The sequence below is a fragment of the Kogia breviceps genome, chromosome 18, assembly GCF_026419965.1.
Source record: "Kogia breviceps isolate mKogBre1 chromosome 18, mKogBre1 haplotype 1, whole genome shotgun sequence".
Classification (NCBI taxonomy): Eukaryota; Metazoa; Chordata; class Mammalia; order Artiodactyla; family Physeteridae; genus Kogia; species Kogia breviceps.
Window position 1 is genome coordinate 159,498 of NC_081327.1, and position 120,407 is coordinate 279,904.

Here is a 120,407-nt window from a genome sequence, read left to right on the forward strand (position 1 = left end):
TCCCCTCTGTTCCTTGTCCACCCTTTCCAATCCTGGACCACTGGAAACTACAGACAGGGCTCAAGGGGTGAAGCAATGTGTAGGAGGTGCCCGCCAGACCACCATCCCTTGCAGGCACCCGCCTGCAGACAGCCATCCTTACTACCGCTTCACTTCCCAAACTCCGCGTTTGCTCCCGATTCTCCCGCTGACCTCCAGGTGTCACCCCCAAAGCCATTTCCTGGGGAAGCCTTGTAGCTGCATCACTCTGATGATCTCTTTCTCCGTCTTCACAGGTTTCATTTGGGAACTAGGCAGTTGTGATAGTTGTACAACATCATGAATGTACTTAATGCCACTGAATTGTATACTTACAAAGCGTTGAAATGGCAATTAAAAAAAAATTTTTTTTGGCTGCGTTGGGTCTTCGTTGCTGTGTGCGGATTTTCTCTAGTTGCGGCGAGCGGGATTCTCATTGCGATGGCTTCTTTTATTGCGGAGCACGGGCTCTAGGCACGCGAGCTTCAGTAGTTGTGGCACGCGGACTTCAGTAGTTGTGGCTTGCAGGCTCAGTAGTTGTGGCCCGCTGGTTCTAGAGCGCAGGGTCAGGAGTTGTGGCGCACGGGCTTAGTTGCTCCGAGGCATGTGGGATCTTCCTGGACCAGGGCTCGAACCCATGTCCCCTACATTGGCAGGAGGATTCTTAACCACTGTGCCACCCGGGAAGTCCCTGAAATGGCAATTTTATGTTTATTTTAGCACACACATAAAAATCAGATTATGGTGAGTCTGTCCCTTCTGACCTCTGACCTCACCGCTTGGCTCCAGCCATACAGGCTGACCTGTTGTTCCCACCTCAGAGCCTTTGCACTTGCTGTTCCTTCTAGACAGAACGTTCTTCCCACCTCCCTTTCTGGCTGGCTCCTTCTCTTCCTTCACATTTCAACTAGAGAGAACCACAAGGAAGTGAGCTCCAAACTGTTTACGTCACTGCTGCGTCTGCCATGTCTTGTTCAGGGCCTGCTCCACGGTGGGCACTCAGTTAGTGAGTAAAAGGACAAACAAATGCATGAAGATGATGACTGTCTCTACCCGGCCAGTTTTGTAGCCGACAAGATAACGTTTGAATTCTATTACTTTTTAAGCTTTTTTAAAAATTGTGTTAAAACTCATGGAATATCAAATCCATCAATTTAGCTATTTTGAAGTGTAAGTTCAGTGGCATTTCATACATTCACAATGTTGTGCAACCACCAGTTCATCTAATTCCAGAACATTTTCATCACCCCAAAAGGAAACCCAGTATCCATCAGCACTTACCCCCCATTCCCGCTTCCACCGGCCCCCAGCAGTGACTACTTACTCTGTTTTCTGTTTCTATGGACTTTTGATGGAGGCTTGTGATATATAGAGAAAAGCCTACACAGTGTACGTACAGTGAGCACCCTTGGTAACCAGCTCTGATAGCAAAACACAGAATGTCTCTGGCTCTCAGAAGCCTTCCACGCCCCTCGCAGCTGCCGCCATCCTAACTCCTCCCACCGCGGGCACGCTTTCCTGGTACATATGGAACCACACACAGTTTGCATGTCCACACCATGTGCTCACACTCCTTCTAGCCCGTGTTCACATTCACGTGGCTGTGTGTGACCTCTATTCCCTCCATGCCCACAAATATCCTACAGTTTGTTTACCTGTTCTCCTCTTGGCGGCGCTTGGGTCTCTGTCCTGCTTGTGCTGCAAGCACAGTAGGGCTGCAGCAGCACCGTAAGTGGCTTTTTTTTTTTTTTTTTTTTCCGTCACCAGGCGGCTTGCAGTCTCAACCAGAGACTGAACCTGGGCCCCAGCAGTGAAAGTGCCGAGTCCTAACCACTGGACCGCCAGGGAACTCCCCATTTGTGGCTTTTGGCGGGGCTTTTCTTTCACTGTAAGGAGCTAACAGAAGGGTTAGAATATGGCAGGATCGGACGCCCATTTTAAGTGTTCTAGGTAGGGAATGGATGGTAGGGGCTGGAAAGCAGAAGATGAGCATCCATGCCGGCCAGGCTGAGAAGGCACTAGATCCCCTAAAATCCCGCTTTAAAGTAACTATGGTTCGGGACTTCCCTGGTGGTCCAGTGGTCAGGACTCTGCGCTTCCACTGCAGGGGGCACGGGTTTGATCCCTGGTTGATCCCGCAAGATGCCTGGCGCTGTCAAAAATAAATAAATAAAATTAATTAATTAATTGGTTGAATTAAACAACTGTGGTTCCTCCATTAGTTTCCTGTGGCTACTGTAACACATTACCACAAACATGGTACCCTAAAACAAAACTTTAGGGACTTCCCTGGTGGCGCAGTGGTTGAGAATCCGTGTGCCAACACAGGGGACACGGGTTCGAGCCCTGGTCCGGGAAGATCCCACACGCCGTGGAGCAACTAAGTGCATGAGCCACAACTACTGAGCCCGCGTGCCGCAGCTACTGAAGCCCGCGCACCTAGAGCCCGTGCTCTGCAACAAAGAGAAGCCACCGCAATGAGATGCCCTCACACCTCGACGAAGAGTAGCCCCTGCTCACTGCAACTAGAGGAAGCCTGTGCGCAGCAACAAAGACCCAATGCAGCCAAACATAAATAAGTAAATAAATTTATACTTAAAAAAATTTACTTCACAGTTCTGGAGGCCATAATTCTGAAATCTAAGTGTTACGGCCACACTTCCTCTGAAGCCTCTAGGGAGGAATCCTTCCTCACCTCTTCCAGTTTCTGGTGGCTCCAGGGGTACCTAGGCTTGTGGCTGCATCACATCAGTCTTCAAGGTCCACATCTTCAAATCTCTCTCTGTCCCAACTTCACACTGCCTTTTCCTCTGTGTGTCCTTCTACGGACAGAAGTGTGTCCACCCCCAAATACAATGTGATAGTATTTGGTCATGGGGCCTTTGGGAAGTAATTAGGGTTAGATGATGTCATGAGAGAGGAGCTCTGATAATGGGATTAGTGTCCTATTAAGAAGAGGCAACAGGGAGTTCCCTCCCTGGTGACCTAGTGGTTAGGATTCGGGGCTTCCACCGCCGTGGCCAGGGTTCAACTCCTGGTCGGGGGACTGAGATCCTGCAAGCCACATGGTGCAGCCAAAAATAAATAAATTTTTTAAAAAGAGGGGGAGACACCAGAGAGTTTGCTGTGGTCATAAAGAAGAGGTCATGTGAGCGTACAGCAATACAGCAGGCTTCTCCAAGCCAAGAGAAGGGGCTTCAGAATGAAACATACCTTGCCGGCACCTTGATCTTGGACTTCCCAGCCTCTAGAATTGTGAGAAGTAAATTTCTGTCCTTTGAGTCACCTAGTCTCTAGTATTTTGTTATGGCAGCCAAGCCCAACTAAGACAGTTGACAAATTTCCCTCTGCCGTTTCCAGATCCTTAATCACAATTGCCAAGATTCTCTTTCCTGATAAGGTAACACTTCCGGGTTCTGAGGATTAGGATGTGTATATCTTTGGGACCAACTTTCTGCCTATTGCAGCCCACATTTCACGGATGGGAAAACTGGTCCCCAGAGAGTAGAAGATGTCATCCAGGGCCGCACAGCCTGCATGAGTTCAACCCAGTTCTGGGGAATCTCTGGCCCTCAAGGAGGGCAGGGAGGGAAAGGACAGGAGACAAGCAACCAGAGGCCAGAGTTTCAGCCCTTTCCCTGCAGTTAGGAACCAGGGCTCCTAGGAGAAAGCATTCCAGGGAAAGCCCCAGGTGAGCCCCAGGAACACAAAAGAAACCTGTTAAAAGGACACAGAAGCCATACATGATGATACGACACAAGCATCAGAAAAAACAATGACTATCATTGACTGACACACAATGAATCCACCCTATCCATGAGTTGAGGGTTCCCAAAAGGAAGAGTCGAAAAATAAGCCCATCTTTCACCCCATGGTGCTGCTTTTTTTTTTTTCTTTTTTAATATATTTATTTATTTTTGGATGTGTTGGGTCTTTGCTGCTGCACGCGGGCTTTCTCTAGTTGCCGCGAGTGGGGGGCTGCTCTTCGTTGCAGTGTGCAGCCTTCTCATTGTGGTGGCTTCTCTTGTTGCAGAGCACGGGCTCTAGGCGTGCGGGCTTCAGTAGTTGTGGCACACGGGCTCAGTAGTTGTGGCGCACGGGCTTAGTTGCTCCGCAGCATGTGGGATCCTCCCGGACCAGGGCTTGAACCCCTGTCCCCTGCATTGGCAGGCGGATTCTCAACCACTGCGCCCCCAGGGAGGCCCCCGTGGTGCTGCTTTTAAGGCAGCTCCTCACTCTGAGAATTCAGCACCGATTCCGCCTCCCCAAAGGAACCTGTATTTCAGGGGAACACATGGCCCCAGTCCTTGATGAGATAATTAAATGCTAGAGTTTGGGAAACATCACTTCCCAAGCAGTAATGAGATTCCTGAGCAGGCTAGGATTATCTGGTGCACATGCTATGAGGTGAATGGAGGGTGGGGTGTCAATGTGGACATCTGGGGGTGGGGACACACGAGTGAGCAGAGTCAGGCCGTCACAGCCCTCTTGTTAGGGTCAGCAGCAGCACCGAGGTCCTGCATGGGATGCAATGGTGCCCATCCAACACCCCCTGTGAGGGGTTCTAGCCAACAATATTTGGCCCAAAGCCCAGCGAGTCTTTAGATCTAATTTTCCATCCGTGGGAGCTAAAGGGGATGTTGTGGGGAGGGAGAGAGGCCATCTGGATGGGGCATGTCCTGCTAGAAGCCAGGGTCCACTGACCCCGCGCAGTCCTCACTGAGGGGCTGTGTCTCTAGCCAGACGTTGGAGCAGTTAGTTGCTGCTGGGGCTGGAGCAGAAATGGACACAGACCACACAAAGGAAGTTTTAAGGTAGAGGGAAATGCTCTAAAACTGAATAGTGGCGATGGCTGCACGATATGAATATTAATTTACCACAAATCTTTGAAGGGTACCTGCTATGGGTATACGTTATGGCATATAATTTCTACTTCTATACAACTGTTGAAAAAGGAGGGGAGGTCCAAAGAAGATATACAAATGGCCTGGACAATACGCACATGAAAAGCCGTTCCGCATCATTAGTCATTAGGGAAATGCGAACCAAACCACAGTGAAGTACTGATTCACACCCACTTAGCATGGCTTCAAAAAAAAAACACAAGTGTTGGCAGGGATGTGGAGAAATTGGAACCCTCCTACATTGCTGGTGGGAACGTAAAATAGTGCAGCCATCCTGGAAAAAAATTTGGCGGTTCCTCAAATGGCTAAACATAGATTTAACTTTTTGATCTAGCAATTAATTCCTAGGTATGTAGCCAAAGGAATTGAAAAGGGTGTTCAAACAAATCCTGGTACAGGACTGTTCACAGCAGCACTGTTCACAATAGCCTAAGGTGGAAACAACCCAAATGTCCACCAACTGATAAAGGGCAAAATAAATGCGGCATTTCCATACAATGGAGTCTTAGCCATAAAAAAGAACAAAGCACTGGTATGTGCTGCAACATACATGAACCTTGAAAACATTATGCTAAGTGAAAAACTCAGACACAAAGGACCACATATCGTATGATTCTATTTTTATGAAATATCCAGAATATGCAAATTCACAGAGACAATACAGTAGAGATTATTCACTGCCAGGGGCTGGAGGGAGGGGAAAATGAGGAGCTACTGGAGTGAGGAAAATGTTTTGGAACGAAATGGAGGTGGTGGGTACACCACATTGCAACTATACTAAAATCCACGGAGGACTTCCCCGGCGGGCCAGCGGTTAGGACTCCATGCTTCCAACGCAGGGGGCACGGGACTGATCCCTGGTTGGGGAAGTTCGCAGACCACGTGGCACAGCCCAAAACAAAACAAACAGAAAATAAAATCCACTGAATTGTTCACTTTAAAATGGTTAATTTTTGTGTTATGTGAATCACCTTAATTTTAAAAGGAGAGGTGAGGCTTCCAGATCAATAGGGAGCAAAGGACTTGAGCCATCCTGAATGGGTCCCGGGCAGGGACAAACCAGCCATCAGGGCCTGCTTGTGGACGGCTGGGGACATGGGGATGTGGACTAGAAATGCTAAGGAGTTAAGGAAGCTTCCAAAGACAGGCAACTAGGAAACCTCCTTGTTTTTAAAAGACGAATCCTGAGGTTAAAAGAATTAACCAAAGAAGACATAAGGATGGCCAACAGGCCCATGAAAAGATGCTCAACATCGCTAATGATTAGAGAATGCATGAAAACTACAGTGAGGTGCTACCTCACCCTCGTCAGAGTGGCCATCATTAGAAAGTCTACAAATGATAAATGCTGGAGAGGGTGTGGAGAAAAATGAACGCTCCTACACTGTTGGCGGGAATGTAAATTGATACAGTCACCATGGAAAACAGTATGGGGGTTCCTTAAAAAACTAAAAATAGAGTTGCCATATGATCCAGCAATCTCACTCCTGGGCATTTATCTGGATAAAACTATAATTCAGGGTTTCCCTCGTGGTGCAGTGGATAAGAATCCGCCTGCCAATGCAGGGGACACGGGTTTGATCCCTGGTCCGGGAAGATCCCACATGCCGCAGAGCAACTAAGCCCGTGCACTACAACTACTGAACCTGCGCTCTAGAGCCCGCGAGCCACAACTACTGAGTCTGCGTGCCTAGAGCCCATGCTCCGCAACGAGAGAAGCCACCGCAGTGAGAAGCCCGCCCACAGCAACGAAGAGTAGCCCCAGCTGCAACTAGAGAAAGCCCGTGCGCAGCAACGAAGACCCAACGAAGCCAAAAATAAATAAATTTAAAAAAAACAAAACTAGGGCTTCCCCGGTGGCGCAGTGGTTGCGAGTCCGCCTGTCGATGCAGGGGACGCGGGTTCGTGCCCCGGTCCGGGAGGATCCCACGTGCCGCGGAGCGGCTGGGCCAAAGCCATGGCCGCTGAGCCTGCGCGTCCGGAGCAACGGGGGAGCCCACACAGTGAGAGGCCCGCGTACCTCAAAAAAAAAAAAAGAAAGAAAAGGTTTTTACTTAAAAAAAATATTTTTAGTGTACTAAAACCAGGAGAAAAAAAGGACAAAACAAGAATATTTGCTAATTTGAGAATGTGAGTGCTCTGGTGCGTGCTCTACTGTTTTCTGTTTCTTGGCGGTTTTTTTGTTTGTTTGTTTGAATTTCTGAATTTTATTTTTTATACAGCAGGTTCTTATTAGTTATCTATTTTATACATATTAGTGTGTACATGTCAATCCCAATCTCCCAATTCATCCCCCCCGCCCCCGCCACTTTCCCCCCTTGGTGTCCACACGCTTGTTCTCTACATCTGTGCCTCTATTTCTGCCCTGCAAACCGGTTCATCTGTACCACTTTTCTAGGTTCCACATATTTGGGTTTTTTAACTTTTGAAAATTAATCCAAGGGCCCATACGTGACCCAGGTGGGTGCAGGGACCCTGGAGAAGCGACATCGGTAGTTGTGCAGTTAAGATTGTTATTTCAGTTTAGGTCTCCTCCTCCCCACATGGTTTCCTCAGGCCATAGGGCTAGTAGGAGGTTCGTTGTCTTTCAAATATAAAAGCAAATTAAAGTTGCAATTATTCCTCCCCCCAACCTCTACCCCCTCGATGACAGTCCTTGATATCCATCTGGATGTTTCTTTTCTTCTAAGTCTGAAGGCACTTTGCCTGGTCCCACCCATTGTTCCTTCTGCCTCCACCAGGGCCTGGGTCCGGGCTCCCCTCCAGCCCCCTCCCCAGCCTGCAGCCTCCAGGGCCTTTCTGGTGTATTAGGGATCCTGCCCCTGCCCCTCCCCCACCCCAAAGGGCTCTCCATTTCCTCTCGGCACCGTCGGGAGTGCTAAACCCTCCACTGCTGGTACCTGCCTTGCCAGGGACCTCCCTCGGTCTCCGCCCTGTTTCCTGGGGACGCCCCTGGTGTCTAACCCCGGGCCGGCCGAGGGAAGCTCCTGGCACCCCGAGGTGCCTGAGTCTTGGGCCCTGCATCCCACACCTGGCACAGCCCAGACCCACTAGGACAGGGCTGGGCTCGGAGGGAGACCTGAACACTGGGCTTCCCCCGTGGACAGTGGCTGCCACGGCAGGAGGTTGGAGAGGGGCTGGGAACCCTGGCTGAGCTGGGAGGAGGGGCTGAGCCTCCTGACTGCTGACATAAACCGTAGGGGCTTCCCTGGTGGTCCTGGTGGTGAGGATTCCATGCTCTTAGTTGTGGGGGGCACTTGTTTGATCCCAGGTCGGGGAACTGGGATCTCTCAAGCCGTGAGGTGCGGCCGAAAAATAAGTAAGTAAATAAATAAAACAAAACTGTGTGTGTGTGAGCGCGCGCGCGCGCGCGCGCGCTGGGTGGCTGGGGGTGGGGGCCTGCCTCCGAGCTCAGGAGGCCCAGTCACGTGGGAGCTCAATTTCTTCTGCTCCTTTCATGTGTCTATGATTGCGGTGAGCTCTCGGCTTCTTCCCTTCAGTGTGGCGCTCTCATCCCCACCGCCTCCAGGACTCTCAGACCTGGTCGGGAGTTTGCCACATTGGCAGGCCACGTGGGCCCACCCCTGGCATCTTAAACCTGTGTCCTCAGCCACACTATTTATTCTTCGAGATGCCCCCACAATCACCTGACAAGGTCTTTGGAGAGAAAAGCAAAAGAGACATTTTCTGAAGCCTTGTATCACTGGAGGCCACTGCTCCCATCTCCTCTGCAGCCCGAGAGGGCTCGGGGCTTGGGTGTTTCCTCTTGTCTCTCACTCTCCTTCAGGGCCAGGTCCTCCATCGCACCCTCACCTGCTGAGAATGTTTCTGAAGCCACCCGCGTCCTCTCCTTCCTACCCTGACTCTGCCCCCGCTTGGCCTTCCCTGCTTAGGTCTGAGCCGCCACTGCTGCCTTCTGGACCTCTTATGTGTGCTGCCCCACTAGGTCCACCGTCCTCCCGTTTGGGTCGTAGTGGCAATAGCTGTCTGTCAAGGTGAAGGACACAGATGAACCCCTAGCCTCACAGGTAGAGGTGGGCAGAGCAAGGGGCCTGTGAAGCCAGAGAGGAATGAACAGTGATAAGAACTGGGTAGAGGAGGTTGGATGGAAGAAGACCCAGTGAGCTGGGTAGGCCATGGTGAAGGACTTAGATTCTGAACAAGGACAGTGAGGCCACGGGACTGGGATTTTAATGAGGTTCCTCGGGGCATGGACCATGGAATGCTTCCCACCTGGCACATCCCCTCCCTTCCCTGCCTGGAACACCTCTACAGCACATCTAGAACATGTCTAGAACACGTCTACAACACAGCCGCTCAGCGGCTGCCAGAGGCAGGAGGGTGCCATGCTGACCTTGTCCTCATCCTGGCAGCAGAGAAGTCAGCCCCTCCACTCTGGACTCCACACATGCTGCACAAGGCACGGGGTCCACTGAGGTCTAGACACCGCTCCCCACCGCGACTCCCCGCCTTCCTTCAGCCCCCATGAGCAGGGCACAAGGCCCAGCCAGCCCACCACTGCAGCCTCACCATCTAGTGGGCCTGGTTCACGGATGTCCTGGACAGCCAGCCCCACCTCAAGGCCCTTGCAGATCAAGGCTGTTCCTCTGCCCAGACAGCTCTTCCCACATATTCTGCCCCGTAAAGTGTCTTCTGGTCTTTGGAGTCTGGCTGTTCACCACCCTCCAGGCAGCGTAGGACCCGGCTCACACACATACACCCCCCTCCCCACTCCCTTTCTTTTCTCAGCTTCGGCCCAGAATGTGGCATGCAGAGGGCACTAAGTGAACACTACTCGCCCTGGGGCAGGTGGGCCTGGTGTAGGGACATCGAGTCTGCCTGCCTCCATCTTCTACCTGGGACCCAGGCTCCAGGCCGGTGGGGTTTAAACCTGCCGGGAACCGCCAGGGTCTTGACCGCCCTCCCACCCTCTTTCCCTCTCACCTTCTTCCGCCCCGCAGCGCAGGCGAGTGGGCGCGGCCCACAGATTGACAGCACAGGCTCCGCCCCCGCCCCGTCTCTGGGGCGACACTGCCTGGTTGTCCCAGCCCCTGTGACTTTGGCCGGAAGTGCAACCTTGCGGCGGCGACTAGTCTCCATGGAGACACCGGAAACTTGCTCTGACCTAGTGGTTCGCCGCGCCGCCGCAGCGGCGGACTTTGGTTCCGCAGGCGTTGCGGTCCGGAAGTGCGGCCTTGAAAGTGGTGAGCTGGAGGCGGCCACCGCCCGGCCTGGTGCCTGAGGAGGAGCCGGAGGTGGGGTCAGGCGGGCATCCCCCTGCCGCAGGGCCGGCGGGGAGGCCGGGGCGTGCCAGGGGAGGGGCGCCCGTGCTAGACTTGGAGCGCGCGCCGCAGACGTGAGGGGGCGCTGCAGGACGGGGGTACTTCGCGGGCAAGAGCGCGGAGGCGGGAAACCTAGTCGGCCGGGGCCGGGGCGGGCGCAGCCGGAGCAGATCAGAGAAGGGGGTGCTGGACTCAGGGTGAGGCGCGGGCAGTGGCGCAGAGAACGGGAGAGCGTGCTCGGAGCAAAGTGCATGGCGTGGGCAAAGGCGTGGTGGCGAGGACGCCTGGGTGCAGCGTCTCAAGGTGGGCCTTTGTTCCGAGGCGCCCAGAGGCTCTGCTGCACCTGCACTATAATTGGAGCCTGCTGGGGAGCACGGCGAGGGTGGATCGGAAGAGGAAGGGTTCAGTCCCTACGGATTGAGGCGCAGGTTTCTGCCCCCGTTGCCCGGGCACGGATTTGAAGTCCTTTAGGTGCTGGGTGAAAAAAGACGGTGAAGGGTGCTTGCGGCAGAGGTAACGGTACGTGCGGAGTTGGCCTGTTTAAGGAATTGCCTGGAGAGCTCTGAGCTAAGGAGAGTCTGTTAGGTCTGAACAGGCTCCCTCTGGCTGTTGCGTCGGGAATAGACCGGGAGGTGGGGGGACGCGAGGAGGTTACTGGGGGCAGTGGAAATGTGCAAAGTGGTCTGAGGGGTCAGATGTGGATCATGAATGGCCCCAGCCAAGGAAAGGCTGTTTGGGCGTAAGGCACCCGAGGGGGTGAGTATGCGACCAAAGTAGACCCCGAGGAGTTAAGAGAGGCCTCACCTGAACCAGGTTGGTGCAGAGTGGGTGGGTCTCAGGGTGTGTCTTGTGTCCCGACTGATGCTTCTCCCCTAGACTGGAGGTGTGTGTGGCCTGGGTGCGGGCTGAGCCAGGTATCTACGATAGAGGGGAAACCGAAGCCAAGCAAGCATGGTGCCTGTGTGATGGTGAAGTAGCTGAGCTGCTCAGATTCCCATTGTTCCCTGGGGGGTGGTAGCCCTTTCCCTTTCCAGTGCCTGAGGGTGGGCAGTGCTGGGATTTCGAGGCCACACTTTGACAGGAAGTGTCCGTATTGCTCAGCCATGCTGATCCTGAGGCCTCTGGTGCTCCACCTGCACCCAACCAATCACACACCCCTGCACAGTCCGCAAGCCCCCTCTCTATGCCTCACCCACACCCTGCGCCCCACAGGCCCAATCAAGATTCCAGGAAGCAGCAGGCTGCAGGAGGCGTCTCCTGCTAGCTGTGCTGGAGCGGGCCAGAGACCATGTATTTTCCTCCCGCAGGGCACCTGCTAGGCTAATGCCCAACCTAGTCTCAACTCTGTGTGACTATGCACACCCCGAATCGCTTAGCCCCAGAGGCAGTTCATGCCAGCCGCACCCCTGCGAAGACTTCCATATACACTAGTTAATGTAGCCAGGTTCTGAGGCAGCAGACCTCGGTCTGCACAGGGCCTTGGATGTTCCAAGGTTGGGGGCTGTATCAAGGGGAGATCAAAAAGAAGCCACTCGTGGTGGGAGTCGCAGCCAGCAGGGTGGGGAGTGGGTGAGACTTGGAAGCCTGTTCTAGATAGGGGTTCCCTGCCCTCTTCTCCATAGGGTGTCCTGTCAGAGGAGGGTGTGGGGAAGGCTGAGGATAGCGAGTTCCCGGAAGGGTGGGTGGGGCAAAATAGGGGAAGCGAGCCCTGGAGCTCCCCACGCTGGCAGTAAGCAAGACCGGAGGGCAGCAAACCTTTGGTATCCCCAGCCCTCTCACAGCGGTGTGCTGGGGGCTGCAGAGGTAGAGGGGGCTGCAGAAGTCCTGGGGTGGGGGCAGGGAGTCCTGCTGTGTTGCATGTGTTGGGAACCAGGACTTCGAGGGGCCAGGGGCATTCGAGAAGGTTGGGGTTCCTGAAGCCTGGGGGGTGTGGTTCACCCTTGGGCCACTGTCCCGCTGAAGGGATGGGAACGCTGGGGCAGAGGGGGTCCCTGGCTGACTTGCTCTTGCCCACACCCGCTCGTCCGGTGCAGATGGCGGCGGCGGAGGCGGTGCACCACATTCACCTGCAGAACTTCTCCCGATCCCTGCTTGAGACCCTCAACGGGCAGCGGCTGGGTGGGCACTTCTGTGACGTGACTGTGCGCATCCGCGAGGCTTCACTGCGTGCACACCGCTGCGTGTTGGCCGCCGGCTCTCCCTTCTTCCAGGACAAACTGCTGCTCGGCCACTCTGAGATCCGCGTGCCGCCTGTGGTGCCCGCGCAGACGGTGCGCCAGCTCGTCGAGTTCCTCTACAGCGGCTCGCTCGTGGTGGCGCAGGGTGAAGCGCTGCAGGTGCTCACGGCCGCGTCGGTGCTGCGCATCCAGACGGTCATAGACGAATGCACGCAAATCATAGCCCGCGCCCGCGCCCCCGCCCCGGGCACCCCCGCGCCCGCGCCCCTGCCCACGCCCGTGCCCCCGCCGCTCGCACCCGCGCAGCTGCGCCACCGCCTGCGCCACTTGCTGACCGCGCGCCCCCCGGGCCACCCTGGTGCCGCGCACACACGCAAGCAGCGCCAGCCCGCGCGCCTGCAGCTGCCCGCGCCCCCCGCGCCTGCCAAGGTGGAGGGATCGGATGCTGACCCTGCCCTGACAGCTGCCCCGGACGACGGCGGGGACGACGACGACGACGAGACCGATGAGGAGACCGACGGCGAGGATGGCGAAGGCGGCGGCCCGGGTGAGGGCCAGGCGCCCCCTTCTTTCCCCGACTGCGCAGCCGGCTTCCTACCCGCGGCCGGGGACGGCGCGCGCGAGGCGCCGCCTGCGCCCGCCGGCCTCTCCGATTACGGCGGCGCCGGGAGGGACTTCCTCCGGGGGACTTCGGCTGCCGAGGACGTGTTCCCCGACAGCTACGTCTCCGCTTGGCAAGACGGAGATCAAACCGCCCCTGAAGGCTGTCCCGCCGAGACCCCTGCCCCACCCGACTGTGTCCTGTCCGGACCCCGCCCACCTGGCGTGAAGACCCCCGGGCCGCCCGTCGCGCTTTTCCCCTTTCATCTGGGCGCTCCTGGGCCGCCAGCGCAACCCCCTCCCGCGCCCTCGGGGCCGGCCCCTGCGCCCCCACCCGCCTTCTACCCAGCGCTCCAGCCGGACGCAGCTCCCAGCGCGCCTCTAGGGGAGGCCCCGGCCCCACCGGCCGCTGCCAGCGCAGCCCCCTCGACCACCCCTGCGCGCGCCCCGGGTGCCGAGCCGCCCGCCTATGAGTGCAGTCACTGCCACAAGACGTTCAGCTCCCGGAAGAACTACACCAAGCACATGTTCATCCACTCGGGTGAGCCGGGCTGGGTCTCTGAGCCCCTTGATCATTGGAGATAGGCTTTTTGTTAATGCTTGATGACCCTAGGGGTCAAACACAGCCTGTCTACCCCTCTCTGATTCCGGGGGAGGGGGGCAGCCTACTCTGTCACCCCGGGGACATGATAGCAGCCAGAAGGGAGGGGGCAGATATGCCGGGGTCTTTCCCAGTGTAAGGGTGCTGGGCCTTGCTAGACTGTCCCCAGAATGGTGGCCAGCGACCAGACAGTCCAGAACGCTTTGCGAGCGTGGCAGGGATGGGGGAGGGCTAGCCCGGCCCTGTGCCAGGCACGGTGCGGTTTGGGGGCGGGACGGTCCCTGGAGGTGGGGGTAGACCTGAGTGGTCAGCCTCGGTGGGCAACGATGTCCCAGACCTGCGGTCCAGCCTCCCTGCTGGGAGGCTACCTGTTGGAGTTGTGGGTCACAGACAGGCAGTGACATCCCGGTATGACCCTAAGGGTCGGGGAGAGGCGCGTCGCTGCCGGGCGGGGGGATTCCGGGTGGATGGCTGGTCCGGTTGGGGAGGGGAGTCCCTGCCCGGCAAAGGCGCCCTGGGGCCCCTTCCCAGCTGACCTGAGTTTGCTGCCCGCCCTGTCGCCCGCAGGGGAGAAGCCCCACCAGTGCGCCGTGTGCTGGCGATCCTTCTCGCTGCGCGACTACCTGCTCAAGCACATGGTCACGCACACGGGCGTGCGCGCCTTCCAGTGCGCCGTCTGCGCCAAGCGCTTCACGCAGAAGAGCTCGCTCAACGTGCACATGCGCACCCACCGGCCGGAGCGCGCGCCGTGCCCCGCCTGCGGCAAGGTCTTCTCACACCGCGCGCTGCTGGAGCGCCACCTGGCCGCGCACCCTGCGCCCTGATCCGGGCCTGGGGCCTGGCCACGCCCACCGAGGGATCGGTCAAGCCCCACCGCTGTCACGCCTGCCGCGGCCACTTGACCACGTTCCCGCCACCAGTCCACGCTTTCTCCTGAGAGCAGGCCCTCCTCCTGCTTCCACCCTTCTCTCCAGCCCAGCCCGCCTTATTCCTCTCCTCCTACGTACTCGGCCCTCCGGGTGGGGGCTGGCTGGGGATGGTCGGGGGCCCGACCACCTCTGAGAACTGGATCATCTCCAGTCTGAACTAGGGCTCAACCATGGTGCGGGGCCCAGGATTCATGGTTCCGACTCTGGTTCACGCCCCTCCCCTCCCATGAGTGGGGTGGGGTCTGCTCCCCTGCCCCTGTGTCAGGCCGGGAAATGTCCCGGGCTCCCCGACCCGAGCTAATCCTCCCTCATCTGGGGCCCGGGGCGTCTCAGGTGGGCCCCTCGTGGACTGAGGCCTGGTCTTGCGACCCCTGCTCTGTAATAAAGGACTGTGGGCCGTGGGGCCAAAACCCGGAAGCGTGAGCTCCCGGACCCGTGTGTTCCTCTTCCTCACGGACCGTCTGTGGGTGTCGGGCCTCAGTGCCCCTGTCCCTGGGCAGCATCCCTGCTGCTCCCTGGGCTCCTTTGGGCTGCGAGCGGATGATCCGCTTTGCCATCTCGTGTCTCTGTTCTCTGGGTGGGAGTGGGGTGCACGTATGACTGGCGCTTGACTCTCCCGGAGCCCTCGGTCCTGTGGGGAGGGGTACAGGCGGGTCTCGGAGAGGGAGGCCACGTGTGGGAAATTCGCAACCACAATCCCAGCTGCTGCCACCCAAGATACAGATTTCGAGGCCCCTCCCTCCAGATCTTCCAGACAGAATCTCTAGCCTTCAGACTTCTCCTCCCCTGTCCTGATGGGCGTGATGGTTTGAGCACCTCACTTTTGGGGGTCCAGGGAGTCTTTGGGCCCAGGCTGCCACTAGGGGGTCTGAGCCCCAGGACAGATGTCCTGGCCGGCAAGGGCGGAAGTGCCAGGCAGGGCTGGGGTGGGGGCGGGGCAGAAGGCGGCAGCCGGGACCCTCGGGCTGCCCACTGGGCTATGGAAGATGGCCAGCCAGGGTCAGTTCGAGGCTACTCTTCGCGTGCCCCCATCACACTGTCGGCACGTGGCCTGGGCACCCCGGTCTGAAGTATCTGGAGCCGGTGAGGGGGGTGTGGCCTGTAGGGCGCTCCAGTAGCCCAGCTTGCCGTGACCCTAGGCCGATGGCAACGTTTCTCTGTGCTACCCCCTGTGACTGCCTCCCAGAGGAGGGGGGCTAAGGCTTTCCTGGTCCAACCGTGCATAGACTGCCAGACCCACATTCCAGGCAGAGTTCAGCCTCCTGAACCCTGGGAATGGTCCCCACTGATGCCAAGGGTAAGGCAGAGGGTCAGAGTGGACCACATGGGTTGGGGGTCAGAGCTGGGTTTGAATTCGGGCACTGCAGGTGTTCAAGGGCTTACTGAGCACCTGCTGTGTACCTGGCAGGAGGCTGGGGTCTCACCCCGTCCAGGACCCATCTCCCGGAGGATTCAGATTAAGTAGGTGCCACCGGAGAACTTCCTGGTGAGGTTTGTAGATGGGAAGGCAGTGCTTACACCCAGAGCTGCCCTGCTACCCTGCTGAATTTGCATTTGGCATGGCTGGAAGTTCAGTTTCCTGAGAGAGGGATTTCTGCCTATTTCCCAAGCGCCTGGGGCACAGCGTGGGGGACAGAGGCAGAGGGGCGGAACCAAGCGGAAGACCAGGCAGAGTGAAACAAACAGGGTTAAGAAGGGCTGGAGGCAGAGTCCTGGAGCCACCACCATGGTCAACAGCCTCTGGGTCACCGCCAGGGGGTGGGGCTGACGGGTCATCAGCCCGGGCAAGAGGTGGGTATTCCTGGACATTGCCCTGAGGCAGGAGCAGGTACGATGGGCCTCTGGGGACGACTGGCCTTCTTGCTGTTGCTGCTGCTGCTGCTGCGAGGCCTGGGGCAGTCCTCATGGCCTGCAGCAGTGGCCCTGGCCCTGCGCTGGCTCCTGGGAGACTCCGCCTGCTGTGTGCTGCTGGGCCTGGCTGTGCTGGCAGGGCCCTGGCTCGGCCCCTGGATGCCCCACTGGCTGAGTCTGGCGGCCGCGGCCCTCACGCTGGCTCTGCTGCCCACGCAGCCGCCCCCAGGGCTGCGCTGGCTGCCTGCAGACCTGGCCTACATCTTCAAGACTCTCCGCCTGGGCCTGAACATCTGGGTGCGCTTGAGCCGCCAGCCACCTGACACCTTCGTAGATTCCTTCGAGCGGCGGGTGCGAGCGCAGCCAGGGCGCGCGATCTTGGTGTGGACGGGGCCGGGGAGCCGGTCGGTCACCTTCGGGGAGCTGGACGCCGGGGCCTGCCGGGCGGCGTGGGTCATGAAGGCCGAGCTGGGCAGCGCCACGGGGCCCAGCGCTCAGGAGCCCACCGCCCTCCTCATGCTGCCCTCGCAGACCATTCCTGCCCTGGGCCTGTGGCTCGGGCTGGCCAAGCTGGGCTGTCCGGTGGCCTGGATTAATCCGCACGGGCGGGGGGCGCCCCTGGTGCACTCAGTGCTGAGCTCTGGGGCTCGGGTGCTTGTGGTGGACCCAGGTGAGGACCTCAGAGACCAGCGGAGGTCGGATGCGGTGGGGACAGGGGCAGGAGACAGACGTGGAGGATTGCTGTCCAGAGGGTCCTGGTGGGGGCTGGGCAGGAGCTCCGTGCCCCTCACCCACCCCCAGGCAATTAGGGCCAAAACTTAGTTGCCGGAAAGTAATTCTGAGGGCACCAGAGCTTTGCTTTGTGTTTTCTTCAACTTGGCTATTTCAATTTTTTTTGCCCCCCAATACTAATTACGGGGTTCTTTACAGATAAGGCAGATGCTCTTCTCTGCTGGCTGCTTCCTCCATGGCTGGCACTGGGCTCCTCTCCCACATCTCGGGTCCCCCCCCCACCTCAAAGGTGGGCCTCCTCTAAATTCCTCCTCTGACCCATTCCCACAGACCTCCGGGAGAACCTGGAGGAGGTCCTTCCCAAGCTGCAGGCAGAGAACATCCGCTGCTTCTACCTCAGCCACTCCTCCCCCACGCCGGGGGTGAGGGCTCTGGGGGCTGCCCTTGACGCTGCACCCTCAGACCCCGTGCCCGCTGACCTTCGAGCTGAGATCAAGCCGAGAAGCCCAGCGCTGTTCATCTACACCTCGGGGACCACCGGTGAGGGCGCCCAGCAGTCCTAGCCCGACCTCTGAACCCTTCTGCTGACATAGCTCCAAGCCTGACCTGTGCCGCAAACTTAACCTCTGAAACCCACCCTGCCCTTTGACACCAGGCCGAACTCTGACCCCCAGTGTTATTTGAATAGTCAGCGCCAGAATCCTGCCTCTGCCCAGTAAACAGCCCCTGAAACGCTGAACTTTGGAATTCAGCCTCTGAACTCCAGTCCCACCTGTCCTCCCCAAACCCACCCACAGGTCCCATACTTGACCACCTTTCGAGAGCCTCACACCCCTGACTGCGCAGCCCCGACCCTGGAGGCCCAGTCCTGCACGCGGGCCCCGCTAGCGCCGTCCGAACCCCACCCCGCTCTTGCCGTTCCTTTCCCCCAGGGCTCCCGAAGCCAGCCATCCTCACGCATGAGCGGGTGCTGCAGATAAGCGGGATGCTGACCCTGTGTGGGGTCACAGCTGACGACGTGGTCTACACGGTCTTGCCTCTGTACCACACGATGGGGCTGGTCCTTGGGGTCCTTAGCTGCCTGGAGCTCGGTAAGCCCTTCTCTGAGGACCACCCCCCAATCCACAGGACTGCCAGACTGGATGTCAAGGCCCCATAGGTTACCCAGCACCCCAGGTTCTTACCTTCGACCAGGGACAGTGAGCCCCAGGGCTCCCTGGACAGAGGGCTGGACACACAGACAGTCCTTAATGGCTGTGCTGTGGTCAGGAGGTGAAATCTGTCATCGTCCCAGGCGGAGCCAGTGAGGGAACACTCACCACATTCCATCAGGTGGTCGTCTCCCTAGACACCTGACCATGAATTCAGTCAACAGACTGCGCTGGTCTGTTTTTGCTGTTGTTGTTGTTTGGTTTTGGGGGTTTTTTTTTTTCCCCTGAAATTTTAACATGGAAAATTTTGAAATATGAAAATTTCTAAAATTGTCTACACGCATCCTCGAGCACTCACCACCCAGCTTCAGCCACCATCGGCATTCTGCTCTTCTGTGTTTCGTTTATCGCCTCCCCCTTATTCCCACTTGTCTTTTTACTCTCATTTTATTTAAAATCAAGGACAATTTCAAACATACACTAAAGCAGAGCAGTTTGGTGATGCTTCCCACACCCTCACCCAGACTCAACAATTGTTAACATGTTGCCAATTTTATTTCATATGTACCCCCTTCCTTCTTTCTGGATTATTTTGGAGCAAATCCTAGCCACCATCTTTTTGTTGGGAAATATTGCAGCATGTATCTCTAACAGGTAAGGCCTTAAAAAACTGTCAGCAGAGTGACCATCACACCTGAAAAAGTTAACAGTAACTCTTTGATATTATCTGATGTGCACTTCATGTTAAAAATTTCCCCAATTGTCTTACTGTCTTTTTGCAGTTAAACTGTTCTCATTGTACTCGCTTGCTCGGTCTCTGCTCCTCTCCCTCCCACACCTCCTGGGAGACTAGATGTTCCCTCTAGAGATGTTTTCAGATGCAGTTCATTTATTCTGGTCAAGAACCTTGGTGGGGTGCAAAGTGCCTCCTACTTTATCACGTTGGAGGCTGCTCAAAACTGGAATCCTACCTTAGGCTAAGAATTGGGAAGCTTTCACTGGAAAAATCCTTATCAACCTCCCCCCTGGTTTTAGCAGCTCTTGAAGACCTTTCCAGAATCCAGGCATTTCACCAGGGGTTGCTAACAAAGCTATATCGCTTTCAAGGACCCAGCATCCGTTTTCACAGAGAGAGCATCATATTTCACCTCCGTTAAGATACAGCCTCGAAGGAGACACATACTTGCCACCTCACCAAGCACACGAGCCATCGTCCCTTTGGGTGCAGGGATGATATCTAGCTTTGGAGGTTTTGTTGAGGATTAGGGTTGAGGTAAGGAGAGTGCCATCCACAGAGCCAGCTGCAGAGGAGGGGATCAGAAAAGGAGGGAGCACATTCCTGGAGTGGATGTTAGTGGCCCCTAAGAGGTATTAATCCATGTGTCCATCCTTCAGAACATCCATATATCCAGCCACCAACCCACCCATCCATCACCCATCCACCCTTCCACCCACCTTTCCATCCACCTACCCATTCATCCACCTATCCATTTGCCGAGCTAGACATTCCTAAGACAGTTATCACAACCAAGAGTGATTCCTACTCACGGCCCTTATTCGGCGGTGCTCACTTTGTACCAGGCACCGGGCTTTCCACACCTACTGGAGACGGGATTCAGACTCAGGCTCGGCTGTGCTCTTCTCGTGGGAATAGTTTCGGCTGGGCCAGCAACACAGAGATGAGCCTGATGTCATCTTGGGTTTCAGGGGCCACAGCCACGTGAATCAAAGCAGCTTCTCACAGTGGCTTGGAAGCATGACCTGAAACCCTTTCCTCTCCTCCCTCCAAGGAGTGACCTGTGTCCTGGCCCCCAAGTTCTCTGCCTCCTGCTTCTGGGACGACTGTCGACAGCATGGTGTGACTGTGATCCAGTATGTGGGAGAGGTCCTGCGGTACCTGTGCAACACTCCCCAGGTGAGGTGCTGAGGTTAGGGCTCCAAGGTGAACATCCCAGGAGTCATCCCAGGTAAGGATCTCAGGTAGATTCAGCCCAGGACTCAAGCAAGGTCCCTCAGGTATCAACAAAGCACCCCAGACAAGAGGCACGGACAGTGAGTCCCACACAGGTTTTCCAATCATGGCTGCTTTGATGATCAGCTGTGCTGTCTTGGGCAGGTTACTTCACGTCTCCCAGCCTCCGTGTCCTCTTTCGGAAGTCAGGAATAATACCTCAATGGGGTATTGTGAGAATTAAACACGTCAAGTGCCTAGAACAGGGTGTGGCTCAGGATAAACTCACTAGACGTGAGCTGGCCTCATGCTATGTATCAGTGATGTATGGACCCTGGGTAACTGTCTCTAAGCAAGGTCCCCAGGTATCCTTCCAAATATAGTCTCTAGTAACCCCTCAGGGAAAGGCTCCTGGTAACTACCCCCAAGAAAGGCCCCCAGATAACTCCCCAAGATGAAGCTTCAAGTCACTCCCCAGGTTACCTTCGGGTAAAGGCCCCCAAGTAACCCCTCCTGGTAAGGCCTCCAGTTAACGCCCCCCCCAGGTAAAAGCTTCAAGTAACTACCCCTATATAAGACCCCAGATGTTTCCCCTAGGTAAGACCCCAGATGAGGCCTCCAGTCACCCCTAGATACCTCTCCAGGTAAGGTTCCCAGGTAACCTCTGCAGGTAACCCCTGCAAGTAACTCTCCAGGTACAGACTCCAGGTAACTGCTCAAGTAAGGACTCAGATCACCTAGGTAAAGGCCCCCCCCATCACCTCCCAGGTAGCTGCTCAGGTCAGGACCCAAGATAGCCCTCCCGGGTAAGGGTTCCTGGGCACACCCGAGGGCACCTCCTCCTCACCCTTCCTGGGATGTCCCTGCAGCGGCCAGAGGACCGAACACATAAAGTCCGCCTGGCGATTGGCAGTGGACTCCGGGCAGAAGTGTGGGAGACCTTCCAGCAGCGCTTTGGCCCCATTCGGATCTGGGAAGCCTACGGCTCCACGGAAGGCAACGGCGGCTTTGTCAACTATCCAGGGCGCTGTGGGGCCCAGGGCAAGATAAGCTGCTTCCTTCGAGTGCGTGTGTTGGGTGTGACAGTGGCCCTGATTGAGGCTGAGCCTACAGGACCTCTGCTGACCCCTCCCCACCCTCCATTCAGATGCTGTCCCCCTTCGAGCTTGTACAGTACAGCATGGAGACAGAGGAGCCAGTGAGGGACAACTGGGGCCTCTGCATCCCTGTGAGGCCAGGTATGGGGGCTGGGAAACCTTCCCTGGGTGTGGGAGGGATGGAGACCCTCGGTCTCCCCCGTGGCTGGAACAAGCCACCCAAAGCCTTGAGGTCGATGTCCAGTGGTGGTTTCTGCAGTCCTCACCTGGGCCCTGAGTCCCAGGCCTGTCTGACAGCGGTCCAGGGCCCTCTCCCTCTCAGCTTGTCAGCTCTGCCCAGCTCCTCTGCCTCAACCTCTCGTCCATTTGAGTTGTTCTCTTGAGCTTTCTGTCGAAGTCACGTCCTCCCAGGCAGCAATCTCTTGTCCTTAACCTTCTCCTAGGGTCTTCTCTCCGGGGGCATCGCAAGCTCCTGGCGGAACCTCTCTCTTCCCACCACGATTTGCCTCTCTCCCTCGTCCATTCTTGTTAGCCTTTCCCTCTTTCTTTTTTTTAACACTTAGATAACATTTACTACGTGGCAGGTATTGTGCTATACATACAATTATTTAATATCTACCCCCAGCATATTGTGTGGCCCATGGCCAGCGGTCAGTTTGTTGAGTGAATGAGCCCAGCCCCTAGGTGCACACCTACGAAGTTGCTGACTGCCCCCTGGAACAGCCCATTACACTGATAGATAACTGGTGATTGGAAGGATCTTTATATTGACCGCAGCTGCCTCCCTGCAATTTCCACCCACGGAGTCTATCTCTGCCCCAGCGGGTCCACACAGTACGAGCCTTCATTGTCCTTCCGCAAGCTCGACTTCGCAGCATGTGAAGACTCAACCGCCCCCCAGCGTCTCCCTTCCCGACCCTCCCTGCAGAGGCCCCTCCGGGCTCCCTTCCGCGGCGGTGGCCCCCTATTTCTAACGGACTCCCTGACGCCGCCTTCTCCCTCCTGCCTCTCATTCGCTGTCTCTGGATCTGTTTCTGGGTCTCTCTCTGTCTCTTCTCTGGCAGGGTCCCGGCCGCGGCCTGGTGGGCTCCTGACGCTCTCGTCCACGGCTAATGCCGGACTCCCACTCCTACCCCCCAGGGGAGGCAGGGCTCCTGCTGACCCAGGTGCTGCGTCACCAACCTTTCCTGGGCTACCGTGGGCCCCGGGAGCACACAGAAAGGAAGTTGGTGAAGAACGTGCGGCGCCCGAACGACCTGTACTACAACACCGGGGACGTGCTGGCCCTGGACGACGAAGGCTTCCTCTACTTCCGCGACCGCCTCGGGGACACCTTCCGGTCCCGCAGGGTTTCACAGGGCGGGGCTTCTGGATTCTGGAGGGGGCGGGGCTTCGTGGACAGAAGGCGGAGCCTCTCCTTTCCAGGGATGAGACTTGTACATGCCGGAGGGGGCAGGGCTTGTGGAAGGAGGCGTGGCCTCTCCTTTCCAGGGGCGGGACTTCTGAATTCCGGAGGGGATGGGGCCTAGTCGCCAGGAGGCGGGGCTTGGTCAGGGGCGGGGCCTCCTTTCCCGGGCCCTGGTCCCAGCACCCGCTCCATCCCCGCAGGTGGAAGGGTGAGAACGTGTCCACGCGGGAGGTGGAGGGCGTGCTGTCACTCGTGGACTTCCTGCAGGAGGTGAACGTCTACGGTGTGCCTGTGCCAGGTGCGGAGGGTTCACCTCATTCTAAGCCTCCAACTGCTTTGTGGGTGGTGCCGGAGCTTTGTTACAGGTGGGCGGCTGCTGGGACCCAGGGGAGAGAGCCAGCCGCGGGCACTGTGAGGTGGGTCCGCGAGGATGCATGTGCTCCACAGGATGTGAAGGCAAGGTGGGCATGGCTGCCGTGCAGCTGGCCCCCGGCCAGGCCTTTGACGGGCAGAGGCTGTACCAGCACGTGCGCACTTGGCTCCCCGCCTACGCTGCCCCCCATTTCATTCGTATTCAGGTGAGCTCACCGTGCTTGGAGGAGGTGGGTGGGAGGTCTCGGCGGGACAGTCACAGTCGGGGTTACAGTCCCTGCCCTTGCAGGACGCCTTGGAGATCACAGGCACGTTCAAACTGGTGAAGTCCCGGCTGGTGCGCGAGGGCTTCAACGTGGGCATTGTTGCTGACCCCCTGTACCTACTGGACCACCAGGCCCGAGCCTTCCGGCCCCTGACGCCAGACACATACCGGGCAGTATGTGAGGGAGCCTGGAGACTCTAACCATCGGGTCAGCCCCCAGGACATCTGGAGGCACTAGGCCCAACGCTGATCACCACCCCCTCTTGTACACACAGCCCCGACCTGCACGGGGTCAGGAATCCCAGCCTGGGCTTATCCGCAGCTGCACAGTGTGGGATGACCCTGGCGCCACAGCAGAGTGAGAATAAACTTGGATGTGTACACAGGTGTCTGTGTGGACGGGGAAACAAGCAAGGGGTGCAGGGGCCGGTGCCCTCGCTTACTTCAGGGGCCCCCTCCTCTTGAGGAGTGGCCTTGTCTGGGCAAGGCCAGGGGTTTGGGAGGAGCCCCGCAGCCACCCCAGGTGGAGAGACAATTCTATCTGTGGGTCATTTGTGGCCTCTGATGCAGCTGAGGCTTGGCTAGGCCAGCGGACATGGACGTGGTCTGGAGGATGTGGGGAGAAGTGCCATGATGGGCATTCTGACAGGCCCGAGGGCATTGGACTGAGGCAGGAAGGGTGTGACTGGGGGGACGAGTGTGTCTGGCAGAGTGCATGTGCAAAGGCCCTGCGGCAGGTCCCTCTGGGGGGAGCAGAGGCTTCTGGGGAACAGAGTACACAGTGTCTTAGGGGCCATTGTGGGAGCAGCAGGCAGGGGGAGGTTAGCAGGAGCAGTTGTTGCTGGGTGACGTACCCGAGGCAACATCATGGCCCCCCGGGTCCCTGGGCATTTTAAGGTGGCTTTGCTATAAGAATCTTCTCATCAGCGGTGGCGGCCGGGCGCCACGTGCAGCCTGGGCACAGCAGACCAGGCACTGCGGGCCATCCCTGTGGTTATCTTCCGGGATGTGGCTATTCCTGTTGTCACTGACTGTTTCTCTGCCCTTGGGGCCAAGGGAGCCCCATCCGTCCCCCACAGAGCCACAGCCCCTTCTTGGCACTGGTGCACACAGCTGGACTCAATCTGGGCCCACTGTGGTCCAGCCCACCTCCCTGCACACACTAGGTCGTCAGGTTTGTTCACACGCCTGTTCCCTCCATGAGAGACCCTGGCTAGAAGGGAGCTGGGGCTGTGTGAACATAGCAGCAGAGGCCCAGGCTGGCCACCCCTGCTTCGGCCCATGCCTACTTCCTCCTGGAGCACACAGTAGGTCCAGTATCGTTTGACAGCTGGCACATAGCAGCAGAGACTGGGCTGGCCCACCTTGAGGCCCAGTGTCCTGCCCTTAAGGCCCTTGTACCCTCCGGGGCCAGCAACCAGCCTGGAAGGGAGCTTGGAGTGTATGGATAAAGCAGTAGAGGCTGCCACTGGCCACCCTACTGCAACCAAGTGCTCCTGTCATGACTTGTGACTGTCCCTTAAGACCTGCTGGGCACTGCTCTACAGGTTCTCCAGGCTTCCCTGGAGAAGGAGAAGCTGCCCATCGCCTGTGCCAGCATGAGCCGATACGCCCACTTCTCTTGCATGTACCATGCTGCGAGTGGGGTGAAGCTGTGGCCGTCACCCCGATGAGGAACACTGCATTCCTGCACCCAGGTCAAGGGGCCCTGACCGGTGAGGCCATGTCACTGCATCTCCTCTTGACAGACGAGGCGAGCATCTGCGATGTGGGCCAAAGAGACCCACCCAGTCAACAGAAGAACATGCGCTGGGAAGCCTGGAGAGCGGGGCGGGGGGACGTGTGCTGGACGCGAACCTGGGTGTGTGGATCCCGGAGGTCTCAGTGTGGATTGAGAGCTGGCTGCGCTTACAGGCTGGACGGCCTGGGGCAAAGCCTAGAACCCCTTACCTCCCGAGCACTGTCTTCCTTCATTGTAAAATGGGACTGGTGATCGTGTCCCCCTCAACAGATGTCTGTGGGGATTAAACAAGGTAGACGTGCAGGGAAAGTTCCTCACGGGGCTACCTGTCGTCCCTGACATTGGCATCCTGGCTCGGCTCTCACTGCGGGCCTGTTTCTTCATCAGCAGCGTCACTGGGAGGGATCATTGTCAGCAAGAACAGGATTAAACTGTACCTAAGAACCCTCAGGACCGCCCTTGTAGCCGGGCCAGTGCGGGCGCGTCTCAGGCAACAGTCTGTGTCACCCTCATCCCATCTCACTGGGTGGTTGTAGCGTTATTCCCACTTTACCGTCAAGGAAGCCCCGGCTGAGGGAGTGTTTGAGCCGTGAGTTATTTACAGCACCGTCAGGGCAGGCGTCAAGTCCCTCCGCCATCGCATGGATGTTATAAAAATCTCTCACTGTGGATCTGAAGGCTTACAGGTTCACCAGCACTTTCAACAAATTCCTGCCCCTGCAAGCCCCAGCCAGCTTCGGACATTCACAGTTTTTGCTATTACCTTTGCAAGGATTAAAACATAATTGTTGGGGCTTCCCTGGTGGCGCAGTGGTTAAGAATCCTCCTGCCAATGCAGGGGACACGGGTTCGAGTCCTGTTCCGGGAAGATCCCACACGCCACGGAGCAACTAAGCCTGTGCGCCACAACTACTGAACCTGTGCTCTAGAGCCCTCAAACCGCAACTACTGCAGCCCACGAGCCACAACTACTGAAGCCTGTGCGCCTAGAGCCTGTGCTCTGCAACGAGAAGCCACTGCGATGAGAAGCCCACGCACCACAACGAAGAGTAGCCCCCACTCGCTGCAACTAGAGAAAGCCCGCGTGCAGCAACCAAGACCCAACGCAGCCAAAACTTAAAGAAAATTGTGGCTGCTGTCCCCAGCTTTCTCTCCCAGAGGCTGCTTCATGTTAATGCCAGCAAGGAGGTTTGCGTTTGTTGGTGTTTTCCGCTGCCTTGTCAGGTAGAGTCACAGCTTGTAGCCACTTTAAATCCCGTGTCTTCAAGTGACAGGGACGTTGGCTGTTCCTCCTTGTGACTTCTCCATTTGCGTGTTTTGCTGACTTTCCTTTGGATGTTTGCCTTGTTTTTCACAATTTAAAGGAGCTCTTTGTCTGTCCAGGATATTAGCCTTTTGTCTGTACTGGGTGGCACAGATTTGGTGCAGACTCTTTTAATCTTGTTTCTGTATCTCTTTGCTGTACAGAAATTAGACTTTTATGTAGTCACATAAGATGAAGCCAGTTCCATAAAATAACTGGACAGACTTCTGTATCCCTGGGCTTCTGTTGTAGAAAATCCATTTCTAATGGATTTTTAAATGTGTTGCCATGGGCTTGCTCATAACATACATACATTTATATTTCCTTATATCTCTGATACAGGTCTATTTGGCGGGTACATTTTACTCTTTTTTCATGACTAGACTTACATACTTTAGTGCCCTCTCTCATTTCTTTGCTCAGGTTCAGTGGTGTAATCTATCTTATTTATTGTTCTGTGCAGAGAGCTCTATTTTGGATTTATTTGCTCTGCTCTTCTGGATTGGTCTTTTAAGTTCGTGTACCGTCCCTGCCTGTGTAAACTTCTGGGGTGACGAGCGGGCACGGCCGGGAGAGCTGGCACAAGTGGTCCTCTCAGCTGGGCCAGGCTGTGCTCGCTTCAGCCCTGAAAACGAGATCCCTGTAAGCCTACCCTGTGAGCAGAGTCTGTGAGCTACATCTAGCTTCACCCTGCCGTTGTTTCGGGACTTCAGGCCTTTACCCCAAACCATGTCTCCCTCACACTGACTTGGGCCTGAGGGCCCTAATATATATTTTGCAACAGAAAAAAAGCAAGTTCTATAGCCCCCCCGAAAGACTCTTTCCCTTTTGGATGCCAGCGAATAGATCGTACAGCAAGACAGTCTGATTTGGCAGTCCCTTCTTGGCCTGGCAAATTCAGTGGACAAGAGTCAATTTACTAAGAAATAGTGATTCCTCCTCTGATCCAGAGGTCTTTTCAGGAGAATTGTCAATAGTTTGCTTTTCTGGTCTTATTTCTAAATGTGTTTGATTACGATTAAAAACATAGATCCTAGGGCTTTCCTGGTGGCGCAGTGGTTGAGAATCCGCCTGCCGATGCAGGGGACACGGGTTCGTGCCCTGGTCCGGGAAGATCCCACATGCCGCGGAGCAACTAAGCCCGTGAGCCATGGCTGCTAGGCCTGCGCGTCCGGAGCCTGTGCTCCACAACGGGAGAGGCCACAGCAGTGAGAGGCCCGCATACCGCAAAAAAAAAAAAAAAAAAAAAAAAAAAAAAAAAATTATAAAAACGTAGATCCTATAACACCTCTTTATCACACTTCACACCCTTTAGCGAGGTTATAAAAAAAGACAATAACAAAAAAAGACAATAACAAGTGTTGGGGAAGGTGTGGAGAAACTGGAACCCTTGTAGGCTGCTAGTGAGAATACAGAACAGTGCAGCTGCTTTAGAAAACAGTCACCTCAAGGTTAAATGTAGAGTTACTGTATGATCAGTAATTCCAGTTCTAAAATAATCTTTTTTTCCCCCTATAAATTTATTTATTTATTTATTTATTTTTGGCTGCGTTGGGTCTTCGTTGCTGCTCGGGCTTTCTCTAGCTGCGGTGAGCGTGGTCTACTTTTTTTTTTTTCTTTTTGCAGTATGCGGGCCTCTCACTGTTGTGGCCTCTTCAGACTCTGGACGCACAGGCTCAGCGGCCATGGCTCACGGGCCCAGCCGCTCTGCGGCACGTGGGATCTTCCCGGACCGGGGCACGAACCTGCATCCCCTGCATCGGCAGGCGGACTCTCAACCACCGCGCCACCAGGGAAGCCCTATTACCTGTCTTGATGGTGAGTCTGCGGCGTCCCTTCGAAGCCCTGCTCTCCTCGCCCCGCTTCAGCCTTGCTCAGCAGCTTTGGGGTGTGGTGCCCCACCCAACTCTGGAGGGTCTTCATCTAGTACCATGGCTCCCACAGTGGGCAGCGGGCACCCGAGGGGGCCCACTGTTTTTTTTAAGATTTTTCTCTTTTTAAAACATTTTTTTGAATTTTATTTTATTTTTTAGGCAGCAGGTTCTTATTAGTTATCTATTTTATACATATTAGTGTGTACATGTCAATCCCAATCTCCCAGTTCATCACACCCCCACCACCCCCACCACTTACCCCCCTTGATGTCCATACTTTTTTTTTCTACATCTGTGTCTCTATTTCTGCCCTGCAAACCGGTTCATCTGTACCATTTTTCTAGGTTCCACATATATGCGTTAATATACAATATTTGTTTTTCTCTTTCTGACTTACTTCACTCTGTATGACAGTCTCTAGATCCATCCACGTCTCTGCAAATGACCCAATTTCGTTCCTTTTTATGGCTGAGTAATATTCCATTGTGTATAGGTACCACATCTTCTTTATCCATTCATCTGTTGATGGGCATTTAGGTTGCTTCCATGCCCTGGCTATTGTAAATAGTGCCGCAATGAACACTGGGGTGCATGTGTCTTTTTGAATTATGGTTTTCTCAGGGTATATGCCCAGTAGTGGGATTGCTGGGTCGTATGGTAGTTCTATTTTTAGTTTTTAAGGAACCTCCATACTGTTCTCCACAGTGGCTGTATCAATTTACATTCCCACCAACAGTGCAAGAGGGTTCCCTTTTCTCCACACCCTCTCCAGCATTTGTTGTTTGTAGATTTTCTGATGATGGCCATTCTGACCGGTGTGAGGTGATACCTCATTGTAGTTTGGATTTGCATTTCTCTAATAATTAGTGATGTTGAGCAGCTTTTCATGTGCTTCTGGGCCATCTATAGGGCTTCCTTGGAGAAATGTCTGTTTAGATCTTCTGCCCATTTTTTTGATTGGGTTGTTTGTTTTTTTAATATTGAGCTGCATGAGCTGTTTATATATTTGGGAGATTAATCCATTGTCCGTGGATTCATTTGCAAATAGTTTCTCCCATTCTGAGGCTTGTCCTTTTGTCTCGTGTGTAGTTTCCTTTGTTGTGCAAAAGCTTTTAAGTTTTATTAGGTCCCATCTGTTTATTTTTGTTTTTATTTCCATGACTCTAGGAGGTGGGTCAAAAAAGATCTTGCTGTGATGTATGTCAGAGTGTTCTTCCTATGTTTTCCTCTAAGAGTTTCATAGTGTCTGGCCTTACATTTAGGTCTCTAGTCCATTTGGAGTTTATTTTTGTGTGTGGTGTTAGGGAGTGTTCTCATTTCATTCTTTTACATGCAGCTGTCCAGGTTTCCCGGCACCACTTACTGAAGAGGCTGTCTTTTCTCCACTGTATATCTTTGCCTCCTTTGTCAGAGATTAGTGACCATAAGTGCGTGCGTGGGGGCCCGCTGTTTGCATCATCTTCTGTTCAACCAGCCCTAGGGCTACGGGGAGTGGCTGACCGCACAACACGTGTAGATGAGCTCACAGCCTTCTGAGGAGAGCACCTCCCACCACACAGGGTCACGTGCTCTTGGGTGGCCCCTGGCCCCTGCTGCAGGATGTGGCTGGCTTTCTGGCATAATTCTGCAGGCTTGGCAGGATCAGCCGTTTGATGAGGAGGGCCGCGTGACGTGGGGCTCGTACTGCAGGAGTAGCGGAGGGAGGGAGGGGGACTTGCCACCTGCCCTTGGGGCTCTCCTGGTTCAGGTGTTAGGGAGGCACCTAGAATCGGGCTTTGCCTTTAGCCTTTCCCTACATCCACAGTCAGACGGACCCGCGTCAGATTTTGGCTCTGCCAATCACTGGGTCACCTCAAGCAGGCTGACCTCAGGAGCAGCGGCCGAGGAAGGAGAAGGGGCTGGAGGGAGACCCAGGTGAGGAGGAGAGGCGCTTGGGGGGGTCGTGAGGATCAGAGGAGACTGGGGGAGGGGGGCGAGCAGCTGGAACTGGGCAGGAAGACACCTCGTGCAGCCTCAGCCCAGAGGGCAGCCCAGGGGATGGCAGGGGTGAGGGGGTGCCACGGGAGGGCTGGCCTGGCCCCGTTTCTAACACGAAGAGGTAGATTCTGGAACCCGCCCTGCAGGCTTGACCATGCTGCTGAGCTGGCTGGGGCAAGCGGTCTAAGAAAAGCGATGGAAGGGACTTCCCTGGTGGCACAGTGGTTAAGACTCTGTGCTCCCAATGCAGGCGGCCCGGGTTCGATCCCCGGTCGGAGAACTAGATCCCACATGCGTGCCGCAACTAAGAGTTCGCATGCCGCAACTAAGGAGCCCACCTGACGCAACTAAGACCTGGGGCAAACAACCAAATAAAAAAAAGACCCGGCACGGCCAAATAAAGAAATATTTAACAACAACAAAAAAGCGACGGAAGATGAGGACGGTGCTGGATCTGACTACGTGAAAATTCAAAAGTCACATCAGATGCATGAAGACGTGACCAACGGTGTGGCCCACGCCGTGCATTTCCGAGAGAGGAAACCCACGTGAGCGGCTGTGGGGAGGAGGATGCAGCCTGCCTGGCATCCATGGAGAAACAGTGCACCTGGGTTCTGCCTGCAGGATGGAGAAGACGGTAGAGAACGGGAGTCCAGGGCGTTCTAGCTGCCAGGGAGCCCTTCTGGAGGGAAGGCAGACAGGCGGGCCCCACCTTGCCGGAAGACGTATCCATGAGAATTTAAAACTCCCAGGGCCCAGGGCTTCCCTGGTGGCGCAGTGGTTGAGAATCCGCCTGCCAATGCCGGGGACACGGGTTCGATCCCTGGTCCGGGAAGATCCCACATGCAGCGGAGCAACTAAGCCTGCGCACCACAACTACTGAGCCTGCGTGCCGCAACTACTGGAGCCCGCGCACTGCAACGAGAGAAGCCACCGCAGTGAGAAGCCCGCGCGCCGCAACGAAGAGTAGCCCCCGCTCACCGCAACTAGAGAAAGCCTGCGCGCAGCAACGAAGACCTAACGCAGCCAAAAATAAATAAATAAATAAAACAAACAAAAAAATTGTTCTGGATGATCCGCGTGGGCCCAACGTCACCACGAGTACGCTCAGAGGTGGGAGGGGAGGCAGAGGACGGTGGCAGGGTGACGCCCTGTGGGAGAGAGCCGACCGGCCACCGCCGGCTCAGAAGGTGGGGAAGGGCCGTGAGCCCGGCTCCCAGGCCATCTCTAGGGTGGAAAAGTCGAGCACACAGGATAGGTTCCCCCAGAGTTCACAGAGGGAACTCAACCCTGCTGCACCTGGAGCTTAGCTTAGTGACGTGTGCCTGACTCCTGACCTCCAGATCTAGAAAACAATGTTCTGTTTTAAGACAGAAAGAAAAAGGAAAAAACAAGAACAGAAATCCCATGCTCCCGAAAACTCACCGCTCCCACTTTGGGGGCTGTCCGTTTTGAGGAAACAGCTAGGTCGCATCTGGGGTGTCTGCTCAGGTGTGGCTACCACAGCACTGGGTGCTGAGGGGGGCAGGAAACAAGGAACTATCTGGGCTTGGTGGCAACAACACTGCCGGCCAGAAAACGGGATTTCCACGCAGGCATTTTAAACGACACAGGGAGCTGCGTGGGCAGAGCAGCAGCTTCACAAGCTGTGTGACACAAACGCCCGCGGATGAGCACTGAGAATACGAGAGCAGCGTTAGGGGCCGTTTCTGCGATCTCCTTTGCCCTCCTGTATATTTCACATTTCTCTAAGTGAACATCAACTACTTTTCAATATGGAAAATGGCACTCGAAGATTGCCCACCACTCTCGCTCAGCACCTGGCGGTCCTGACGCTGGGCCCTCGGCCTGGCCTGCGCGCTCGGGCCCTGCTCTCTCCTCTTCCGCCGTGTCCCCGGCACGGATGAAGCTTCCGGCTTGCCACTCAGATTGTAACAGGGAAGCCCCTTTGTATTCTATTATGAGTTAGTCACCGCAGGGATGTTGCCTATAAGCTTCAATATACACAACGGCCCATTTCTGGGAGCCCTGCCTCCCAGGTGTAATGGGCATCAAGCTAAAATACCTTTGTTCAGCTCCCCGGAAACCTCCTGACCAGGCCCCCTGTGCACGACTGCAGGGAGAAGAAATGAACACATCCCTGCCCGGAGCTGATCTGAGCCAGGAAATGTTTGACTTTACTCCCTCCCCTTTCAGTATGAAAGAAACCTGAATTTTATCTCAGGCAAGATGGTTCTTTGGGGCACGAGTGCACCACCTTCTTGGTCTGCTGGCTTTCTTTGTTTTTTTTTTTTAAGCACTTTCTTTTTTAATTAACTAATTTTTGGTTGCGTTGGGTCTTCGTTGCTGCACGCGGGCTTTCTCTCCAGTTGTGGCGGGCTTCTCATTGCGGTGGCTTCTCCTGTTGCGGGGCACAGGCTCTAGGTACGCAGGCTCAGTAGTTGTGGCTCTTGGGCTCTAGAGCACAGGCTCAGTAGTTCTGGCGCACGGACTTAGTTGCTCCGCGGCATGTGGGATCTTCCCGGACCAGGGATCGAACCCGTGTCCACTACGTTGGCAGGCGGGTTCTTACCACCGCGCCACCAGGGAAGTCCCGAGTCTGCTGGCTTTCTGAATAAAGTCACTATTCCTCGCCTCAGCAACTCGGCTCTCAATTGATTGGCCTGTGGTGCGGCCAGCAGTACAAGCTTGGACTCAGTAACGAGATCACCAGTGCCCAGTTCCATCTCCAGCCTGGCTCTGCTTCCCCAGGCCTGAGTGTGGTCGACAGGTCAAAGGTCCTCATAAGACTGGGGACGGAGGAGACGGGTCCTCCAGATGGAGGCCTCTCCTTCCCCGTTTCAGGCTGCAGAAAGGTCCCCCCCACCTCTGCTAGTAACCATGGTCACAGCCACACTCAACACCCACCTGCCACCCCTGCCTGAGCCTGAGGCTGCAGAGCGCTCCTTCTGTGGGTGCACGTGTCTCCCTGAAACCACTTCCCACGACAATGTCCCTTGTTTTCAGAGCAGAAAGATGACAGAGAAGGATGTGCAGTAACAGTCCCCAAAGACATCCATGTCCTAATCCCTGGAACCTGTGCATGTTGTCTCACATGCAGAAGGGATTCTGCAGATGAGATCAGGTGTGTAAGCAGGGCATGGATGAGATGTGACCCTGAGATGGGGAGATCATCACGGGTTACCAGGGGAGCTGTAGATGTAACCCTGAGGGTCCTTACAACGGGGAGGCAGCATAAGACTTAACCATCCACTGCAGGCTTTGAAGATGAAGGGGCCATCACCGAGGAACGCGGCGGCCTCTACAAGCTAGAGAAAGCCTTAAAGTGGATTACCCCCTTACAGCCTTCAGAAGGAAGCAGCCATGCCGACACCTTGATCGGGTCCAGTGAGACCCAATTCAGAGTCCTAAGAGAGTACGTTCTGTGTTGTTCCAAGCCACCGAGTTCGTTAGAGCAACAGTAGGACAGTACTACAGTACACGGGCCAAAGTCCTGAATGCCCACAGATGGGCTGCCGTGGGCAGCAGGCAGCTGACACTCTGCCCTCCTGCTTTGTGACTCGCTGATCTGCCAGCGTGTATGGCCTAAGTTCCATCTGTTCTCAGACGCCATGCCTGTACATCCGTATTTGGAAAGAAGTTCCCTTAATGTCCGTTCAGGCTGGGACCCGACAGCTGGAAGGACAAGGCCAGGGAGTGATGTGTGCGGCTGAGGAACAGGTCAGCCGGACACCTACCCTGCTCGTGGGCAGGCAGCTCTGAAGCCCCAGCTGCCGGGCAGGAAGGGCGGGGGCTGCTGATCCGACCAGCAGAGGCCAGAGATCAGGATTCTCACGCAGAAGCTTCTCCAGGATAAAACTGCAATTTGTTAAAAATCTAAAACGCACAGTGGACAGACTTTAGCCTTCCACCTGCCTGCAAACAGAAGCAGGCTGTGCCCTCCTGGGCTTTCTGCACCGGCCTGCACCATGTCACAGGAAGGGGTCTGGAAGTCACCTGGCCGCCGCGGGTCCGGTGCGGCGGTGCACTGGAGCCCAGGCCTCTCTCTCTGAAATGTGGGGTGGGCGAGACAGGAGAGAAGGGCGCCGCGGCTTTGGGGGGAGACTGAGCGGGGAGGGGGGAACCCTCCTGGGACTCTGACCTCTGCCCTGGGCGGCCTCCAGTTCTCCAGGCTGCGGCGGAGTGGAGTAGCAGGGGCGGGCTGGGCCCGCTGGGCCCGGGGCCCCGGCGAGGCTGCCCCGCCAGCGCTCACGGGGCCTCGGGCCGGTGGCTCTTGCGGTGGATGACCAGCTGCGACTTCCAGTCGAAGCTGTGGCCGCAGTCGCCGCAGAAGTGGCGCCGCTGGCCGGCGTGGCCCTTGCGGTGGATGACCAGCTGCGACTTCCAGCTGAAGCTGCGGCCGCACTCCTCGCAAGCGTAGCTGCGCGCGCCCGGGAGCGCGCGCCGGGGCGGCCCCACCGGCTGCTTCTCGGCGCCCGGGCCGCCCGCGTGCGCGCGCCGGTGGATGACGAACACCGACTTCCAGTCGAAGGTGCGGCCGCACTGCGCGCACATGTAGGGCTTGCTCCGCGCGGGTGGCGGGGCCTCCGGGCAGCCGGGCCGGCCCTCTCGGGAGCTCTCGCTCTCACCTCCTGGCGGGGGGGGCAGAGGTGGCAGAGCCAGGTCGCCTGGTGACTCCGCCCGCAGCCCCCCAGGCGCGGGGCGGCCTGGGCTCCCCGCCCCCCGCCCCCGTCGCCACCGGAGAGCGGGAGGCCACTCACCCGGGAGGAGGCTCGTCGCTCCCTCGGATCCGGTGCTCAGCGGCTCCGGCTCAGTGCGCGCCTCCGGCAGGGGGCACGGCAACCCTGCTGGGGTCGGGGGCCCATCAGGCGCCAGCCCTCGCACGGGGGCGTGAGGGGTTCGCACAAACGAGGGACAGGGGTGGGGGCCCCGGCGGGTGGCCAGGGTGCGGCTTGGGAAGCGCCGGGAGGCAAGGTGTGCGCAAGGACCCGGAGGAGAGGGGTCCTCACCCAGGGAGACCACCGTGCCGTACTTCTGCAGCATCGCGTCCCAGTACACCTCCTTCTGCGACGGGTCCAGGAGCCCCCACTCCTCCTGCAGGGACGCGGCCCATCACCCACAGAAGGCCCGTCTACCCCGCACCCCACACGGCCCATCCCATGGGCAGGGCCTTGTTAATCACCTGGGGAGCGGCAAGTACACCACCCCCGCCTGGCCGGGGGAGGCGCTAAAGGGGAAGCTGAGATGGGAACCTGTGAGTGCTGGGGACGCAGGGCCGGGAAGGGAGCTGCCTTCTGGCTCACCTGGGGGATGCAGCAGCCCCCCTCAGCTGACCCGCCCCATGTCCTGGCCGCACAGGTGGAAGCTGAGGACCCATCAAGGATGGCCCTTGAACGGCGTGTGCTGCGCCGAGAGCAAAAGGCCAGGGGAAGGCAGGGACCCCAAGCACCTCTCCCAGGCCGTGGTTTCAAGAGTAATGGAGATCCTCCTTGGGGAAATGCCACGGGCCTCAGCAACCCTGGCTGTGGGGACCGGGCTGCAGGGAGGCAGGCGCCGCAGAGGGCCAGGCACAGCCTCCCACTCAGGACATGGCTGGGCTGGCTCCTGGGTGCCCGGGGTTGAAGCAGCCATGCCTTCAGGCTGTGGCTGGGTCCCGGGCGACTTCTCAGTGTGGAGTGGGTTAGGAAGTGTCGCTGGGAGAGGACAAGACCCCTGTTGCCCACACTCAGGAACCAAGACCTCTGGGTGGCAGGGGCTTCCATGCCCAGCTGGTCGCAGCGGAGAGCTGGTTGGCCTTGGAGAAAAGCCCAGGCAGAGGGGGAGCTGCGGGCATTTCCTGGTAAGAGTGTCTCCACTCTGATCTCAGGTGTGCAGGGGAGGCCAGACTGCTGGGTGGCACTCAGGCTTTTCTGGTCATCCTGTCCCCTCCCCAGGTGCCAGCTCAGGACTGCTGGGAGCCGTCAACCCACCGACTGGCTCCTCTGCAAGTGGGAGGCCAACCCCTGCCAGTTCCAATCACTCTAAACCAGAATCCCTGTTACCTGAGGCCAAAATCCTTTCCAAGCACTGGCCTGTCCCCCTGGCCCCCAGGACCTGCAGGGAGTACCCTGATACCAACTCCACTTTGGGGGAGCAAAGAGCACAAGAAGTGCTGGCCAAGGAGCCTGGACAACTGGCAGGACACTCTCCTCCCACTGTGGGCCTGCACCTGCCCCCAGGGGCTGCTCACCTGAATCCTGGGTGGCTGGAAGGGCACGGAGGTCGGTTCCTGTTGTTCAGCGGGCCCCTCATGGGACCGGGCTGGATGTGGGGGTCTGGACGGTGCTAGGAAGCAAGGCAGACAAGGGTCAGGGGCTCCCACGTGAGCCAGAGCAGGCGAGGAGCTGGCATTGGCGTCGCAGCCTGGGCCCTCCTCGGCAGCAGGGAGGAGTCCTCTGTGTGTGCCAGGCACACAGCAAGCAGGCAGGCAGGCAGCCAGCCCTTCCCTCCGGCCTCCCGGGGACCCTGCTCTGCAGTCTGCAGTCCCTGCGGGTCCCGCTCCCAGGTGGGGACACCCGCACTCCCTTCAGGAGCCCCCAGCTCCAGCACAACCTCACCTGGGTTCCCCGTCCTAGCTGGGGACGTTCGCACTCTCTCAAGAGGCCCCAGCCCTCGCGCACCCCCGCTCTCACCAGTCTCCTGCCCGTAGCCATCAGGCTCCTCCTTCACGCTGCAGCTGAGCTGGGTGTTCCCCTCCATCTGGGCATCCTTGGACCCCTCCCCAGAGGCTGCCCTTAGGGGCTCCACTGTCCCTGAAGGGTGGGAGCTCCCCACAGACTCCTCCGTCTTCTGTGTGGCTGGGAGTACCGCTTGCTTCAGGACGTGTGCTGTAATCTGAGGGGGAGAGGCAAGTCATCGGGGCGCTAGTCTCACTCTGTCCCTCCCAGAAGCCACCACCACCACACTCACCCAGCCCAGCAGCTGCCCAGGGTCATGCTGCAGGCCCTCGACCAGGACAGTGGCCTCCTCAGGGCTGCCTGGCTGCTGGCCCCGCACCCAGGCCTGGATCTCGGGGGGCAGCGCGCCCAGGAACTGCTCCAGCACCAGCAGCTCCAGCATCTGCTCCTTGGAGTGCACCTCGGGCCGCAACCACTGGCGGCACAGCTCCCGGAGCTGGGCCAAGGCCTCGCGGGGACCTGCCACCTCCTGGTAGCAGAAGCCCCGGAAGCGCTGGCGTGCTGCCTCAGGATCCTCCGGGGTGGCCTCGGGGTCCACAGAGGGCAGACTCGGGGGGCCCAGTGGGGATGGCATTGTTGTGCCGGGAGTCTTCTTGGAGCCACCAAGGGGGACCTGAAGGAAAGGAGGGGTCAGGGTGCCAGCCACAAGGCCACAGCCAGGGTAAGGCACTGTGCAGAGAGGCCCAGCCCTGGGGGCTGAGGCTGTGACAGAGCGAACCCTGGTGTGGGATGCTTGCGGCTGAATTGGGGAAAGCTTCACGGAGGGAGGGGCCACAGGAGCTGGAACTGAGAGCAGAAGGAAGCCACACTTGGAGGTGAGTTACCAGTGGAGCTTCCAGGAAACTGCAGGGAACTGTCTGTCGGGAGATGAAGCTGCAGCGCAGGCAAGAGGAGTTAGCACAGGCTTCCAGGGCCAGGCTGAGGAGCCCCAGCAGGTGCCCCCGCGGCGGAGAGAGGGGGTAGCCAGGGAGGCGGTGGGGCCGTGATCCAGGGTGAGAACCGGGGCCAGGATGCCTGTTCCCACCATCTTCGGGACACGCTGACCCAAGAGGGGCACCCTGAGGGGCTGGCCTGCGCCATGGCTCGAGGCAGGGGCTGATGTGGACCCCGAGACACCGTGCTCGCTGACCGCGGAGAGCTGTGCATGAGTCACACGGTATGGACCGTGCGTGTGAAATGCAGAAGCAAAGCAAAGCGGAATCATGAGTTGTGTGGAGCGGTGGACAGGCAACTGTGTCCCGGCCCTGCAGAGGGTCTGGAGTGAAACACGCCCACTTTGGGAGTGGGGGGGCCTGTCCGACAAGTTGGACTAGGCCTGACTCCTGGAGTCCGCCTTCCACAGAGGAAAGGGGGCAGGTCTTCCCGAAGGAGAGGAACGGGGCTCCGGAAGGGAGGAGGGGCCCCGGAGAAGGCTCGGAGGTGGGGCACGTCGGGAGGTAGTGGAAAGGCCACGCCCACCCAGCCGGCCGGTGCTCACCTCGGCCACCCGAGGCCACTTCGGGTAAGTGGTCCCACTCGGTCCCGCGCGCCTCTCCCCGGACCCAGCGGTCAGCCCCTCGCGCGTTGCCCTGGCGACGCCGCCGTGGCCAATCACACGTCTGCTCCGAAGGCAGCGCCCCCTCCCTTCGGACTACATTTCCCATGAGCCTCAGCAAACAGAGACAGGCGCGGCCTCCGCCAGTAGATGATCATTTTCGGAGGCCTCTCACGACTGAGAGGCGCCCCATCCCTCCGACAGGAATATGCAGAGTCGCAGGGTTTGGGGGACTCCCTCCCCTCCCCGGCAGCCGCTCTTCCTTTGTATCGCACCCTAGGACTCACCAACGGCGGAGACGGAAGGGACCTTCGAATCCTGCGCATGTGCACAACAGGCACGGCGTCCATTGGCAGGAGGTGACGGATGGGGAGGAGCGTAACTTTTCTGCCAATCAGGGTTGGCGCTCCGCCTAGGCTCCTCCCCCAGCACCCTACCTGAGGCTTCTTTCTGGTCGTCCGGCGGATGCCTTGGTAACCCCTGGAGCATAACCAACCTGTTCCAGCTGTTTCCAAGACAACGGGCCGAGAATTGCCCTGCCCTCCCCTGAGGCCGGAAGTCGCGGCCTGGGGGAGTGTTGTTTCGCCGAGACTCGCCTCTCGGTGGTCCTAGGAGGAAGCAAGGACCTACCGGGAAGGCTGGCCTAACCTATGGCCTTTCTCCGCCATCCCCGGGAATTTCTCCAGCGAGGATGATGCTGGGGTTCTTCATTCGACCACTGCTGAGCACCCTGCAGATATGCGGGGACAGCAGGCACCCATCTCCTGATGAAGAAACTTCCATGATTTATACCCTCAGAGTCTCAGACATGCCTTCAGCTAGATCAGTACTGCAAAGTGAGGGCTGGAGGTTTTTGTCCAGAATTATGGGACGTGTTCAGCCTTTTATTTACTTTGGGGACCAGAATTAGTAAGGGTGACCTTTATTTTATTTTATATCAGTAGACGATGTTATTGTTTTTAAAATCTGACTGTGGGTCAGGGTGTTTCGCTTCCACACATCAAATGGCTGAACCATGACTTATTTATTCCATCCTAAGGTGCATCTACCTGCCTGTTTTGGTTTCTTCTAATATCTAGGAACCCCTGGCTACCAGGGATTTGATTTTTTTTCTCTGGGACTGTTCGGATTCCCCAGAAAGGACTCTTCCAACCATCTACCCTGTGGGAAGAGCTGGAGCTCTAACAGCTTCTCCAGGAGCTCCGACTCAGTTGTCTTTGTTTTGGGTCTCCCCTTCCAGGGGGCTGCTGGCTTTCAAGCCTTCTGGAATTCTGCAGCGTAAGCCTGATGGGATCTCCTTTCCCTTCCATCAGCGCCAACTCAGTATCTGGCTTTCCCCAAATCAGTGACAGCTCTCCCACCCCCAACCACTTCTAGCTTCAGAATGCCATTGCCTCCTCTTTTACCATCCTCATATTTGTGGGTTTGTGTTATAGTTAATTTAATTTAATTTATTTATTTATTGGCCGTGCCACTTGCGGAATCCTAGCTCCCCAACCAGGGATCGAACCCGAGCCCCCTGCAGTGGAAGCGCAGAGTCCTAACCACTGGACCGCCAGGGGATTCTCAAGCGTTTGCTTTAAGTGCTCTCTGTGGTTTCAGTGGGCTTCTGGACCAAGGGAGATGCATGTGTTCAGTCCATCATCTTGACCCAGGAAGTGCACGGATACTTTTTATAGTCATGATCCGTTCACGGTTGAGTGGAAGGGTCAGCCTGGCAGGACGTGGCCCAACATGACCAAAAAGGTTTGGGGGAGGACAACTTAGGGGCCAAGACGTGGGGGAAGGTGGGTGCTCATGGTTGCTGTTCCCACAGGAACAGGGCTGGAGCCTCTGACCACCCCTGGTGGTCAGAGGGAGGGTGGAGGAAAGGAGGGATAGTAGGGGCCAAGCATACAGGCAGGAAAGGCTCAGTGAAGCAGGGAGGAGGCTGGTGGGGAGACAGGATAGAGCACCAGGCCCAGCTTCTGTCCAAGATGCAAAAAAGGTTGCAAGTGACTCTCTTGGCATCCACTTGATGTTCAACATTTCCTTTGCTCCTGAATCCCATGGGCTCCCTGCGATAGCCTTCTGTAAGCTCTGTGGGCTTTGTCTGCATCTCATAGCCATCCACACTGACCCTGAAGTGTGCTGCTCAAGCATCCCTCATGGGGGCCAGCGTGAGGGAAGATGAAATAGGGCAAGGCCAGGGCATGGACCAGGTCAGAGAGGATGGGCCCCAAAAGGGGCAGACAATGGCTCAGAGGACCTGCCCTTGAGGAGTCTTGGGGAGCCTGGCCCTGTGTGACTCTTCTCCCTACCCCCATGTCTCCTTTCCTTGCAGGAACTTGTGAGGTTTCAGGGGTGGAACCCTGCTGGCCGGTGGAGAGTTGGGGGTGTCACGTTTCTGCTCTTTGGTAATGGCAGATACCTGCGAGGTCTCTGAGGTGACTGAACTGGAGCACCCACTGGCATGGGGTCAACCTTTTGGGTCTCCACATGCACCCCCTGCCTCAGATTCCAGGGCCTGGATCCAGGAAGGCTCATGTCCCAACAGAGCTGCTGCTTAGGGAAGCCCCACCCTGTCCATGGCTCCTGGCTGCCAAGGGGACATAGACCTTTGGTGGGCTGCAGACAGGCTCCACCTCTACCCTGCGGCCTCTCAAAGGGACCGGGGTTGAAGCCAAGTCCCTGCAGCTGTGTGACGACACGTTTGCATCGTGCTGGGATGAAACCGGTTTCAGGCTGCTACCGCTCACACGTTTTAAAAAAGAAACCTTTATTAGAGAGCCTCTCTGGACTCTGTCTTGTTAAAACCTTCTGAACCATGACCTGGAGGCTGAGGCTGTGGACCTACACAGTGCCGTGCAAGAATTTACAATGTCCATCCATTCCAAGCTGTAAGTTCTAGTCTTTTTTTACCCCCAGTAAAAACACCATTAACTTCCCTGCGGCTGAGCCCCAAGGTGGAGATGGGGCTGGTCTGTTGAAGGCCCCAAGAAGCCGACCAGGCCCCCACCCAACTTGTCTGCCTCAGTGTCCCCTCCCTGTGGGTCATATCACACTGGGGAGGGCATACTGGGAGGGCGCCCCACACAGCCTTAGCTAATGGCAGGCACGGGGCCACTGGACCCCAGAGAACCAAGCAGCCCCATCTTGTCTCCTCTGCACCTGTTGTTATGGTCACCTCCGGTCAAGGCCGTGACTTTGGTAACGACAGGACACGGCCGAAGCTGAGGCTTGGACCACACTCGGAACGCACCAGCACAGCTGCGGAACCATCACTCTCAATCTCTGTCCTCCACCCGCCTCCACCCTCCTCCACCTCCTGACGGTCTGCCACGAGCAGGAAGCCGGGCAGGCTTCACCCAGCCCTCAGAGCCGGCAGGCTAAGTGTGAGGGCAAAGTGGTGAGCTCTCCGGATGCCGGGCCAGTGGCCCTGCTGTTGTGCAACTCACGCCCCCTCTCTGTGCCTCAGTCTCCTCATCTGAGAAGTGGGGACACCAGCCACAGCAGCCACCTCACAGAGCTGTCAGGAGAAACTGTGCAGCGCTCAGGACGGGGGCTGGTAGTTGGCACGTATTGGCCCTTATCAAGATGCTGCCTGTCAGGGTGCTGCAAATACCCTCTGCAGGGCTGAATCTTTTCTCTTCCCTAGAGAAGGAAGCTGAGGCTTAGAGCCCAGCCACTTGTCCGAAGCCGGTGCCTGCCTCCCCCATGACTTCCTGTCTTCTGGGCCTGTTCCCAGGAAGCCCTGGATGAGCTGAGGGCTGGGGGAATACGCCGCGGGTGGGGGTGGAGAGGTTCCACACAGAACTTGCAGGTTCAGTGTAAACCTCAGATAGTTCTCAGGACCACCTCCGCCCCGCCCCGCCCCGCCCCGCCCCAGCGCTTCCCGTTTGCGCGCACAGTCAAAACATGGACGAACTGGCAGCACCAGGACGGCCTCCCCCTGACCTTTGTGCAGCGTGACCTCTTGGGGCTGCAGGAGTGAGCTGTGGCTGACAAGAGGCAAATCTTGTCCCCACGTGCAGGGGGAATGGCAGTGCACGCGCAGAGCTCCTCCACAGCGCGGCTCTGCAGAGGGCGGGGCCCCGCCCCCATGCAAGGGGCTCACAGCAGGCCGGGGAAGGTTGGGGCTGCGACCTCAAGGGTCAGCCGTCTTCGGAACCGTGGCTGGGCCCGAGGCGGCAGTGGGCCCGGCTTCCCTCCCCAGTGTGCCTTCAGACGATGCCCCCGAAGGAGGCCTGGCCTGGGGGAGCGGGCCGGCCCGGGGCCGCCGCGCGGGCTTCTCACCGGTGTGGAGCCTCTGGTGGTGGAAGAGGGCCGGGCGCTCGCGGAAGGCGCGGCCGCACTGCGCGCACACGAAGGGCTTCTCGCCCGTGTGGATGCGTCGGTGGCTGAGCAGCACGGCGCCCTTGGCGAAGGCCTTGCCGCAGTCCGAGCAACGGAAAGGCCGCTCTCCCGTGTGCAGCAGCCGGTGCTGCCTGAGGTTGGAGCTGTGGCTGAAGGCGCGGCCGCACTGCGCGCAGGCGAAGGGCTTCTCGCCGGTGTGCACGCGCCGGTGCTTGAAGAGCGACGAGCCCTGGCTGAAGGCGGCCCCGCAGAGCGCGCAGGCGAAGGGCTTCTCGCCCGTGTGCGTGCGCTCGTGCTGGATCAGGTGCGCGTTGCGGCAGAAGCTGCGGCCACAGCGCGCGCACGCGTAGGGCCGGCCCCCGGCGTGGATCTTGCGGTGCTGGCTGAGGTTGGAGCGGTGGCTGAAGGCCTTGCCGCACTCGGCACAGCGGAAGGCCTTCTCGGCCGTGTGGATGCGCTGGTGCCTCACCAGCGAGGAGCTGTGCCGGAAGGCCTGGCCGCAGGCCGGGCAGGTGTAGGGCGTCTCTCCGCTGTGGATGCGCTGGTGCTGCGTCAGGTGCGACGTCTGGCTGAAGGCCTTGCCGCACTGCGCGCACTCGTACGGCCGCTCCCCGGTGTGGGTGCGCAGGTGCTTCAGCAAGTCCGAGCTCTTCACGAACACTTTGCTGCACGCCCTGCACTCGAAGGGCTTCTCCCCAGAGAGGAGGCCGGGGCCGGTGTGCAGGGCCTCGCCCAGTTCGGCCCAGGCCGGGGGCTCTGGGACATCGAGCAGTCTCTGAGGCTCGCGCCAAGCCGCACCCATTCCTCGGCCCCCCTGAGCCTCGGGGGCGGCCGGGAACGCTTTCCCCGGGGCCTCGCGGGCGTACGGCTTCTGCCGCTCTGACGCCCTCGGCTGCTTGCCTGGCGTAGGGTGGTCTGCGAGGGCCTTCTCCCCGGGTGGGGCCCGCAGGGAAGAGGTCAGCCTCAGGCTGACGCTGGCCTCGCCGCTTTCCCAGTAGATCACAGACACCCCTGTGGGTTTCCTCTCCCGAGAGGGGGACGCACCGCGCCGACCCTCCAGGCTTTTCCGGCGCTCAGAGGCACCAGCGCTGGGGAGAACCCTAGTCGGTGCCAGAGAGAGGCCGTCCCGGAAGGCCCCCGGCAATGCTGCTTCTCCAGAAACATCTCTGTCCTCTGCCAGATGAGGGGAACCTGAAAGAGCAGAAACGGCGGATGCCTGGCTCATCCCAGAGAGGCCGCGTGGGTAGGCCAGGGGGCTCGCAGGACCGGGCGTGCAAGCTGGGGAGAGGCGCGGGGGCCAGACCCCCTTCCTGCACGGAGCCCGTCCCCAGAGCACCCCCCAGCTGGCTTTGCCCCTTACACTGATGGCTACCTGATGTACAGATTTTACTCACCAACTCCGCTTCCTGACTGCCTCTCCCCTAGCAAGGTCAACCCCACAAAGGCAGGACCAGGAGCGATCTGGCAAGGCTGTGTCCCCAGTGCCGCGAACGGGACCGGCCACGGCAAGCGCTCAACGATGAACACGTGAACAAATGGCCCCACAGATGAGGTGGTGAGGGAAGATGGGCAGCGTCTGAGGCCACACAGACTGGCTGAGCAGGTCTCACCACGGCCTGGGGGTGGCCCTTGGAGCTCCCCTTCAAGGGCAGCCAAAGCCGGAGCCTCCAGCAGAGGCTGATGGGGCAAGGAGTCGGCTGGGTGGGAAGCTGGAGAGGAGAGGGTCCGGGAGGGAAGGTGAACAGAAGCTAGGCCACAGGTTGGCCCCAAGCTCACAGCCCTGAGCCCCCACTCACCAGGGCTCGGCCTCCTCTGGGCAGTCCTGGCCAGGGTCACGTCTGTCCCACTGAGAACCCAGGGCTCCTCGCCACACTCAAGCTGGAGGACCACGCGGGGTCGGGAGACAGAGAGTCCTGTGAGAGAAGACAAGCAAATGAGGGGTCAACCCTGGCAGATGGCAGGAGTCAGGGCTTCGCGGGCCACGGACGGCATCCTCTGTGCAGGACACCCCAGGTCGCGTCACAGGGCAGGGCTCTCGGAGCAGCTCGATGATTCCTGTGAGGAGAACCGTGTCGGCAGCACCGGAAGGGAATGAGCACAGAGGCGCCACAGCCAACAGGGACACTCAGCCAGAGGACATGTGGCTGCTCAAGGCCGCCGGGTGGTAATAGGTTAGTGCTGGCAGCCTCGCCTGGCGACAAATGAGCTCCCCGTGGAGGACCCAGCGCTTACCCAGCGAGCTCAGGAGGGTGAAGTTCTCCAGCATCACGCGGCGGTACAGAGCCCTCTGGGCTGCATCCAGGAGCGCCCACTCCTCCCGGGAGAAGTACACAGCCACGTCTTCAAAGGCCATCAGGCCCTAAGAGAGTTGGAAGATGGACATGATCTAAGCTATAGCTGTGTGAACCAAGACCCAGCTCCCTGCCCCAAAGGCTGCCTCCGCTCATGTCCCTCAGATGCTCACCCTCCTCCCCCAAGGCTCTGCAGATGGGACTTCCCTCACCTGTCTGGACCCCTCCCCTCCACCTTCCCCATCTAGGCCGTAGATGCCTCTTTAACCCCACCTGGCCACTCTACACAAGGCAGCCAGAGGAAGCCCCTGGCCTTCTGCTGGCTGCCCCACCAAGGTCAGCCCCTGGCGTCCACTCACTCCCCGGCCTTTGCACAAGCTGAGCCTCCCCAAAGGTGCCCTCATGGCTCTTGCGTAAGTCACTGTACAAGTCGCAGCTGCAGGGCCCCCAGGACATGCCCATCCCTGTAGGGATGCCCTCTCCTGCTGAACTTGCCTGACATTTCAAGGCTGCTCTTTGAACCTGAAGGACTGGCTGATCCCCTCCAGTTGCCACAGGGGTGGCCCCGAGGATCTGGTGGGCACACAAGAAGCCATATTCCCTCCTTCCTCCATAGCCAGGCCCCCTCTATTTCCCCCTCACTTGGCTGCCACCTTCCGTTCCCTCAGCCGCCTGCCAGACTTCCCCTGAGAACCCCAGGGGCTGCCAGCTATTCCTCATCTTCCTAGAGCCCTAACTGCCCATGCCTATCCCTGGCTGAGTCTGTGAGATGCCCTCTTCCTAAGTTTGATTCCCAGGCTCTACCTCACTCAGAACATCAGGACTCTGTCCTTGGACATCTGCAATTCCAGGTCCATGTGACGCCTCCACTCTGAGACAGCACAGACTCTTCCCAATTTCCCCCTGAAACCTACTTTCCCTTCAAGTTCCTAAATTTGTCTACAGCAGCTCTGTTTTTTTTTTTCTCTGTCCCATTGAGTGACAGTTGCCACTGGCACAGTCCCAGGGCAAGGATACAATCAAGGGTTTTCAATGTCAGCACCAGCTACCAAATCCTGGCCCCACTGCCTGGGGGAGGACCTGTGAAAGTGCTAGGCAGCTCCATTCTTTTGGGTGCTCCGGCGGAAAACCTTAGAATGGCACTTCACGCAGGACACTCGCGCACACCCCGCACTTGATGCATTAGCAGATCCATCCAGAATCCAACGGCTTTTCGCACCTGCACTGCCCGGACTGTGGCAGTAGCCTCCTCCCCGCACACCGCCACGCCCCTCTGCTTCTGTTCTCCACTCAACAATAGGTGGAATACCCTAAAAAATCGTTAACTTAAAGCATGTCCAGTCTCCCGGTACCCTCGGGATAGTCTTAACTCCTCGGCCTGCACTTTCAGACATACATATCTTCTCCCCGCCGAGCAGCTCAGTTCCGGAAGCGCCTACACTCAGGCTTTCCTCCCAGCTTTTGCAGACAGGGGACCCTCCCCTTGGAACTTCCTTCCACACCTCACCCGCTTAGCTGCTAGAAGTGGGGATCCCACGCGTGCACTCCCAACCGGCCGGGACAGCAGGGCCTAGGACGAAGCGCGAAGGGAAGACAAAACGTCTAGGTAAAGTGTCTCCCTCGATCGGGGCTCGGGTCCATGGAGAAGGCATCAGGGTGGGTGGGGGCCTGGGGTTCCCGCTACTCACCTGCGCCGGGTCTGTCTGCGCCGCCGCCATCGGAACTTGCAGAAAGGTGCGGGCGCTCAGGCTCCGGGCCTCTCTCCCAGTCCGTCAAGGGCGCCGCGTCGGGACGGCGTGGAGGCCGGAGAGCACGTGGCTCGGGGGGCGCCCACGCCGCACCCCGGGAAACTGAGGCCGGGGACTGGCCGTGGGCCCCCGGGCTCTGCTGCCTGTGCCTCGGATCTCCGCCCGCGCGTCCTTGCTGCCCGCACCTCGGGTCTCCAGACCCTTCCGCAAAACTGGCCCCGACCCGGCGCTCTCCGGCCGTCACCGGCGTGGCCCGACGCCGGCAGCCAAGTGACAGTCCCGGACGCCGGAAATCCAATCTCGTGAGCCCTCATTGGCCCGTGGCGCGCTGCGGACGCACGCGCAGAGCCTTCTGGCTGCTGGCGCGGTAGGCGGAGCGCGCCTGGGCTCCACGGCAACGGCCAAGCGCCGCCGCCGGGGCCGCTGGGAAGTGGAGTCCGAAGCAGCGCCAGGCTTCCGGGCTGAGCTTGGGGTGGGGTCCTGGCGGGACTGTCAGCGCTGCGGGTGAACGCTGAATTGCTGGGGGCCCCCCTCGGGGGCCCCCCCTCCCATGGAGGGCCCCCGCCCAGCGCAGCAGCGGGGACGGAGCACGACGGGGGTCCCATCCCATCCCCGCCTCCTGGGGCCTCGCACCAGGGCTGGGTGTGACCCCCGCGGGTCACCGTCCCGTTATGGTTGGGAACAGCCCCACGCCGAGTCGCAAGGCCCTAGCCTAAGTTTTTCTAGCATCTGAAATCCTTCTGAGACTTCCTCCACCATCTGTTTTCTTCGCTCAACTGGGCCGCGCAAGAAGTACTTTCCCAGACGCACTTGTCCCTAGGTCGTCTAGGTCTTGCCTTGCCCCCGCACGTCATGGTGTTGATTCCCTGTTCCTTTATTTTGGGGGGAGGGGGCAACCTACATGGGTACGACACATAAAATCAAATGGAAGGGTGGTCTCAATGCAGACTGACTACTGCTGGCAGAGAGTAAAACGTTTTCTCTTTGTTGTTTCACTCTGAGGGTCTTTTTTTCAGGGTTCTTAGTCCTCATACACAAAATGGGACAGTAGTGGTACCCACCGTATAGGGCTATTGTAAGTTAATATGGAACCAATCTATGTCGAGTCCATTCACTCTGTCTCCCTCCCTGCTTACCTCCCTAGGTGAGTTATAAGTGATCCTTATAACATCTATATCAGCTCTGGCTGCAGTATCACTACTCGTTGTAAATCCTTGTAATGCAAGAGATAACATCAATTTTGGAGTATTTGTGTGTAAATTTTGCTCACTTTGAAATAAATGAAGGAAATCTAATGTATTTGTGGGTAGGGAATGTTTCTTGCCATTCCCGTAAACAAAGAATGTTTGAGCCCCTCCCTGGTGGTCCAGTGGTTAAAACTCCACCCTCCCGATTCAGGGGGCCTGGGTTCATCCCTGGTCAGGGAACTAGGTCCCACATGCTGCAGTTAAGAGCCCACATACCGTAACTAAAGATCCCGCATGCCGCAACGAAGATCCTGCATGCAGCAGTGACTAAGGGCTGGCGCAGACAAATAAATAAATAAATAAAAATATTTTTTTTAAAAAAGAATGTTCAAGTCCCACGTGAGGTTCACCTTGAACCCACGTGCCGAGACTAGAACCCAGACTAAACCCAGATTGGGACTTGAACCCACGGTTTCTTTTTTCGGCCGTGCTGCCGGCGTGGGGATCCTAGTTCCCCAACCTGGGATCAAAGCCACACCCTCTGTAGTGAAAGCGTGGAATCTCAACCACTGGGCCGCCAGGGAAGTCCCAACCCCCAGTATTTAAAAAAAAAATATTTCTTGTATTTATTTACTTTTGGCTGTGTTGGGTCTTTGTTGCTGCGCACGGGCTTTCTCTAGTTGCAGTGAGCGGGGGCTACTCTTCGTCGTGGTGCGCGTCCTTCTCATTGCGGTGGCTTCTCTTGTTGGGGAGCACGGGCTCTAAGCGCGTGGGCTTCAGTAGTTGTGGCTCGTGGGCTCTAGAGCACAGGCTCAGTAGTTGTGGTGCACGGGCTTAGTTGCTCCATAGCATGTGGGATCTTCCCGGACCAGGGCTCGAACTCGTGTTCCCTGCATTGGCAGGCGGATTCTTAACCACTGCGCCACCAGGGAAGCCCCAACCCCCCGTATTTTAACTGAGATGACACACCTGGTCTCAGGACTTAATGAAGCTCAGGTTCTTTATGTCTCATCGCAGAAAGAATTCAGTGAGATACAAAGTGATCGGGAAGAAATGGATTTATTTAGACGGATAACATAATCCATAGATAGAATGCGGTCTGTCTCAAAAGGCGAGAACAGCCTTGGGAGAAACACACCCCACAGAGTGTGGGCCATCTCAGAAGGTTAGAGGCCCCGAAACATGGGCTGGTTCGTTTTTATGGGCTGGGTAATGTCACAGACTAATGAGTGGGGGGGTTATTCCAAGTATGTCGGGGGGAGGGGTGGAGATTTCCAGGAATTGGGCCGCCACCCACTTTTTGACCTTTTATGGTTGGCCTCAGAACTGTCATGGCACTGGTGGGTGTGTCACTTAGCTAATGTATTATAGCGAGCATAAAATGAGTCTCAAGGTCCACTGGAAGTTGAATCTTCTTCTGCCATCTTGGACCTAGTTGGTTCTAAGCAGTTTATGTCACGTCCTCTGTGTGTCATTTTTTTTTTTTTTTTTTTTGCGGTACGCGGGCCTCTCACTGCTGTGGCCTCTCCCTTTGTGGAGCACAGGCTCCGGACGCGCAGGCTCAGCGGCCATGGCTCACGGGCCCAGCCACTCCGCGGCACGTGGGATCTTCCCGGACCGGGGCACGAACCCGTGTCCCCTGCATCGGCAGGCGGACTCTCAACCGCTGCGCCACCAGGTAAACCCTGTCATTCTTTTAAAGGTTGTGCCCTGCCCCCTTCCCTCCCGTTTCAGTGGGGCCAGCACGTGCAAAGGCTTGGAGGCAAGCCTGCAGGCGAGCATTCAGGAAACCTGAAGTTCTTTACTTCTGGTGGGACCAGAAAGCCTTAGGGGAGAAGGATTCCTGCTAGGCCTTTATCCTGGGGGGGGGGTGAGGGGTGGGATCTGGGGAGAAGTGTGACTAGAGAAGTGACCTGATCTGATTTGACAAGAATCCCTTTGGCTTCCGCGTGGAGAAGGGATGGGGGGCTGGGTGAAGGTGGAGGTGGGTGGGCCCATCTTGCGCCTCCACATCTGACACATTCCTTTTGCCCGCTCGTCCGGTCAGGCCCTTTAATTCAGCCTCCCCTTCCTGGTCAGCAGAATAATGCCCCCCACCAAAGATGTCCATGGAATTATTCCTGGGCGTGTCACAGACACACACTTGTGAAGAAGTCCCAACCCCCCAGGGCCACCATCAGGCCCGGAGGGGAGGAGGGGTGCCACCTGGGCAGAGTGTATCTGTACCAGTGGGGTCAGTATCACAGGCCAGGACCACCAGGCAGCCCGTGAAAGCCGGAAAGCCCACCCCAGTGGCACCTGTGCACCCATCTTCAAAGACACCTGGCTGCAGTTCCTGATGAAGCCGTGTACCTAGGGACCCGGGGAAGAGGCTCCTGGTTCAGCCAAAGGCTCCACTAACACCAGAAGCAGCTGAAGGTGCTTCTCCCCACCGGTGAGAAGCCCCAGGGGCTCTAATTGTGTGGTAGCCAGGAACTGACACGCTCTGACCAAGGGCCCCACAAAGTGTCTGCTGGCAGCTCAGGGGAAGCTGCTCTGCTTCATGGACAGGTTAGGTCTGCCCTGGGCACCTCTAATGTCCTGGGTGCAACTCCTCACCTTACCTCCGACTGCTCCAGACCGTGTGACAATAAACCCGGGTTGGTTACATCACCTCTGAGCTAGGGCTATGGCCCTGGAGGCAGAGAACAGACATGGGTCACTGCCAGCCTGCACAGGGGTCAGACTCTCGGAGGCGACATCAATGGCCACCTGCCTCTGCGGATGGGCTGGGAGGGCAGCAGGTGGCACTCTGTCCTCCTGTGGTCCAAGGGGTCTTGCTGCTTCAAGTCCTCCAGGGAAAGAACTGTGGCCAGGAATTCAGAGTTCCCTGCGCGCGCAGAGCTTACCTGAGGCGGAAGGAGATGATCTCCGGGGTACAGTGGTCTGAGAGAATAAGGAAGCAGGCCCCTCATCCCAGGCACGTCTCAGGGTGGCCACCAGCTGAAGATGAAGCTGTCTTTCTGTGCCTGGCCAGAAACACCAGATCCCTGTGGCCAGGCTCACCACTACAGACTGACAGGGGCAGGTCAGAGCTCTATGTAGATGGGGAATAATGGGGCATAGGTAACGGAGGATGGCGGAGGCCAGAGCCCAGTAGGCGAGGGCACCGTCTGTGAGACCTGCAGGGGCCAAACTCGTATCTACAATGGCCGAGGTCACTTTCCGAGCAGATAAAGTTGTCCTGTATTCTGCAGTCTTCTGAGCCATGTTCTTGAGAGCTGTCACCCCTCCAGCCAAAACCCAGGGAGGCTTCTGTTGCCCAGGCTGGGTTCCCAGTGACTTTAGCAAAGGTGACCTCCATGGCTGTCCAGTCTCAGGCCAGAGGCATGGCTGGCCCAACCTAGGGCAGAGAAGGGAAGCAGGAAATTTAAACACGGTGTTGGGATCTTCTGTTGTGTGTGTTTCCTGGAGGAGCTAGAGCTTCAGATTTCTTTGTGGAAACTTCTGCTTTGATAATTTTGGCACCTGTTTTATGTTATTGTTTTGGCCGTGCTGTACGGCATGCAGGATCTTACTTCCCTGACCAGGGATCAAACCCACGTGCCCTGCAGTGGAAGCGTAGAGTCTTAACCACTGGACCGCCAGGCAAGTCCCAGCACCTGTTTTAAAATATCTAATAGCCATGTGAGTTCAATGTGGTAGGCGGAATCATTGTCCTCCAAAGAAGCCCGCATCCTAATCCTCAGAACCTGTTAATATGTTCCCTGATGTGGCCCACTTCATGGATTAGGTTAAGGATCTTGAGATGGGAAGAATATCCAGGATTGTCTGGGGGAGTCCAGTATAATCACATGAACCCTTGAAAGCAGAGAAACATAACACAAATTATTAAAAATTTCTGGATGTCATAAGTCTGACACTTGTGTCAGCTACTCTAAAATCAAGGAATCGGGACTTCCCTGGTGGTCCAGTGGCTAAGACCCTGCACTCCCAATGCAGGGGGCCCGGGTTCGACCCCTGGTCAGGGAACTAAATCCCACATGCCACAACTAAAGATCCCTCATGCGGCAATGAAAATACCGTGTGCCGCAACTAAGACCCGGTGCAGCCAAATAAATAAATAAATAAGTATTTAAATATTTTGTTAAAAAATCAAGGCATCAGTCGGACTGTGTTGCTTCTGGGGACTCTGGGGAAGAATGGGTTCCTTGCCTGTTCCAGACTCCACAGTCTACCAGCATTCCTTGGTTTGTGGGTCTTTCTGTCTTCAAAGCCAGCAACGGCAACTTCTGTCTCACACTGCATCACCCTGACTCAATCTCTCTCCATCTCTACCGCCTCCCCTCCTTCTCCCACTTTTAAGGACAGTTGTGATTACTTTGTTTCATCTCACCCTCCCAACCTCAGATAATCCAGAATGATCTCCACATTTCAAGGTCAGCTGATTATCAACCGTAATTCCATCTATCATTTTAATTCCCCCTTGCCCTCTAACATAACATATTTACATGCTCCTGGAGATTCGGTCCTGGACATCTTGACGGGAGGGGGAGGCGTCAGTCTGCCTACCATGAGCATACTTAAAAACAAAAATTAAACACTGCCTACCTGGCTACTCGTTAAGTCAAGAATGAGTGCATTTTATATTCACATATTGAGGGATGGGGAAGTCATTCTGGCTTATACATGGTTTGACTTTTTTATGCTAACTAAAACAGCCTGTTTGTGGCCTATCAAACACACATGGTACATCTGCTGTAATCATTAAAGAAAAGGGTGCACTGCCCAGAAGGAAAGAATGTCCATGTTAAAAATAAAGTTTAGGGCTTCCCTGGTGGCGCAGTGGTTCAGAGTCCGCCTGCCGATGCAGCGGACGCGGGTTCGTGCCCCGGTCCGGGAAGATCCCACGTGCCGCGTAGCGGCTGGGCCCGTGAGCCATGGCCGCTGAGCCTGCGCGTCGGGAGCCCGTGCTCCGCAACGGGAGAGGCCACAACAGCGAGAGGCCCGCGTACCGCAAATAAATAAATAAATAAATAAATAAATAAATAAATAAAAATAAAGTTTAAATGCCTCCCTTCCTGGGATGCCAATGCTGGTATTCCTTCAGTGATAAGACTAGCTTCTTCTCAAGGCCATGCTGACTGTGTGCACGCTGACCTGTGTTTTTTTCTTTAAACCTTGAAGGAATGCATCCTTGACCTGTCTGAGGTTCTTTGTTCTGACAAGATATAAAAATGTGCCATGCTTCAGTGGAGCAGTTCCTCAGGGTTATCTGAGAGGCTGTCTTCGGGGCTATAGCCCTCAGTTGGGCTCAAATAAAACTGTCTTCTATCCCTAGTAGAGATTGTTTATTGATCACTTCCAGCGACAGTGTCAACAAGCGTTCTGTAGACAGGCATCTCTTACTTGCCCTCCCTGGAAGGGTATGTAAGAGCCTTGGGATGATGCTGCTGGTGACAATAAGGACAATAACAATACTAGCTCTCTCATATATGTAGCACCACGTGCCTGGCCCTGTGCTAAGCACTTTTCATGTCACCTCTCATGAGGAAAGTTGTGGTATTTTCCAAATGTTGTCACAGGACTTTGAATTAGAGCTGATTCTTTGAATTTAGAGCATCAGAATCTCAGAAGGCCTTGTCACGCTCATCCCTGTGGGGGGCAGGGACAAGAATTTGCATTTCTAGCCAGTTCCCCAGTGACGCTGATTCGCGGACCACAGTTTGGGGACCACTGAATTAGAGAGACATTTAAGGTTACTAAACAAAGTCTCCATGAGGGAGATAGTATTTTCACTTGACACCCTCAAAGGCAACAAGTGGTACCCCAGGGGCCTCGTCACGGCTGGTTTTCCGAGGCCCAGTACACGGGTCACTTGCTGGACAACTATCTCCGAGGGAGGAAACCTGGGAGCGGCCCCTTTAAGAGGAAGCAAAGACAGCTCTCCATTTCCCAGCGCCCCTCTGGAGGTAGCCCGGCGTTGCCATAGAGAATGGAGAATATGTGGGCGCCGCGCTGGGGGGTGGGGGACGGAGTGTGGGGTGGCGTGGAAATGCAGGACTGAAACTACATTGACCACGAGGCATCGGGGGCGGCGGGTTCTGGACCAATCACAGCCCAGAACAAGGGCTGTTTCCTGCTGCTCGGTAGGCGGGGGCGGAACTTCCGGCGTCGCCATTGTTGGCATTCCTTCTGCTCTTGACAGGTCGTTTCCCACTGCCCTTGGGGACCCGAGTGTTGGGTCGTGGCCGCTTTCCAGGCGCCTCCTCGGGACCCGGCCGAGGTGGACAGTGAGGAGGATGGGACCGGCCTCCGGGCTCCGTACGAGCTGCAGTGTCTTGTAACGGGGTGTCCTGCGTCCCCACGGTCCCTGGAGGCGGCGTTTACACCGTGGGGACCGAGGCCCCGCGTGCAACAGGCGGGGGGAGGCCCCCGGCCTGGGGCTGGGGGTGTACGGAGCGGCAGGGCCCGCCTGGGTCTGATGGCCGCGGCGCTGAGGGACCCGCTGCGGGTGAGTGGAGGGTCCCCGCAGCCCCAACTCACTCGGACCCCTACCCATATGGCCCAGGACCCCCGACAGAGAGGAGGGGGTGCTCCCGGACTCTGCCCCTCCATCTTCGCTACTGGGACCCTGGGGTCACTGAAAGCCCAAGGTGCCGAGTCCTGGCCAGGTTTTTTGAGGAAAGGTTCTCATTCTGGAATCCAGTGGGACAAGGCATGTAAAACAGTTTCAGGCACAGGGACCAGGTTGTGCACATGCTTGGCGGTGAAGCTCAGTTGGGAGTGTTCAGGGAACTGAAGGTCTCCCTAGTGCCTGGTGGACAAGAGCTTGGCCTGTCACCTGAGGGTGGTGGGAGCCACGGAAGGTTTGGAGCAGAAGAGGGAGGTGATCTGACCCAGGTGTTCACAGGCTTCCTCGGGCTGCGGAGCGGAAAACAGACAGGAGAGTGAGAGTGAGGGAAGAGAAAAGGAGGCACACAAGGATGCTACCTTAATATAGCAGTGGCTTGGCCAGAGCGGTGACTGGAGTTGGGAGAAGTGGTTGGAGCTTGGATCTGTCTTTTAAGTTAAGCCAGCCTGATTTTAGGTGGAGGGGGGGAGAGAGAGAGAGAGGACAAGGAGGTGGGGCTGTCCCCGTGGGCTTTTGGCCTCAGCGATTAGAAGGTGGAAGTGCTTTGGCTGAGATGGGGAAGTTGGTGGGTGGAGTGGTTTCAGGGAAGATCAGGAGGTGGATTTTGAGCATGTTGAGACTGCGATGTCCCAGAGACTTCTGAGTGCAGGTCTGAGTTATGCTGAGGGATTCCACTTGGAGACATCCAGCTGGCAATAACCAGCCTGTGAAGTGAGGTGGAACTCAGGTGCAGATTTAGGAGGGAGCGTCTTTAGGGCATGGTGATGGATGCCCCATGGTGGCAGCTGAGGACTGGGTGGCTCTTCGGGTACCTGGACAGGGGTGGATGGGTGTCACAAATTCAGGTGAAGGGAGGAGCAGCCACAGAGGAAGGGGTGTGTGGGAGAGGAGGGTCCAGAAGGGGCCCCCGGTTGCTGGGGTGGAGGCTGAGGCATATTGTAGGTGGAGGTAGATGACAGCAGGACCGGGGCTGGTGGCTGTTCACCTCTCTATGGCTCACCTGCCTTCCTTGGCCCCCTCTGTGGGGCCTGTTTCAGTTAGGATGGCAGGTTAGCTCAGTGGCAGACAGGCAACTGGGAGTGTCGCAGGCCTGGGGTGGGAGGTGGTGGGCCTGAACTTTGCGTATACATTAGGAGAGAAGAATACAGTGGCTGGGGAGGTGACAGCATGCAGAAAGTCAGAGGCCAGGACATGCCAGAGATCCATGTCTGGGCTTGGTGGCTGAGGGTCAAAGGTAGGAATAGGCCCAGTTGCAGAAACAATGAAGGAAATTCTGGGTGCCACCCCTGGCAGTTGGAATTCTTTGAAGTCTGGGTCAGGAAGGGGTACTGGTTGACCTCACCAAGTAGCCAGGCTCTGGACGCCATTTGCACAGTGGCATGTGGGGTGGCTGGGAGATGCCCATTGTGTGGGCCAGGGAATGGTGTGGGGTCTGGCTGGAGATGTGCACTACAAAGCCTGATGTGTGCCTGCAGAGGAGGTGAGTCAGTGGACTGGAATCTGGTACTGGGGACCCTTTGGGAGAAAGGGGGCCTCCGGTTTGGTGTTTCTGGGCGGCAGGATCTGGGGACCCAGGGGAATTACCTAGCAGGAGGAAGTGAGGCCCTACATGCCAGGCTGAGGGTTTAGATGGCATCTATCAAGCTACCTGCCTGCTCTTTGAAGGACAGTGACCGATGGGACATGAGGAGACAGCGGCACCCGTGACATTGCATTTGGGGGATGTGGGTGACCTGGAGTGTTTGGGGAGGATGTTTTAGGGGTCAGAGACTGCCCACCACAGAGGTGGTATGATGCAGGGTGAAAGAGCTAAGTCGGTATGGGCTCATCTGTGCACTGTTCTTTGTTCGTTTTTCTACCACCCTTTGGTCTAGCTGACTTAATTGTCCTCATCATGGCAGGGCTGGGGGACCTTTGAGGACATTGCCGTGTACTTCTCTCAGGAGGAGTGGGGGCTCCTTGACGAGGCTCAGAGGCACCTGTACTGTGATGTGATGCTGCAGAACTTGGCACTTGTGGCCTCACTGGGTAAGGCCCTCCCAGCCTCCTAGGCTCTGCCTTTCCTTTTCTCCCAGAAGCAGCTCTGTCTTCCCTCAGCTGAGCATGGGCGCTGCTTCCTCCCCTGGACCACCTGCCTCGTGTTTGCCTGCTCCTTTCTCTGAGGAGCCCCAACACTGATTCCGAAGCCTTCTGGGGAAGGGGTCAAGGTTCAGAGTCTCAATCTGGCTGCCTAAAGTTGTCCGGATCGGTGGCACCTCTGTGCCTGGCTGTGCTGTGGACTGCAGACACCGACGCGGTCACTGCTTGTGGAGACCACTGGGCTGTTCTTGGGAGCAGCTTCTCAGGAGCTGATTTTGTAACACTGGGTTTTCTTCCCAGTCGCAAACATGACACGAGCTCCCTTTAGTCTGTCACTGGATAGGTTGCCCTGAGCTAGGCCACCCTCTTATCTGCTCTTTCTGCCAGGACTTGCATCTTCCATGTCCTATGTGGTTGCCCAACCACAGGAACAGGGCAAAGGACCCTGGGTGCCCATGTTTGCAGCCACAGCAAGAGAAGCTGGGAGGGGGCCTGGCTCTGGTGAGTGGGAGCTGGGAGAAGAGGTGACATTGTGGTGGGCTCACATTATACTGGGTACTTCCCCTGTGTCCACTGGAGCTTGTTGCTGGAGCCAGTAGCCCCACCCTACCCCCACCTTCCTTCTTCATTGAGGACAGACCACCTACTTGCCATTTGTCTTTTGTACCTAGGCCCTGATGATGGACAGCCTCACTGCTCTGATCTCCATTTCTCCCCCATTCCCCACCTTTCCTCCTTTTGCAGGGCTGTCCCAAGTTAGCCTACAGTCCATGTGTCATGACATGTGTGTGTGTCTTCATGTAGACTCAGAGCACCAGGTGCCCTGGGTTTTCCTGAGCTCGTGCACATGGCTCTGTGTCCTCTTTTCCTGGCAGAGCTCTCTCCTCTCCTGATGAAAGCTGAGGAATGAGTTGGAATCTCTGCTTCTCTTCCCAGCCTGAACCTCACCCATGTTCTCACAGGTGATGGGGCCCTCGCTTTCTGTGGCCTTCCTGGGCCCAGTCCTGCACCACTGGCTCTACTTCACCCTGACTTGATCTACAGACTCATTCCTGAATGTGTCAGACACACATCTGTGAAGGGGTTGCCCTCTCCCAACAAAGCCTACATACATGTCACTGGCACTTCTCTGCTTTCAGATTATTGGTGTGGAGCGGAGGCTGAGGAAGTATCTTATAAGCAGAGTGTTTATGTAGCAGTGCTCCAGGCCAGGACCCCCAAGGCAGGTCCATCCATCCAGAAGGCCAACACCTGTGACGTGTGTGACCCAGTGTTAAAAGACATATTACACCTGGCTGAGCACCAGGGAATACAACCCAGGCAGAAACCGTACACGTGTGAGGCATGTGGGAGAGGTTTCTGGCTCAGTGCAAACTCTCACCAGCACCAGAAGGAGCACAGTGAAGAGAAACCCTTCACATGCAGGGAGTATGCTAAGGCTGTCCTGGACAGCCATGGCCTCTGGCCCCAGGCCACCCACGGAGAGGGGACATCACACAGAATCACCGAGTGTAAGGAGGCCTTCCCACCCAGCTCCATTTGGCAGCAACAGCAGGGAGGCCACGCCTCACAGAAGCCCTTCAAGTGCAGCGACTGTGGACAAGCCTTCCTGAAGGCCTTTGCACTCCTCAACCACCTGATCACTCACGCCAAAGAGAGACCCTTCAGGTGCCCAGCAGGTGGAAATGCCCCCAAGGAGAGCTCAACCCTGGTTCATCACCGAAAAACTCGCACTGGAGAAACATCCCATGTGTGTAAGGAATGTGGGAAGGTGTTCAGCCACCTGTTTAGCCTGAGGATGCATCAGAAAGTTCACACTGGAAAAGCGCATCTCAGTTGCAGTGAATGTGGGAAAGTCTTCACCCGCAAACACTCACTCACTCAGCACCAGAGAGTTCACACTGGAGAAAGGCCTTATGAGTGTGACCAGTGTGGGAAAGCCTTCACTCGTAGCTTCCACGTTGTTCGGCACCAGAAAGTTCACAACACAGAGAGGCCTTATGAGTGCAGACAGTGTCGGCGAGTCTTTAGCTGTATCTCCAACTTTGTCGAGCACCAGAAAATACATACTGGAGAAAGGCCTTATGAGTGCAGCAAATGCGGAAAAGCCTTTGTTAACACCTCCCATCTTGTCCGGCACCAGAAAGTTCACAATACAGAAAGGCCTTTTGAGTGCAGTGAATGTGGAAAAGCCTTCCAGCAAACCTCCAAACTTATTCTGCATCAAAGGAGTCATACTGGAGAAAGACCTTATAAGTGCAACCAATGTGGGAAGGCCTTCAGTTGCCCCTCCAACCTCGTTCCACACCAGCGAATTCACACTGGAGAAAAGCCTTACGAGTGCTCTGAATGTGGAAAAGCCTTCAGTCAAAGCTCTGCCCTCATTCAGCACCAGAAAGTTCACACCAGAGAAAGGCCTTATGAGTGCACTGAATGCGGGAAAGCCTTCAGCTACAGCTCTAACCTTGTTAAGCACCAGAAAGTTCACACCGGAAAACGGCCTTATGAGTGCAGCCAGTGTGGGAAGGCCTTCAGCGAAAGCTCCATTCTCAGTCAGCACCAGAGAGTTCACACTGGAGAAAAGCCTTATGCGTGTAACAAATGTGGAAAAGCTTTCCGCTACAGCTCAAACCTCTCTAAGCACCAGAAGGGTCACACTAGAAAAGAGCCGTCTGAGTGCAGTGGACATAGGATCGCCTTCAGCCAGAGCTCCAGCCTCTCTCAGCTCAGAAAGGTCACACAAAAGAAAGGCCTTAGGAATGTGGCAAGAGTGGATAAGCACTAGTGGGGACCTTCTCCTTGTTCCATAAAAGGATTCACTCCTGAGAAACTCCTATGAAAGGAACCTTTGTGAGGAAGCCATCAGCCAAAATTTGAAACTTGTGCATCCCACACCCCTACTGGGAGATTGGCTGTAGTGCCAGTGGGAAGTGGGAAGCTTGCAGGAGCTGTGCTGCACTTTCTAACCTGTCCAGGTGCTTTGCCAGATTATGTCACTGCCAGATGCCCTCTCACTTCTACCAGCTGGCAGGTCCCCACACCATGTGCCTGTCATCTCAACATACTCAGGGAATGCAGGCTTGTGTTCTCATTCCCTGGAGGGAGCCATAAACGTTGGGAGCCCATTGGGGTGGCCTCATTTTTCACCTCTCCCCTGTCCCCAGTGGCTCAGATGTTGCCCTGACATAGTTCTCTCCAGGAGGATCTGAACTGGAGTCTGACGATGTCCAGTGGAAGCTTCCTTCTTCATGGGCATTGTTGAGTCTACAGATGATGCCTGCAATGAACTGGTCCAGCCTCCAAATCACCCAGCCTTGGAACTGCCTGCCTGCACAGTGTGATAATAAAGACCTTATTGCTGAAGCCATCTTTAATCCTGAGACTCCGTCCACTGTGTATGGGGAGAGATGGAGGACAGAATTGGGCCCTAATGGTGCCGAGAGGGAAGGGCTTTTGTGGGGGCCCAGACTTAGATAGTAGGATGGCAAGGAATAGTGTGCAGTCTAGTTTAACCTAATTTGCCTTGCAGCCCAAGGCCTCCTGGGACAGACTGAAGGTCTTTGGGCCAAATCTTATATCCTGGGTGCCAGGACTACTTGTTGGGCCCAGAGCTTTGGCGTTTGAGTACTGTTGTGGGAATCTCCAGTAATTCCTGCACAGCATTCCTGGGAATGTCCCACATCCCTCAAAAGTGTTGAGGGGTGGATGTCTCCTGGGACCTGTCCATGGGTCCAGTAAGGCCCCTGATGTCCAGAATCTGTAGGTAGCTATCTCTGGATTTAAGATCTACAGGGGCCAGGTAGAAGCACAAGTGGGTGTGGACACACTGGGTTTGAGCTCAGGAAGACTGACAGAGGAGATCTGGCCGTTGCTGTGCCTGGGCCACACACATCATACCCACTCACAAGAGCTGACTGTGTTCAACGTCAAGTGGGCAGCTTGAAATAGCCATGGTGGAACTTATACCACAGAAATTAGCAAACAGTAGCTCTCGGGGGAAAAAATAACAACACACTTGAGAAAACCTGATTTGTAGTGTTTGCCTAACTTGCTGACAGTGACCTTGGCCATAGGAGAGACTCAGCTGTACAGGGGAGTCCGGCATGCTCTTGCCTTGTCCTCCAGAACAAGTGTGATGCCACTTGAGGGGTGTAACCAGGGGTGAGGTGCTCATTGCCAGACAATAATCTTGAGGTGGTTTGGATTCCTACAGCCTCCCAGAGCTGCTCACTTCAAGGCCAACACTGCAAAGGCAGGAACCCTGGGACTGAGAGAAGGGAGGTCCTGCAGTCCAGGGTTTTAGTGGCCCAGTCAGTATTCCAGGCGAGTGTGGTGGCCATTGGCCTTATTGTCTCCTGTTTTCTGCTGCCACTGAGGCACAGCTGTCCCCAGGTATAGGGTTCAGAGACGGTGGAATCAACATATGGTTGCCCCATTTTCTGGTTTTCCAAGAGGAGTGAGAGATCCATGTTTTTATGTGGAAACTTTTGATTTTATAAAGGTTGAAAACTATTTCCCCCAAACTTCAGTTTATATGTATAAGTGCAAACTATATATATGGGTTCCATGTGTTCCTGGACCAACACTTGTGACTCTTAGAAAATAAACAAACCAGGCTTCAGGGAGCCCAAGGGTCCCTGGGGGTCCCCAGGCACGAAGGCTTTTGAACCAGTGTTTACTGCACAGCATGTAGCAGGGACAGTGGCACTGCTGCTACTCCACTCAGGATGATTCTCTGCCCCCCGCCCCAATCCTCTGCCAGTTCCCTGAAACTGACCATATGAGGGATGGCATTCCTGGCAGGCCTGTGCTCAGGTGAGCACGTGGCAGATGTGCCTGAGCTCTCCCCAGCATCCCAAGGTGTCAGGGAATCCCCTGAACTCAGACCATCCCTTCTGGGTGTAATGATTGTCTTCCACCAACTTGGGAGGCTTGGGATCAGAGTTATATTCAGTTGAACCTTGGGGCCTCAGGCTTCCTAGCAAAGGGTGGACACATCATCAATGGCTCAAGTCCTTGAACCCATGTCATCAGCTGTGGTTAGACAGGCCTCATAACACTGCCCCCAGTGCATGGGTGAAGCCCTTCACCTACCTTCTATTCTCCCCACCAGGGCTCTGTCACACCAGCTAACTTACTGGAATCTTAATATTTCCCTGGTGATGCCAGAACATACTGAACAAAGGTGTGTTGGTTCTGATCATTTGATTCCCCAGAGTACCAATTCATCCCTAGCATCACAAGATATTCAGGGACCCTTGGCCTGCTCAGGCCCACTCTCCTGGGTGTATCAGTTGCCTCCCACCAACATGGAATAGTGGCTTGGGATCAGAATTAAAATCCAGCTGAGACATGTGGGACTCAGGCCTCCAAGCAAGGTAGGGCAGACACCTGTCATCAGAGCTGAATCCTTTGTACCCCAAATGGTCTGCGATGTGTAGATCCTGTAAAATGAAGACTTTTGGTGAAGAGTCCTTAATTTGGTGAAGTGTCCTTGACCTGAACCTGCCTTGTGGTCTCCCCAACAGGGCTCTGTGTAGGGCAGCCGGCCTGCACCTGTGTGTGGGGGGGGGGGCGGTGTTTGTGTGTGCATGCACGTGCATCTGTGGGTACATGATCATGTGCATGTGCCAGAACATCCAAAATAAAGCCCTTATGGTTCTGAGCATCTATGAACTGGGGCTACTGACATCTGTCTTGACTCCTACAGGAAGGTTGACCTGTGAATGAGCCAAGGAGGAAGGCAGCGTTAGTTGAGCCCCAGATCCACTTAGTACCTGAAGCCAGATGCCAAGTGGACTTTTGGGTTCCATGTACCAAAACTGACCAAAGCAATTCACAGAGGAAAAGGTAATTTTTTCAACCAACCAAATCAACAATTGGAGAGCCATATATTACAACAACAAACTTCCACCCATACCTCAAGTCATGTGCAAAAGTTTACTCAAACTTGATCATAGACATACCTATAAAACTTATAACCATAAAAGTTCTAGAAGGAAGCATAGTGACCTTGGATTTGCTGAATTTCTTAAACATATCATAAAAAGCCTAACAAGAAAAATGCAAATCAATTGGACTTCATCAAAATTTTAAACTTTTGTATTTCAACAGTCACTCTCAAAAAAATGTAAGCCACAGACTGGGAAAACTATCTGTAAAACAAACACTAACAAAGGACTTGAATCTAGACTATATAAAGAACTGTTACAACTTTTTTTTTTTTTGGCCACACCACAGCCCTTGTGAGATCTCAGTTCCCCAACGAGGACTGAACCCAGGCCACGGCAGTGAAAGCACCAAACCCTAACCACTAGACGGCCAGGGAACTCCCACAGCGTAATTTTTAAAAATGGGCAAAAGTGACTTGAACACTCACTTAACTAAAGAAGATATCTGGGTGGCAAAAAAGCACATGGCTTCCATGTAAAACGTGTTATTTATTTAAAGCTCACAGCACCCCCACAGGTGTTCTAGAGATACTGAGCTGGTAAAGGACACAAAATCTGGAGCTACACATCACAGCTGATAATTAGCTATGTGCCACTGGACATATTACAAAGTCTCAGTTTCCCCTATATGTAATAGATTATTTAATTTATTTATTTATTGGTTGTGTTGTGTCTTTGTTGCTGTGCGTGGGCTTCTCTAGTTATGGCGAGCGGGGGCTACTCTTCGTTGTGGTGCTCAGGCTTCTCACTGTAGTGGCTTCTTTTGTTGCGGAACATGGGCTCTAGGTGCGCGGGTTTCAGTAGTTGCAGCACACGGGCTCAGTAGTTGTGGCTCGTGGGCTCTAGAGCGCAGGCTCAGTAGTTGTGGTGCACGGGCTTAGTTTCTCTGCAGCATGTGGGATCTTCCCAGACCAGGGCTCAAACCATGTCCCCTGCATTGGCAGGAGGATTCCTAACCACTGTGCCACCAGGGAAGCCCTACAATAGATGATTGATAATGACTCCCCTATATTTATTATTTTTATTTATTTATTTTTATTTTTGGCTGCGTTGGGTCTTTGTTGCTGCACGTGGGCTTTCTCTAGTTGCTGCGAGCGGAGGCTACTCTTCGTTGCAGTGTGTGGGCTTCTCATTGCAGTGGCTTCTCTCGTTGTGAAGCATGGGCTCTAGGTGTGTGGGCTTCAGTAGCTGTGGCACATGGGCTCAGTAGTTGTGGCTCACAGGCTCTAGAGTGCAGGCTCAGTAGCTGTGGTGCATGGCCTTAGTTGCTCCACGGCATGTGGGATCTTCCTGGACCAGGGCTTGAACCCATGTCCCCTGCACTGGCAGGTGGATTCTTAACCACTGCGCCACCAGGGAAGTCCCGATTCCCCTATATTGAATTGATGGCTTTGGCAGAGGTACAGGTCTGCAGATCCTCAGAAAGTCTGCACACCCTCACCCCACATGGACTCAGTCATCAAAGCAGACTCATGACTGTTCCACAGAAAGGGCAGAGTCACTCCAGGCTGCCAGTCTCCCCCACTCCCTATTTCCTCATACCCAGTGTTCCTTTACCACTTAATAGACCCACCTGGCTCTTACAGGAATACAAGGTGACCCTGCCTTTCAGGGTCTGGTGTCTGGAGGACATGACTTCTAGCCCAGGAGAAGAGCTTCCTGTCATTGTGGCTGGGAGTGTGATGTGAAATATCCTCTAAAACAAGAAAGCAGCAGCCTTGCCTCCTGGACCACTGGTATGTTTTCAGGGACCCCTCTCCCTTCCCTGGGTGAGCTCTTAGCAGCCAAATCAAAAGATTTGGAACATAGAATCTTTCAGCCTTTTCCAGGAGAGCAGATATGCAAAGTAGGATACTCACTGGAAAGGAAGAAGTAAAAGTGTCTTAATTTGCAAATGACATGATCCTGTATGTAAAAAAATCCCCAGGAATCCATTTTAAAAAGAAAACCTCTATAGTAAATAAGTTTAGCAAGGGGCAGGATAAAACCCAGAATATATTAGCAACAATCTGAGAATGAAATTCATGAAACAACTCCATTCACAGTACCTTAAAAAAGATTAAAATGGGGGGGGCTTCCCTGGTGGCGCAGTGGTTGAGAGTCCGTCTGCCAATGCAGGGGACATGGGTTCGCGCCCTGGTCCGGGAAGATCCCACATGCTGTGAAGTGGCTGGGCCCGTGAGCCATGGCCGCTGAGCCTGTGTCTGGAGCCTGTGCTCCGCAATGGGAGAGGCCACAACAGTGAGAGGCCTGTGTACCGCATAAAAGAAAAAAAAAGATTAAAATGGTAATAAATTTAACAAAAGAAGTGCAATACTTGTACTCTGAAAACTATAAAACAGTGCTAAGAGAAACTGCTGAGAGACATTCCACGTTCATGGATTAGAAGACTCAATGTGTGGAACTTTGCTGGTGGCACAGTGGTTAAGAATCCGCCTGCCAATGCAGGAGACACGGGTTTGAGCCCTGGTCCAGGAAGATCTCACATGCCGCGGAGCAACTAAGCCCATGAGCCACAACTACTCAGCCCACATACCACAAGTACTGAAGCCCATGATCCGCAACAAGAGAAGCCACTGCAATGAGAAGCCTGTGCACCACAACAAAGAATAGCCCCCACTCACCGCAACTAGAGAAAAAAAAGCCCGCATGGAGCAACTAAGACCCAACGCAGCCAAAAACCAAAACAAAACAAAACAAAAGACTCAATGTGTTAAAATGACAATACTCCCAAACTGATGCGTAAATTCCATGCAATCCTTATCAAAACCACAGCTGATATTTTTGGTAGAAACTAACATGCTGATCCTAAACTCATTGATACGCAAAAGACTTACAACAGCCAAAACAATTTTGACAAGGATCAAAGTTGGATTTACCTTACCTAATTTCAAAAGTTTCTATAAAGCTGGGAATTCCCTGGTGGTCCAGTGGTTAGGACTCCCCACTTCCACTGCAGGGGGCACAGGTTCGATCCCTGGTCAGGGAACTAAGATCCCCCAAGCCGAAGCAAGGCCAATTAAAAAAAAAAAGTTTCTATAAAGCTAAGGTAATCAAGACAATGTGGTACTGGCACAAGGCCAAACATACAGATCAACAGAATAGATTTGAGAGTACCAAAATGCCCTTAAACTGATTTCCAACAAAGGTACAATGTGGAAAGATGCCTTTTCAGCAAGTGCTTCCGGGAAAATTAGATATTCACATGCAAAAAGATGAATTTAGATTCTTATCTCATACCATATGTAAATATTACCATGAAAAAGACCACAAATATAAGAGCTAAAACTATAAAATTTATAGAAGAAAACAGAAAATTTTTGACTTTTGGTTAGGCAAAGAATATTTTAGGTATGACATTATGACAATACATAAAAGGAAAAACTAATAAATTATACTTCAAATGTAAAATTGTGCTCTTCAAAAGACACCATTAAGAAAAATAAAGGGGTTTCCCTAGTGGTGCAGTGGTTGAGAGTCCGCCTGCCGATGCAGGGGACACGGGTTCGTGCCCCGGTCCGGGAAGATCCCACATGCTGCGGAGCAAGTAAGCCCGTGAGCCATGGCCGCTGAGCCTGCGCGTCCGGAGCCTGTGCTCCGCAAACGGAGAGACCACAACAGTGAGAGGCCCGCCTAATGCAAAAAAAAAAAAAGAAAAAAAGAAAAAAAAGAAAACTAAGGGACTTCCCTGGTGGCTCAGTGGTTAAGACTCCACACTCCCAGGGGGAGCAGGGGGCTCGAGTTCAATCCCTGGTCAGGGAACTAGATCCCACACGCATGCCGCAACTATGAGTTCGCATGCCGCAACTAAGGAGCCCACGTGCCGTAACTGAGGAGCTGGTGAGCCGCGACTAAGGAGCCCACCTTCCGCAACTAAGACCTGGTGCAACCAAATGAATAAATAAATAAAAATAAAATAAAAAAATTAAAAGATGAGCCGCAGACTGAGAGAAAATACTTGTGTGTGTGTGTGTATATATATATATATATATATATATATATATATATATATATATATACGGATTCTGAATATAAAATCTATGAAGACCTTTACGATTCAATGATAAGAAAACAACCCAATTATCATCACAGAAGATAAAGAGATGGTTAATAAGTACATGAAAAGATGCCCAACATCATTACTCACAAAAAAAAATGTAGATTAAAACACCAGTAAGATGACTGCTTAATGGATAGAGAGTTTCAGTTTAGGATAATGAAAAATTTCTGGAGATGTGTAGGAGTGACAGTTGCACAACTGTGTGAATTTATTTAATGCCATTGTACTGTAAAGTTAATGGCACAGTCACTTTGGAAAATGGCTTTGGAGTTTCTAAAGAGTTAAACATAAAAGTATCATATGACTCAGCAATTCCACTCCTAGGCATGTACCCAACAGAAATGAAAACTTATGTCCACACAAAGATTTGTAAGCAAATATTCCTAGAAGCATTATTTATAATAGCCAAGAACTGAAAAAAATTCAGAAGTCCATCAACTGGTGACGGACACAATCTGGTATATCTGCACAAGAGAATACCATTCAGCAATAAAATGTAATAAAATACTGATACACGATATAACATGAATGAACCTCAAAAACATTATGCTGAGTGATACAAGCCAGACACAAAAGGTGACATACTGTATGATTCCATGAACCTGAAATATCCAGAAAAGGTAACTATATGGAGACATAAAGTAGATTTAGTGATTGCCAGGCGTTGGGAGGTGGGGTGGGAGGGAGTTTTGACTATAAAAGTACCCAAAGGAGCTTTTTGGGGCAATGGGAATGGGGTAAGATAATGGCTGCAGAACTCTTTACATTAATTAAAAATCATTAAATTGCATACTTGTACTGGGTGTATTGTTGGAGGGAGGTATTCCCTGGAACAGAGACCATCAACGTGCTTCTTCCGGACCAAACACTGTCTTCCCCAGGAGAACTCCAGGTCAGAAGCTTCAGAACAGAGGCTTCCATCCTTTCATTTCACAGGGACATGGGGACGAAATGCAAATTGAGTCACAGCTGGACACAGATGCTCCATGCCTTGCTGCTGTGCCTTTTTTCAGGTGTTATGGGGCCCCAATGGCTAATTTGGGAGCACCTCTCAATTCAATGTTCTCAATTCACTCCATCCACTAAATAGGACCGCGATATCAAAAGTAAATTGGTGACGTAGTCACTGTCAAACAGTACAAGGGCTGAATGACAGGAATGCACAAAACCATCAGGTTGTGAGTACTTGAAGCAGCTCCATGAAGGCATCACTGATATCAAATGCAGACTTCACAATGTCCATGAATAATGGGCACCTTACCCAGAAGGCCCCCAGAAACCATCCCATCAGGCCCCTTGCTCAGAGCAGGAGTGAAGTCCATGCCCAACTCAGTCATGGGAGAGCAGCACGATGTCATGCCAGGGTGCGGGGCCATCATCCTCCTGGGCACTGCGAGCAGGGAACAGGGGCTGCTGTGTGCTGAGCGATTGTGAGGTGACCATCAAACACAGAAGCGCTTCTTCCCTAAGAGCCAGTGGTGCGACAGCTCTCCCCAAGTCCCCCAACGAGTCACAAAGCACAACACCGCCCCTTCAGGCTTCCCCATGTGCAGGGCAGTCCTGGAGTGTCTCCTCTGGTGGCCGTCCTTCTATACAAGGTCCAGCTTCTGCCTGAAGGCTACTCATGTAGGCTCTTTCTTGAGTGTTAATTCTCTTATATTGATAAGGTTAAAAAAAGAGGCTGATTATTTTAAATAAAACGTTAAAAAAGGGGGGTGGGGGTGGAAAGCTGAAGACTTTACTGTACTCCCTGCCCTCAGAAGGCTCTCCAGAGTGAGGTTTCTGGCATTGGGAAGGAGGAAGTGTGGCTGACACCTCTCCCAGCTCAGCTGTACACACAGGGTCCTTCTCCAGTGTGAAGCGTTCTAAGCGGAACAGGCAGGAGCTGCAGCTTTTTGCCCTTCTACTTACCTCACTCACAATGTGGCAACTTGCTGCTGCAAGACAGGATTAACTCTGAGAGGAGGCTTTCCAACACTAGCTGTTCTCATTATGCCTTTCTCCGATGCGGACTGCATGAAACAGGTTTCATATTTTCCTGAAAGTTCTCATGTAGTTACTGCATTTGCACAACTGTTGCCTGGTGTGAATTTTCTGGTGCTAACAAGAGTGGAGCTCTGAATGGAGATGCCTGTTCTCCACACTTGTGAGTCCTTTATCAGTGTGAATGCTTTGGTACAGGGGGAAGTGCAAAATTTTGCTCAAACTTTTGGGCCACACTTCCTGCCCTCATAAGGGCTTTCTATGGGGAAAATATTTTGGTGCTCAATGGAAATAGAGGTCTGGAGGCTTTCTCATGTAACATTCAAAGGTGTGAAAGGCCTTCAAAATGAACTTGGGATTTTTTTTTTCCCATTCTTAAGTTTTTTTTGGTGGTAGAAAAGGGAACACCTCTCCTTGAACACCTCTCCATTTGCTGTGCATTGAGCAGTGTCTCTTTCAGTGTCAGTTCTCTGTGGATTGTGCAGAATGTGGAGCTGGCAGGGCCTCAGTGTCTGGTGACAGACAGGTGCTGTGCAGTGAGGGGAGTCCAGGCCTGGGACCCCTGACACTGCGCCCACCTTCCTCAGAGGGAACAGTCAGGCTCACGGAAGAACAGGTTTTCAAGAACTATTTAAGGATATGTGAAGGGGAGGCCAATGATGGAGGACCTGGCCATAAGAGGGGAGAAAGAGAGAGGCAGAGAGGCAAAGGACCAAGAGGGGCTGGCCAGGGGACAGGAAGTCAGGGGAAATTAGGATGGGGTGTCAGAAAGATAGAAAAGAGGCATGGGTACTCACATTGATGCCAGGGCGACAGAAGACACAGGTCAGGTACCAGGTAAGAGATCAGCGCACTGCCACAGGCCCTTCCAAACCTGTCTTACACTCACCAGGACTGGTCTTCCATGGGTCTCTCTGGTCATGAACTGATTCTAGACACCTCGTCCACCAGCCAGGTCCCCTCGATGTTCAAGTTGGGTGACCGCACTGGGGTGGGTGGAGACGGTAATTCTTAGGGGGGATCACGGCGTTTGTGAGAGGTCTGCCAGCCCCAGATCAGGGTTGATTCACCCCATGACAGACCCAGGTGGATGAGGACTAGTTATGCATCTGGGAGAACTGAACCTCACAAAATGAACACCTCGGCAAGGCCTCACTCGAAAAGCTCAGTGGCTCCTGAATCAATGACCATGTTAGTGCCCATAAAGCCAGTAAAGGTGCTGACAAGGGGCAGCTGGCAGGAAATTTCCACTGGAGGAGGTGTGATAGGGGGACCGAAAAGTCACAGACCCTGACTGGTTCATCAGACCAGAAAATAACCAAGCTGGATGTGATCGGCTACTCAGGTTGTGATATTTTTGACCTTGGACCACAGTTGTCAAGGTCCCAAGGCAAAAGGTGTTGGGGGTTGTTTATACCGTAGTCTGGGAGGATAGGTAGCAGAACATTGGACAGCACTAGGGCCAGCAGCACCTCTCACGGGGAACCTGGCAGCCTGACCTGGTGAAGACAGCACCATATCACATCAGAAGCCCCACTGGGCCTCACTAAGGAGACCCACTTCTTCCGAAAAAAAAAGGCACACGACCCTGTCCTCAAAGGTCACTGGATCCTGCAACAGCAGGCAAGGGGCACATGAATGTGCTGTAAGCATCGGGCACTGGACCTGACACGCCAGTCTCTGTCCTGCCACACACTTCCCCTTATGTCTCCCAAACCCTGTCCCCTGACACACCTGCCCGCCCTTTCGTACCCGAGAGCATGGGCCGTTCTCCTGGGTATGCACTCTCCCCAGGTCCATTGGTGTTTGGACAATGCTTCTTTTTCTGCACCCACCTCATCTACTCAGCTATTGGTCCTTCCTCTGGACACCCCACACTCACCTCAACGCCTATCTGTAACAACCTAAGTTTCCTTCCAAAATCCCATTCTCAGCATCTTCCCTGGTCCAGGCCACCAGTGCACTGCAGTCTGGATATCAGGAGGCCAAATCAAAATCCCCTATCTGTTCACGGGCACATGTGTCACCTCCACCTAGAGGCCTCCAGACAACTCAGTCTCTACCCGTACAAAATACAACTGCTAATCTTCCCCCAAACGTACCCCTCCTGCCAACCTCCGATCTCCATCTCATTCTTTATCTGAACACTTAGGGTGGTCCTTTACCCTCCACTACGTTCACTCTCCACGTGTAACTGGACGTCCCATCGACTCCACTTTGAAAGACGCATCCAGAATCTGAGTATCTCTCCCACCTCTCCTGCTTCTGAGCAGGCCACCGACATATACCTGCAGCAGCCAACCTCATGAAGCTGCCTGCTTTCAGCCCCACCACAAACCCTCTCCCACAAGGCTGCTCAGTGTGTTTACGCGGGATCCACTGGGATAGTTTCAAATTCCTAACTCAGATTATGGCCATCCATCTTCTAATGAAAATTTTCTGTGGCTCCCAGCATCCTCAGCCCGTCAACAGAGATAGGACTCCTATCCTCACGCTCTCGGTTACCCGCAATGGAGACTGGAAAACTTTCCTGAATGCTCTCAGGTCAGTCTCACCTCCGAGCCTTCGCACAGGCACATTCCTCCGCCTGCACGCTCCACGTTTTATCACACTGGATTCTGAAAGGGAGACCCCCGACCTGTGAACGTTCCACTGTCCTGAACACCCAGGCCTGAGGCTGAGTCAGGGACTTGGGGCACTGGGGTTCGGAGTACAGCCAGGTGGACATCAGGAGACTCTACCTCATCCGTGCCTAGTCGATCGGCTCGCTTATCACGCCCGCAGTCCAGCAACAAAATGAGTCAAGACCTCGGAATGGCTGGCTTTTGAGTCTGGGTCTTCTTCCCCGTAAAGCGGACACAACGCACAGGGCGACGACTACGGGGCGGCCACGGACACAGACGGGCCTTGACGGAGGTATCCGCAGGGAACCCCGGCGCCAGGCGGTTTCCCGACAGCCGAGGACACACGAGCTCGGGGAGGCGGGACATTCGCTGCGGTCATGGGGTGTACAAGGCACAGCGCCTGGACCTCCCAAGCTCTCGTACTTACCCTACTCCCGTTTCCGCGGGCGCAGGGAGCCTCCTGGACGCTGTCCACAGCCCAGCAACTACATGCCTTCACGATGTGCCGACATAGAGGCGGGACAAGGAAGCAATGGTTCGATCCCAGAAGTCCCGCCCCCGCCGGCACGGCCGTTCGGGAAACGTCCCTCCCCTAGGTTATCATTGGTCCCTATTCTGGGCTCTCATTGTTCAACACTGGGGGCGGTCGCACGGCGAGGGCATTTCTGGGTAATGTAGTTCGTGTCTCGTGAGCCGTGACGCAACGTGCGCCCTTCCTGATCACCTAGGCAACGACTAGGCGGCACCGCGATTGGCTCCAGGAAAAGCGTCATAGGCGGCCTCGAGCCTTGAACCAGTGAAGGGTCAGGATTTGGGCGTTTTCGCGTGAGCCGCAGGGGGTGGGGCGGGACTTCCGGCGCGGCCATTGCAGTCTTCGTTTTGCGGCGATTGGGGCTATGCGCAGACCGTCGCTGGGACGTGCGGGGAAGGGGGCCGGGGGGTGGGTGGGGGACGTGCAGGAACCGTCATCGCACCTTGGCAGTCACTTTTACCCTCGGCTGACGGCTCTTCCTTCCTGAGCCTCGGTTTTCCCGGAAGTGGAACGGACGTAGAGAGTCTCCGCGCCCCGCCTTCGTCCCACATTCCCGGGAGACAGCTCCTATATCATACTGGGGAAGACAAAGGCCTTGAGTGCGACCGTCAGCCTGCGGTCACTCCACCCAGTGGGTGTTGGGGTTCGGATGAGCCCTCTGGGCTTGTCCCCGTCGCCGCCTGACAGGGACCCGCCCAGCCTACATGTTGTGACAGGGCCTGCAGCGTCGCAGATGGACCCGGCGCAGGTGAGCGGCGGGTGCACAGGTCCTCACCCACTGGGATCCCCGCCCACCTGAGCCTGGAGCCCGTTAGAGAATGGTGGTGTCCCGAATTCTTCACCTGCACATGAGTCTGGGGCCCTGAGAGTCACTTTCCTCTAGCATCCGGAACCTAGGCCAGATGTTATATGGAGCGGATCACGTGGGATAAGGTCTGGAAAGGTGCCCCTAGCACAGGGATCAGCATGTGCCAGTTGCTTGGAGGTGAGTATAAGGTGGAAGTGTTCAGGGAAACAACAGGTCTCCTTTTCGTTTGGTGGAAATAACGAACAGGGGAACTGGAAGCAGGCCTGGAATAGCAGAGTGAGGTGCTGGGCCTCTGCTCGCAGTGTGATGCGAGTCACGGGAAGTGTAGAGCAGAGGAGGGAGGTGTTCTGACTCAGATCTTAACAAGCTCCCTCTGGATGCTGGGTGGAGAAGAGACTGGGAGGTGGGGTGCGCTTGCAGGCAGGAAGACCATTGAGGAAGAGACTGCAGTAGTCCAGGTGTGTGCTCTTTGTGGCTGGAGCAGAGAGGTGCCTGTGAGGTAGAAGTGGTTGGCTCCTGGATGTGCTTTTTAAGTTGGACAGACTAGATTTCCTGATGTGTGGCAATGATGTATCATGGTTGACCCTGATAGGTTTTCCGGATGTGGAAGTTGGTGCGAGTAGATTTCAGAGGGAAGATAAAGAGTTGGGTTTTGGCCTTATGTATTTGAAATGGCCCACAGGGACTTCCCTGGTAGTCCAGTGGGTAAGTCCTGTGCTCCCAATGCAGGGGGCCCAGGTTCAATCCCTGGTCGGGAAACTAGATCCCACATGTGTGCCGCAACTAAGAGTCCTCATGCTGCAACTAAGAAGTCCGCATGCCACAACTAAGAGTCCAAATGCCACGACTAAAGATCCCACATGCCGCAACTAAGACCCGGCGCAGCCTAAATAAATAATAAATAAATATTAAAAAACAGTGTCGGGCTTCCCTGGTGGCGCAGTGGTTGGGAGTCCGCCTGCCGGTGCGGGAGACGCGGGTTCGTGCCCTGGTCCGGGAGGATCCCACGTGCCGCGGAGCGGCTGGGCCCGTGAGCCATGGCCGCTGGGCCTGCGCGTCCGGAGCCTGTGCTCCGCAGCGGGAGAGGCCACAGCGGTGGGAGGCCCGCGTACCGCAAAAAAAAAAAAAAAAAAAAAAAAACAGTGTCGCAGAGACTGCCAAATTGAGGTGCCAAGTGTGCTTTCTGCCGGGTCCACGCTAGAGACATCTAAGGGGTGGAAGCTTGTGCTTAGACACTGTGTGCAGCTGTGAGCTGGGTTCAGGATGATAACCAAGCCTCCGAGTAGAGTGTAGACTTGGGATGAAAACATGAAACATGGAAGTAACTGACGTAGGATAACAGAGGGGCCCGAGGTTAGATTGCTTTACCTCTCTTCAGCTCACCAGGTTTTTGTGGCCATCCTCCTTGGGTCCAGGGGGTTTTGTCAGGCTATTGGAGTAGAAGGGACATAAAGGGTCAGCCCAAGCTAAGAGTTCCTAAGCCAAGAGTGGGGGCCAGCGGGTCTGGGATTCGCGTATTAGGAAAGGCAAGGACAGCTATGACTGGTGAAGGGACAGCATGCGCAAGGTCAAAGCTGGAAGAGAATAAGGGTGTTTGAGATCTTACTCATGGCTCTGGGGTGCAAGGCTGAAGCAACAGAGCAAAGAAGGGAGGCATTAAATAGAGGGGTGAGGGCTGTCTCTGTCAGTGGGAAGTTTTGGCAATCAAGGGCAGTCCAAGGTTAGTGTTGGATTTTGCTTGCCTTTGTTGGCAAGCTATGTACATAGTGGTATATGGGTACACTAGGGAGATGCTTGTGGTGTGGCCAGGGAGAGGGGCGATGGTATTGTGGGCTGTGGGGAGTGGAGATATGAGGAAGGTATGGTCCTATGTGTACAAGGTAAGGGAATGAGCCCTGGTACTAGAGGCTTAAGGAAGAAAAGAGAGCCCAAATTTTCTTATATTTGGGAGGTGTGACCTGGAGGACACAAGGGAAATTGTCCAATGGGGGAAGTGGGCTGTGTGCCAACCTAGAGCTGAAACAGCATCCATCTATCCACCTTCCATTTGTTCTTCTTGTTTGGTTTGGTCTGGATACAGTGGCCAGTGGGACTATGAGGAGAGAAGGACACCAGTGGTGCCAGCACCTGTTGTCTTCTCTGAGGTGAGGGCCTGAAGAGGGGGGTGAGCTGTAGGTAGGTGAGGGGAGGATGGACTGAGGGGGTCATGAGAAGAGGAGATGCCAGTGGTAGATGTGGCAGAACTCTGAGTCACAGGTCAAGGGCCTGGATGTGCCCATTTGACTATGTGTTTGTTATTCAGCCCACCTTTTGGCCCCCTGGCTTAGCTGTGTCATCATTGCAGAGTCTGGTGACCTTCGAGGATGTGGCCGTGCACTTTTCCAAGGAGGAGTGGGGGCTCCTTGATGCAGCCCAAAGGCAGCTGTACCACAGTGTGATGCTGGAGAACTTGGAGCTCATGACCTCACTTGGTAAGGCCCTTATGCCCTGCCCAGCCTGGTGGCCAGCATCTGCCTTATACCTTCTCCCCATAGAAAGCTCTGTTCATCCCAAAGCTGCACCGTGGACACTGCTTCCTTCCCAGGTTTCCTATTGTAGGTGCTGTGAGTGCTGGGACTGAGCTGTATGTACTCCCACTGTTTCTCCCTGAGCAGCCTGATGAGCAGTCCTAATAGCTGTTATGTCCCACAGAGGCCTTGTGGGAGAAGAGGTTGGGGATCAGGCATTCTGGTCTGCCTAAAGGATCCCACTGAGCTTGACCAGTTCCTGGTGGGGTGACTTAGTGTGGGGCCATGCCTAGGTTCTGCCCCTTCCCCCAGAGACATTTTTTTTTAATGGCTTTACTGATACATATCATAACATTCACCTTTTTTTTTTTGGCTGTGTCGGGTTTTAGTTGAGGCAAGTGGGATCTTTGATGCAGCATGCAGGCTCTTTGTTGCAGTGCACAGGCTTCTCTCTAGTTGTGGCACACAGGCTCCAGAGCACATGGGCTCTGTTGTTTGTGGGACACGGGCTGTCTTGTTAAGGCTCACAGGCTCAGTAGTTGTGGCACATGGGCTTAGTTGCCCCCCAGCATGTGGGATCTTAGTTCCATGACCAGGGATCGAACCCGTCTCCCCTGCATTGGAAGGTGGATTCGTTACCACTGGACCACCAGAGAAGTCCCACATTCACCTTTTTAATGTGTACAGTTTAGTGGTTTTTCATATGTTCTCATTGTATAAATATCACCATAGTCCATAAAACTCCTAGAAGAGAACATAGGCAGTATGTTCTCTGACATAAATTGTACCAGTTTTCTTAAGTCAGTCTCCCAAGGCAATAGAAATAAAACCAAAAATAAACAAATGGGACCTAATCAAACTTACAAGTTTCTGCACAGCAAACGAAACCATAAACAAAACAAAAAGACAACCTATGGATTGGGAGAAAATATTTGCAAATGATGCAACTGACAAGGGTTTAATTTACAAAGTATACAAACAGCCCATACAATTCAGTAACAACAACAACAAATCCAATTGAAAAATGGGCAGACACCTGCTGGGCCTGTGTGCCACAAATGCTAGGCTCCACGCCTGGAGCCCGTGCTCTGCAGCTGGAGAGGCCACCGCAATGAGAGGCCTGCATACCGCAGCGAGGAGTGGCCCCCTCTTGCCGCAGCCAGAGAGAAGGCCATGTGCAGTGGCAAGGACCCAGCACAGCCAAAAATAAAATAAATAAAAATAAAATAAATTAAGAAAAATAAAAATGGGCAGAAGACCTAAATAGACATTTCTCCAAAGAAGACATACAGTTGGGCAATAGGCACGTTAAAAGATGCTCATCATTACTAATTATTAGAGACGTGCAAATGAAAACTACAATGAGGTACCACCTCACACTGGGCAGGATGGCCATCATTAAAAAGTCTACAAATAACAGATGCTGGAGAGGGTGTAGAGAAAAGGGAACCCTCCTATGCTGTTGGTGGGAATGTAAATTGGTGCAGCCACTATGGAAAACAGTATGGAGGTTCCTTAAAAAACTAAAAATAGAGTTGCCATATGATTCAACAATCCCATTCCTGAGCACATATCCAGAGAAAACTTGAAAAGATACATGCACCCCAATGTTCACAGCAGCACTATTTACAATAGCCAAGGCATGGAAACAACCTAAATGTCCCTCAACAGATGGTAAAGAAGATGTGGTATATATATACAATGGAATATTACTCAGCCTTAGAAAAGAATGAAATAATGCCATTTGCAGCAACGTGGATGGACCTAGAGATTATCATACTAAACGAAGTAAGTCATAAGGAGAAAGTACCATGTGATATCACTTATATGTAGAATCTAAAATATGACACAAATGAACATATCTATGAAGCAGAAACACTCACAGATATAGAGAACAGACTTGTGGTTGCCAACGGTGGGAGTTGGAGGAGGGATGGATTGGGAGTTTGGGATTAGCAGATGCACACTAGTACATATTGGATGGATAAAAAAGGTCCTACTGTATAGAACAGGGAACTGTATTCAATATCCTGTGATAAATCATAATGCAATAGAATATGAAAAAGTTGTACATATATGTGTAATTGAATCACTGTGCTGTACAGCATAAATTAACACAACATACTTCAATTAAAATTTTTTAAAATTAGAGGTAATAAATATCACCATACTCTAATTTTAGAACATTTTCATTACCTAAAGAAAAACTTTGTAGCCTTTAGCAGTCACTCTCCATCCCCCCCTCATCCCTTCCTCCTGAGTCTTAGGCAACCAGTGATCTACTTCCTGACTATATAGATTTGCTTATTCTAGATATTTTATACAAATGGAATCATACAATATACACTTTTTTGTGACTGGCTTTCACTTAGCATAATGTTTTGAGGTTCATCCATGTTGCAGCACATATCAGTAATACGTTGTTTATTTTTATGGCTGAATAATATTCCATTGTATCGATATACCAGTTTTTTATCCATTCATCAGTTGATGGGCATTTGGCTTGTTTCCACTTTTCGACTATTAACAAAAATTATGGCTGTTATGAACGTTCATGTACAAGTTTTTGTGTAGATATTTTTCATTGCTCTTGGATAGATACATAGCAGTGGAATTCACAAACTGTTTCCCAAATTAGCAGCACCGTTTTACATTCCCACTGCAGTGTATGCGTGTTCCAAATTTTCTACTTCCTCATAAACAACTTGTTACTATCTTTTTTCTTATAGCTATCCTGGTGGGGTGGTATCTCATTGTGGTTTGAGTTTGCATTTCTCTAATGACTAATGCTGTTGAGCATTTTTTCATGTACTTATTAGCCATTTGTGTATATTTATCTTTCTTTGAGAAATGTCTTTTCAAGTTCTTTGCCTCTGTGTCCATGCCTCTGGTGAGGCCCCTTTACTCTGTGGCTTGCTGGGCCCTGTCCTGTATAGTGAGCCTTTCACTCTTACTCCGGCCCCCTTGGCCTATCAACAAACCCTTGGGCCCATTTCTGTATGTGTCAGTCACACATTTCTAATGAAGTCACCCTTTCCATTAAGTGGAACACTCAGTTAACCAGAAATTTCTCGGCTTTCAGGTTGTTGGCATGGAGTGGAAGATGAGGAAGTACGTTCCAAGCAGGATGCTTCTGTAGATGTGGTGTCACAGGTCAGGATTTTCAGTGCACATCCTTCCACCCAGAAGGCTGACAGTTGTGACATGTGTGACCCATTCTTGAAAGACATTTTGCACCTGGATGTACATCAAGGAACACACGCTGAGGAGACTCCCTACACACGTGTAGCATGTGGCAGAGAGTTTTGGTTTGGTGCAAACCTTCACCAGCATCAGAAGGAGTGCAGTGGAGAAAAGCCCTTCAAATGGGACAAGGATAGGGACTTGTTTGTGAAGAGCTCAATAATCTGTCTATCAGAGAAGCCCTTTACATGTGGGTTAGGTGGTAAGGATGTCTCAGATGGCCATGACCTCCTCCAGCACCCAAACACAGGTGGCAGTGGGAAGCCACACAGCAACACAAAGTGCAGGGAGGCCTTACCACACCCTTCCAGTCTTGGGCAGCTCCCAGAAGTGCATGCCTCACAGAAGCCCTTCAAGTGCAGTGACTGTGGAAAAGCCTTCCAGAAGAGTTCTGTCCTCCTCAACCACCTGAGAACTCACTCTGAAGAGATACCATTTAGATGCCCAAGAGTTGAAAATTCCTTAGAGGAGAAATCAACTCTTGTTAATGACCAAAAGTTTCACACTGGAGAAACATCTCACATATGTAAGGAGTGTGGCAAGGCCTTTAGTCACCCGTCTAAGCTGAGTAAGCACCAGAAATTTCATACTGGAGTAAAATACTATGAATGTAGTGACTGTGGGAAAACTTTCAGCCACAAACTCACACTTGTTCATCACCAGAGAATCCACACAGGAGAAAGGCCTTATGAATGCAGTGAATGTGGGAAAGCCTTCAATAACAGGTCACACCTCACTCGGCATGAGAAAGTTCACACTGGAGAAAGACCTTTTGAGTGCAGCAAATGTGGAAGAGCCTTCAGCCAAAGCTCCAATTTCCTTCGGCACCAGAAAGTCCACACCCAAGTAAGACCTTATGAGTGCAATCAATGTAGCAAAGCCTTCAGCCGCAGCTCTGCTCTCATTCAGCACTGGAGGGTTCACACTGGAGAAAGGCCTTATGAGTGCAGTGAGTGTGGGAGAGCTTTTAACAATAACTCCAACCTTGCTCAGCATCAAAAGGTCCACACTGGAGAACGGCCTTTTGAATGCAGTGAATGTGGAAGAGACTTCAACCAAAGCTCTCACCTCCTTCGACATCAGAAAGTTCACACTGGAGAACGGCCTTTTGGATGCAGTGAATGTGGGAAAGCCTTCAGCAATAGCTCCACCCTCATCCAGCACCAGAAAGTACATACTGGTCAAAGGCCTTATGAGTGCAGTGAATGTAGAAAAGCCTTCAGTCGCAACTCCAGCTTGATTCAGCACTGGAGAATTCACACTGGAGAAAGGCCTTATGAGTGCAACGAATGTGGGAAAGCCTTTGCTCACAGTTCCAGTCTCATTGAGCACTGGAGAGTTCACACAAGAGAAAGACCTTATGAGTGTAGTGAATGTGGGAAATTCTTTAGCCAAAACTCCATTCTTATTAAACATCAGAAAGTTCACACTGGAGAAAGGCCTTATGAGTGCACTGAATGTGGGAAGTTCTTTAGCCGCAAGTCCAGCCTCATTTATCACTGGAGAGTTCACACCGGGGAAAGGCCTTATGAGTGCAGTGAATGTGGGAGAGCCTTCAGCAATAACTCTCACCTGGTTCGTCACCAGAGAGTTCACACACAAGAAAGGCCCTATGAATGCAGCCAATGTGGGAAAGCCTTTAGCGAAAGATCCACACTTGTTCGACACCAGATAGTTCACACCAGAGAAAGGACTTATGAGTGTGGCCACTGTGGGAAAATCTTCAGCCGCCTCTGCAACCTTGCTCAGCATAAGAGGATTCATACCTGAGTGGAGCCTTGTAGAAATGATCTTCGTGAGAAAATCTTCAGCTACGTCAAACTTCATGCAGCAGAATACCCACAAAGAAATTACCTGATGTGTCACTAATGTGGAAGAGCCTTCAGAAGCTACTCTGCCCTTTCTGAGCAGCCCAGGAATGCAGGCAGCACTGTCTTGCCTCTGGAGCATAAACCTCTTTCTAGCTGCCTGGATCCAAATATTTGCAGCAGTCACCTACATATACATGGAGAGAACACCTCCCTGTGCCTCCCTTCTCCTTTCCTAGAGGGTGTTGGGATTGTCTAGGCTCACTGGAATGGCTTCATTCCCATTGCCTCTAGAGGGTTAAGGAATGAACTGACCCCATGCCGGTTGAGAGATTAATTAATCAAGGCACATGACAGCCCTAAACGTTAATATACCTAACAGTGCTTCAAGGTACATGAAGCAAAAACTGATAGAACTGCAAGGAGAAATAGACAAATCCACAATTATAGTTGGAGATGTCCACGTCCATCCCAGATAATCAGTAAGGACAGAGAAGATGAACAACACTGCCAACCAACTTAACCTAATTGACATTTATAGAACATTCTGTCCAATAAAGGAAGAATACACATTCTTTTCACAGGCACATAGAACATTTACCAAAATGGAGCATCTTCTGGGTCACAAAACAAGGCTTGATAAATGGAAAAGAATTGAAATAATACAAAGTATGGACCCTGAACATGAGAGAATTCAATAAGAAATCAAGAATAGTATGATGTGTGGAAAACCATCACTTGGAAACTAAATAGCACACTTGTAAATAATCCAATGGTCAAAGATAAAATCAAAAGAAAAATTAGAAAGTATTTTGAATGAAAATGCAAACAGAGGATATCACAACATGTGGAATGTACCTAAAACAGTACCAAGGGAGAAATATTTGTTTGTGTGTTTGTGTGTCTCCATGTATACTGGTGAAATATGAATCAGCCCTATGGAGTGTAAAAAAGAATCATTAAATGCTCAATTTTTAAAAAGTTACAACAAAAGAAGCAGCCATGATGAATACAAGCCATGATAACTTCTTCCCTTCACTAAAAGGTAAAAGCCAATTGCAGAGGTCACCTGAGCCCCCAGGAGGCAGAAATGCAGATCAGGAGGGGCCTCATCGACACACTCGGGGCCCCTCCACAGCCCTGCTCACAGTTGCCAGTTATGTGGTTTCTTAAGAGATGTCTGTCTCCCCGTGTCTTAGTCCATTCCAACTGACAGAACAAAAATACCATAAACTGGGTGGCTAATAAATAATAGAAATTTCTCACAGTTCTGGAGTCTGGAAAATCCAAGATTACGGTGCCAGCAGATTTGGTGACTGGTGAGGATCCTGGTTAATAGCTGTCTTCTGTGTCCTCACACAGTGGAAGGACAGAGGGAGTTCTTGGGGGGTCTCTTTTATGAGGGCACTAATCCCATTCATGAGGGTTCCTCCCCCATGACCTAATCATCTCCCAAAGGCCCCCACCTCCAAATACCAAACATTGAGGGTTAGGTTTTAACCTATGTATTTTGGGGGGACACAACATTCGGTCTACATCACCTACTAGAATGTCAGTTTCATGCAGGAGGGCCCCTATGGGTTTTGTCCCTGCTGGGTGAGTTCAGTCTCCAGAGCACAGCAGCAGTTTACACAGCCTGGGGTAGGTGTAAGCACTCAGGGAGTTCAGGAAGGGGGGATGTACTACTCTTTCCCTGTGCTCTCCTACCTTCTCCCTCCCCAGAGTCAGCTTTGATGATGGGGCTGTGGTCTGGGACCAGCACAGTCCTTCAGAGCAGCCAAACATTCCCTGGCGTCCTACTGTGTGCCAGGCTCTTGCCGGAGCTCTGGTAGATACATTTCATCTCCATCTGATGTGCAGTACAGAGATTTAACGTGCAAACAAGACTAAAGCAGCATCATTGCAGGGTGGCTGGAGCTATGAAGGAAATGAAGCAGAGGTGACAAAGTGATGGCTGCTACTGCAAATTGGTTGGGAAGAGCTGAGGAGGTGACTCCAGGGGAAGGGTATTCTGGCCAGAGGAAACCACAGTGCAGAGGCCCCAGGCAGGAATGAACAATGAGGAGACCCAGTATCCCATGAAGAGAAGAAGGCCAAGAGGTCAGGAAACAGGTCATACTGGCCCTTTTGGCTGGGGTGAGGAGTTTGGTTTAGCCTACCCTACCCCCACTTGTTTGTCATCTGAGCCCAGTTGGCTCAGCTGAACTCTAACTCTGTTCCCACACAGACCGCCATGCCAGGGGCAGACAATTATTACACACAGGGAGAAGGGCCTGAGCAGGCCTGGGGGTGGGCGTATGGTGTTGGAGAGACATTGAGCAGACTGGCCGAGAACTCCGTAGGGTCCTACCCCGCGTGGCCACCACCCCTCCTGCCATCAGGGGGTGGGTGAGAGGAATCACTGAAGCTAAAGGAAGCAGCGGTTTCCAACCCCAACCCACAGTACTGGCTGAGCACCATGGCCCAAAGGCCCTCAAGTCCAGGGTTGGTGGATCTCTCCCCGAACATACCTCCCAGCTAACATTTCCTTCTTGACATGAAGCACGATTTCTAGACCAGGGACACAGCTATAACCACATAAGTTTCGCTGAACTGACATTTACCTTTTTTTTTTTTTTGCGGTACATGGGCTTCTCACTGTTGTGGCCTCTCCTGTCGCGGAGCACAGGCTCCGGATGCGCAGGCTCAGCGGACATGGCTCACGGGCTCAGCCGCTCCGTGGCATGTGGGATCTTCCCGGACCGGGGCACGAACCCGTGTTCCCTGCATCGGCAGGTGGACTCTCAACCACTGCGCCACCAGGGAAGCCCATATTTACCTTTTGAAAAAAGTTTCCAAAATTTTAAACATAGATCTGGGTCCATATGTTGATTCAACAACTTATTTCCCTGGAGCCCTGGGACAGGGGCAGCAAAAAACAGCCAAAGCCATGGTGTGCAGAGACATCAGGAACACTAGCTGGGTCACAAAAGCCACATTCTAGGACTACAGGATCTTCTTTCAGTCCCAGGGTGATGGCCATGAGGTGAACATGCCCGGAAAGGCTCTGAGAATCCAGGAAATAATAATAATCTGTAGATTATTTGTTGACAGTGACCTTGGACATAGGGAACAGGTTTGCAACTCCTGAGAAATTCTGCATGCCACACCCTGTGAAACCATGGTTCCTGGAACATTTGTGGATGCCTCTTTAGAACCAGCTCAAACCCTCTCATTTACCAGACTCCCCACTCCACATGACCTCACTCAGTGCTTCTGTGTCCACTTACTCTTTCCAACAGGCCCCTGTAGGACTTACGGCCAGTCTAGAACTTACCTCCACGTTCTCGGTTTCAGAGGGCATGGCTTCTGAGCTGATTCTGGAAACAGCTTCTTCTGACCAATGCTGGAGATTGCAGAACATTCCCTGGGAACAAGGAACCCAGGTGCTTGTCCCTAGTCACATGGGGATCTTATACCAACCACCCCATTCTTCAAGTGAGCTCTGGATCCTCAACTAAACCTGACATCCAGGCTGAAGATTTATCCACAGAGCCCTTCAATCTTTCCTTGGAGGTCTCAGGCACCAGTGCAAATTAGGCCAACCTTGACTGGAGCTGTCCTCTTCCATCCTGCTGTCCCCACTGAGGCAGACAAAAGTCAGGGACCCCCACAGAAACCATTCCCTCTATCCATAAGCCCAATTTTGTTCTCAATCCTTTCACACAGAGATCCCAAAGATTAAGGGTGGTTTAAACCAAAAGACCTTTATTATCAGACATTCCAAAGCAGTGTGAGCCAGTTCCAGGGTTGGATAAGTGCATGACAGGGACCAAATGTAGTGTCAACAGTGTCCATGAAAATGGTTAACCTTCTCTGGAAGCCCCCAGCAGACACTGCTCAGCTACTCTTGGCCAGAACTAGGTCATATCCACACCTAAACCAGTTGGAGGGGGAGGGAATAAGACCCATTATGGGCTCCACCACTCATGATTCTCTCCTTTATCAAGTGGGGAACACAGAGGTCAGCTTCCCTGAGCACACACAGTGACTGATGCACACCACAGGGACCTGCCAGTTGGGAGAAGTGGGATGGCTTCTGTCACAGAAACTGGCAGTGACTCAACACTGCCAACAGCCTCGGCAGGTGAGAGTGCAACACAGCTCCTAAACGCTTCCCACGTACCTGGCACCAGCCCAGTGTGGGTGCTGGGGTGTGACATGTTTAGCTTTCAAATGGCTACTTTCCTCAATCTCCTTTCTGGTGTGAGACCTTTTATGTTGAACAAGGTGCCAGCCATGGCTAAAGGTTTTCCCACATCCCCGTCCTCCTATGGCCTTTCTCCAGTGTGGACTTTCTTGTGCTGAAGGAGGGTAGAACTATGTTTAAAGGCTTTCCCACATTCTGTACATTCATAAGCCCTCTCTTCAGTGTGGAACTGCTGGTGCCGATTCCGGTAGGACCTGGTAGTGAAGGTTTTCCCACACAGGCTGCACTCATAAGGACGTTCTCCAGTGTGGACTTTCCAGTGCTGATACAGCCCAGAGCGGGTCACATAAGTTTTCCCACATTCACTGCACTCATAGGGCCTCTCTCCAGTGTGAACTCTCTGGTGAAGAATGAAGCTATGGTTGTATTTGAAGAATTTCCCACATTCCCTGCACTCATAGGGCCTTTCTCCAATGTGAACTTTCCGGTGCCGAATGAGGGTAGACAGAACGCTGAAGGACTTCCCACACTCGCTGCACTGGTAAGGCCTCTCTCCAGTGTGAATTCTCTGGTGCAGAACAAGTGCATCTTTGCGGTTGAAGGTTTTCCCGCACTCACCACACCTGAAAGGTTTTATGCCAGTATGAACTTTCTGGTGCTTCCTCAGTTTAGATGGGTAACTGAAGGCCTTCCCACACTCACTACACACATGGGATGTTTCTCCAGTGTGAGTTTTTCGGTGATGAACCAGGGTTGAGCTCTCCTTGGGGGCATTTCCACCTGCTAGGCACCTGAAGGGTCTCTCTTTGGCGTGAGTGATCAGGTGGTCGAGGAGCGCGAAGGCCTTCAGGAAGGCTTGCCCGCAGTCACTGCACTTGAAGGGCTTCTGTGTGGCGTGGGCTCCCTGCTGTTGCTGGCAAGTGGAGCTGGGTGGGAAGGCCTTGCGCTTGGTGCTTCTGCGTGGTGTCCCCTCTCTGTGGGTGGCCTGGGACTGGAGGAAGCCTAAGGCAGCAGGGATGTCCTTCCCAGACACCCCGCACAAAAAGGGGTTCTCTGACAGGTGGACTCTGCAGCTCTTCACCTGCTCGGGAGGGGCTTCCTCATCCCGCAGTCTACACAGAAAACCTGAGACAGAAGAGTCAGTCACTGAGAGCTGGCTTAGAGGGAAGAGGCACCTTCATCACCAGTGCATGTCGGACACACCCATAAAGGAGTCCACAGAATTGCCAGGAGGTTGCAAGGCAAGGTCTGGATGAGGAAGGGCTGGCCCAGTGGAACAGGGCTCTGCCAGAGCCCAGAATAGGGGAGACCTCAACAGGGACCAGGACACAAAGATGGGAGCAGTGCAGGGAAGGGATTCAGGGCCTCCAAGTCACTCCTGTGCAAAGGGTATTGGCAGGGCCTTAGATGCTGGGGACAGCATGCACTGTGAAGAGGCTGTGTCTACTCCAACGAAAACATGACTGTGACACCGTAGCTGGTGTTCAAGTATTACTGAAGGATATGTATGCAGCTCAAATCACACACACAGCAGGTCACAGTGGACAGCTCTGCATTGGCACAGAGAAGAGAAAATGACAAGACACAGAGGCCAGAGAGGTGGGTCATCCAGAGCCATGGTAGAGATAGCAAGACCACACAGTGAGTCCACAGGAGGGGAGAGGAAAGGTGGGAATAAGGTGTGGTCACTGGCCCCAGCACCAAAATGCCAGTGTACTCAGATACCCATCACTGAAACCAAGGCACCCCCTAGCCCCATTCACCAAGACCAGGACCCATCCTGGCCTCTGCTCTGCTGACCACAGTCATGTCCACCATGTTGGGCACCCAGGGCTCTTCCTCACCCTTCATTTGGGCCACCTCACCCTTCATAGGGACCTCGAAGGTGCAAAGCCTACGAGGTAGAAAGGTAATAAGATGCCAGCCCAAATCAAGGCTGACCCATCCCTACACATACCACAGGAAGCTCATGTCACCATGGCAACCAGGAAGGAAACCAAGTATTAGAACATGAACCTCTTCTGTACATTAAAAAAAAAAAATTGTCAGAGAAGCAATTGTAATGTTCATTTTTTTAAATTTATTTTTTAAGTTGAAATATAGTTGATTTACAATGTTGTATTAGTTTCCAGTGTACAGCAAAGTGATTCAGTTATATAAATATACATATATATTTTTTTCCATTATAGCTTATCACAAGATACTGAATATAGTTCCCTGTGCTATACAGTAGATCCTTGTTGGAACCTCTTCTGTACATTTAAAAATTTGTTAAGAAGGTAGATCTCATGGTTTATTTGCTTTACCACAATTTTTTAAAAAAGACCCTCCTGTGAAGCAAAACTGACATAACTAAAGAAAGAAATAGACAAACAATAATATTTAGAGACTTCAATTTTTAACTTTCATATATGGATAGAACCACTAGGCAGAAAATGAACAAGGATATAACACATGAATAACACTAAAAATCAACTAGACCTCCAAGACATCTATAGAACATGCCACCTAACAACAGCAGAATACATATTCTCCTCCATTCTCACATACACATGGAACATTCTCCGGAACAGACCATTTGCTAGGATATAAAACAAGACTCAGTAGACTTCAGACGATTGAAATCATACAAAGAATGTTCTCTAACTACAAATGAATTAAAACAGAAATCAACAACAGAAAGAAATTTCGGAAACTCACAAATTTTTAAAAATTCGTTCCCATTATGGTTTATTACAGGATATTGAATATAGTTCCCTGTGCTATACAATAGGACCTTGTTGTTTATCCATTCTATATATAATAGTTTGCATCTGCTAGTCACAAACTCCCAATCCATCCCTCCCCTGCCCCCCGCTTTCCCTTGGCAACCACAAATCTATTCTCTATGTCAGTGAGTCTGGGAAACTCACAAATTTATGGAATTTAAATTAAGTACTCCTAAATAAACACAAGGAAAGTTACAAAACATTTTGAGATGAAAGAAAAAGAGAACACAACATACCAAATGTTATCAGGAAAAGTATTGCTTAGAGGGAAAATTACAGAAACATCTCTGAGCTGTCTTATTCACAACACTTCTGACACCACATGCAAAGGGGCTTTTCCACACCATTTCTCCAGCTCTCTGACACCAACTGGGTGTTCAAGGATTCAATTCAATTCTGACACCAACTACCTGGAATTAGCATCAGATCTCACAGGTTATGGACGCAGTCTCACAAGACTGCCCCCACTTTAGACATCAACGGAAAGTCCCAGGCCTCCTGTATTTTCTGACCAACTGACTATAAATCTGGGATTCTCACAATTATTGATTCCTCCTCAGGTTCAATAATTTGTTAGAACAGATCAGAGAACTCAGGAAAAGAGTTTGCTTACTAGTACCAATTTATTTTAAAGGATACAACTCAGGAACAGCCCAATGGAAGAGATGAAAATGCCAAGGTATGCCAGGGGTGGGGACTGAGGACATAGGGGGTAAAAAGTGTCCATGCCCTTGATGGCACCATTCTCCCAGCATCTCGCTGTGTCCACTAACCCAGAAACTCTCCGAACTGGTCATTTAGGAGTTTTTATGGATGTTTTATCACATACGCATGATTGATTAAATCATTGGCCATTGATGACTGGCCCAATCTCCAGCTCCTCTCCCTTCCCCAAAGGTCAGGGTAGGGAGGTGGAGAAGAGGGGTTGGGAGTAGCTGAACATCCAACCTTACAAAAATGCCTTGGTCTTTCTGGTGACCATCCCCCATCCTGAAACCATCTAGGGGTCCCCAGCCACCGTCAACCCATTAGCATACAAAAGACTCTCTTATCACTCCAGAGATTCCAAAGGTTTTAGGAACTGCATGCCAAGGAACTGGGAACAAAGAAAAAGTATATATTTCTTATGTCACAACACACATATTAAAAAAAGATCTCTATATGTGTAACTGAATCACTTTGTTGTACCCCTGAAACATTGTAAATCAACTATACTTCAATTAAAAAATAGATTTAAAAATTTTTAAAAAGAATCTTCAACCAATATCCTAACTTTATACTTCAAGGAACAACAACAACAAAAAGCAACCCAAAACTAGAAGAAGGAAGGCAATAAAAAAGAGCAGAGATAAACTGACTGAAGAAGAAACAGAACAGCTGAATAGACTTTAAAAAAAACAAAAACAAAAAACTTCCCTCACAGGAAACCTAGGCCGAGATGGCTTCACAGATTAATAATAACACAGGAGGGCTTCCCTGGTGGCACAGTGGTTGAGGGTCCACCCGCCGATGCAGGGGACTTAGGTTGGATCCCTCGTCGGGGAACTAAGATGCCACATGCAGGGCATCTAAGCCCAGGTATCACAACTACAGAGCCCACATGCTGCAACTACTGAGCCCATGTGCCACAACTAGAGAGCAGCTCACGTGCCACAACGAAAGATCCCGCGTGCCACAACTAAGACCCAACGCACCCCAAAATAAATAAATAAATAAATAAATATATATATATATATATATATTTTTTTGCGGTACACGGGCCTCTCACTGTTGTGGCCTTTCCTGTTGCGGAGCACAGGCTCCGGACGCGCAGGCTCAGTGGCCATGGCTCATGGGCCCAGCCACTCCACGGCATGTGGGATCTTCCTGGACCGGGGCACGAACCCGTGTCCCCTGCATTGGCAGGCGGACTCTCAACCACCGCACCACCACGGAAGCCCAATAAATATATTTTTTAAAGAAATGAATTAACACCAGTATTTCACAAACTGTGCCAGAAAAAAGGAGAAGGGATCATTTCCCAACTCATCCACTGAAACCAAAATTATCCTCATACTCAATCCAAATAAAGACATAACCAGAAAAGAAAACTACACCATTGATAACTCTTATGAATATAGAAAATCAATTACTGTAATATACCACGTTAACAGAATAAAGGACAAAAATCACATGGTCAGGGCTTCCCTGGTGGCGCAGTGGTTAAGAATCTGCCTGCCGATGCAGGGGACACGGGTTCGTGCCCCGGTCCAGGAAGATCCCACATGCCGCGGAGCAGCTGGGCCCGTGAGCCATGGCCACTGAGCCTGTGCGTCCGAAAAAAAAAAAAAAAATCACATGGTCATTTCAACCGACATGGAAAAGCACTGCACAAAATCTAACGACTTTTCTCTATAAATGCCCTCAACAAACAAGAGAAGGTAACTTCCTCACCTGAAAAGGGCATATGCAACAAACCTACAGCTAACATCATACTTATTAGTGAAAGACTGAATGCTTTTCCCGTAAGATCTGGAACAAGACAAGGATGTCTACTCTTACAACTTATATTCAATAAAGTACTGAGGTTCTAGCCAAGTCAGTTAAGCAAAGGAAGAAGTAAAAATAGCTCTACTAACAGATGACATGACATTATATATAGAGAAAAATACCAAGGGATCCACCAAAAAGAATAACCATTAGAACTAATAAATGAGTTTATTTAGCAAGGTTGCAGGATATAAGATCAGTATACAAAAATCAATTAAATTTCTATACACTAGCAATGTACAATCTAATATGAAATTAAGAAAGTAATTCCACTTAAAAGAGCATCAAAATGAATAAAATATTTAGAAATAAATTTAGCCTTGTACACTGAAAACACTTTAAAAAATTACAGAGCTAAATAAATAGAAAAACATCCATGTTCATGGATTGAAATACATTAAAGTGGCAATCCTGGGAATTCAATGGCGGTCCAGTGGTTAGGACTCCACGCTTTCACTGCCGAGGGCGTGGGTTCAACCCCTGGTCGGGTAACTAAGATCCCACAAGCCACTAAGCGCGAAAAAAAAAAAAAAGCCAATCCTGCCCCAAATTGATCTACTGATTTAAATTCATGGCTCACACCTGGCCCAGGGAGGCCCCTATAAAACTTCTTTTGGAGAAAGAACGCAAAAACCAGAGCAGAGAGGGCCCACAGCTTCAGCAAAGTCACGCGGCCAGAAAGAGGAAGAGCTGGATAGGATTTGTTAGGCAAACTGTAGACATCTGAACCCCAAGTCCTACTCCAGGAGCCTGCAGGGCAACAGGTGTTGAGGCTGCCAACAGGGCTGCTCAGAAAGAGGCAGGGGAAGAGCACACAGCCTCTGTGGGCTTTGAGATACACAGAACTTCCCATGAGGGCAGAGGTGGTCAGTTTGCTGAGGGAAAGTGTGAGAGACTTACCCAGTGAGCCAATGAGCGCAAAGTTCTCCAGCATAACATCACGGTACAGGCTCCTCTGGGTCAAATTAAGGAGCCCCCACTCCTCTCGGGAGAAATACACAGCCACATCCTCAAAGGTCACCAGGGCCTGTAATGATGAATTCAACTAAGCCTTAGGGTAAATAGTGGGCAGAAAACCAACCAAAATATGAACAGAGAAACACATCCATGCCCTTGACCTGTGTCTCAGGGCCCTGCCACATCTCTCACTGACATCTTCTTTCCCTTTGACCCCGCACCCCTCACATACCCTCATACCTCCCTCCTCGTAACACCCCTATCTCAGAGGATTCCCAGGGCCCCCAGGACCATTGGTGCCTCTCTCTTCATACTGCTGCTAAATTCTGCATCCAGACCACAACAACAGGCTGGTGACCAGAGAGATGCCATCTACGTACCCCACCAAGCACTCAGGCCCCACCCTATTTACTGCCAGCCAATTCCCTCCGTGTCCCAAAGATCACCTTTCATAAGGAAAAAAAACCTATGTTCTCCTCTCTCTTAGGCCTGAGTACATCATCCAAGGGCCCTCCAGTCTGTCCTCCGGCATGCCAGACACATAACTGTACCGCAGCATGGTACAACTCCGCACCCTCACCACAGCCTCGCCAGCCACCCCACTGGCAACTCCCGCGTTCCACTGTGCACAGTGGTGTGTGTCTCCAGTGCACTACCACAGAGACATGGAACTTCCCATAAAAGATGGGATCTTCAATCCCATCTTGCCTCGTCCACCCCACACCTCCAATAGCCCACAGCCAAGGAAAACCCCCAGTTCTGCACAGAGGACCTCCTCACCCTTGAACCCTCAGCCTCCGGGATCCACACACGGAGCTCCGAGACCACCGGCCCTCCTCTTCTCTATCTCTGCATAGACTGTCCCTTCAGCTGTCATAGCCTTCCTCACCTGTCACGGGCTCATTCAGAGTCCGGACCCACTGGGTGGGGATCCGGGTGGTGAGAGCCTGGGGCGCACCTCCCACTCACCTGCGCCTCCTCTGCCATTGGAACCTGTGGGCGGAGAGTTTCAGCGGACGCAGCTGAGATCCGCACCTGCCACCCCGCCCAGCGCGCTGGAGCCTCCGGCCGACCGAGGAAAATGTGCCCGAGGACTGGGAAAAGCCTCAGGACGTTCTCAGGGTACGACAGCGAGTCTCAGGAAAAGGGAGTCATGCCCGGGGGTCACGGCACAAGCAAAGGCCCGGCGAGGGTACCTACGCTTCTCTCGGCCGGGGTGGTCTCTGCGGTGAGAGCGCTACCCTCTAAAGTGCTCGCACCTACCACCAGTAGCGGCAAAACGCGAACCATAGGGCAACGCCGGAAGTCCCGCTCCGCCCCGCCCCGCCCCGCCCGTGCGCCTCCGTTAAGTCTGCGTCCGCGTCACCCGCGACCTCATTCGGGGCGGGCGCGAAATACGGTTCCCATAAGTGACGTCGCAGATGCGTCCGTACCGACGTAGCCAATGACAGCCCAGGAGAGGGGCGTTTCCGGGAGAGCCTCGTGGGCGGGGCAGGGACTTCCAGTGACGGCTTTAGTTCCTTTGGACCCACGCCGGGGCGGAGGGAAAGGGCTGTTGCAGCGAGGGATGGCGTCCAGGAGGCTCCCCGGGCCCGCAGCCAGCGGAGCGGGCAAGGCGCGAGAGTCGGGGAGGTCCCACCACGCCCTGTACTCGCGGTGACCGAGCCGAGGTGACCCCGGCCGTAGAGAGGTGCAACTGAAATGCACTCATTTCAAGTGCAAAGTTTGATGAGGTTGGAAAAATAAATACACCAATTTATTAGATTCGAGTCACTCTCTGGAGTTATCTCCTTAGCCCAATACAGCTTTGTCCCACCCACCTCCATTATGCTGTTATTGGCAGATATATTTGTTTGTTATAGGCCAAACAGTACAATTATACTGGTTTTATACATTTGCTTTTAAAATAAGAAATATGAATTTACACTTTCTTTTATACACATGTCAATCATTACAGTATCATACAGAATAGTTTTGCTGCATGAAAAATCCCCTCTGCTCCATCTATTTACCCCTTCCTCCCCCTGAGTCCCTGGCAACCACTATTTTACTGTCTCTATAGTCCGGCCTTTCCCAGAAAGTCATAAAGTTGGAATCATACAGTATGTACTTTTTTCAAACTGACTTTTTGACTTAGGAATACACATTTAAGATTCCTCCATGCCTTTTTGTGGCTAGATAGCTCAGTTCTTTTTATTGCTAAATAATATTCCATTGTATGAATGTACCAGTTTCATTATTCATTTACCTATCGAAAGGCATCTCAGTTTGATTCCAGTTCTAAGCAATTATGAATAAACCTGCTATAAGCAGTCCTGTTCTAGTGTCTATATGGACATGTTTTCAACACATTTATATAAATACCTAGGAGTGTGATTGATGGATCATATGATAGGACTATATTTAAGTTTGTATGAAACTGCCAATTGTCTTCCTAAGTGGTTATATCATTTTGCATTCTCACCAGCAGTGAGTGAGCGTTCTGGTTCCTCCTGTTGTCAGTATTTTGGATTTTAACCATTCTAATAGATATGTAGTGATACTGTTTAAATTTGCAATTCCTTAAAGACATATGATGTTGAGAGTATTTTCATCTGCTTATCTCTGCCATCTGTGTATCTTCTTTTGTGAGGGGTCTGTTCAGATCTTTTGCTTTTTTTTTTGGCCGAGTCACGTGGCATGCGGGATCTTAGTTCCCCTACCAGGGATCGAACCCACGCCCCCTGCAGTGGAAGTGCAGAGTCTTAACCACTGGACCACCAAGGAAGTCCGCATTTTCCTTTTAAAATTGACTTCGTATTCTTGAGTTTTAAGAGGCTTTGTTTTTTTGGTACATTTTGGATAAAAGTCCTTTATCAGATTTATGTTTTGCAAATATTTTCCCCTAGTCTTTGGCTTGTCTTTTCATTCTCTTTCATGGTATCTTTCACAGAGCAGAACTTTTAATTTTAGATAAGTCTAACTGAATTTTTTTCTTCATGGATCATGCTTTTTGTGTTGTATCCAAAAGTCATCTCAATGCCAAACTCAAAATCACCTAGATTTTTTTCCCATGTTATCTTCTAGAAGTTGTACAGTTGTACACATTTAACTCTATGATCTTTTTTGAGCTCTGGGTCCAACATGTAGCCTTGACGATCTGGCCCACAGAGCTCTTCATTCTTTCTAAGGAGATCTTGGGCAGCAAGACAAATGAGACCAAACTTGAACTTAGACCTGCTCACTACCATCATGTTGTCACCTCTGAAGCGATGTCAAGATTTCCCATAAAAGGCCTTCACTCCCCTTCAGGCCAGCACTGCCCAACTCTGTTCTCAGTCAGGATTAAAGGTGCTTTAAACCATTTGTCATCACACAATCCAGGGAAGCATGAGGCAGACAGTTCCTGGGTTGGAAGAATTCAAGGCCAGACAGATCTCATATGGGCATCATGTGTGGGGTGAAAAACAACCATAAAGAAGAGAGACCTTCTCTAAACCCGGAGCAGACCCCAGTTCAGATTTTCTTGGACAAGGGTGCGTCGTGTCTGTGCCTACACTATCAGTGAGGAGGCCAAGAAGCCCATTAAAGGGCTCACACTCAGGAAGGAGTGCATGGGATTGCTGGAGGGTCCTAGGGGGAAGGGCCCAGCCAGATGATAGAATGTGAAAGACCTCAACAGAGATGAGGAAACAAAGATAGGGAGCATTGTGAAGAGGAGGGTGTCTGGTGACATGAAAAAACAACTGCAACAGAGTGGCTGGTATTCAAGTGTGACACAGAAGGATATGTGCATGACTCATGTCATGTGTAGAGAAGGTCAGTGCTGGACAGCTCTGCGTAGGCTCTGGGCTGGCCATCACTTTACTGTCTCTCAGCTCCAAACACCCATTTGCCTGCTTTGTGAAAATGGACCTGGACTTCTGAAATATTTTCCTTTTGCCAGCTTGCAGGATGTTAAATTGTATCAGTAGAGGGCACTGGGAATAAATTGCAGGATGAACTGGGTTCTGCTTCCCGCCTGCTGTGTGCTCCGCTGGTAGCCTGCTGCAGCCTCTGTAACATCTCCAGGGGCTCTCACAGCCTCTCTAGCACCCAGCCTCTGTCCTCATTACTCCAAGCCCCTGGTGTAGTTCACAGTTCTCTGCCATGGTATAGTCCACAGAGATCTTGCTCATCTTGGCATTACATAAACCACACATTGGTCCACTTTACTGATGACATTATGCTGAGTGAATCTAATGAACAATTACTTTAGATAGTTTAGTAAGACATATGCAAACAAGAGGGTGGGGAACAAAACCTACAAAAAGTCAGGGGCCTGCCACCTGAGTGAAGCCCCTACGAGTTCAACAGCCCAAGTTGATTGCTACATCTCACACCATCTATCACCAAAAAAGAGGCACAACAGCTGGTAGGCCCTTTTGGATTTTGGAGGCAACCTATACCACATTTGAATCTACTACTTTGAACCATCTACCAAGTCAGCCAGCAGGCTTCCTGTTTTATTTACTTATTTTTAAAATAAATTTATTTGTTTATTCATTTATTTAATTTTTGGCTGCATTGGGTCTTCACTGCTGCACACGGGTTTTCTCTAGTTGCTGAGAGTGGGGGCTACTCTTTGTTGTGGTGCGCAGGCTTCAGTAGTGTGGCATATGGGCTTCAGTACTTGTGGCACATGGGCTCAGTAGTTGTGGCTCGCAGGCTCTGAAGCGCAGGCTCAGTAGTTGTGGCGCATGGGCTTAGTTGCTTCGCAGCATGTGGAATCTTCTCAGACCAGGGCTCGAACCCGTGTCCTCTGCATTGGCAGGCAGGTTCTTAACCACAACCACCAGGGATGCCCCTTTACTTATTTTTTAAAATATTCATTTATTTAATTTATTTATTTGGCTGCACCGGGTCTTAGTTGCACAGCCATATCCTCAAACATCACCAGACTCTACAATGATGGGCTCAGCTGATCCCTGGGGTCCATGAGTGGGCAGAAATACCAACCAAAATATGGAGAGATGGTCACATCCAGGCCCTTGACCTGGAAGGGTCCCATCATATCTTCCGCTGACATCCTACTTCTTGAGGCCCAAACCACCAACCCCCCCACCACACACACACACATCCTGATACCACCTTCTTCCCCAGAACCTTACCTCACAGGGGATACCAAGGTCTCAGTGCCATTGGTGCCTCTCTCCTCATGTTACTATTGGGCTCTGCATCCGGCCCACAGCAACAAAAGGCAGATGACCAGATGGGTGCCATCTATGCTCTGATCCAGGCACACAGGCCTCACCCTTTCTGCTGCCACCCAATTCCCTCTGTGTCCCCCGATCACACCTCTCAGATGCAACCAAACCTAAGCTCACCATTCTCCCTTGGGGCCAAGTGCCTGCTCCCAGGGCCCTTTGGTTTGCCCTCCTGCCCAACAGGCACATAAACTCTCTGTACTTGGCACGCTCATAACTCCACACTTCCTGGCACAACCTCACCAGTTCACCCCCTTGGCAACTCCCTGGCCTCCCCACATGCCACTCTCCATGTGGTGTCCAGAGAGTGCCAGGCATGGCAACCATGATCCTATCCTGCCCAGTCCTTCCCACACCTCCCAGGGCCCACTGCCACAGGTATCCTCCAGCCCTGCATCGAAGACCTCCCCAACTGGCCCTGTTTCTAGTCAACACTCAGCCACCCAGAACTACAACTGGATCTCTGAGACCTCCACCTTCCTTTACCTCTGCCCTGGTACAAGCTGTCCCCTCACCTGCCATGACCTTCCTCTCTCCTCCTGAGGTACATTCAGAGCCCAGCCCCCAGGCCTTAGTCCCTGCCTGTCTGCCAGGTGACCCCACCTGCCGCTGAATCTGCAGCCCTGCATGAAAAGTCCCAGGCCCCAAAGACGGCACATATAAAAACCTGGCAAGCCCACAAAAGGGAGGATCAACCCAACACCAGGCCCCACAGACCCCCTATCTCCACCACCACCATGCCACAGGCTGCACCCCAGGTCCACTTGCCCCTCAGCAGCCTTGGCCCCCTGTCACGCCCCCTCTGCATTTTCCTCCTGACATAGGCCCAGCCTTCAGGACAGCCTTAGTGACACCTACCACCACCTTCACACTGCCTGTGCAGGACAACCTCAGGTCCCAGCCTTCCCTCCTCCACCCTGTCGTGGCATTCATCACCCTCCTTCATCCACCACACACTGATCCTAGTCCACTCTCCAGCCCCACCCTTTGGATGTTCCCAGCCAGGACCCTGCAGAATTCCACGGCTACATGTCCAGGTGCCTACCCAGTGCCTCTATTCGGGAGTACCTGGATTTATCATGCTTAATGTCTCCAAAACCATGCTGCAGATCTTCTCCCTGGAAACTGCTCCACCCACCAACTTCCTCATCTCAGATGATGAACCTTCCATCCGTCAAGCCACTGAGTTCAAACGCCTAGGCTCGTCCGTGACGGCTCACTGTCTCTCTCTGCCGCGCTGGTCCTACTGAAATAACAGATCCAGAGTCCAAGCACCTCTGTCCCCTCCACGGCCACCACCTTGGTGCAGCCACCCATCCCCAGTAGCCTCCTAGTGGGCGTTCTTCAGGCACAGCCTGTTCTCCCCTCCACCGCCAGAGGGAGCCTGCTAACACCTGAGTCACATCACCTCCCGCTGCTCTAAACCTCCCACTTCTCCCAGCGCCCTCAGGACAGAAGCCTGGACTCATTCCACGCCTGACTCCTGCCCCCTGCTCATTGGCCTCACCAGATGTAAGTGAGACCTACGGTTCCGGGAACACTCCCAGCTCAGCTTCATTGCCAAGTATTTGCACATGCTCATTTCTGTGTTTTTAACACTTTCCATGTCACATCCCGTTGACTGCCAGAAATGGGAACCCTTCTGCGTAACCCCCGACTGGGATTCAGGATTCTGGGCCAGATGCGACTCCCCCAAAGCCCGAGAAACAAGGGCAAGGAGGTGACGGGGAAGAAAGAGGAGTCTCAGGAGACCAACATCCGCTGAATGGAGTCCGAGCTTGTGAGGGAAGGCCACGGGGCACCCTCCACTTACCTGCGCCAGGTCCATCATCACCGCCGCCGTCGGACCCAGAAAGAACGGCGGAGGCCCCTGCCGAGGGATGGGTGGCCGCGGGCTGACCGTGGCAGTCCGGACCTCAGTCCCCGACCCCTCCTGTGGAAAATGCCCACAGGGCCCAGGGGGACAGAGGGTGGGTGTGCAGCCCCGCCGGACACCTCCGTGCGAGGCAGTCCGTCCCACAGTTGGGACAGAGCGCCTCAGGAAAGGCCTCTCCCTACCTCTGAAACCTCCACAGAACTCAGCCTAGCCGGCTCGCGAGCCCTGCAGCGGGAACTACGTTACCCAGAAGACACTGCGCCTACGTCCCGGCCCTGGCCAATGAGAGCCCAGGAGATGGGCGTTTCTGGGAGGGCGGATGGGCGGGACTTCCGCCGCTAATTTGGGCAGATCGTTATTTGGCAGAAACAGCTGATAGTCGGGCAGGGGATGATGTCCAGGAGGCTCCCTTATCCCGCAGGGACGGCACGAGAGTCGGGTTGGTCCCACCACGCCCTGTGCGCACTGTGACCGCGGCGAAAGTCCTGCCTCCTCGAGCCCCGGAGTCCCTGGCCGTAATGGGGCCGCACCGCGCGGGGGCGTCCCCTCCCCCTCCCCGGGGTCAATGCAAAAGCCGGTTGGTGCCCTCAGCCGCCGTGGATTCGTTGCCTTTGACGTTGAGCAGCTGGGGACCAAGGGCCAGGAGACTCGGCAGGAGGAGGAGGTGTCGGGAAGATCAGTGGTTGGACGTGGACGGAGGTGTGGATGTACCAGAGCCTGTGCTACACTGCTTAGTGCGTACCTGTCTCCAGCAGCTGGGACCTCAACAATCCCTTTTGCAGAACCTCATGAGAACGGACGCTGAAAACTCGCCCTATTCATGCATGACTTACAGAAAGGCCGTCGAGGAGAAGCAACCCTTCTTTACCACTGAGGAATTCATGATGGGGCAAAATCTTGTGTGTGTAAGGCGTGTGGAAAGGCCTTCAGTCATATCTCCCACCTCTCAAGTCTGCAGCAGCAAGTTCAACACCAGAGAGAAGTTCAACTCGGGCAACCACTGCGGAAAGCCTTCAGTCAAAAATGCCCTACAGGACTTCCCTGGTGGCACAGTCGTTAGGAATCCTTCTGCCAACGCAGGGCACACGGGTTCGAGCCCTGGTCCGGGAACATCCCACCTACCTCTGAGCAACGAAGCCCCTGTGCCACAACTACTGAGCCTGCGCTCTAGAGCCCAAGAGCCACAACTAATGTAGCCAACTAACTAAATAAATTTATATATTTTTAAAAATGCCTTGCATATCTTTTCTTGTAGGAGCTCATAAAGCTGTCACCTTGTGAGTGCAGCCAATGTACAAAACTATAATTTTGTATTTTCTAGAATTCATATGTGGGGGTCTTACAGGTTATCATTTTTTTTTCGTGGCTTCTTTCACTTACCTTCATGCTTTTAAGCTTTTTACCGGGGCTTCCCTGGTGGCGCAGTGGTTGAGAATCCGCCTGCCGATGTACGGGACACGGGTTCGCGCCCCAGTCCGGGAAGATCCCACGTGCCGCGGAATGGCTGGGCCCGTGAGCCATGGACGCTGAGCCTGCGCGTCCGGAGCCTGCGCTCCGCAACGGGAGAGGCCCGCGTACCGCAAAAAAAAAAGAAAGATTTTTTACCCCATAGTGTTGCATATAGATCATTAATTTTTTGCTTCTGATGGGCTTAACAGATTTCATTTTATGTATGCACCACATTGTGTTTTTCCACCCTGGTAATGGGATACTGGAGTTGTTTCTACTTTTTATTTATTTTGAATAAAGTTGCTATGAATATTTGCATATAAGCCTGTGAACATAGTTTTCATTTCACTTGAGTAAATACCTAGGAATGGGATGAAATCAGTATTTAAACAGGGATACAAATAGTTTCTCAAATCCATAAACTTTTTTACTCATTCCACCTGTAATTATTTAGAAATTTGGATTGCTTAATGTTTTAAAATGCTAATTGTTTGACAAATCCATGTTAGTAAATTGGGCATGGAATAAGAAAAGTAACATCTTCCTCTGCACACACAACAGTCCTGTATCCCCAACGCAAGCATAATTTCGCTGGGGACAGGAGTCACCTGGGGCAGGCAGTTGGACCTCTGTGAACTCTGGTGTCCTCACCTATGATATAGAGATATTAGCAAGTACTGCACATTTTGATTTCTGCTCGATGTCCTTTACCCATATCAACTTGAGCCTCTCAAACACCAAGAGAGCATGGGCCATTATCAGCCCCATTTTTTTGTTGTTGTTGTTTTTTTTGTGGTACGCGGGCCTCTCACTGTCGCGGCCTCTCCCGTTGCGGAGCACAGGCTCCGGACACGCAGGCTCAGCGGACATGGCCCACGGGCCCAGCCGCTCCGCGGCATGCGGGATCCTCCCGTACCGGGGCACGAACCCGTGATCCCTGCATCGGCAGGTGGACTCTGAACCACTGCGCCACCAGGGAAGCCCTATCAGCCCCATTTTAATTTTTTATTTATTTGTGGCCACACTATGCGTGGCTTGCAGGATCTTAGTTCCCAATCAGGGATCAAACCCGTGCTCCCTGAAATGGAAGCGCAGAGGCCTAACCACTGGACTGCCAGGGAATTCCCTATTGGCCCCATTTTTAATTTTAAAAAAAAATTTTTGTGATGTATGCGGGCCTCTCACTGTTGTGGCCTCTCCCGTTGCGCAGCACAGGCTCCGGGCGCGCAGGCTCAGCGGCCATGGCTCACGGGCCCAGCCGTTCCGCGGCATGTGGGATCTTCCCAGACCGGGGCACGAACTCGTGTCCCCTGCATCGGCAGGTGGACTCCCAACGGCTGCGCGACCAGGGAAGTCCCCCATTTTTAAATTAAGGAAGCTGAAGCCCAAAAAGCTTACATTATTTGTCCAAGAGCACAGAGCTTATTATTAGCTGGGGTGGGATGTGAACCCACATAGTTTAGCTCTGGAGTCTATGTCCTTAGCTTCTTCACAGCCTCTAGGACTTATCTGTGGAGGTGTTATGAGCTTCAAATAAAAGGTATGACAGGCAAACCATAGTGCTTGGAATTCAGTGAACTCTCAGTAAGTGTTATTACTTCATTACCACCATGGTTATTAACACATTATTATTACTGGAAGATGGGTGCTGGTGAAATTTTGCACTGAACTAGAAGCCTCTCGCACATGCCCCACATATGTATGGTTCCTACCCAAGGATTATTTCTTAATGCTCAGCTAGGTGTAAGTCTTTAAGACTGAACCACATGTTTTAAAAAAAGGCACTAAAAGCACACGGAATCAAGATGAATGCGAAACCATCCTAATAAACACATTTTAGATTTTTTAAAAAAGACTGGACTACATGTGTCACAGGGGTGCTCTTCTGGGTGGAAGGACCTCCCTTGAGGACTTGTGACACTCTTACAGCAACACCCTGCTTGAAAGGTGCCTCCTCATCCCGCACGCCAAATCAACAACGGGAAAGCCAAGAAATGCTGGCAAAAGTGCATCTTGACTTGGATAGGAGAGGACAGCCCCATCACACATGTGTGTCTGACACCCAGAATATGTCCACTGAGGAGACTTGAGTCAGGTTAACGGGCTACTGTGCAAGATCACAGAGTGGAGGGTTCCTCAGGAAGGGCAAGGAGACAGCGATGAATACAGAAGATGGAGAGTCTGCTTGGAGGTAGACTCTCAAACACACTCCTCTGTAAATGGGTTTCATCTGTGAACATTGTGTAGAAGGATGTGTTCAGGCCCAGGAAAATCCAACTGTAACGGAGTAGCTGGTGTTGAAGGACTATTCAAGCATATGTGCACACCTCATGACACACTAAGTGAAGGCCAACTTGGAGAGCACTGCAGAAGCAGCAGTGAAGAGTGAAGGAGCACTGCAGAGAGGAGCAGATAAGAGGCAGAGGACAGAGAACAGAGAGGTGGGAAACAGGCAGGGGAGGAAGTCAGACTAGAAATGGCAATCCTGGGAGTTCCCTGGTGGTCCAGTGGTTATGACTCTGTGTGTCCAATGCTGGGGGCCTGGGTTCCATCCCTGGTCGGGGAACTAAGATCCTGCAAGCTGTGTGGCATGGTCAAAAAAACAGAAAAAGAAAAAAGAAATGGCAAGAGGGTGGAATGTCCAGAAAGGGGAAGGAACAATAGGCATATTCATTTCCTAGGCTGCCATAAAAAAGGACCAGGAACTGGGTGGCTTAAAACAACACACAGGTCTTCCCTGGTGGCTCAGTGGTTAAGAATCCGCCTGCCAATGCAGGGGACATTGGGACCGAGCCCTGGTCCGGGAAGATCCCACATGCCACGGAGCAACTAAGCCCGTGAGCCACAACTACTGAACCTGTGTTCTAGAGCCCAAGAGCCACAACTAAAGCCCGTGCGCCACAACTACTGAACCTGTGCTCTAGAGCCCGAGAGCCACAACTACTGAGCCCGTGCACCACAACTACTGAATCCCACCCGTGCACCTCCACGAAGATTAGCCCCTGCTCACCGCTACTAGAGAAAGCCCGTGTGCAGCCACGAAGACCCAACGCAGCCAATAAATAAATAAATAAACAAACAAACAAAACCAAAAAACCCAGACGTTTATTGTCTGACAGCTGTGGGGGCTAGAAGTCCAGAATCAAGGTGTCAGCAGGATCACGTGCCTTCCATAGTGTCCAGAGGAGAATCTGTTCCTTGCCCCTTCCATCTCCTGGTGGCTGCCAGCCTTCCTTGGCTTGTGGCCACATTACTCCAATCTCTGCCTCCGTCGTCACATCTCTTTCTCTGTCTCCTCTGTCTCCCTCTTGAAGGGTACTCGTGATTGCACTGAGGGCCTACCCAGAGAATCCAGGATAATCTCTCCATTTTAAGAGCCTCGATCACATCTGCAGTTTCTTCAGCCGTATACGGTAATTAACATTCACGCATTCTAGGGATGAGGACATGGATATCTTTGGGGGCCATTATTCTTCCCACTACAGAGCCCTTCACTCTGCTTAAGAGGGGAGTCTGGAACTGCTGGGAGCATCAAGCTCTGGACTGGCCTTTTGGCAAGGGAGGGGCCACCTGTGTTGATGAGCCAAGTCTGTATCCCATGGGGAGTCGGAGGGACCACCCAGAGCGGGCTGGATCAGAAGAGCCATACTCCAGCCTGGTGCAGACGTGAATAATGCTTCTCAGACCACATGCACACAACCAGTCAGGAAAGGACACTCACTTCTGGGGATCCCTGGAAATCAAAGTCGAGAGTCGTGAGTAATTGAAGCCAGGGCTCAGCCTGTGGGCCAAATACAGGCCATTTTCTGTTTTTGTCTCATCCCCAAATGAGAACAGTTCTTACATTTTTTTAGTGATTGAAAAAAAAATCCAAAGAATACTATTTCATGACATGAAAAGTACATGAAATTCAGATTTCCACGTCCATAAATAGAGTTTTATTGGAACACAGCCACGGCCATGCATTTACATATTGTTTATGGTACTTTGACTCTATGGTGGCAGAGTTGAGCAGTGACCAGAAACTTCACATCCTGCAAAGGTGAAAATATTTACTATCTGGCTCTTTACAGAAAAAGTTTGCTGACCCCTGATTAAGAAGTCACAGAGCTGAAGAATTTAACCAGAGGAGCGGCGTGTAAAACAAAGATGGCTGCAAGGAATTTGCTGGAGGAGGAGAGGATGGGGATGGCCACACTCAGCAGTCGCAGTGCGACTGACTCCAGCGCCGCCTGCAGGTGAAGATCGAAGCTCACAAGGGCGCCCTCGCATCACAAGTCAGCAGCTGGCAGGAGGCGGCCATGCCAAGCCCTGCAAGACAGCTAGGAGCTACCTCAGAGCCCTCGGTTCTGAAGACTGCCTAAAAGGACACATTGAACTCAGAAAATCTGTCAAACTCTTAGTTACAATTTATTACAATGAAAAGGTACAAATTAAAATTGGCAAAGGAGGGCTTCCCTGGTGGCGCAGTGGTTGAGAGTCCGCCTGCCGTTGCAGGGGACGCGGGTTCGTGCCCTGGTCCGGGAAGATCCCACGTGCCGCGGAGCGGCTGGGCTCGTGAGCCGTGGCCGCTAGGCCTGCGCGTCCGGAGCCTGTGCTCCGCAACGGGAGAGGCCACAACAGTGAGAGGCCCGCATACCACAAAAAAAAAAAAAAAAAAAAAAAAAAAAAAAAAAAAAAATTGGCAAAGGAAAGAGGCATACAGGGCAGGTTCTAGGAGAGACCAGGCACAAGCTTCCAGGTGTCCCCGCCCAGTGCAGTGCCAGATTCTCCCAGCAACAATATACGACAATAGAAAAGGCTGAGGCAGAAACTAAGACAGGCAGAAAGATCAATGTCTTCTTCAAGACTGTAGCCTAATTCTTTTTTAAAAAAATATCTTTATTGGAGTATAATTGCTTTACAATGGTGTTAGTTTCTGCTTTATAACAAAGTGAATCAGCTATTCGTATACATATATCCCCGTAGCGCCTCCCTCTTGTGTCTCCCTCCCACCCTCCCTATCCCACCCCTCTAGGTGGTCACAAAGCACCGAGTTGATCTCCCTGTGCTACATGGCCGCTTCCCACTAGCTATCCATTTTACATTCGGTAGTGTATATATGTCCATGCCACTCTCTCACTTTGTTCCAGCTTCCCCTTCCCCCCACCCCAACCGTGTCCTCTATGTCGGTGTCTCTATTCCTGCCCCCCGCTTAAAAAAAAAACATATATTTATTTTGGCTGCTCCAGGTCTTAGTTGTGGCATGTATGTGGGATCTAGTTCCCTGATCAGGGATTGAACCCGGTCCCCTGCATTGGGAGAGTGGAGTCTTACTCACTGGATCACCTGGGAAGTCCCAACTGTAGCCTACTTCTTAGCACAAAACACGATGAGGCTTTAAACCCCCTGGAAAACAGGCAGCATCTCTCAAGAATAAGCTGCCTCCTTATCTTGGGGATACCTCAAGTATGAGAACATGAAGCTCATAATGTACCTAGACTGGCTTCCTAAATAATACCTTAAGAAAGAAAGAGAAACAAAAGAACCCATGTGTCACTAAGTGCTCTTTACCAGCACCAACCCTCCCACACTCTTGTCCGTCTTAGCCACCCCTCCTCCAGTGGCCCTCTGCTCCTGACGGTGGCGCCAGTAAGCCTGTCCCTGCATCAGGGCCTTTGCTCTTGCCATTTTCTCAGCCTTGCAGGCTGTTCCCTGGCCTCTGCTTGCCTTGTTTGGGCATCTGTGCTTCTACTCCCTGACCCCACCATTGAAGTTGGGCCCCCGACAGTCTTTGTCATATCATTTTGCTTTGTCTTCCACAGAACACTTAGCTTTGACCTAAAGAATACTATGAATGGTTTGGCTGTGGACTGTCCAGCTCTGCCCTGGAACGTGACTTCTAAGGAAGAGAGAAATAAGAACATCTGTGACCTTCTTGTTCACTGCTACAAGCTCAGCAGCCAGCCCAGAGCCTGGCAAATATCACAGGTGTCCCTTGAGATAAGGAAAGAACTCTGAGATGAAATTTCAGCATGCGACACATATCGAGTAGGCCCATGGCTCACTGGGGCAAATGCTTGGCCGGAAACAAGGCTGCCCAGAGGACAAGCTCCCAGGACCCATCTGCTCCGGTTGTGTCTGTCCTCCTGCGGCTCCTCAAAATCCAGCAGAGACCCTCAGCCCTGTCACAGCCCACCAGTACCTGAAAGCGAGGAGCACGGCCTGAGCGAAGCCAGGAGAGCCCAAGGCCAAGAGTACACCCCACCACTCCCCAAGTGGAGAGTGAATTTCAGAAGGGCTAAGAACAAGGCCGTAATAGAAGCAGGAGTCACACCCACATCTCTCTGGCTCCAGAGTCCACAGCCATGGCTGAGCTGGCCCCACCAGTTGGGAAGTACAATTCACACACTGCTGTTTTTAAGAGTGGATTTCTACAAACTGTATGATTCTATTGGTACGAAATGTCCAGAATAGGCAAATCCATAGAGACAAAAAGTAGACTAATGGTTGCCAGGGGTTGTGGAAAAGGAGAAATGGGACATGACTCGAAAGGGTATGGGGCTTCTTTTTGCAAATGTTCTGTAATTCAATAGTGGTGATGGTTGCATAAATTGTGTGATCATACAACCCGATGAATTGTACACTCTAAATGGGCAAATTGTATGGTGTGTGAATTACATTTCAAGAAAGCTATTATTAAAAATAAAAACGAGGGCTTCCCTGGTGGCGCAGCGATTGAGAGTCCGCCTGCCGATGCAGGGGACGCGGGTTCGTGCCCCGGTCCGGGAAGATCCCACGTGCCGCGGAGCGGCTGGGCCTGTGAGCCGTGCACGCTGAGCCTGAGCGTCCGGAGCCTGTGCTCCGCAACGGGAGAGGCCACAACAGTGAGAGGCCCGCATACGCAAAAAAAAATAAAAATAAAAAAAAATAAAAACGAGTAGATTTCTGGAAGATTCCTGGGAGAAGTCCCATACCCAATGTGGAGTTTCCCACGGCCATTAGAGTGGAAACATCCATGCCCCAGAAAGAGGGACGCAGGTCATAAGTCTCTCCTGGACCCTCTGGCCCCAAGCCTCTGCAGAGACTGACAGGGCAGAGGAAGCCGCAGCTTAGGAGGACAGGCCCAGCTCTACCCCGCCAAGGTGTGTGCCCCTAGGGGAGAGGCTCCCCAATTCGAGCCTGTTTCCCCCTTGGGACGGAGGATCCCAGCACTTCCCAGGTCGGCCTTCGTTTCAGCTTCAGGCCCTTGATTGGTCGGACAAACACACACACGCCTCCCCCAATTACTTACACACACACACACACACACACACACACACACACACACACACACACACACACACACACGCCTCCCCCAATTCTCCCCCACACACGTGTGCACGATGCGCGCGACAAGCCGAAAGCGGGCAAAATCGCCATAGCAACGACAGTCTGAAGCTTTCGATTGGCTATCAGTGCTGGTGCGCCTTCTCTGCCCCTCCCACCAGGCTCCGGGAGAGGCAAGATGCGCGCGCAGCCCTACAGAGCGGCGGGGAGAAGGCGGGCCAGGTTGCTATGGCAATTAAGGTCACGCCCAACCTCCTAGCTTTCCCCGCCTCGAACACCGCTTAGGTTTGTGAGCGGGAAAGACTCAGAGGATGGAAAACTCGGAGGATGGAGGAGAGCTGCGGTTGCGGGGCAAGCCTGGGGCAGAGGCGTGGTGGGGCCGTCAGGCAGGGATGGAGTAGGCAGAGGGCGGGCCGGGAGAGCACAGCTCCAGGTGGCCACACAGGCTGGTAGGCAAGTGTCAGGAGGAGTCTCCTGTGATCACGGCCGGGGGTTGTTTCAGGCAGCCCTTTTGTTCGTGGGCAGTGGGCGGGCAGACATCGAGGTAGGCTTCATTTTATGGGAAGAGAGACTGAGGTCTCAGGCTCCCAGCTGGGAGGGTGGAGAAGCAACCCTTCCCCACAGTCCAGAGGAGGAAGCACGTTAGGACAGGGAGGAGCCAGACCTGCCCACTGCCCTCAGCCACCAGTTCCCTGCTTAGTGACCCCTGCCTCAATGCCAGCTGGCGTTACCCCTTAGCATCCTTAAAGATACAGCCCCAGGCCTCTTCCTCCAGGCAGCCTTCCTTGAACACCCTCAGGCAGAAAGCATCATCTTTCTCTTCTGTGCACCACCACCAAGGGCCCCTTCTGACCCCCCTGGCTGGGCCCATCCCTGCCAGTTCTACTCCCTCACGTAACTCTCCCAGCCTGAGGTGGAAGAGGGAAGGGATGAGGAGGGGCATATTGGAGACCCTCTGGTAAGCCTAGTCAGGGCCCCCAAAGGTATACAGATACTAATCCCCGGAATATGTGAATCTGTTACCTCACATGGCAAAATGGACTTTGCAGATGTGATTAAATTAAGGATATTGAGTTGGAGAGGTTATCCCGGATTATCTGGGTGGCCTCAGTGCAATCCCAGTGTCTTTATAAGTGAAAGAGAGAGGCAGGAGAGTCAGGAACAGATTGCAAGAGGCTACACTGTTGCCTCTTAAGACAGAGGAGGAAGCCAAGGAATGCAGATAGAAAAGCTAGAAAAGCTAAGGAAATACTGTCTCAGAGCAGCCAGAAGGAACTCGCCCTGTGGACACCTCCATTTTAGCCTGGTGAAACTGATTTCAACACCCTTGGCCCGCAAAACTGTAAGATAACTAACACGTGCTGTTCTAAGGACCTGATTTGGTGGTAATTTGTTGCAGCCGCCGGGGAAAACCAATACAGACCACCAGTCAGTCCTGCTCCTTCCTGACCAGGTCTCCTCCCTGTCAGGCTGGGCTGTGCCTGCCCAGTGACCCAGCACACTGGTCCTGGCCCCTGTACTTGTCATTGGCCCCAGATGTATGTGGGACAAGAACTGGTCCAGGAAGACACTCCCTAGGACACCCTGATGTTCCTCCTCCTGCTTCCCACCTGGAAGCAGCGGCTCCCATCAGAAGGAGCTCCACTGACATGCCTAGGTCAAGGTGGCTGGGAGCCGGGTGAACCTAGGATGCCCGCAGACATTCCTGGGTTGCTTCTTGGTTACCGGCAATGCTGTCATTCCCTACAAAAGTACTTGGCACCCACTGTATGCCAGGTGCTGAGGACAGACATGTAAACAAATCAAACAGGAGCCTCTAGCCCCAAAGAAGTCACATTTCTCTCTGGAAAATGCTGGATGCCCACCTGCCACACACAGCATCCCAACCTGGGGTGAAGTGAGGCAGACTGGGGGCTCCAGGGCCTGGGGGGAGACAGAAAGTCCATGTTCAGTTTGTGCAGAAGGTGGCTGCTATCTACCCCACTGCGACTAACCCAGGAAGGCTTCTGAGAGGAGGCCCACTCTCCCTGCTGAAGGAGGCCTGAGGCTTCATTCACCCTGGCCTACAGCAGGGTTGCCACAAAATGCTGATGGAGCCCTGGAGGAGGTGAAGTAACCGACGCTGAGTATTTAATGAGTGGAGGTGGGGGTGATGAGGGCTCTGGTGGCTAAGGAGAGGGGCCAGGGATGTCCAGGAGTGACCCCTCACCCCAAATCACACGACATTGTCTGACCCAGAGGGCAACCTTGGCCTCTTTGAGCCTCAGTGACCACAGCTGCCCCTCAGCATATTAGGAGAATCCCAGAAGCCACTAGCCATAGGGGAAGTCGAGGCCCCATTGCAAGTTGATATTCAGGACCCAAGTGGCAGCCAGTCTTTGAGGCTCAGGCCCCGCCTGTCTCTCCCCAGTCCTGGCCAGGCCACACCTCCCCCTTCAAGCCCAAGCCCCATCCAGGTGTGTAAGGCAGCAAATGCAGAACCAGCACGGAGATGGCTGGATCCCACCCAGGCTCAGCCTGCATGCAGCAACTCCACAGCCTGGGTAGGAGTGGGGGGGTTGGTCCTGCCGTGGGCCACTCCCAGGTGTGGCCAGGGAATAGTCTGCCATCCAAAGATGGGGGCCCCCAGCACCTGCAGGAAGCGCAAAGGATGAGTAAATCAGAGACTTAAGCTCTGGTGCCAGCCAAGGATGAGCGTTCTCCTGGAGCTCTGATGATTGTGGTGTACTCAGTAGGACCCTTACGAGGATCAGGGATGGGGTACCCCTAGCAGGGCCACTGCACGATGTTGGTCAGGGGGACTCTGCGGCTGGACCGAGTGTACCCCCAGCTGGTTTATGACTGCCTCCCAGCAGGACCTTTACAGACATGGGGGTCCCACAGCGGGATGCCCACAGGGGTTGGTGTCAGGGCTGCTCCTTGAGAGGGTCCCTGCTCCGTGCTAATGATGCCAGGAATGATCCCTTCAGGCCTCTCTAGAGAAATGGGTGCTCGCAATGCGCCCTCCAAGGCCTCCACGGGGATCATGGCGAGCATCAGGATGACACTGGGGTCCTCAGGCCTGAGGCAGGGCCTGCGGCGCAGATGCGTTTACTGCGTCCCCCACCGCCTCCTCCCGCCGCGTGCCCGCGGGGCCCAGTCAGGCCCAGCCTCCGCCCCCCACCTGCGGTCCAAGGGCCCGTCCGGCGTCTCTGTCTCTTCGGGAACTCCCTCGGGCTCCAGCGCGTCCTCCGCAGCCCCCGCCGGGGCGGCATTCAGGTCAGGGCCCACGGGGCGCGGCACCCGGCCGGGGGTCCAGGGCGCCGCCGGCGTGGGCCGAGGCGGGAACCAGGAGAAGCCGGGAGCCGGGGCGAGCGCCACGAGCTGGGGCCGCGCGGGGCTGGAGGTGGTGGCGCGCGGGATGAGGAAGATGTAGAAATCCGTGACCACGAGGCCCGTGGCCACCAGCACGGCCAGGGGGACGGCCGCGTGGAAGACCCAGGCCGAGCGGGCAGCGTCAGGCGGCGCGGCGGCGGGGGGCGGGCCTTGCGCGGTCCGGGCGCGGGCGGCGGCTGCCGCAGGTACGGCAGGCAGCGCCGGCGGTCGAAGCGCACGGAGCCCTGGCGCGGCGGCGGTGCGCGTGCGGAGCCGGGTAGCAGGCCGAGCTGCGTGGGCAGCGCGGGGAGCCCGCGGCGTGGGGCCAGGCGCGTGGTCGCGCGGCACACGGGACGGGCCACCGCGTCGCCGCCGCCCGCCGTGGCCAGAGACAGACGAGCCAGGCGCTCGAGGCAGAAGACGTGGCTTCAGTCCAGGCACTTGGGCAGCTTGAATACGCTGTCGAAGGGCGACACGCAGATGAGACATTCCACGCCACTCCCTCCAGATGCCAGGTTCCCACCAGACCTGTCACACTGCCCTCCCTGCCCCCAGGGAGGTGCCACCAGGACAGGGAACACCAAGCCTGACTCCGGCCAGATGTCGGAGGTGCAAGGAAGGAGGCACAGGCTGACAGGGCAGTGACAGTCGAGGCTCATCGGGGGGGCGGTCCCCACCACCACTCCCAGTCTTCAACACCTCATGAATCCTCCATCTAGAGCCACTGGTGGGGTGAGTGCAATCTGGGGTGTCAGTGGCTCTGGGTGGGGGTAGTGTGTCCAGGAAGAGTGGGGCTTCTGGAGTCCTGGGGGTTGAAGGCAGGCTGACCCCACAGTAGACTGGACCGGACCAGCCCTGTCCAGCCAATGACAAGGGGCTAGAAATGGTCTAGGTCCAGAGCCCAGGCCTTGGCTTCCTCCCCGGGGCTGCTTCCTGGCAACACACCTCTCAGGGCGGTGGGCTGCAGCCACCAAGCCCCTCCCCAGACCAGTGACATCTCTGCCAGGACAACCCCAACCCTCTCATTTCCAACATCTGCCGGAACAGTCCAGGCAGCCAGGCCTGCAGCCCGGGGTGCCGTGGTTTTGAGTCAGTGGTGCTTCCTGAGCTGCGCACTTCCCTGGGGAGTCCAGGTCCCTAAAGACCAGAAGACATGCCAGGAACATGGGCAGCTCCTCAAAAACACCAGTCATCCTGCCCCTCACCCCCTGCTCCCAGATACCCTTCCCCATTGAGCACAGACAGTGGCATAGGTGGGTGGGGCCACCCCAAAAGGCAACCAGGTTTATTGCAGGTGTGGCCAGGCAATCAGCGGTTGGACTTGGCCACACGTTCCAGCTCATCCTTCTTCTTGATAGCGTAGGAGTTGGAGGAGCCCTGCAAGAAGGGATGGTTAGCTCCAATGTTGGAGGACCCTCCCCTTGAGACTTGCCCCCCCCCCCCCCCGCCCCCGGTGTCCTCACCCACCTTGGCAGCGTTGATGAGCTCGTCTGCCAGGCACTCGGCAATGGTCTTGATGTTCCGGAAGGCGGCCTCACGGGCACCTGTGCACAGCAGCCAGATGGCCTAAGGGGCACAGGAGTCCCTGTGCTAAGTGGGGGTTGCCCCTACACCACGCAGGGACACGGCTCTCCAGTACCCTGGGACCCAACAAATGCTGCCTACCGTGTTGCCACCCGCAGGCCAACTGAGGAAAGACACAGTGGGAGCCCACAGTGCTGCCCAGGTGCCACGCTGCTAGATCTGGGATCAGACTGAGGGCACAACAAGTGTGCGGACACAAAGGCTGAAGCTGGGCCCTTGATGACAGGTGACCTAAAAACTAGCCGTGACAGGGAAATGCAATGGGTTCCTGGCCCAGAACCCTTGACTCAAAATGAACAGCTATAAACAGTATGCTTGGAGACAGCTCCGTAAACTGGAACGGTGATGTAATATCAAATGTTAGCCTGCTGTTAAATTTCTTGGGGGTGATGGTGGGGACAGAACATCTTTATTCTAGGGAGACACCCACTGAAATGTTAACAGGGAAATGGTCAAAACACCTGCAACTGATTCTCAAATGGTCCAAGAAAATTTTAAAAAAGTGTAAAAACATACCCCCAAATGAAACGGCCCTTCACTCAAACGCTGCCCAGGAGAGGGCCCAGAGAGCAGGACCTGCTCTGCGTGGGGTGCAAATCCAGGAAGCCTTCATTACCTGACACCCAGGTAAACATGCAGACAGAGATGAACATTCCCACCTGCCAGCCTCTGTTGCCCCAGGCAGGATTCTGCCAGAGCCTGGCCACCCACGCGTGCCCCAAAGCCCCCAGCCCACCTGATTCACACGGCGCAGCGGGGACACGTCCACGGCCTGCCGCCTCACTGTACCAGCTCGCCCAATGCGGGTCGAGTCCTCCCGAGGGCCGCTGTTGATGATGGCGTTCACCAGGACCTGCAGGGGGTTCTGAGAGAGCGGAGGGCCGTGAGCCAGGTACCTGGCAAGCACCCCTCCCCGACCCTTCACCCCTAAAACCCGGAGCACCCGCTGGCTTCAGGGCGTACTAAGGGCACTCCGCCCCACCTGGCCTCGGGGCCCTACCTCGCCCGTGAGCAGGTGGATGATCTCAAAGGCGTGCTTGACGATGCGCACAGTCATGAGCTTCTTGCCATTGTTGCGGCCGTGCATCATCATGGAGTTGGTGAGGCGCTCCACGATGGGGCACTGCGCCTTGCGGAAGCGCTTGGCCGCGTAGCGCCCCGCACTGTGGGGCAGGTATTTGGCATACTTCTCCTTCACGGCGATGTAATCCTGGGGCAGCAGGAAGAGGGGGTGAAGGGACCATGGTCAGGAGCGGGATGGATCTTGGCAGGGGACCAGGGAGACTGAACACCCACTCGGGGTAGCTCCCACCCACCTGCCTGCCACAGAAAAGTAAACTGAAGCAAGTGACTTCACCAGGACACTAAAAAGAGTACTTCCTTTCTAATGGGAGGAAGGGTATGGAAAACTAAGTAGATAACCACCCACCATACCAGTAGTTTTTTTTTTTTTTTTTTTTTTTTTTTGCAGTACGCAGGCCTCTCCCGTTGCAGAGCACAGGCTCAGCGGCCATGGCTCACAGGCCCAGCCACTCCGCGGCATGTGGGATCTTCCCGGACCAGGGCACGAACCCGTGTCCCCTGCATCGGCAGGTGGACTCTCAACCACTGCGCCACCAGGGAAGCCCCCCCAGTCTTGTTTTAAGTGTTCTTCACTCTGCACTGACGTTTTATATCAAATAAGTCTCTGTTCTGGAGGGGCTGTCCCGTGCACTGTAGTATGCCAGTGGCACTCATTACTGACACCCAAAAATGTACCCCTAAAGGGGTAGGGGTTGGGGGAACTAACCCAGAGAACCAGTGTTTCAAAACAGTCATTCAACAATCCTGCCTATATATACATAACATATCCCAAGACGGTGTCTAGAAACACTAAACCATTCAGGGGGGTTGAGTCAGAGGAACTGTGTATGTGAGGACTTCTGGTATTTCCAGTATGAAACCTACACAAAGTCATTCTACCACACACACGACAACATGTACAAACAATGAGTTTCTACAAGTATTAACAGGACAAGAACACAGAGGATTCTGATGTAGGCACGACAGTCTGGTGTCTAGCCTGGAGAGGACCACTTGCACAAACAGGCAAGTAGACAGACGGGTGTCCATGCGGGGACGCACACTGTGCCAAAAAAACCCTGCAAATACCAAATGCCCCAGCAAGCGTTTGGTTAAGCTGTTGGGCCCCATGGTAGAGCCCAGCACAGGTTTCAAGAGAGTGAGAACTCTGATACCATGTTGACTTCTGCTTTCCCAGCCCACAGGAGAGGACCAGGGAAAAGTGAAAAATAGTTTTTACATTATTAAAGGGCTGTACAAAAAAAAGCAAGAAAAAGAAAACAAGGAAGCAAGCATGCGACAGACCATATGTGACCTACAAAGACTTTATTAGCTCAGTACCTAAGTACCATTATATATTTAGAGGCAACATAAAGTTTTAATTTCTTTTAAAAGAAAAGGAAAAATATGATCAAACCTGAATTTTATTCGTCATTATACCAATGCAGTCACAAAACATAAACTTCTTTTTATGAAGGCCCCACAAAAGTCCTAATGAGGGTTTCCCTGGTGGCGCAGTGGGACACGGGTTTGTGCCCCGGTCCGGGAAGATCCCACATGCCGCAGAGCGGCTGCGCCCGTGAGCCATGGCTGCTGAGCCTGTGCTCCTGAAGCCTGTGCTCCGCAACGGGAGAGGCCACAACAGTGAGAGGCAAGTCCTAATGAGGCCAAGTGTAAAACAGCATGGGGGCAACATACAGTGGGAGAACTCCTACTTCCCAATTTCAAAACCTATTACAAAGCTATAGTAATCAAGACAGTGTAGTATCGGCAAAAGGATAGGCAGAGACCAATAAAATAGAGTTCAAGTTCAGAAACAAACCCTTACATCCCTGCTCAACTGATTTTCAACAAGGGTGCCAAGACCATTCAATAGGATAAATACTCTCTTCAACAAATGGTGCTGTGCATGTGGGATCTTAGTTCCCCAACCAGGGATAGAACCTATGCCCCCTGCATTGAGAGCACAGTCTTAACCACTATACCACCAGGGAAGTCCCTTTACCTTTCTGTTCTTAATTTCACTGATTTCTGTTCTGATCTTTATAATATCCCATCTTCTACTTTGCTTTGGTTGTATTTTGCTTTTTATTTTTTGAGGGGTGCTGAGATTATTGATTTGAAACTTTTTTTCCTTTTCTAACGAATCATTAGGTATTATAAAGTTCCTTCAGTACTGTTCCAGCTTTATCCCACAAGTTTTCATTACAATTTATTCAGTTCTAAAAATCCCTTGATTCCCTTAGAGACTTCCTCTGTCTCCCGTGTATTATTTAGAAGTATATTGTTTCATTTCCTGCTGTTTGGAGCATTCTCTGGTATATTTTTGTTACTGATTTCTTATTTGTTTCACGTTTGGTTTGACTGTTTAAATTTGAAGTTTGTTTTATGACCCAGGGTGTGGTATATCTTGCTGAATGTTCTGTAAGGCTTCTTGAAATGAATGTGTATTCTGCTGTCATTGGGTGAAGTTTCTATAAATGTCTTCACAATCCTCTTAGTTGGGGTTATTACTCAGATTTTTTACATCCTTGCTGACTTTCTGCCTAGTATTTCTGTCAGCTGCAGGGAGAGAGGGATGATGAAGTCCTGAAGTATAACTGAGAAATTTGCTATTCCTCTTACAAGTTCTGTAAGTTTCTGCTTCATGTATTTCAAAGTTCTGTTGTTTGGTGCATACACATATAGGATTGCTATGTCACCTTAGTGTACTGACCCTTTAATCATAACAAAAGGGTTCATTTTCTTGCAAAAACAAACAAAAAAAACCAAATGGTGCTGAGACACATACATATAATGTATAAACAAAACTGAAGTTACATTTTATTGCCTAAATTCAAGTAAGATACAGAAAACTCCAAGAGACGAAAACAAAAGGTACTGGGACAACTGGATTTCCCCACGAAAAATGATAACGTTGGGCCCTCACACTTTACGGGACTTGAGCATCTGCAGATTCTGGTAAACTTGGGGGCTCCTGGAAGGAACACCCCTCAGATACTGAGGGACAATGGTAAGGCATTTAGAGTTTTAGGCATTTGGATCTTTATAATTTAATTGACTCTTCTCTCCAAGGCACAACTTCTGAACTTGAAGAATATTGTCCATTTTTATTTAATTCTAAAACATATAATTTAAGTAAAATTTTATAGCCTGAATGAAATATTGTCCTCGTCATCTTCAATACTTGAGTAAAATACAAACACTCAAAACTTATAGATGACCTTTAAAAAATAAAATATATGAAACTAAAAAGATAAATAAAAGGTACCATGGTGAACTTTGTATGTATTTCACTACAAAACAATTAACTAAACAACTTGTGGGATGTGATACTCCCTCTGAGGAAGGAACCATCTCTTGACAAAAATTGTAGCAACTTCTAACAGGATACAAGGAAAACCGGACACGATGGGTGTGGTGGTCCAGGGATCCCTCCTTTATCTGTCCCATCTTCAACTCTACTTAATGGGACAGCTACAAGTTTCAAGTGACCCCACTCCCAGCTGGGGAGCACAATCATTACACGCCCCTCACCTGCAGGGAAATGTCATTGATCTGCACATCATCGGTGCTCCACTTCCCAAAGAGCTTGATGTCGGGGGTCTCTGCTACTGCAGGTGCAGCTGTCTCCCACTCCGTCATCCTAGGGATGGAAACTGTCAAAGCCCAGGCATACTCACCACGGACTCTGAGGCTAGCGCACAACCTAAGAATTGGTAAGTTACCAGAAACCGAGAAAGGCTGTGAACATCTGAGTCCACCTTGTGGAACCTTAAAAAAAAACCACTCATCTGTCAGCAAGAAACACCTGTCTCTCACCCAGGAACCCTGAGGCCAACAGCTGGCAGGCACCCCCTCAACGGTTGCAAGGCGGCCCAGAGACGGGCAGGAGATGCCAAATGCCCTGACGCTGCATCCGCTCGAAGTCAAACCCCAACCTTGTTCTCCAAAAGCTCTGCGATCCTAGGAGAGTCTACAAGCCGCTGTGGACTCAGCTTCCCCATCAGTAAAACAGAAGGATCAATGGTATGAATTCTGCGCTTTACCAGTGCAAAGGTCGAGTTTGGTGTCCGACCCCGACGCGGGGATTAGGAGCTGCTATTTAGGAGAAAACGTGTCCAAACCAAAGTGTGCATCGTGCATACAAGGATAACGGGAACTTCTTATAATAAATAAAGTACAACTGCAGAGACCAGGCCAACATTCCCCAGTCCGCCGGGGGCAAGGCTACAGCGGCGGCGGGGCATCAGCAACGGGGCGACAGTAATCTTCCCCTCGCCTCCATCCTTGTCCCCTGCCCGAGGGAAGCCCCCGGTCTTGGGGCCCACCCACGGCTCCCGGAAGACCCTGAATCGGCCTTCAGACCTCCGACTCCGCGGCAGCCTTACCTCAAGTCGCAGCCGAGGCGTCTCGGTCGCTCAGCGTGGACCACACGCCGCCCTGGCACAGACAAAAAAAGGCCGCACGTTGCGGGCCGACGCTTTTAAGGGAGGCGAGAACTTCCGGGTCACGGAAGGCGGCGCGTGCGCAGAAGAATAAGGCGTATTTACGGACCAATCCGAAGTGAGCATGTAAAGGCGCCCTCTGTGCAAAACGGAAACCGTAAACCTCCGGCGCATGCGTACTTGCAGAAGCCTGCCCAAAGGTTGTGCCTGGCGGATGTCCAATTTCCAGCACTTGCCAGTTCGTTGGGCGGGACCCCTGCACAGTCGCAGAGGTCTCTGTGAGGTCAGCGACGCCATGTCTAGTGAGGGCAGAAGCCTTGCCCGCCCTCGTCGCGGCCCGTCCAAGCAGGCGCTACAGGACCCGGCCGCTCAGTGAGCCCAGGGCGTCGCGACTGCTGTCCGCGGTGGTCCGAGCTCCGCGTGCGTGGGCGGGCACCACTCGCGGGTCCCCCTCCCCCACACTCGCGCGCTCTCCGCTGCTTGGGGCCTGAGCCTCCGAAAGGGGACCCTTCGCTTCACCCCATGCCGGGGTCCCCCCCGACCGACCATTGTCTCTCTTTGGCCTCCGCCTCTCCTGCCCCATTACCGCGTGCGGGAGGGGGTCGGGGAGGGGCCCTGGAGGAGGAGCCTGGGGAACAGCCCCCGCCCTTTTTGATCCAGCTGGGGCCTGTGCTGCAGAGGTCACTGATCGAGTGCAGGGTAGGCACGGTGGTGCGTGCCCTGCGCACTCTGCAGCCGCACCCACTGACCCCAGCGGTCTGCGTGGAGAGCACGTGCCAAGCCTTCGCATCCCCCGCCTAGACTCTGGAGCCGAACTGGGTTGTGGACGCCTCCTCGGTGGGCTTCGTAGAGGCAGCGACCACTGTAGCTGCACACGCATGCTGGCTGCAGACGGCAGGGAGCGGCATCTGGCAGAACGTGCGTCTCCAAGGCGCCTGAGGCTCCTCACCTCCAGGTGCCCACCTCAGCCTCCAAGGGTGGGAGTTCCCCTTCTCAGACCCGAAGGGGCCCAGCCACGTGACCCGGGCGGTCCTTCATTTGTCCGCTCCAACCCCGCTTGCCCACCTTCGGGGCATGCGCATTACAGGTGCTCAGCAGCCGCAATGTTTGTTGACTGATTGTAAACGATACTGACTGACTATAAAGGCTCGCCCCTATCCCTATCCCAATTCCAGGAGCGTTTCAGACCAGAAACCCTGGGCCCCTCTGGACTGTCGTCGTCAGTCACAGCTCATGCCACTGCTCAGGGGGACACAGGCCTTGAAGCTGCTGGGCAGCGGGTTAGACCTCAGGCTCTGGTGGATTGAAGTCTGGGAGCCGCACCCAGAGAGGCCAAGGCCCCCAGCCACTGCAGCCTGTGGCCTTATCCCTGGCCTCTGCCCTGGTATGTACAGAGCAGCAGCCTCGGGCCTTTTACTGGGGTCTGTGGGGATGGGGAGGAGCTAAGTAGGTTCCTTCCTGGTCCTGGAGGGACCCTCTCTGATCATTGGGGGCCCTCCCTGGTCCTGGGGGACACACTTGGGGAGGTGGTGACTGGGGGAAAACAGGGAGGCTGGGAGTAGGCACCAGGCACCCTCACACTCAGGAGGATCCAGAGGGCCCCCCCAACCCTGCCTCTTTCTCCTCAAAAGTGGACAGGGGCCCACCCCCTCTGAACCTCAGTTTCCCCTGTCAGTGAGGAAATGAGAACTAAATCAGACAAGGTGAGTTTGGAGCCTGTGGCCTGTCAGTGGTTACTCGATAATGGACATCTTTATAGACCTGACAGGAGTGACCCACCATGCATGGGGGGGCAGGAGAGAGGTCCTGCAGTAAAGCCCTACGTAGTGTGGGGTAGGGGGTCACCTTGCATACCTGACGATCACACACTACTTGCCAGGCCTAAGACAGTCCAGCCTCCTCAGGTGCCCAGGACACAGGCACAAAATCCGGAGTCTGATCCCATAAGTCTAGGGATGTTGGTGCTGTGTTCTTCAGGTTGGAGGGGGAAAGTCTCTGCAGAAGCCCCTTTGCATTCCTGGTGCATCATGTTCACTCTGGGCTGACCAGCTCTGGCCATCTCCTCTGCCCTGATTTTCTAACTGCTCTATGAGGGTAGAGGCTGTTTGGTTTCTTCCCCACTGTGTCCCCAGCTGGAAGTACTGAGTCTGGCACACAGTATCTGCTCACAAGTAACTGCTGAAAAAACGATGGATGGAAGGATGGATGGGGCAGGTCTCCCTAGTCTTGCTGCTCCCTCTCTGAGCTTCAGGCAGACACCAAGCGGTTAGGCCTCTCTACTCCACCAGACACCAACAGACCCAGAGTCCTGCTGTCTCCTGTTCAGAACACCTCCTTACCTGAGTCTGCCCCTCTTCCTGGCCACAGCCTGGGGAAACCCCTTCCTAATGCCAGTTAAGCATTAGGAGTCTGGGAATCAGACGTTTGCTCTTCAGAACAACTTGATTAGGCAGTCAGGGAGGCCCAGAGAGGTGCAGTAACTTGCCCAGGGTCACACAGCAAAAGGGGGCAGAGCTGGGATTCTAAGGTGGTTGGCCCCAGAGCCTGACCTCTCCCTCCTCCGCTGGCCTCTCCACCATCTCTGCATCATGTCTCCCCCAGTGCCGCCGATCTCTGAACATACAAAGTGCCCAATAAACAAATGAGTTCAGTCTACTCTGAGCCTTTCCACTGGATCTAGCATGATCCAGAGAGGGGATCTCCCTGCGCCTTAGGCTTCTCCCTTTTTAAAGAAAAGGCTGCTGAGCCAGTAACCATGTAATTACTGAGGAAAGATGGTCTCTTTGGTTCCAAACCTGCTCAAACAAAGGAACAAGTGAATGCGAACAAACAAGCATATTTATTGTTCCTCTAACTCCTGCAGGACTGTGTCTCCCCCTCCCACAGCTGCTTGGCAGATAACAAGTTGATCTTTCCCACTGTCCTGGGCCTCTCACTGCCTTGGCCACTGACCATGAGTCTAAACCTGGGCTCACAGGAGTGGTTGGCTTGGCCTGGGTGCATGCTACAGGAGCGGAAGGTCTAGACCTCAAGGCAAGGGAGGTGCCTGGGCCAGATCACCTGCTAGGTGGGCCAGCCTAAGCCCCTTCCCCATTCTCAATTTGCTTAGCTGTAAGTTAGGACCACGTGTTCACGGTGGCTCTTTGGAATTGGGGGCAGGAGTGAGGTAACAGGGCAGAATGTGCAGGACCGGGCTGGCAACGCTGGATCAAATCTGGACCTGTCTTCTTACTTGCAGCACTTGGGGTAAAGAATAGAGGGGAGGAGGAACTGGGCTGGATTTGGAAACCTTAGGACAGGGTATTAATAGGGGTCTCAGAGGCTTGGGTTAAGGATAAATCCAGAAACACATTTTGAACATCCAAATATCCAGAATTAGTGGGTACAGGATCTCAAATCTTGGAGA

The 120,407-nt window shown here is 53.5% G+C and overlaps 9 protein-coding genes, 2 long non-coding RNA genes and 1 other non-coding gene across 44 annotated transcripts; 5 read left to right on the forward strand and 7 right to left on the reverse strand.

Moving 5' to 3' along the window:
* The first annotated feature begins 10,062 nt into the window (after positions 1-10,062).
* Positions 10,063-14,928, forward strand: ZBTB45 (zinc finger and BTB domain containing 45). Of its 8 annotated transcripts, none has more exons than XM_067019951.1 (3): positions 10,063-10,177; positions 10,526-13,522; positions 14,150-14,928. In XM_067019951.1, exons 2-3 carry the CDS (start codon positions 12,169-12,171, stop codon positions 14,404-14,406), a joined length of 1,611 nt encoding a protein of 536 aa, XP_066876052.1. In that variant the 5' UTR covers positions 10,063-10,177; positions 10,526-12,168; the 3' UTR covers positions 14,407-14,928. The 8 variants fall into 8 exon arrangements, with proteins under 8 accessions (XP_066876052.1, XP_066876053.1, XP_058900697.1 ...); XM_067019952.1 differs by having other exon boundaries at positions 10,534-13,522; XM_059044714.2 differs by having other exon boundaries at positions 10,064-10,177; positions 12,238-13,522.
* Positions 14,929-16,266: 1,338 nt separating this feature from the next.
* SLC27A5 (solute carrier family 27 member 5) lies at positions 16,267-23,719 on the forward strand. Its single transcript, XM_059044648.2, has 10 exons — positions 16,267-17,032; positions 17,425-17,634; positions 18,027-18,185; positions 20,036-20,160; positions 21,066-21,260; positions 21,344-21,434; positions 22,434-22,632; positions 22,902-22,999; positions 23,149-23,279; positions 23,363-23,719. Exons 1-10 carry the CDS (start codon positions 16,345-16,347, stop codon positions 23,537-23,539), a joined length of 2,073 nt encoding a protein of 690 aa, XP_058900631.1. The 5' UTR covers positions 16,267-16,344; the 3' UTR covers positions 23,540-23,719.
* Positions 23,720-30,625: 6,906 nt separating this feature from the next.
* Positions 30,626-38,577, reverse strand: ZNF446 (zinc finger protein 446). 3 transcript variants are annotated; one of them, XM_059044751.2, is made up of 7 exons: positions 38,427-38,577; positions 37,182-37,562; positions 36,905-37,106; positions 36,463-36,557; positions 35,243-35,327; positions 34,994-35,080; positions 30,626-34,864 (listed from the first exon to the last, which is right to left on the reverse strand). In XM_059044751.2, the coding sequence occupies exons 2-7, from the start codon at positions 37,521-37,523 to the stop codon at positions 34,482-34,484; spliced, it is 1,194 nt and encodes a 397-aa protein (XP_058900734.1). In that variant the 5' UTR covers positions 37,524-37,562; positions 38,427-38,577; the 3' UTR covers positions 30,626-34,481. The 3 variants fall into 3 exon arrangements, with proteins under 3 accessions (XP_058900734.1, XP_058900733.1, XP_066876076.1); XM_059044750.2 differs by having other exon boundaries at positions 34,994-35,327; XM_067019975.1 differs by having other exon boundaries at positions 30,626-35,080; positions 38,427-38,498.
* Positions 38,578-41,220: 2,643 nt separating this feature from the next.
* Positions 41,221-47,663, reverse strand: ZNF324 (zinc finger protein 324). Of its 11 annotated transcripts, XM_067019910.1 has the most exons (7): positions 46,798-47,133; positions 46,617-46,679; positions 45,605-45,682; positions 45,051-45,177; positions 44,615-44,731; positions 44,213-44,527; positions 41,221-44,009 (listed from the first exon to the last, which is right to left on the reverse strand). In XM_067019910.1, the coding sequence occupies exons 1-7, from the start codon at positions 46,825-46,827 to the stop codon at positions 42,610-42,612; spliced, it is 2,130 nt and encodes a 709-aa protein (XP_066876011.1). In that variant the 5' UTR covers positions 46,828-47,133; the 3' UTR covers positions 41,221-42,609. The 11 variants fall into 11 exon arrangements, with proteins under 11 accessions (XP_066876011.1, XP_066876012.1, XP_066876017.1 ...); XM_067019911.1 differs by lacking the exon at positions 45,605-45,682; XM_067019916.1 differs by lacking the exon at positions 44,213-44,527.
* On the reverse strand, positions 46,074-46,204 carry LOC131745643 (small nucleolar RNA SNORA30/SNORA37 family). The gene has a single exon (XR_009332378.1). It is a non-coding gene; the product is annotated as a small nucleolar RNA SNORA30/SNORA37 family (small nucleolar RNA).
* Positions 47,664-49,332: 1,669 nt separating the features above from the next.
* On the reverse strand, positions 49,333-71,905 carry LOC136793090 (uncharacterized). Its single transcript, XR_010837881.1, has 3 exons — positions 71,782-71,905; positions 53,184-54,947; positions 49,333-51,884 (listed from the first exon to the last, which is right to left on the reverse strand). It is a non-coding gene; the product is annotated as an uncharacterized lncRNA (long non-coding RNA).
* Positions 54,184-60,110, forward strand: LOC131744797 (zinc finger protein 304-like). Its single transcript, XM_059044675.2, has 3 exons — positions 54,184-54,537; positions 56,559-56,685; positions 57,876-60,110. Exons 1-3 carry the CDS (start codon positions 54,508-54,510, stop codon positions 59,519-59,521), a joined length of 1,803 nt encoding a protein of 600 aa, XP_058900658.1. The 5' UTR covers positions 54,184-54,507; the 3' UTR covers positions 59,522-60,110.
* A 295-nt stretch (positions 71,906-72,200) lies between the features above and the next one.
* ZNF132 (zinc finger protein 132) lies at positions 72,201-81,518 on the forward strand. 4 transcript variants are annotated; one of them, XM_059044642.2, is made up of 3 exons: positions 72,201-72,634; positions 75,039-75,165; positions 78,284-81,518. In XM_059044642.2, exons 1-3 carry the CDS (start codon positions 72,536-72,538, stop codon positions 80,212-80,214), a joined length of 2,157 nt encoding a protein of 718 aa, XP_058900625.1. In that variant the 5' UTR covers positions 72,201-72,535; the 3' UTR covers positions 80,215-81,518. The 4 variants fall into 4 exon arrangements, with proteins under 4 accessions (XP_058900625.1, XP_066876024.1, XP_066876022.1 ...); XM_067019921.1 differs by having other exon boundaries at positions 72,263-72,871; positions 78,284-81,511; XM_067019922.1 differs by lacking the exon at positions 72,201-72,634 and adding an exon at positions 74,781-74,838 and having other exon boundaries at positions 78,284-81,511.
* A 2,454-nt stretch (positions 81,519-83,972) lies between these two features.
* Positions 83,973-98,072, reverse strand: ZNF584 (zinc finger protein 584). Of its 10 annotated transcripts, none has more exons than XM_067019982.1 (4): positions 97,734-98,049; positions 96,989-97,166; positions 90,639-90,765; positions 83,973-85,566 (listed from the first exon to the last, which is right to left on the reverse strand). In XM_067019982.1, the coding sequence occupies exons 3-4, from the start codon at positions 90,670-90,672 to the stop codon at positions 84,563-84,565; spliced, it is 1,038 nt and encodes a 345-aa protein (XP_066876083.1). In that variant the 5' UTR covers positions 90,673-90,765; positions 96,989-97,166; positions 97,734-98,049; the 3' UTR covers positions 83,973-84,562. The 10 variants fall into 10 exon arrangements, with proteins under 10 accessions (XP_066876083.1, XP_066876080.1, XP_058900731.1 ...); XM_067019979.1 differs by lacking the exon at positions 96,989-97,166 and adding an exon at positions 91,665-91,688 and having other exon boundaries at positions 97,734-98,046; XM_059044748.2 differs by lacking the exon at positions 96,989-97,166 and adding an exon at positions 91,585-91,688 and having other exon boundaries at positions 97,734-98,045.
* LOC136793094 (uncharacterized) lies at positions 97,349-99,027 on the forward strand. Its single transcript, XR_010837885.1, has 2 exons — positions 97,349-97,432; positions 97,549-99,027. It is a non-coding gene; the product is annotated as an uncharacterized lncRNA (long non-coding RNA).
* A 9,630-nt stretch (positions 99,028-108,657) lies between these two features.
* Positions 108,658-110,566, reverse strand: RNF225 (ring finger protein 225). Its single transcript, XM_059045588.2, is given in 3 exon segments — positions 108,658-109,185; positions 109,717-110,041; positions 110,044-110,566. Coding segments are annotated over 3 exon segments (1,095 nt in total). The 3' UTR covers positions 108,658-108,938.
* A 591-nt stretch (positions 110,567-111,157) lies between these two features.
* On the reverse strand, positions 111,158-117,060 carry RPS5 (ribosomal protein S5). 2 transcript variants are annotated; one of them, XM_059044753.2, is made up of 6 exons: positions 116,945-117,060; positions 116,091-116,199; positions 112,492-112,701; positions 112,228-112,356; positions 111,375-111,473; positions 111,158-111,284 (listed from the first exon to the last, which is right to left on the reverse strand). In XM_059044753.2, the coding sequence occupies exons 2-6, from the start codon at positions 116,196-116,198 to the stop codon at positions 111,216-111,218; spliced, it is 615 nt and encodes a 204-aa protein (XP_058900736.1). In that variant the 5' UTR covers position 116,199; positions 116,945-117,060; the 3' UTR covers positions 111,158-111,215. The 2 variants fall into 2 exon arrangements, with proteins under 2 accessions (XP_058900736.1, XP_058900737.1); XM_059044754.2 differs by having other exon boundaries at positions 116,091-116,212; positions 116,945-117,059.
* Between the last annotated feature and the right edge of the window lie 3,347 nt (positions 117,061-120,407).

Excerpts from the sequence above, each read along its gene's own strand:
- ZBTB45 (XM_067019951.1), top strand. The coding sequence starts at position 12,169 with ATGGGAACGCTGGGGCAGAGGGGGTCCCTGGCTGACTTGCTCTTGCCC. Across the intron at positions 13,523-14,149 it reads GCACATGTTCATCCACTCGG|GGGAGAAGCCCCACCAGTGC; the intron begins GTGAGCCGGGCT and ends TGTCGCCCGCAG.
- SLC27A5 (XM_059044648.2), top strand. The coding sequence starts at position 16,345 with ATGGGCCTCTGGGGACGACTGGCCTTCTTGCTGTTGCTGCTGCTGCTG. Across the intron at positions 17,033-17,424 it reads GGTGCTTGTGGTGGACCCAG|ACCTCCGGGAGAACCTGGAG; the intron begins GTGAGGACCTCA and ends CCATTCCCACAG. Across the intron at positions 23,000-23,148 it reads CTACGGTGTGCCTGTGCCAG|GATGTGAAGGCAAGGTGGGC; the intron begins GTGCGGAGGGTT and ends TGTGCTCCACAG.
- ZNF446 (XM_059044750.2), bottom strand. The coding sequence starts at position 37,523 with ATGCCATCCCCACTGGGCCCCCCGAGTCTGCCCTCTGTGGACCCCGAG. Across the intron at positions 35,328-36,462 it reads TCCAGCCACCCAGGATTCAG|GAGGAGTGGGGGCTCCTGGA; the intron begins GTGAGCAGCCCC and ends GCGTCCCTGCAG. Across the intron at positions 34,865-34,993 it reads AGCGACGAGCCTCCTCCCGG|GAGGTGAGAGCGAGAGCTCC; the intron begins GTGAGTGGCCTC and ends CCCCCCCGCCAG.
- ZNF324 (XM_067019910.1), bottom strand. The coding sequence starts at position 46,827 with ATGGCGGCGGCGCAGACAGACCCGGCGCAG. Across the intron at positions 45,683-46,616 it reads CACTTCTAGCAGCTAAGCGG|ATCCTCGGGGCCACCCCTGT; the intron begins GTGAGGTGTGGA and ends TGTGCCCACCAG. Across the intron at positions 44,010-44,212 it reads GCAGTCAGGAAGCGGAGTTG|GTTCCCCTCATCTGGCAGAG; the intron begins GTGAGTAAAATC and ends CTGCTCTTTCAG.
- LOC131744797 (XM_059044675.2), top strand. The coding sequence starts at position 54,508 with ATGGCCGCGGCGCTGAGGGACCCGCTGCGG. Across the intron at positions 54,538-56,558 it reads CGCTGAGGGACCCGCTGCGG|GGCTGGGGGACCTTTGAGGA; the intron begins GTGAGTGGAGGG and ends TCATCATGGCAG. Across the intron at positions 56,686-57,875 it reads GGCACTTGTGGCCTCACTGG|ATTATTGGTGTGGAGCGGAG; the intron begins GTAAGGCCCTCC and ends CTCTGCTTTCAG.
- ZNF132 (XM_059044642.2), top strand. The coding sequence starts at position 72,536 with ATGAGCCCTCTGGGCTTGTCCCCGTCGCCGCCTGACAGGGACCCGCCC. Across the intron at positions 72,635-75,038 it reads CGCAGATGGACCCGGCGCAG|AGTCTGGTGACCTTCGAGGA; the intron begins GTGAGCGGCGGG and ends TCATCATTGCAG. Across the intron at positions 75,166-78,283 it reads GGAGCTCATGACCTCACTTG|GTTGTTGGCATGGAGTGGAA; the intron begins GTAAGGCCCTTA and ends CTCGGCTTTCAG.
- ZNF584 (XM_067019977.1), bottom strand. The coding sequence starts at position 91,985 with ATGGTTCGCGTTTTGCCGCTACTGGTGGTAGGTGCGAGCACTTTAGAG. Across the intron at positions 91,689-91,895 it reads CCACCCCGGCCGAGAGAAGC|GTTCCAATGGCAGAGGAGGC; the intron begins GTAGGTACCCTC and ends CTCCGCCCACAG. Across the intron at positions 90,766-91,664 it reads CAATGGCAGAGGAGGCGCAG|GCCCTGGTGACCTTTGAGGA; the intron begins GTGAGTGGGAGG and ends TCATCATTACAG.
- RPS5 (XM_059044753.2), bottom strand. The coding sequence starts at position 116,198 with ATGACGGAGTGGGAGACAGCTGCACCTGCAGTAGCAGAGACCCCCGAC. Across the intron at positions 112,357-112,491 it reads TCCACCTGCTCACGGGCGAG|AACCCCCTGCAGGTCCTGGT; the intron begins GTAGGGCCCCGA and ends CCGCTCTCTCAG. Across the intron at positions 111,474-112,227 it reads CGCTGCGCCGTGTGAATCAG|GCCATCTGGCTGCTGTGCAC; the intron begins GTGGGCTGGGGG and ends TGTGCCCCTTAG.